This window comes from Clavelina lepadiformis, chromosome 6 (assembly GCF_947623445.1).
Source record: "Clavelina lepadiformis chromosome 6, kaClaLepa1.1, whole genome shotgun sequence".
Classification (NCBI taxonomy): Eukaryota; Metazoa; Chordata; class Ascidiacea; order Aplousobranchia; family Clavelinidae; genus Clavelina; species Clavelina lepadiformis.
Window position 1 is genome coordinate 18,968,686 of NC_135245.1, and position 135,513 is coordinate 19,104,198.

Here is a 135,513-nt window from a genome sequence, read left to right on the forward strand (position 1 = left end):
TGAACATATAAATAACCTACTAATTTTTTGGAACCGATCCTTAAGTTGCAAAAAAATTTCTTTGTCAGAAACTAATTCTCAGTGATGAGCTTTGCAAAGCCAAAGGAGATTTCATTTAAATTCTCAGTCAAATCATCGACCTGATACATCGATGCTGGTAATTAATTGTCACCAATTCTCTCTGAGTCACGTATTGTTACGTCAGACTACATACCAGCTGTACCAGGAAGTCTGTATAGATTTCTTCATTTGTATGTGGTACAGTAATATGCTTCGTTCTGTTGTATAGCTACAAGCAAAGAAATTAACGTAGAGATCAAGCGATAGCCTGTAACTCTGAACAGCTCGTTCAAGTTTGTTGCAGTTGAGGATAAATTCATATATTTTCTGGAAATATCAGATGGAATATCCACTTTGTTCAGTTGTCTGCATAGTATTAGCGACATTAATTACGTTTAGACTAACAAATGCAGGTATGGTTGGTTTTTTTCTTTAACCAATGTCCATGCTGTAACAGAAATGTACAGTAAACGGAGCAATGTGTACTGTAAGTTTGGAGAACTGCGTAACTCCGTCTTGCCTATATTAAAAAGTACAAAAAAACAAAGCGTTTGTTTATAAATAGTTCAAACTCCGCATAGATTAAGTGTAGATTATAGACTCCGCATAGATTAATATGTTGCAGTGAAGATATAGCGCAGATAAATAATAAAAACTTACAAACAACTATTTTATCAGACTGTCCTTCATCCTGGCGAGTGATTGACAACAATCTCTTCATTTTGTCCGATCATCAAAAAACCAATATCCAGTCAGAGAATCAATGTTTAGCAAATGGAGGATTTCTTGCCAGCGTTGACGAGGTTAAAGTATTTGATGCAATCATAAATAAAATGAATGAAAAGTATGCAAAAGGTATGCACATTTCCAATTATCAACTGTATTAACTTTATACAGTAAACACGTGAGTAACTTTGTTATAAACATGATGTGCACATCAGATAGATCAATGCGCGACATCTTTAAACTTATCTACTTCGTAATAGTAAAGATAAAAACCCTCTTTTGAATAAAATGCCATAAATCATCGTACAAAAAATCTGTAATGCTGCACCATTAATAGCAGACCACAACTTTGTAACCGTGTTTATTCTTGGGTTTCTAGATTTGCAGAGGATATACGTTTCTTACCGGGATAACTACAAATATACAATGGATGACATTGGAGAATACTGGATTCTTGATGAAAATTTTCCATATTTCAATCTATACAGAAAGTAAATGACCAACTTCATGTGTCATGTTTAAGTTTAACCATTTGGCAAAAAAGTCTGTAACGATTTACTTAGTTTTCTTTACAAAATAATTTTCAGATGGCACATTTGTAACAAGCAAAACTATAACTATACCCTTGCATGTTGATTTGGTGTCCTTTAAATTATTTTTGTTTATGCAGATCGACGGACGTTTACACGACTCCGATCTACTTCTGTAAAGCTCTAGTAATTAGTACAAATCGTTACAAGTGGCTGGTTTCAAAAAATCCATGCAATGTTGGCAGTGGGTTTAATCACGATTTTATGCGATATGGGGGAGCGGAACAAAGTCCAGGAGTTCGAGAAATATTCCGTCATAGAAACGAAGCATGGTCGACGAGACTCAGTCCAATATCAAACGTGGTCCGACCATACAATGTCGCACTTTCTCCAATCTATATTCCAGGTAAAATGTAAAAATGTGAACCTGCATAACATGACTATTTATACCTGTTGTGATAAGTTGGTTGCAGATAATTGGTGATGGATAAAAATCATATACTTATACGTTTTAAAAATATTCTATCTCTGTCGAATAGGTAATTACATATAACTCACTTCCCTTGTTTTGTCTGTAAGATAACACATTATTAAACATAATTTTGCTACGAACGCCGAAATGATACTTAATCAATACTAGTACTACTACGTTTAGGCATGCTAGCAAGCTTGATAAATCAAAAACAATAAGTAGTTGAGCATTTTCAGACATTAACGTATTCATCGGAGCTCGTTCGGACGTGAACGAAACTGATTGGTTTTGGAGTAATGGATCTCTGGTCACTGATGACTCAACTTTTCCGTCAGCAAACCCGGACATTTGCCAACAAATTGCTTATCATTACACCGATAATCAAGCTTGGTCAGAAATTTCGACAATATGTGGATCGAGTTCTGGCTATTACGTCTGCCAGATAAAATGTGAGTATAAAATCAGTGATTTTGTTTAAATATATAAGGTAGCTCTTTTGCTTTTACTCGGCAAACGACATAAAATATTGATGGTGATGTAATATATTTTTCAAAAGTTGACGCAATAATATCCATCTTACACGCTTTTACATGACATGCCTATATACAGTAGGAAACGGTATATGAGTTGCGATGAATAACAAGCGAGCCGGGTGACATTATAGTAACATGTCGGATGAGCGTGTAACTTGTAAATAGCTGTTAGAACTTATCTAACTGGTAGGTTACACTTATCTGGTAGTTTCGTACTTAGTAAATGTCAACACGATTATCTGTTCCGAGATGCCTAAAACAGTAATAACAGTATCTGAAAATATGAATTGTTGTGTTTCACTCACTGTTATTGTAAGTCGTCATACGTGCTGTGTTAAGCTACAACTTTTATCTGTTTGCATGATGTCAGGAAAAAGTTGTACTCTTTCATATGACCATTTGTTCTATTTTGATGCTTATATATACACATAATAATAAATATATATAATAAATATAATAAATTGTAGATAAACTAGATTTCAAAATTGCTGTGGACTTATGTGCAAATACGCAGGATATTACTTAAAGAGCGACTGCGGAGAAAAGAATACAACGTACCTGTTTCTTAATCCCATACTTTCCGTTTTCACAAGCAGTCTTCAAGTTCAAATGACGTTATACCGTTAACAACAAGCGGATATTGTAGTTTCGACATTATATGAGCGATCTTCATGTTAAAGTGTGACGTCATAGCGTCGATAGGAAACGCACATATTTCCACGCTCAAAGTCGTCTCCGTCATAAAAAATTGGAAAACTTTATATCAGAATAACTCCTTTGTTACTCTCCTTTGTATATTATAGGCCCATAAAAGGAGGTCTCCTCCTTTTGTACTCTACGGTTTTTAAAAATACTTCCAAGGAGAGAAATATCGATGGCAATTTTAATTGGCCAACATTGCTAACTTGACAGCAATTTGATTCTGATTACTTTTTATCAGTTGAAATCAAGGAACGTCCTGTGTCTTGCGATGGATCTGGTGTTACAATCACCTGGGAACCAAAATTATTCAATGGCGTTTTTCAAACGTTAAATCAATTAGAAGTAGGTTTATGTTTTGTAAATTCAAAGTAAGTTATAAGTAAGTTATAGAATATCTTGAAAAAAGACAATGCTTGTTGAAAGCAGCTTACTTTGAATTTAGCTCATTGGTTTGTTATAAAATGCTAATGATGTTATTTTTCTTTTGCATATCTTTTCACTTAGTTCACTATTATTTGGGAAAGTTTTACCATGAAATTCTTGGCAAACTTCTCAACTGGCAGCGTTAGAATTGCGAGTTTGACGCCGAGAACTGCTTATTCGATTGAAGTAATCTCGGTTCAGTTTAAAAAATCTGGGTTTATTCTTATCTGTGTATTGTTATTTACCAATCTAGTTACTGTACTATTACAACATTGTTTACTGACCATTATCGTCAATGATATATTTTAATTGTATTTGTTTGATTTAGGCCACTCTCAGGGCTGATGATTGTCCATCTTTCCAACTCATCAGCAAAACCATAAGTGCTACAACTGGTTACGGGTTACCTGATCCAGTCACCACTGCTTTTGTGAAGAACCAAACAGGACAAGCAAACCCAGAATGCGTTGTGGAATGGATCCATGACGGTTCAGATTTTAACATACTTCAATATAAAGTAATTTGTGATATTATTTTGGTCAAAAACAAAGACAATTTACCAAATCAAACAAATTAGTTCACATTACAACTATAACTGTTCACATCATCTTCCAGATCAATATTTTGAGTAACGCAAGCTCAACTTCTGTGACTTTCTCAAATCTATCCCAGTCAAGTTTCGCAACAGAGCAAAGACTCATGGTTGCTGTTCCACTTGACCTTCACGGACACAACTTAACTGTTAATATGACGGTAGAGTAAATTTTAAGCCTTCTTGCTTGTTATGATATCTATTAATATTTCTCTTGTGTTCGTTCAATCGAAATCGATTAATTATTATCTACATAATTTCAGATCCAAGCATATTCATGCGCGGGAGCCGGTCCACCTTCCATTGTCAGTGGATTCTGTGTTTCTCCGCTACTTCCTCCTCCGCAAACCAATCCGCCTCCTCAATCGAGTACTCAGATGCCAACTGATGTTCTTGTGGGGATTGTGATTGGAGTTGTCGCATTTGTAGTTGTGCTTCTGTTATTTGGATACTTATTTCATAATAAGTGGGTTTTGCTTTATCAAATTTTAACAAAAGTATCTATCTCATTATGGTGATCTTAATTTTATTAATTTTTCCTATATAGTTTATTATTTCATCAATTAGTTATTAATGATCTTATTTTGCTCTTACCAGGAAAAATAGAAACCTTACCAAAAAGTTTGTGAAATCTTATTCTCGCGATGGTAAGAGTTGCATTATGAAAGTCTTTGCACCAAACTTTATGCAAAAATTCCTTATTTACACTGTAAAATGTTATCGTATAAAAGTTACAGTTGTGAAGTGTCATCTCCAAACAATACGTTTTTGCATTTCTTCCTAAGCCTCATCCATTTTAATAACTGGACAATTTACCTATAGCCTACTATATTTTATTTCATGTAGCTGTCCCTTATAATAGCTTGTTAAAGTCCAGAAAATGTCGAATTACTATTGCTGTTGTGAATACTTGCGTGTAGTAAGTTTCGCGTTTTGCATTTAAGATCTTCGTGATCAATCGCAAAGCAATTCAAATGAATCTCAAAACGAATCTCATGTCGACATATCTGAGGTAATTCAGAAAAATAAATGTTTTTAATTTAAAATTTGCTACTGGTTTATATTGCTACATAATTGACACTTATTATTACACGATTCATATCAAGCCACCTTTTTTTGATTGTTATAGGTGGCAAGTACGAAGGAAAGCTTGAACGTTTCCACAAACACCACACTTGGTAAGCTGAGTTGAATGTTTCGTGCGTTGATGTGTTTCTGTGATAATGTGTGAACCAAATTTAACTTAAATGTTAAATGTAACGAACGTAATTTACATTTACTTTTTAGCTGAAGAGAGCGTGTACGTTAATACTGCTGGCTATTCTGAGACGGAGATTTCTGCAGTTGACATGGAAAAGATTTACTCCACGAAATGTGCCAATAACTATGCAGGCTTTTGCGAAGAATTTAAAGTGAGTTTTGTGTTTAGCGGAAACAAATGTGGTAACTGGTTTATAACAACATATACTGTACTTTATAAGATGTTTATATGTGGTTGAAGTTTTAGACGTGATTTTAATGAGTAGATAATCCAAGAGCAAAGCCCAATCCTTCCACACGAGTCTTCAAAAACCAAGCAAAACGCAAAAAAAAACCGTTACAAAAATGTTTACTCAAGTTAGTATATTTTTCTGAGAAATAACCATTTGATAATAACTATAATCTGCATGAAAAGATCAAACAATACGGTGTAATTAATCGAAGTAAGTTGTGACTTGTGGTAACTTTGTGTGTGATATAAGCGTTTCTTTTATATTCAGACGATAACTCACGGGTTATTTTGAGAGGATCATCAGAAGGGGATTACATCAACGCATCATACATTGAGGTGACGCAGCGTTGTAATGATTAACAGAAAAAGTATTTGTTAACGTTACCTAATGCTAATGCTAACAAACCCTATTATTCATCCATTGTTACATAAAAATCAAGTTACTTTTGGTATACATCAGAGCTTCCAGAAAGGGAGAAGATTTATCGCAACCCAAGGGCCAAAGAACAACACGATTGAGGATGTTTGGACGATGGTTTGGGAACAAAACGTTTCAATAATTGTGATGTTGTGCAGAACAATGGAGCATGACAAAGTAGGATTACAATTTAAAATTTCTCACAATGTTCCTTAAAGAAATGCATCAATTATTACGGGAAGATTCGAAGAGCGTATTTCAGAAATTCTTATTTCTGAGATATGTCAGCAAGCATTTGATCACAACCTTAAAAAATGTTTGAACTGTATTTAATTACATGTTACGTATTTAATGTTGTCATCAAAACAGGTAAAATGTGCCACTTACTGGCCTGAACCTGGCAAGAAAAATACTCATGGTCAATTTGAAATTTCCACAACAAATGAAGAAAATCTGGGTGATATCAAACGAAGAACTATTTTCATACTAAACCGCTCTATTTCGGTAAATTATGTTATTAATGACAAAACCTAAACTAAATCTAACAGTTTACTAACCTTAATTTTCCTTTTACCTCAGAAAAACCGAACAGTGACTCAGTTTCAACTGTTATCTTGGCCAGACCATGGCATTCCCTTGACTACATCAGACATGATCTATCTGCGGAGAATGGTGAATGAAACTTGGCAGAAACAGGCAACTGGTCCCATTGTTGTACATTGCAGGTAAGTGAGGGTGTAGACAATGCAAAGGCAATAATTTATGTATATTTGCAAGTTCTATTTTATCAGTGTTGTGCAACTATTTATGAACATTGACAGAAGAGTAGCATTTATGTAGGCAATATTATACTTAAGCAGAAAAGGTAAATCATTTTTGAATAACTGTCACCAACAAAACAAAGAAAAGTATTCTTTACGCAAATGCTTACATAAAATGCTCATAATTTAAAATTGACTTTGCAGCGCCGGATCTGGAAGATCAGGAACATTCATTGCCATGGATAACTTGTGTAGTGAGCTTGAGCAAAGAGGAAAAGTTGACGTTGCAGGAGAAGTTCTCCGGATGCGAGGAAACAGGATGGACATGGTTCAAACTTTGGTAAGTTCTTATACAGGAATTTAATGGTTGAAACACTCGAATAAAATTGCACAACCATAATGTCAATTGTCTCTATAATGTTGTACTGTATTATTTTATTGTTGGGAATCACCTCTTTTGCGTATATTCAGTAAGCATACGTCACTTTTTCAGCCTCAATACGTGTTCATTCACAAACTGCTGTTAGAAAGCCACATGCTACCGGGTAGTGACATATTAGCTCCGGAATTTACGGAGCTAATATTCAAGGATAACTGGTAAGATGTGAAAGTATGTACACTTAATTTTTTATCAACTTGTAATGCTTTGCAATAGAGTATGACATTGTTTACATAGTGTTTTCTTTTATTAAGCACTTTGCTTTATATTGTTTCTTTGCCAAATTGTCTAATTGTTTCCGATTTAAGCTCTAACTTAAACTTGCTCTACGTACATATTGCGCAGACATTGTTATATTTTGACCAATTTTGTCAGGAACGAAAAACTATCGAAAGAGTTTAAACGTCTTCAACATCTTCATACCATAAGTCCTGCTTGTTCATACACGAGCAAAATTCTCTTTATGGATGAAAACAAACCACAAAAATTCCTCAATGCTTACTACGTTAAAGTTAGTCAGTCGTTATTCATTATTCTAAACGTTTGTAACATTGCATTATACAAATGACTGATTGCAAACGTCACTTCACTTGTACGTACACCACGTAGGCACTTGCATATTTTGCCAGCAACACCAGTGACTGGTAACATATTGTCCAAGCGAGTAAAAGATTTTTTTACACTTCTGTATTTTAAGATCTTTGGTTATTCTGGAAACTGCATTGCTTCACAATCAGCCCCTGCCGGTGGAGAAGAAGAATTTCTTAAACTTTTGGTTGAAAATAATGTTAGAACTGTCATAGAAATAAATGATAAAGTAAGGAATAGGTATAATGTTGCAAGGTTTATTTTATGAATTTTTATTATGAAAACTAATGTCGCGTTTGTTTAAATTCATATCTAACTCATCAAAGAAAGGAATATATTTGAAAAATCAAAAGTACGGTCAAAATTCTTCCCAGGTCAACCAACTTTCACAAGACTCTGCTACATTGGGCGACTTCTGCATCACAATTGATGCTACAAAAGTTCACGATGGTTTCGTTGAAAAGTTTTTGACAATTTCAAGCGCTCAGAGCTTTTTCCCAGTAAGTGTATTAATTCAAGAAAAAAAGCACATCTTGGTCGAAATTTATAAAACAACTTTTTTGATATAAACGAAAAAGTCAATTTAACAATGATGATTAATGCAAAATGTTTATGAAATGTTTTAGGCATACAAAGCCTCTTTTATTTCACTCCAAAATTGGAATGATGAAGCTGTTCCCCCTAACTTGAAAACATTTCTTGACGTCATACAAGCAGCTCAGACCTTCTGTCAAGGCCATACTTGCTCAGGTGTTCTTGTCTGCTGCAGGTAATTCATTAGAATCTTATTTCAATAGAAACAATATGTGTATTTTCATGAATTGGTTCGTAATTGAATGAATTTTCAATGAAATTTCATAAATGAATTTTGCATATTTTACCTTTATTGCAATTTATGTCAACAGCAACGGACACACGAGGACCGGCACATTCATTGCGATTTCTAATCTTGTAGAGAGACTGAAGTCTGAGAACAGAATCGACGTTTTCAGGACAGTGAAGGATCTGAGAGACATTTGCCCAAATATGGTCAACAGTTTGGTGAGTTTTACCACTTTTGTAAACGATCTTGGCGTAATTGGTTGTAAGCAAAACTAATTGAAAGAAATATGTGGCGTTATTGGTTATAAATATTGTTGTGTTATTGTAATTGTAATATTGTTGTTACAGGAACTTTATAAGTTTTGCTACTCGTTTGTGAAGGAATACCTTGAGTCGTTTGCAACTTACTCCAACTTCGCGTAATATTGACCTATACGAGTACGTCATCAATATGGGCTTCCAGAACTTGTCTTGTACAGCATAACATTTTATATTTGTCTGTTTTATATAAAGTAAGTGTTTGCATTTTTTTCCTAAAATTCATTTGTAGTATTCTTATCAAATTTGGAAATTTCTACGGTTTTGGTTTTGCATTGATTAATTTGCTGAACAATGCTTTGTTTTCCTCCAATTGTTTTTCTTATGCCGTGAAAGCATAATCAATAATTTTTCGGTAATCTTATTGTTTTCGCTATAAAAATCGGTATGATAAATTTTTTTATAAGTTTTTTTTGTATCTTTTACGCATCATCTTGTTTACTCTACAAACATCTTCATTCAATTTCAAACTAACAGAAAACTCCTTATTGACTATATTTTGACGGTGGCCTTATCTTTTATGTTGATATATGAGTAAATAATTTACAAAATACAATAACATTCCATTCTTTAAAAATTTTTCCCAAAATGGTTAAGGTATAAGTGTTTTGATGAAATGTGTCACAATAAAGGGTAACAAAGCGTCATAATGAACTCTGCAGCGACGTGATATACCTTCATTACCCAAAAATATGTTCAATGTTATCTAGATCGCATAAATGTACGATTTTAATATACCAACCCACAATATATGCAAGTTAAAGGATTTAAACTGTTACGTTGTTTTCTGCTTGGTTTGTCTTGTCTTTGTATTTTCTACCTTAGGCCAGATGCACTGGTAAGTGTGATTGCGCCTTGCTCGTTGTCGAGCGAATACTGATTCTACCGACAAAGTAGCCTACTGCTGGGTAGACGTGCCTAGTTTTTACCGTTTTGAAATACAATCTGGTATAGTTAACTGCAAGTCTCTTCCAACCAGCACTAAGAAAGGACCGGTAACATTTGGCGAGCACGGCAGGACCTGCAGCTTCAAAACACGTTTAAAAAAAGTGATCTGGACCAGGTTTTATCTACAATAAAAATAAGCTTGGATAAAGTTTTAGCTCGTTTTAATCCACGTTTGAAAGTGTCTGGGACATTGTGGACGCAACAGCAGCTGCTCGAAAACATGCTTTTATGCTGAGTTGACCGGAAGAGTTTAAGTTGGAAATGAAATGCAACGGTGCAGAGGTAGGTCCCAGCATGAACTATGAAGAACTAAAGTCCACAGCTGAGGAAGTTGTTTGTTGCTCACTTCATGTTATTGAATGTTAATGTTAATGTTGTTAATGTTATTGAAAAGCTGACATGTTACGAACAACATAAGTCTTTATTAAAGCGATAACACTGGTCAACAAATTTTTTTTAATTTTTTGTTGCATGAGATTTTTTAACTGATTCTACACAATCTTGGGATGCTGATTTCAAATCTGCAATCAGTTTTTTTATGCATGCTCTAGTTTTTATGCAATCGACAATTTAAATTTTTTCGTTTCTGGCTCATATTTAGTGTGCGCAGTCTGTATGGTACAGTACCAGTGTTTCAGATAGAAGCTTTCAGCTCTTTTAAGTTGTAGCCTACTGCTGTTTAAGGGCGTTTGAAGAAGCTAAGCAGTTTGATTATAGTGAGGTATTGCGGATAGATGCTGTAGGAGAGGTTATAAGCTCTATTTTACACTCGTAAATGCAAAAATAAACCTGATTCATTTTGTTATATGAGTGGTGTGTATACGCTTCTTTCGTCAAAGATGAAATATAACATCGTTCGTGAAGCCTGCCTACAGAGCTTACTTTGGCATCCATCTTGGCGATCAATATAAGAAATGGTCTCCACATATTGTGTGCCATAACTGCGAAGAAATGCTCAGAGACTGAACAAAACGAAAGCGGAAGAGTCTGCCTTTTTGCATTCCAATGGTGTGGCGTGAACCCCAAGATCACACGACTGACTGCTACTTTTGCATGGTAAATATGAAAGGTGTTGGCAGGAAGAGCCGACTAATGCTTTCTTATCCAAGTATACCATCAGCTATACGACCTGTTCCGCACTCTGATAGATTCCCTCCTCCAGTCTTTAGTGGTTTTACATTTTCTGAAGATGAGGAAACTGAATCGGAAAGGGAAGAGGTTATGGAAATTGAGTATAAAAGAACAGATACAGAATCTGTTAATCAATCAGAACTGAATGACTTAGTACGTGATTTAGATTTGTCCAAGCAAGAAGCTCAGCTCTTAGCCTCCAGACTCAAGGAAAAACAGGTTCTAGATCAATCTGTAAAGGTTTCCTTTTTTCGAAAAAGAGAAGAACTCTTTCTTCCCTATTTTTCAGAGGAAAATATGCTGGTATATTGCAACGATATACCTGGTCTTCTCGAACAACTGGGTATCTCCTCGTATGATCCAGAACAATGGCGATTGTTTTTGGACAGTACTAAGCACAGCCTCAAGTGTGTCCTTTTACACAATGGAAATGTTTATGAAGCTGTTCCAGTTGGTCACTCCACTGTCTTAAAGGAATGGCATGATGACATCAGAATTGTTATGGATTTGCTCAGATAACATGAGCACAACTGGATCATTTGTGTTAACCTCAAAATGGTTAGTTTTCTGCTAGGTCAGCAAAAAGGATACACTAAATTTCTCTGTTATCTATGCATGTGGGATAGCAGAGCAACTGAAAAACATTGGACACAGAAGGAGCGGCCCTTACGTGAAACATTTCAAGTTGGCATGCCTAATGTAACACACAACCCAATCGTAAGCAGAGACAAAATTGTTTTTCCGCCCCTGCACATCAAACTAGGTCTCATAACACCGTTTGTTAAAGCTCTAAATCTTGACAATGAATCCTTTCATCATCTTCTTTACACTTTCCCTGCTTTGTCATATGATAAAATTAAAGCAGCAAACTCAAAAAGCGTACAAACGCAGAAGTTATTGGATTTCCATCATTCTTTTCAATGTCATTTTGCAAAAAAACTCGCTTATTACATGTATTTTACCAGCAAAAATGTTCTTTGTTACATTTTTTCAAACATTTGGTGCCTAATTGTCTGTAAATACAAATGCTAGTGGTAACACAATAATTTCTGGGAACCTATTTTTGTTTTGAGGTTGGTTATTCGACTATAAGCAAGAACGTCATTTGACAAATCATGTAATTTTCAGAAAATTTGAATTTAGTAAAGAAAAAAATAAAAAATCTCATTTTGCAAAAAATTTACACCTTGCAGAAAAAAACTAAGGTCAGATTCGGATTCAGCGCCCCCAAATTAGGTAAGAACAAGTGTTGGTAGAAATGCAACAAAATTTTTGTTGACCAGTGTAATGAATGAATCTGTTACGTGGGGAATTTGATTAAATATACACAATGTTGTTCGACAAAACAAAAATGTGCGGAATCGAGCCTGAGCACGAACGTCATCAAATTGTGTTGTCAAGACCCGCAGCTTTTCTCTCGGAGATACCAAGGACGTTAACGCCCATATCTCTGCAGATAAAATTAAAGGAACAAATAAAAAACAGAATATCAACTTGCAATTGGAGAAACAATAACAAGAAATAAGTTAATTATAACAGATACGTACAGTGTTGATTGGCATAAAAATTTTGAGATATTAAAAACATTGTGATATTCGTTTGTTTATAATTGTCTCTTTTCCTCCTAGTTTTATCAAAGAATAAATTTTATATTTAAATATCCAGATCAACGGTATTAATTCATTTTCGTTTTCATGAAAAATATATTATTTAAGACATGTCAACGTTTAATTAATAAAATATTTATACCGGCCATTGTAACAATTAGTGCAACCTTTTTTTTTGTAAGACAAATGCTATTATTACAACGGTAATTTATTTAACCATCATGCTACACATACCTAACAGTCCTACCGATGTTTATGCAACTCCCGTCATTTTCTGTAAATATCCGAACTGGAGTCTATACAAGTGGACTCTTACACCGACACCGTGAGCCGCAGGATGGTTGGATGATTTTGATTTGTACGGAGTAGAGCGTGAAAATCCGGGAGTGCAGGAACTCTATATTTATTTCAATTCGGAATCTTCGACTAGAATCACTAAAACACCAAACGCAGTGGGGCCACCACAATCCTGCATAAAAAGCTAATAGTACCCACCAAACATGTTACAAAAAAAACACGCGCGACGCACGTGCTCAAGTGGGCCGTTTCACAGCGACAATCCTGATAGTGTGTCTCAGGCACAGTGTAGGCTATGTCACTTCGTCAAGTACAGTTTAAAAATGCTGTATTACATTTGAAAAAGTCGCGGCTCTTGGACTTGTTAGTACCAAATGTTAGTTATTGACATTTTTAGTCTGGAATAGTGAAGCTAAGTAAAGAAAGATTGCAACAATGCAGCGTCCACACCTTTGACTGTGCTTGCCTTGTAACGGTTTTAACACTCAGCAGTGTAGGAAGCCCAGCCAAGCGTGACTTACCTTGCTAGGATATCAGGCTTTAGTCAGTGTGTTAAGACACAATTGTTTGTTTTCTTGCTGTTTCTGGTTAATATTTAATAGAAATCACACCATTTTATGTAGATACATTGCGCTGTTGCGTCATCTATCAACTTGTAATAAGCAAACTTTTATGGGAAACAATTTTCTATCTTATTTAAAATGAGTTCAGCAGATACAGATAGCTCTAAAGTTATCGATGCTCCCATTTTTATACCAAACAGACAAGACATAAGTTTAGTCGAAGACACAAAAACAGAAAAAGAGGTGGCTCGTGAATTTTTGCGATGTCAATTGGATGTAAGTTGAAACCGGGCACTCGATACGTAAATGATTTGTTTTATTGTCATGCTTTGGGTCTATTTCGCTATAAAAAACAAAATCACATGTATTTTGTGAAGGTATTATCGCTGTAGTCATCAGTTCGACAAACTATACCAGTACAAATATTGTAAAACAGAATTGAGAATTTATGAATTTCTCTAAGAAACTTAACCTGATGCAATTACGTTCATTTTTAACGCGCAGATAAAATAATAGTGTTACACTCGCTTGAGATATTGATGAATTGAAACTATACGTTTCAGTTATAGCTACACAACATACATCTCTTATACCAGCGGTCGGGAAACTTTTGGTTAAGAGAGCCATGAAAGCTACATATTTCTAATTGTGCTTCCGTGAGAGCCGTATAATATTTTTCAACACTTAATGCAACTGACGTGTGCATTTTTAAGCAAAACCAACAACTTTAGACAACGGTAAATGTCTGAATTTACTCTTTAATAACATTCTTCTTACTGTTAATGCGACTTACACTTACAGAAAAAGTTTTATTCGTAATAACTTTGCTAAGAAGTGCCAGCTTAGATTAATTATCTGCGAGCCGGATACCCTCACCAAAAGAGCCACATCTGGCTGGCGAACCATAGGTTCCCGACCTCTGACCTGTACAATCGCATCCTTTTCAATGTAGTTATATGATAATGATGGCTTGATTATATTTTTTTATATTGGATATAGACCTATTACTCTATAAAGTTACTTTCTTGGCAGGTAATTTATTTAAATTGACATAAGTCTTGCAAGCGATTATATGTATTTAGGTAAGACTATGCTTACGTGCATGGCCGTGGTAACAGAGTGACAACTATTTGGTAGGACTGGGACGAGTCTTTTTTCCTCGGAGATTTGGGTGACGTGCTTAAAAAGTGGATGAACTGGAAAGAACATTTACCACGAGTCGAACCATTTTATGCGATAAAGTGCAACTACGCACAACCTGTCGTCCGGTTTTTAGCCGCTCTTGGTGCTGGATTTGACTGTGCAAGTCAGGTATAAGAAATATAACTTGTGTCTTGTGTCATAATCTTGTGTCGTTTTCGTTGCAAATTACAAAACTATACTACGTTTATTGGTTTTCTATCCGTATGTTTGCAAAACAATTGATGTTTGCCTTATTTAGAATGAGCTTGCGTTAGCTTTGGAATGTGGGGTTGACCCTGGGAAGATAGTTTATGCTCATACTCAAAAATTTCTCACACATCTTCAATATGCCAAGGAGAATCAAGTATCTTTAATGACTTGTGATAGCGTTTACGAACTTGAAAAGATCAAAAGAATTTACCCAAATGCCAGGTATAAGAAAACTACTGTTTGAAAATTTTTTCAGATCAACTTGCATAGCCAAACATAGTTCTTCGTAACTGATATTTATTGCGCGTTGCCAAATGTTAAGTTAAATGTGTTAAGGCGGTTTCGACATTTCTTTGTTTTCATGTGTAACGCCATATACATAATTAATCTTAGACTTCTACTGAGGATCAAAAGCAACAAAGAAGAAGCTGTGTGTTCACGCGGAGATAAATTTGGAGTTGACGTAAAGCAAGCAAAGAAGTTGATTGCACAAGCAAAGCATATGGAACTAAACATGGTTGGAATATGGTAAGTATAAGTGGAAATATCAGCTCAAAAGGAATGATATGGGCATAGCTTTAACATTCCGACCATAAACTTATGGTTTACAAAATTTTTTGTTCAATCAATATCAATTGTGTTGTGATAAAGTTTTCATACTGGTCAACGAAATGGATGCACCAACGCTGGAGCTTTCCCGAAAGCGATTGGAGACGCCAAAACATTGTTCGATTTTGCAAAGACAGTCGGATTTAAGTTCGATGTGTTGGATATTGGAGGAGGCTTTCCTGGTTCTGACGATGCGCCAGTCAAATTTTCCGAGGTTACTCAAGCACAGTATATTCATTTTGGTGAAACTTAAAGTTTTGTCATTTGAAACTACAAACATCTGGTTTCCACCTACAGTGTAAAAGCCATTTAAAAGGTTTAAATTTTCTTGTGTGCAGTAGAAGTGAAACGAACGGAACGAACGAAGTAAAAGAAGTTAAAAGTTTAAAAAGTCTGTTTTACAGCAATCGCTAACCTTAGAGAATACACGTAAATACACATAAGTTCCTTATTCAGTCTTACAAAGAATGTGTTATGTATATTGCATGTCACCTAAAACTGAAGTTTTCAAATGTCATTCGCCATGCTGTGAATGAATATTTTCCTGATGTGAATGAAGTGAGAATTATTGCTGAACCTGGAAGGTATTTTGTTGACACTGCGTTTAAGCTTATGACCAATGTTGTTGGAAAAAGGAAACTGGAAGGTAGGCTTATAGATATCACAATCTTTAATCAGTTATAGATCATGAAATTGCCTAAAACTACATGGGATAAAAATTGAAATTAAATCTAAAAAAAAAACACATGAAACCAAACACAGTAAAATTTTTGGTTATGACCTAATTCGCTATTATTTCATATAAAGTAAACTTTAAAACGTTACTTTAAAATTTTGATTGTTTAAGGTAAACTTGATTACTTTGTTGGCGACGGAATATATGGTGCATTTAACGCAGTTATAGCGGAACAAAAGTTTTCCTTCCCCAAACCCCTTGAGGTGAAACAGGTTATGTTTAAAATATACATCTATAGATGTCCTATAAAATCATATAAAAATCATGTATAGTTGAAACTTCTATTTCTGTTTAATTTATGACACATTATGCATTTCTTAAGGATGTTGCTGACGATGAAAACAAACCATTATCCAGTAAAATTTACGGAATAAGCTGCGATGGAGGAGACATCATCAACGAAAGCGTCATGATAAGGGAGCTTCAAGTTGGGGAATGGCTAATTTGGGAAAGTAGGCTTTGTTTTATGTTGTTCGTGACTAAATAGCGCATATTTAAATGTGCTAATATTGAACATACGATAGTGAGTCATTTGTGTGACTCCATGTCATTTGGCTATGTTGTAATTGTAAATTACTGGTTTTCAATTATATCAAAATGTCATACATGTGTATCAAACAAGATACTTTCTAGATATGGGCGCTTACACGGTTCTCGTCTCATATGGATTCAATGGATTTGTAACTTACAAAGCAAAATACTTCATTCGGATTTCTGACTGGTAAGCTAAGTTTATTCGTTTTACAATGATTGATTGATTGATTAATTTTGTTTTAATAACATGGATTTTGTTTATATTTTTTAAGGAATGAATTTTGCAATATCACCAAAAGGAAACATGATGTTACAAAAAACTCTCAGAACGTAATAATTTTGTAAAGATTGAATAACACCTCGGGCTGGACCTGACGACAATTTGTAAAAGTACTGATTTATTTTTCTGCTTGTAATGTAATAACTTTGAAGGTTAAGACACTTATATAAACTAATTGTAGCTAGTATTAGGTTTGTGGCTTTCTGGTGTCCAATTTCGAGTATAAAAACATATAAAATTTGTCTCAATGCATTATTCTCTTGTTATAATTTAATAATATTTTCTAATACAAATACTTGGAAATATCAGGAAAAAGTTGACTAAAAGAGAATGTTTATATATACAGCTATTAATTTAGCCAAAGAATCTCTGATTGGTTCAATTTTGCTTTGTATTGTATAGTGCCAATACCTTGCAAAAATGCAAATTGACATAACAATGATTTATTGGAGCATTCCTTTGAAAAAAATTAAAATTTTCTTCGTCTGCTGCGTTCAGCTTTAAAATGTTTAATATATTTGCTAATGACCAGGTATGTTGTTACTTAAGCATGAATCTTTCAGGTTAGTAAAAATTTAAAAGGTTCGTAAATATTTCGTAATATACCATGCAGGTTCCTGCAGCCCGCCTACAAAAAAGTGCGCTAACTATTAAGCACAGGTAACTCTGTAACCGGCTAAAAACTGAATTTCATATCTGGCTGTTGGACAGGATGGATTCATGATCCTAGAATCTATCGTAATCACGACTTTACTAATAAATGAGATTTTAAATGTACAGTAGTGTAATAAACAACTCAAAGAGCAGTTGTTAAATGTCCTGTAAACGTAGCGGTTGCGTTATAGTAAAACAGATCTCTATACGTTGCCATGGAATAGAACAGGGGTTCCCAACCTTTTTTGCTGCTCGTACCCCTTTGTCAGGTCGGAGTATTCTTCGTACCCCCAAAAAAATTCTGATGGAATTTTTCATATACATATTGCTAAATTAAATTTCTTTTATAGCTCAATTAAACGTTAAACCGGTATTTCACAGAAAAATGCAAAAATCATAATTTGTGGCCCAAGAATCTTCGTACTCCTTGGTGTTCAATCTCGTACCCCCAGTTGGGAACCCCTGGAATAGAAGATATTCTTGACTGTCTTTATAAGTTCTCGTGATACTTGGGCGGTCCAGTTGGGTGATGATGTTAACATGGGTTCTGTTTAACAATTATGAACAAATTATGCAAAGAATCTCAGGCATCATAACTTGCATATGATAGTAATAAGGCGCAATGTAGAATTGCATTAACACTATGTGTATGCTGTTTACTTTCAACATTATCTTGCACACCATGAAGAAGGCTGTATAAGTCCTGACTGTTTAATGTATACAGATCTTTGTTTTACTATATTTACTTAAATACTTGTTTTACTTAATTGTTTCCGATTGAAACTTTACTCTGCTTTATCTGTTTCATAATTGTAACAAAAAAAACTTTTTGAAACACAGCGATTAATTTCTGTAAACCTTAATTTAATTCTTTACACGAAGCCAACTTTGGAACGTTTTTGAAATCACGTTGATATTTCGGTACATCTTGCAAGCCAATGTGAATGAAATTTCCTACAAAACATATGTTTTCAACAAAATATACAGTATAATTACAATTGCAGGTTGCAATTAACATCATCTTTAGTATAGCAAGAACAAATTGCTTAATGATTTCTTAATTAAGATGAACAAAGAAAAAAATAAAACTGATACTTAACCTCTTCGCTTAAGATGATAAAAAATTAATGGATAAAAAGGCTTGATACACTTTCTTTACAAAGTTTTTATTTTTTCCACAAAAATCAATTCACCTTAACCCAAAAACTAAAACCTGTCTGTCTGTCTGCATAAAAATTCAATTATAGGTACAAGAAACTACCGTGTTGGGCCATTTAACATATCTGTTGCAGCGGTACGGATTTGTTTTTTTTAAAACATCGAAAATCACCTTTTCCGCACAAAATGTGCAATGATTAAAACCAAAACTACAAATGCGACAACTCCAATCACAATCCCCACAAGAAAAAAAGTTTGTATCTGAATACACGATTGAGGAGGCGAATTGGTTTGCGGCGGAGAAAGTAGCGGAGAAACACAGAATCCACTGACAATGGAAGATGGACCGGCTCCCGCGCATGAATATGCTTGGATCTGAATATTAGGCAGATAATAATTTATAAATGAATTTGATTTTAAAGACACAAGAGAAATATTAATAGGTATCATAACAAGCAAAAAGGCTTAAAATTATCTCTACCGTCATATTAACAGTTAAGTTGTGTCCGTGAAGGTCAAGTGGAGCAATAACCATGAGTCTTTGCTCTGTTGGGAAACTTGACTGGGAAATATTTGAGAAAGTAACAGAAGTTGACGAATTTTCACTTAAAACGTCGATCTGTGATCTAAAGAATTATACTGTATAATGTATTAATGTTAGTGTGAACACACTTTTTAACAAACTAAATTGCTTTTAAGTTTAAAGCAAACAATATCACAAACTACTTTATAATGAAATACGTTAAAATCTGAACCGTCATGGATCCATTCCACAACGCATTCTTGACTTGCTTGTTCCGTTTGGTTCTTCACAAAAGCTGTGGTGACTGGACCAGGTAACCCGTAACCAGTTGTAGCACTTATGGTGTTGCTGGTGAGTTGAAAAGATGGAAAATCATTAGCGCTTAGAGTGGCCTAAAGCAAAAACAATCTATTTACACACTATAGTTTATCGATAGAAACGATCAGTTTCTAACTACAATTATTATATTGCAATAAAATACCAATAACGTAGAATTTCTTAACATTGAATTGACATTACTTCGATTGAATAAACACTTCTCGGCGTCAAATTTGCAAGTGTATAATACTGCCAGTTGAGAATTTAATGAAGAGTTTAGTGGGAAACTTTTCCGAATAAAAGTGAACTGAAATAAAAAGATTATTAACCATAGCCTGTTAACCATGCTGTTAATCTAAAGATAAGTTACAGTAAATTAAAACGTTTTCTGATTTTTCAAGAAACTTCGAATTACTTAACTTGAACTTACAAAAACATAAACCTAATTCATTCAAAGTTTGAAAAACGCCGCTGAATAGTTTTGGTTCCCAGATGATTGTGACAGAAGTTCCATCACAAAACTCACGACTTACGTTAATTTCTTACGTCGTCTGTGCTGGTACTACCTTTTAAAATCGACGCCTTTATGGCGCAACGGTAGTGCGACTGACTCCAAATCAGAAAGTGGCGTGTTCAAATCAGGTCCGGACCACTTCATGTTTTGGTACTGACGAGCGCTGGACGAATGAACCTAAGTGGTCATTTACATCAGTGCAAATGTTCTGGGATCGATATTTTAAAGTCTTGAACTTGAAATATTTTCAATTTTATTACCTGATGAAGATATCAGTGTTGATTAAAGAAGTTCGTGTTAGACGATTTGTAGCTCGCGATAGTAATCGCAGGACTCGGAGCGAATGATCCAGGGTTCAGATCCCCCTGCAGTGGAATGGTTGTATCTCTATGTTTGCAAACTTTACAACTGATGCATGTACGTTGGTCACATATGCTACACAACATCGTTTGCTTGTCCCGCTTTGTAACTCGTGTGATTCGACACTGCACTTGGTTTGGTTGGTTCCGGGTTCGATTCCCCACTATTGGGTGAATAAAACGTAATCAGCTTCGTCTACAGTCGGAAGAATTAAATCCTTGATCTCTCAAACTGAGGCGCCTACCAGATCAGGGACGCGGGCTAGCGCTCGAATTTCGAACTTCTATACCAACAGAATATAAATTTGAAAATCAAAGCAAAGTGAAAATATGTATTTAACATCATCGTACAAACTACGCTTTCTAGGATCAAGACATAAAGTTTGTATTTATTGCATGTATACGTTTTAGATCTTGCTACAACGTTTGTCAACATGACGACTCCGTGGCGCAACGGTAGCGCGTCTGACTCCAGATCAGAAGGTTGCGTGTTCAAATCACGTCGGGGTCATTTAATTATTTTATCTCAGTATTATGATATTCACGAACGATTTCAAGTCAATTCAATTTCTGGAGAGTTTAATCGAAGAAGATACATCTATAACAATTAAACTCAGGATGACCCAACCAACATCTGGATTGAACAATCCTTGGGCTCAATTATTCTCTGATTCATCGTACGATGTTCGAGTTGTCCAGAGTTGAATCGACCGTGAGTTGAAATGAACGGGCAGTCGGGCGGTCGGGCGGTCGGGCGGTCGGGCGGTCGGGCGGTCGGGCGGTCGGGCGGTCGGGCGGTCGGGCGGTCGGGCGGTCGGGCGGTCGGGCGGTCGGGCGGTCGGGCGGTCGGGCGGTCGGGCGGTCGGGCGGTCGGGCGGTCGGGCGGTCGGGCGGTCGGGCGGTCGGGCGGTCGGGCGGTCGGGCGGTCGGGCGGTCGGGCGGTCGGGCGGTCGGGCGGTCGGGCGGTCGGGCGGTCGGGCGGTCGGGCGGTCGGGCGGTCGGGCGGTCGGGCGGTCGGGCGGTCGGGCGGTCGGGCAGTCGGCCACCCTGACGAACAAAGAGTTACACGCAGAGCAGGAGCAAAGCATACTTCATAGAAATGATCGCGCCTTCCGTCATCGACATCGGTGCAAACGTTCCGGCTTTTATTCTTCACAAACATAAACTTATTTTTCTTTCAACTGGTGTGATCATGGAATCTGTATGAATAGTTGATGATTAGGCCAGACGCGTTGTTGCTCGCGACCTGTGTTACAGAAATCGGAGCAAGAAGTACCCAGTTCAGCTCTCTGTGCAGCCACATGGCCTGTGTCTTTCCATTTTCAAAATTTAACAACTTAGGCTTCGTCGTCGGCTATATACGTTACACCACATTGTATGCATGTGCAGCTTCATAGCTCGTGTGCTTCGAGACTGCACTCTGTGCTAGAGGTTCCAGGTTCGATTCTCGGCCATGGGAGAATTACAGGAAAATAGAAGCCTAAACTCCCAAACAGGTGGTAGGATGGGAATGAATGAAAGAAAGGGAAAGAATGGGCGGATTCGGGCGATTCGGGCACTGGCAGATTATTGAGCGCATTTTTATTTGGTTGGTCTATTTTGAAAGATATATATTTGAAATTCAATGCAAAATAAATTCCTGTCTGTAGCTGATTTGGATAAAATTTGCTTGCTGGTATGGAGGTAGTGGGTTCGATACCCGGCCAGTGCAACAGATGGAGGTTAAATATTCTTGGCGCCATTATAGTCCACTATGGATGGATGTCACCCATCGTATTAGTAGACCTAAATCAAACATTTCCCTACTCGCTACTTGGGTTACCAGGACTAGATCCCAATCTTGCCAGTTATCCAAGACGTCGACTTAAAATAGCACTTCTGTACATGTTTCTGAACGTATCTTCACTGCTAGCACTGCCTTTTTTCCTCTATCTAATAATACAAGCCTGGTAGAAAGGACTGTTGTGTTGTCCACCGTTGTTGTGGACCGCGTAAGGCCGCAGAAAATAACTGGACCATTGAAAATTAAAATGCACTCCAAGCTGCCATTGATAGCAAGACAATTGCACATCAACATCTATAAAAAGCGAGTCTGCAGATTGGACGGATCATCGAAAAACAGACGATTGTCCGAGCACGGCAAGAATGAATTCCGCAAAAGGTGTCCCGTTGTTTTGCTAATAATTTGAAATAACCACTGTGATGAAATCGAACACTGTCGATTTATGAACGCTTTACCAGAGCCTTAAAAAAAAACAAAAAAACAACTGTATTTGCGCCCTTCATACACTTCAACGGAGAGGCGCCGCCGGCGGAAAGGCGTTTTCCACCGATGCACGAGCTTGAAAAATTGACAACTCTCGAATACCTGCAAAGTGTCGTGAGTGAGTGACAAGGTGATGATGAAAGCGACTAAGGCGATAAGAATATATAAGAATAAGAGATATCTCTTTGCTCAGCGTTGTTAGCGAAGTTAGCCTACTGCCAGAGTACTGTTTACACGTTACAAAAACTTAACAGACTGTGTTTACCTCAAATCACAAGGTGATATTGCCGTAGAAACAGCAGGTTATCAATTTTTTCTATCCGACTAACCCAGAAGAATATCGAGAATAATGGCAGCTGGTCGTGCTCATCTGATCATTAAGTGACGGAACGGAAGTTGGTGTACAACTAAAGGATCCTTTTCACTTTGCCTTGTTCAGTGGCCTTCAAAAACTCATGGATGACTGACGCTGTCTGCTTAATGAGTCAAGTGGCCCACCAAGATCAGGAAAAGCAGTGTGACCGAGCGCACTGGCTGCAGCTCTCTACCCTATCACATGAAACCACGCCAACTCAAAAACCTAAGACAAGGCCGCTGACTTGACGATGTCGGAATTTCAAACGAAATCGTTCACGATGAACTCATCTCTAGATGCAGGCCTATAGGTCGACCTTCCTTACTTGAAGGCCGACCTTGAATTACTACGACAAGATGGAACGGATTATGAAGCAGCCTCACCTTGACACCAACTTGTGGGTCTACAACCTTTAAGCGTCAGACAAAAAATATGAACAGTGTATTTTCTAGAGTTGCTCCACATCAAATGCTTGCAAAATTTCTTGAAAACTCGGAAGAAATTATTACTATTCAATGAATCGTTGTCCACTAGAGATCCACCATATAATGCACACGGCTTAAACGTGTCTTCGATTTTGTTAAATGGACCGTAAGAAACAACAAAGTGGCTATTTCATCCCCACCGAACTCAAAGTAGGTCACTCAGCCAGTCGTTAAAGCCGCTTGGATTTTGGTGAATATAAGTTTTAATTTAGAAAAATTTAGATTAAGTTTAGTGTAGCAAGAAGCCGTAAAAGGTAAAAGGTAATTATAAACGTACGCAAAATCACAACGTAATTTATCGTTGAAATAGCGAGAACCCAAAAACAAATACCAAGAATAATATAAACTCAATGAATGCATTATGATTGGAACACTTCACTGATCACAAGAACAAAGCTGACCCACCATAGAAAACAAAGTTTAATTCTGTGAGCTGTTTATCACAAAATATTTGCTACAGCTCCTAATTCTGAAAAGTAGCTGCATAAGAATGAAAACTTTGCTGCGCTGGAAGACAGAACATTTCTAGAATGTGTACGTCATTGGTGGCTTGTTGATCTGAGAATCATCGCTTGAACCTAAAAATATTAATGGTCAACATATACAGTCGAGTCAAGATATATATTGTAATTTACGCTATTATGCATCCAAAGTTTTATAGTAGGACCTTACTATATGTTAAGCTTTGATAAAGATTAAAAAACTTTAAACCCTACCATAGTTGCTTACAAAAATGTTGTTTTTTATAACAAGCCAAAACCAGTTTGAAAGCTAACTTACCCTTATATAACCTAGCAAGCTATAAACCAGTTTCAATAACTGATATAGATCTGTCGACAACCGAAAATGTATTCAAGAAACCAAAAATTGGAGCTGAAAGTCTTAACAACTTTAGCCATTTAGTCATAGTACAAACATGCTCACGTACAATTAACGAAAAGGAAAAAGTGATAAAACCCAAAATTTTATAAAACATGCAAGATGCCAACAATACAATTGTGCTACAACATATTAAGTTAGCTTGATCACCAAATCAACAAAATAAGTGAAACTAACAAGTTTACACAAAATTGACCATTATCATAAGCATTTGTGTCACTATCAACAAAATATTGAATGTTCAACTCATCAAAAGTACCAGAGCAAGTTTTCACTCTACGCTGTAACGTTGAACTGACCAAACCAACGCACAACTTCTCACAGCTGCGACCTTCTCAGCCGCCGTCAAAATAAAATGACCACGAGTTTCATTATCTGTTTGTGACGTCACCTGGCATTCGGCGCGGTGCGCGTTAATTAATGTCTGACTTCCTTCCAAAATTATCCGCGTAAAGCGCTAAGGAGTAACTTTAATCTTAAACCCGCAATCTATGATGTCTATGGAAAATGAAAGGAAAATCATCCAAGTTGACGCATTAAATTTCATAATAGAAACATTGATGTAATTACTAATTACTTTGTCGTTTTATGCATACAAAACCCACTTTTATACATACTTACGATTCATACGTTATAGAATGAGTTAGGTTGAATGAAAACTACTTGATTTGTTAAAATAATCTTTTCAGAGCGCGTACGGAAATCGTTTAAATTTTAAAAAGTCTTCAGCGAAGTTGTTCATCGGCTCTATTTCCAAGATATGTTTGTTATCTCGTTACTTCGCCACTTGCTATAGTTTATGCTATTAATGGAGAAACTTATTATGGAAACTTAGATTTCACATCAATTTTTAACTGTTTAAGCCTTCGAGCTTACATAAGCACAAATTGCCAACAATTTAAACTGAAGTGAATGCTTGGAAATGCCTGCAATGAGACAATAATAAATCAGCACGAACAATCGAACTTTATAGTTGTGAAAAGTTTGCATGATCTTGGATACTCAATAACTCATGATCAATAGACCAGAAATTACAAACAACCACATGCTGCAAATTTGTAACTTGATGATGTGATCGCTTTGTTCAACTACAAGCTCCAACAACAACAACATTACAACGCCAAACACTTACAACTTTCTATTTAAATAATACTGATTTTGTAAAACAATGTGTAGAACGAAACGGCAAAAACTTATATTTCCAAATCACAATCGCCACAGGTGTATGTCAAGATTCAACTTTCATCGTCTTGTGTTGTTAGAACTTATGACATTGAGATGGAATAGCACAAATCATAAAAACTACTCAGCAACAGAATAAGGATGAATAAAACAAAGAATAAAATAATTTTTACGTTCATTACAAAGTTACAAAAACAATTAAAATTAAGCCTTGATTAGGATTTATATAGAAGCAGCCATGAAAGGAATAAAAAAAATGTTGGAGTGTCTCACTCTCGAATAAAAATTTTAGTCATTTATTCCATTTATTATTTACTTATTTCCAAAGTTGGTTTATTTTCGTCATCCGTCTTATTGACCCACATTCTGATAATTTGAATCCGGGTTAATAACATTTTGGTATTTTGCCGTTTCTTGGTCTTTTATTTCAAAATATAATGGATCGGTTCGATCTTCGTGAGATGCAACATTTTGGAAATTTGTTACATCTTCTGTTAATTGAACGTAAATAAATTAAACAAGATTTGGAAAAATGGTGAAAGATTTTGATGAAGCTTTAACTCACCGTAAGGAGACTCCGGTAACCTGAAAACATTGCCAGAAGTTTTTACCTAAAAATGTAAAAGATAAGTTTTAGAATGAAATGAAATCATGTAACTAACGCCAATGATGATGACGAAAGGGTTCATGGTCAGACTACGTTTATGTTCTTTGATACGACATTTGCCAATATTCATTTATCCAAAAATCGGTTCGATTTAAACATAAATTACTTTGAACTTAATATGTTTGGATCCCTTTTAGAACAATAGCTGGCTAGGGACCGGCGTGTTGATAAATGCTGTTTTGCAAAGAAACATAGAAAACCAAAACTTTTAGCTATACTTGACCTTACATTGTTTCAAACCATTAATATTTGCATCGTTTTTATGATTTTACCTGATTTTGTTTAGATCTGTTTGAAAAAAATCTATTTCCTGAAGAGTCTGAAATTTGAAAGAACATTTTATCGCTTATTTAATGATTGTTTTATTAGAAAAATTTTTTCTGTAAAAAACCTTTATTTTTTAATTTTTAAATATTTACAAATATAATATAAATATTGAAAATTTTACATGAATTTAACAGCCAAAAATTTGTATTAAAATGTTTTGAATTCCAAAATTTAGAATTGCAGTATTAGCAGGAAACGTATTACAACCACGTTATATAACACTTACGTTTACTGAAGTATTCTCTGAAAAATATATAGCAAAAGTAAATTAAAATTCAGTGAGAAAAAAGACATTAAAATGTTTATAAAACTAAATGCATCAAAATAACGCAATTACAACAAAGAATACAGCTTGTCAATACAAACACAGCTAAAAGAATAGTCACGAAAATTGGCTTATATCAACCCAATAATAATGTAACCCAACAATTATGTAAAAACTCAACTTAAAGATACAAGAAGATATGGTGATATTACTCACAACAAAGACCGGACATAAAATAACCTGTGACACTAAGAAAACTGTAAAATTGTGACATTGCACTAAATAAACTTCAATAAATTTGAAACTCACTTTTTCTGCCCAGAATATCCAATGGTTAAAACCACAACCACAAATGCGAATAATCCAATCACAATCCCTACAAGAACACCAGTTGGCATCTGAGTACTCGACTGAGGAGGAATGGTTGAGGTTGGATAATTTAAAGGAGAAACACAGAATCCACTGACAATTGAAGATGGACCGGCTCCCGCGCATGAATATGCTTGGATCTGAAAATATGGAAATAAATTATCGAATCGAATTATCGAATTATCGAAATTACTAAATCGAATTAAATTATCAACGAATTTGATTTTAAAGACACAAGAGAAATATTAATAGGTATTATAACAAACAAGAAGGCTTAAAATTAGCTCTACCGTCATATTAACAGTTAAGTTGTGTCCGTGAAGGTCAAGTGGAACAACAACCATGAGTCTTTGCTCTGTTGGGAAACTTGACTGGGATAGATTGGAGAAAGTCACTGAAGTTGAGTTTGCCTTGCTCGAAATGTTTATCTGGAGTATGATGTAAACAGTTATAGTTGTAATATGAATTAATTTGCTTGATTTGGTTAATTTTCTTTGTTTTTGAAGCAAACAATATCGGAAATTACTTTGTATTGAAATATGTTAAAATTTGAACTGTCATGGATCCACTGTACAACGCATTCTGGACTTGCTTGTCCTGTTTGGTTCTTCACAAAAGCAGTGGTGACTGGAACAGGTAACCCGTAACCAGTTGTAGCACTTATGATGTTGCTGGTGAGTTGGAAAGATGGACAATCATTAGCACTGAGAGTGGCCTAAATCAAACAAACACAATTAAAATATATCATCGACAATTAATAGTCAGTTAAAAACATTGTGATAGTGCGGTAACTACATTGGTAGATAACAATAACCAATAAACAGATAACAATAAAAATAAAAATAAATCTAAATTTCTTAAAGTTGAACTTAAGATTACCTTAATTGAATAAGCACTTCTCTGCGTCAAATTTCCAACTGTTATGCTGCCAGTTGAGAAATTAGCAAATGACGTTGTAGTAAAACTTTCCCCAATAAAAGTAAACTGATATAAAAGAATTAGGAAACGGAAAATCATGATTAGCAACTTATATCAACTTAATTAGCTAAATCAGCGTAAGCTATATTCACAAAAGTAAGAACACTGTGTTTTTACAAGAGATTACAAATTATAACTTATATATTCAACTTACAAAAACTTAAACCTACTTCCAATCGATTTAACGTTTGAAAAACGCCACTGAATAGTTTTGGTTCCCAGGTGATAGTGAGAGCAGTTCCATCGCAAAACACAGGACTTTTCTTGATTTCAACTGATAAAAATTAATCCGAATCAAAATGTTTCCAAGTTAGCAATGTTGAACAATTTTAACTGTCTCCGATATTTATTCTAACATAATGTTTTTAAAACCCTTAAAATAAAAATGGAGATTTTCATTTAAAAAGCTTTTCAATTTTTCATGAAAGCGACGATTTGGACATGGAAAAAATGTCCGTTTGCTGTGGACGACACGACGCCACATTCAAATCGGAGATGCGTATAAAATCGCATGATTTGAGGAAATAGAAAAAGCAAGTTGCATTTTCAATTCCTTCAGTCGCCCTGTTCGCATATTGGCTGCCTGGTATATACAAAAATATGGACATAAATTCTAGATTAAAAGGTTTATCAGCAATTTATTAACTATAAGCATCAAAATAAATTAAATGGTTACAGAAAAGAGTCACTTTTGCCTGACATTATGCAAACAGGAAACGGTTATAGCTCAAATCGTGTTGACATTTGCTACGAACCCAAAAGATAAGTTTGTATTGACCACTCAGTTATACGTTGCATATAATCAACCGATATATTACAGTGATGTCACCTTGCTCGCTTTATATTGATCGCAACTCACATAATGTATCCTACTGTAGGCATGCCATAGAAAGACATGTGAGACAGATATTAATGCGTCAAATTTTGAAGTATCACGGTCAATATTTAATGTCGATTGCCGAATAAAATCAAAAGAGTTGAACGAAAGTAATATATACATATATATATGTATAAGCAAAACTTATATATATTAAGAAAAAAATGACTGATTTTATACTCACGCTTTATCTGGCAGACGAAATAGCCCGAATCAGATCCACAATTTGTCGAAATTTTTGACCAAGCTTGATTATCGGTATAATGATAGGCAATTTGTTGACAAATGTCCGGGTTTGCTGACGGAAAAGTTGAGCCATCAGTGACCAGAGATCCATTACTCCAAAACCAACCAGATTCGTCAATTTCCGAACGAGCTCCGATGAATACGTTGATGTCTGAAAACATTCGAACCTGTGCTTCATGTCTCTATGCCATTGGTCGAGGTCAGCATAATCGCAATAGTTCGAATAATAAGGTTAATAATTAATTATCAGTTCGACATTTGTTGCAAAATTATGCTTAATGCGTTATTTTACAGACAAACGTAATAAGCAAGAGAAGTAAGTTGTACGTTATTATGACATATTCTATGAAACAACATTATAACGTTTGAATATACAAGATTTTTACCCATCACCAATTATCTGCAGTCAACTTATTACAGGAGTTAAATAGTCATGTTATGCAGGTTCACGTTCTTACATTTTACCTGGAATATAGATTGGAGCAAGTGCAATATTGTATGGCTGCACCACGCTTAATGCTGGACTGAGTCTCGTCGACCATGCTTCGTTTCCATGACGGAATATTTCTCGAACTCCTGGACTTTGTTCCGTTCCACCATATCGCAAAATAGTTTGATTAAACCCACTGCCAACATTGCATGGAGTTTTTGAAACCAGCCACTTGTAACGATTTGTACTAATTACTAGAGATCTACAGATGTAGATCGGAGTCGTGTAAACGTCCGTCGGTCTACATGAACAAAAATGATTTAAAAGACACCAAATCAACAAGCAAGGCGATAGTTGTAGTTTTCTTTGTTACGAATGTGCCATCTGAAGATTATTTTTTAAAGAAAACTAAGTAAATCGTTACAGACTTGTTGCCAAATGGTGAAACTTAAACATGACATATGAAGTTGGTCATTTACATTCTGTATAGATTGAAATATGGAAAATTTTCATCACGAGTCCAGTAGCTTAAAAGACCATCACCCGTTGAATATCTGTAGTTATCCCGGTAGGAAACGTATATCCTCTGCAAATCTACAAACGCACGAATAAACACGGTTACAAAGTTGTGATCTGCTATTAATGGTGCAGCATTACAAATCTTTTGTACGATGACTTATGGCACTTTATTCAAAAGAGAGCTTTCACATTTGCTATTACGAAATAGATAAGTTTAAAGATGTCGTGCATTGGTCTACCTGATGTGCACATCATGTTTATAACAAAGTTATTCACGTGTTTATATCGTATAAAGCTAATACATTTAAAAATTTGAAATGTGCATACCTTTTGTGTACTTTTTACTCATTTTGTTTCTGATTGCATCAAATACTTCGACCTCATCGACCGTAGCAAGAAATCCACCATTTGCTAAACATTGATTCTCGGCCTCGTTGCTGGTGTTTTGATGATCGGACAAAATGAAGAGATTGTTGTCAATCACTTGCCAGGATGAAGGACACCCTACAAAATAATTGTATTCATCATTGTAATGTGTTGTTCGATTTTATACTTATTGAATTTTTCATGTACAAGATATACAAACGTTTGTTACAATCATCGTTTGCCAGGACGTGTACGCAGCCTTTTGTAATTACGCTTTAAAGTTTTTCTTTGCGTTTCTGTTAAGAAAGGTTTCTGTGGAAATACCTAACCATACCTGCATAAGTTGAAGCAACCGTGAGCAGTCCCACTAAAAGTATGCAGGCAACTTTACAGTTTGGCTTTTCCATGATTTGGTATCAGCAGAAAACATAAGACAATCTTCTTAAATGAAATTATACAGCACCTGTGACAAACGTTTACACGTTTTAATTTGTCCTTTGTTCTCGATACGTTAATTTGCCTGCATACAATTATACGACTAACTATATCACAGTGCGACATACAAATGCAAAAATATATTAATATTTCCTGGAACAGTTAGCGTGTGCCTTGATATAACAATGTACCCAAACGTTCATTTAACTGAGTATAGGAAGAAGATAAACAAAATCTACGTGACTTTTTACAACGCATTAGTTAGAAATAGCAACTTGTTGACATTTGTTTGAAACTATGTGCTGGTTAAATATATCGTCATTCCATGCTCTTCCGGTTAATAACGAATTTAGGTAAAGTCGTTCGGTGTTCATAAGTTTGGCTTTTCGAATTTGTAAACTGTAGGTATCTCATGCTCTGTTCGTTATAACTGATGAATTTAAGTAGGTAAAAACGTTGAATTATGTCACTTATCGCAAGTATGAAGTTACAGAGGACTTGAAATATTTAAAAGCTAAAGTTAGTCTACAGTCCTGTCTAATCTACTGTATCTATAGTTGATTTGTAAGACTGGTAAAAATTGGAAACAAAAATAATCTAAGTTAACGGCAAATGACAACGAGTGACCACAACAAAAAATGTTGAGGTTGTAGTGGAAGCAAGATTTTGGTGAATTTAGTAAAATAAAACTACGGGTTTTTGCGGCAGCATTCAATCCAAAGAAAATCGAAAAATATGGTGGAAATGGAAGAAAATTGTTGTTTGTATTTCTAAATAGGTACCGGAAAAACATTTCTTTTTAATTAAGTTGCAACAAACTTGTAGTGACTAAAAAATTCATGTCGCTGCCTGTAGCTACCAGTTATATCTTTGACCAAGATAAAACATGGTTTTACTGTTCGTTAAATCTTTTACTAAACGAATTTTGACGTTACATGACGAAGTCTTTCTTCTGTACGTTTAGTTACCACTTTTTCGAATTCGTCAAAAATACAAAATATTAAAACTCGTTATTCATCGAAAAGCACGGAATGACCCTCATTTGATATACTGTAAGTAAAGTAAGACCCGTTTTATGCAAAATTTTTGCCATTTTTTTGCTTTTTTTAAATTTTTTTACAGTAGGCAAGCCAACGTTTGTGATCAATGGTTTTTTAGTTGTCTCACTCATGCCTAAAACGTTTTCGTTGAATCTAAAGTTTCTCGAAAAGTTATTTTGCCGTCTATGCTATTTGTAGTTTGCAGACTATACACTTAAGTTCAGCTTATCCATTTCTGAGCTCATATATCCGCAATCGATCTGCACCCTCGTTCCTTGCATGGCCTCTTGTTGGGGTATCTTGTTTAGAAATGATACTTCAACTGAGTCCATCAAAAGTGTCTCATTTTAATGTAGGTTGATCACCCAATCAAACTACATCTTCATCATCATATTAGGTAACCACTTGCAACCCCTGCAAATCACTGTTCGAATCATTGCATTGACTCATTAATTATCATTGACTCATTACCCGAATGATTAAATGTCTGGGAAAGAAACGAAAACTATAACCTGGGTCAAACTAAATCACTACTGATTATGACGTGGTTGCTACTCAGAGTCATTTCTTGATTTAGATTTTGTCGAACGTATTGAGACAAAACTGCATTGAACTGAGTCGTCTGTTATGAGTTTGAGGCGCAGAGTTCGTAAAATCAATGTCAAATGTTTCTTACATTCTGGCGTGATTGCAGTTCAGGCTGGAGCACGCTGGCCTCCACGTATCAAGATTTTGTTCAGTTTGTCCTTTTATGAGTCTTTTAAACTGCCTTTGACTTGCGTAGAGGCCCAACTGGGACCTGGTAACCTGGACCTGGCCACCTGATTAACGTTTACTATACAAGAGGTTTATTTCGGTTTCAGGCAGCTCGGTTTCAATAAAGGAATTTATTATATCAATTTACACAAAGTTTAATCGTTAATTAAACAATTAATATAACTATCGTCTTATAGAACCGCAGCCGGGTTTTCATAGGGCAGCAACATTTATTCTTCGACATACCATTCAAATCCTAGTTTTGATGATGGCACGTATACATAGTTCGCTAAAATACATTACTTTTTACAAATTATCTAACATTTCAAATTTATGCAGTAAATAGTCCATTCAATTTGCTGCTTTACGTCACGCATGACTAGTCAATCAACGCGGGAAAAAACGGTTTCTGTCTCTATAGCTCCATTCGGTGATCAAGCAGGTAGCGTGACTCACTTTTTGGCAAGTTGAATAACGTGGCTAGGGAGCATATTTGCATTATACGTAAACTCATTGAAACGAAAAAAGGGGCTGATATTGTAAAACGAATAAGGTTTAATTGCTTGGAGCGTTCCAGTAAAAGCTAGAAAATGTCAAATTAACGTTTCGAAAGCACCTTTGTAGTTGATTTTTTCAATGATTTTATATTGAAGCAGTAAACCTTAAAAGTTAAAACAGGTTTAATGAAATAGATTTTAACTTTATGCGCATCATGGCCATGTTCACGCAATAAAAGTTTTTAATTTTTCTGTAATTCTGCATTTCGTTGTTTAGACATTTCTTTAAAAGAATGATTCAACCTGATCTCAAAAGGTGAAAAACTTTATGTGACAAAGCTCTTTGTTCCATATGTAACTTCTACAAACAAAATATAAGTCTGCTGATAGCTACATAACAGTGATATAAATGACGCATTTCAATATTAATTTTTCATCAACTACGTCATACATGCTAGAATGGGTGGCCATGGACCACCAGATTAAAGAATTATAAATTTAAAAAGTTTTACGTAAATAAATCGCTTACGAAAGCTTATTTGGGAGACAATAACTTTTTACAAAGGTTTCCAAACACACTCCTTCGCACATCACAATGTTACACACCAATGTTATTGTTCGGCTTTTCTGCAGTCACGTAAACGTAAAGCGAATAGTTTAGAGTTCCCCAAACAGAGAGTGAAGTTTCGATCGGTTTTCACTCAAGTGGAAACTAGGGTTTTGGGTACTTGTGAAAAGCCAGTCTTTGCAAAAACAGTTTACGTATGTTTCTTAGCTATACGTTTAAATTTCCAACATGGTATTTGTGCTGATTAAACTTCGCCCGTCGAAGATTAGGTTCATGCATAAAACGATAAACAGCAACTTCAGCGACGGAAAGTCAGTTAACGAAACAGTTGAGAAAATATCTTCAGGCGAAATGTCGGTGAACGATTTGCCCAAGATCAAAGTGACGAAGAAGAACGGATTTTATTACTCCTTTGACAACCGGAGGCTGTACGTCTACAGAGTGCTGGAGTTAAGAGGACTCCTGGACACTGTTGAAGTGAAAAAAGCTCCTGTTCGGTTCTTTCAGGAGGAAAGATTCACAACGGATAACAATGGGAGGTGCGTGAGGTTGGCAGTTGGACCTACTCTTCCTCATGCGTCTGCTGAGTCTCCTGCGTCTTCATCATCGGATGAAGACTGGTGAGTTAAATCGGCTTCTTCATCAGTAAAAATAAAGATCGATAGCGTTTCTGTCTCGTGTAATCATTGATATTAATTAAATTCTTGTTCCATATGAGAAAGAAGCTGATGAAAATACCTACTATTTTTATCTATTTTTTTCCACTCTTTGCATAGTAACAAAGAACTCTTGTATAAACTCTTTTCTAACAAAATCAAGTCAGCTTTACAAAGCACTCGCCTTGATAGAACGCTATTAAGCATAAAATTCATTTTGCGTATAAGCTTACCTCGATGAAGTAACTTTCATTAAGAAATTTGGCAAAATAAATTTAAAAGCCGTTTGCCATAGGTCGAGTGAAAGTGACGTGGATTCTCCATATTATTATGAAGATTTTGGTATCGATTATGACGACACATACAATCATTATGACGATTTAAACGATTACTTAACAGAACTTCATCTTGGGGATGATTATGATGAAAGGTAAGATTCAAAATAATGCTTTGGCGAGTTTCAGTTATTATAGGAAAATATAATATTATTCGTGTTATGTAGGTTATACTGTATATTATTGTATTGTAAGGAAAGATTGGTGATTATAATTTGTAGGCTACACAGTTAAGTCGCATTTCTACCGGGATAAAATTTGGATTAGAAATAAAAAATTAGTCAAATCTACAACAAGTCTTACAAATTTTATTTTTCGTTTACAGTGATGATGATTTCTGCTGGTAACCAGCTACAAAGCGAGAGGACAATGCGTTGTAGATATTAAATATAATCTCTGTTTCTTGTGCAGTATAATACATATAGATTAACTTTCCAATTTCTATTGCATTAAAAAAGCAGCAGTGACAATGCACTTAAATTTAGTCCCTACAGTATTACAGTATAGGTACTGTTTGTATTGCATACATTCACTTTCAATGTTTTGCAAAAGTTTTTTAACATTACACGATGGTCTGTTACGATATTGTACTTTTATGCTCTTCGAGATACCCACGCAGCGTGTTTTTAAACTGACCACTTACATATTAGCCACAGCTGAAGAATAATAAGTTTAATAACCTATGGTGTTGCAGCATATTGCTGAGCCCTAGCAACATAGGCTAATGGCAGTGTTTATTACTCTGTAGTGACACCTAGGGGTGGTTATCTACACGAATATGTTTCAAAAACGAAAAGGAAGTGTTTCAATTGCGATTATTAAGTGAAGTTAATGGTATAACCAATAGCCTACTACACAGCCTGCAGTAATCTCAGTCATACAACTATTAATCATCAACAAAATTCGTGGTAAAGAAAGAATTTGACCGAGGGAAAATATCACCGGCTCATGTGCCTGCGATATTTTCCCTCCGCGCCCAGAGAGACAGACCTCAATACTGGTCAAAAACAACGAAGCAGGCTGCGACGCGTCAACAACGACCTCACACAAGGATCGGTTTTAAATCTATTCTCATGGAAAATCGAACATGATATCGTCAAAGTAAGCCAAGGTGGGCGACGTGTTGGTCGTGTACTCGGCAAGGTAAATCAGGAAAAGTAACTTTCTGTTAAGACATCACTGCACTCCATCGGTTTGCCTCCAGAATTAGAGATTAAAGCTCAGCAAAGTCAAAACGTTCTCTGTCTCCTTCCACCTCAATAACAAGAAAATGAAACCTGAACTTGAAGTTAACACCAATGGCAGGCTTGTGCCCTTATGTCCTGGCTCCAAATACCTCGCGGTAACTTTAGACAGAAAGCGTACCAGCGACTGAAATCAGACAAATTTGTCCCGGCTGCCCTGGAAGTGTTGGAACCAGACAAAAATTGAAGCATGAAAGCCTTGCCAGAATTTGCGACTTCATCACCGGCACCGAGTGCCATTCTACCGGACTTTCGTTTCCCAAGATGGCTAAGTCGCCTGCGAACCGGCGTCGAGGACTCTGTAGAAAAGGGAAGTGGCAAACGCACTGGCTTGTGGTCTGGCGCGAAAGGGCAAACAGCAGACCATGTTATATGCGACTGTTCTACCTATAATGTTCTCCACGGAATAAACTGCCGGTGACTTTTAAACGACAAAAAGACCCGGTGGTTCTGTCCCAACATTTAGACCGACTCATAGGATGAAGAAAAATGCTAGTTTGAGAACCACTGTTAGAAGCTCGCATGATTTTGAACCCTTTTCAATAGGCCAGCGGCTAACTTAATTTATAAACACGTTGATATTAAACTGAAAATGGGATTTGATTTAACAGTTTCATAAATAATAATCTTTGTAGAAAATTATTGGTTCACAGACAAGTCGTACGCCTGAAAACTTATATTTAAAATGTCATTAGTTGTTGGCCAACCACTAAATTTTGTCCACTACGGTTTACCTTCAGGAAAAAGAACTCTCAAGTTCAGAGAAGATCTGACGTAGAGAACTGATACAGTTTGTACTTTGCCCGAGAAGATGCATTCTTCTTCGGACACTGTTCTAAAAGTTATCAGAGAAGCCTTTGTAAGTATAGGAAGAAGAAACGTCATAACAAATTTTTATAATCCAGAGTAAACAACAAATTAGTTTCTGTACACGATACACATGGTAGCGAGGTACTTGCAAAAAACGCGAATAACCTTTTCAAACATAAAGGCCGGGTCCACATAGAGTTTTCCCCGAGCGGGTCTGCGCCTGTTCCCGCGAAAAATCTCTGCACGGACCCAACCTACGCGATTCAATAAAAATTACAACAAAAGAAAAAACGCGAGGATGAATCTAACTGATGGTGATAACATTCCAAGCCAGGGGCATTATACTGCACTGGGTTCCATAGAAAATCACATTTAATAACGTTTATGAACTATTGTTGCACTTTCTCGTTCTCACATATTATTACCGGCAGCATAGATAGATTTTGATATCCGGTACCAAAAAGGCGGTGCCGCTCGCAAACCGACACACACAGGTTCATTATACGTCACAGTACATAAAACTGATTTGTCTGTAATTGAATTGTTGGAACGGGGACTTTTACAACACTAATTGGAAGACATCTCATAAGTCGAACCAACCTCGGCTCAACAGTCCCTGCAAAGAACGCGAACATAGTCAGCAGCAGACAGAAGAAAAACAAACGCAAAATTTGTCAGGAGCCGTTAGTAACTGGTTACGCAACAAAGTATATTAAGACGCAATGAATGGCAAGTTAGAAAACATATGGCTGGCAGTTGACAGACTAAATCATTGCGAAACCAAAAACTGCATTAAAAACTCTTTAACTTACATAGCAGCTCAGCTACGACTACAATTATCATTGTTATGGGTGATGACGTCATAATTGCATTAAATAGCATGCTCTGGTGATGATAATTTCCCCGCTAAAACAAAATAATCGTAATGACTGATGTCTCAATGTAGTATGGTTGTTAAAAGGTTAGGCTATGATTGTATAATTTAAGAATGGCTGATAAGTGGCAGCAATGAATACACCTCATGAGGAAGATCTGTTGAAACACTACATTCTCGATCACTGAAGTATTGAAGGGACGAAATCATCATCGTCTCTAATCAAATTATCTTCTTTGAACTTTGCTTGATCCTAGAGGAGACTTTAAGAGCCCGGCGAGATGCAGCAGTGAACCGGCAGCCAACTTAATCTCTTCCTCCTCGTCAGGACTCTGTTCGCTGAAATTCCTCTTCCGCACAGCATCGCGCTTCCTCTTTACGGGCTCCTGTCCCAGAAGTTTGTGTCCGGAAGAGCGAGTGTGATAATTTGAGTTGCCGCGTCGCTTTGAATTCCGCTGCTTTAGTCTCCTCGCTCTTGAGCATCTGTTAACCTTCGGGGAATCTTTCCCACTGTCCACGTCGCTGTTCTTCTTTTCAGGAGTCATTTTCTTCTTCATCGTGGGTGAAGAGGCGGACTTTGAGAGCTTCACCTTCATTGGACGGCTTTTTCTCTTCATCAACTTCTCGTTTGAGTTGCTGTTGGAGGACTTTGATTGATGCTTCTTTGTCTTCTTTTTTGTTTCCGTTTTCTTCTCTTTCCGTTTTCTCTTGGAGGAGTTTTGCTGTCTACTCTCCTCATCATCTAAGGAGTTACTCAGCTTCCTCTTCTGCGAGTTCTTCATCTTGTAATTCCGGAGGCTTGCAAAACCACTGTCGAAGAGACTCTGCTGGTCATCGTCATCTGAATCGTCAACAGTGTCACTTCCCGCATCACTGTAGATCACTTGTTCTTCCGCTATGACATTAATTATGTCGTCGTCGAGGTCATCTTCCGAGAAGCCTCGAGTTTCAAACTCATACGCAGCATCCGGAGCGGACTTTTCACTCTCCGGAGACCTGCATCGAGACTGCTCAGCCGTCTTGATCTTCTTCTTCGACGGATGAGTGTTCCTCGTGTAGAGATGATCCTGGGAGGATCCGCTGATTACCAGCTGCTCCGTGCCCACTGATTCCCCACTGTCGTGTCTCTCCCGGCCGCTGCAAGATATCGACAAGTTAATAGAATAATAACAGTTAACAAGTTAATGTAATTCAGCAATTACTGAAATTGCAAACCACAACAAATACAAGAGGCGTTCCTACCAAAGGCATTACCACTTGGTGATGAAGTGTTCTAAGCATAATCGATATACCGTAATTAAATCCCAAGTGAATAGGAAACCGTATTAAACAAAAAGCAGAAAATTCCCTGAAGCGAACCATGTTTATGGACCAGGGCGGTATATACGGTAAACTATTGATAAGTTGTATTGCATAACAATTACATTTTCTGAGAGTTAACCCACTGCTCATCCCGGAAGATTTCTTCCAGCGTGTTTGTGATGCTCTCTGATCTTTTCGGAGATCCCTCTGCAGAAGAAGAAGTTGCAAATTAAGTAACGTTAAAGAAGAACGTTCTTTCTTGCCATCAAGATCAACCAAATGCTAAACGCTGGAGTGTTAAAACAGCTTATTCCGCCCATCAAAACCACACGAGATTAAAATGGTGAGAAAAGTCAGAACGAAGCCGCAATTCTCAAAACACAGAGAATAAAATGTGGAAGAAACTCACCACCACCGCGTAATCCCATCAGGTTAAGAGCAGCTGACGCCATGTCTGGGTCTGCAAAGAAAAATTTTCAGATTGAAATTATTCCATTTTCTAATGAATGCACCTTTATCATATCACGTGAAAAGTGTTGATATATAAGACTAGATAAACAATTATGTTAAAAAAACCAAAAAAACATTAAGTTAGCCAATTGGTCCGCGGCCTGGGGGTTGGGGACCGTTGAGTATCAGATTTGCGAAGAGAATCGGCTTTTCTCTTATTCCAGGGAGTTCGTGACATTAAAAAATTACTTCTGCCACGATACTATTAACAATCCACAGAGCGATTGCTACTATATCTTTAGCACCTTTGTGTGCTTGGCGCCATCAAACACAGCTGCTTGTGATGTGTCAATACACATTGTGACCTCACAGAGATAAAAATGAGCGGGAAGTCGGTGTGCCTCGTGTTATAGTTTGCGAGCGTTAGAATTGATGGCTTCTTTTCTCCGTTCTATGCTAATGAGGTTATTCACATGGATACGGTCTAAAGGTGTGAAATTGCTATGTAAGTAAGAACGCTTTACGATGCATTTTCAACCATGGAAGCTTTTGTATCATCTAACATCAATGCATGAAATCGACAGACACATACACGTGTATGTAATTGCTTACGCATATATCGCGGTTAGATTGTATAGGATTTTCTTACTAAAACGTACAAATTGCAAAGCTACACTTCGCTTTAATTTCCCAATTCAGAAAAAAGTTTCAAAATATTTTAGTTAAAAAAAGTTTTTCAAAGAGTTGAACAACTGTAAATTTTAAATGTGGAAGGCGCTTGATGAGAATTAGGGTCAGAAATCGGAGCATATCGGTTCGATCTTGAGCGCGGAACTTTTCTAAAAAATGGCCATAGAGAACCCAAGTCAACGTCTAAGCGCCATACAGAACAACACGAAACTATTCACCAAAAACGTGTAACATAATATCTACAGAAATCGCGGAAGCATTGAATGAAGAGCTCTTCCAGCGAAGCGAGAAAATTGGTTTTAATCGGTGCACGCAGAACAATGGCTTTCAAATAAGCGCATGATCAACCAAGGGTAGCGTCTGGTGGAAATTAGGAACAGACACCCCAGACGAACTGGGGTACTTCTTTGTGTGTATGAGAAGTGAATCGTGTTAATAGTGTTAAGAAAGTTCCTAATAAACACCTAATGCGAGCTATTAATGCAACCAAACTATTAATATAGCTAAAGCAAAATAAGCACAACAAAAATTACAGTTTTAACCGGGTTAATTTTTATCAACGATTCAGCTATTAAGTTCTAACGTGGGCTACATTGTGTGAACAAGTTACAGCCGGTCTGTTCTCAATGAAAATAGCATGACAGGTACCAGAATAGAACCAGTTAATCATCAAACCTGCGGTTTACACAAGTTAAAAGGGTGCCTTCATGTGCAAACTGTGTTATCATAATTGCTTATGAGAGCGGAATACCTGTCCGTATTTTTGCTGTTTTGCACGACTGTCACAACATTGTCTGTTTACAGGACGGGGAATGCGCCCAGACATGCATACACGGTGCATGGGACGAACTTGCACCGAGCAAAGTCTGACATAATAAATTTTAATCATTGTTTTGCTGATCAGGACAAAATCAAACAAAAGGAGACAGCGACAACAGGTCACGTGGTCGCGATAATGAAACGCTATTGGTTCCCGTTGTTTCGGTCAAATATAACTTACTGTCAAAATATTTTAAAATTTATAGGAGGATAAATATTGAATTCGTTTGATTTTAAATTAAACGGGAAATTATGTGGCGATGCCCTTCTACACAGCTGCACCAAGAACCTTACCTTATCCCATTGATTGCGTCATATTAAGGGTATCATAGCCTCGTGAAGCTTTCTTCTTCATTCACAAAGGGTTTCAACAATATAACAGCGGGGTTTAAATTGGCGCAAAAAGTAACAGCTTTCCTATTCTCTTCAAATGAAAGATCGACGGGGCGCCACATGGGCACAGCGGGACATACCACGCGTCGGATTCCAACCGAACACGAAGCCTAGTGCCGAGCACAGCAAAACGTATCGTACTGTTGCAATGTTATTCGCATCGACCTACTGCAAGCAATCGAACAACCAAAGCTCAAACTTCATGAATTAAAAAGAGCGAGAAAAGCTCTAAAGTGTATGGTAGGAAAACAGCGGCGAGTGTCATTTAAACCGCCCGCAACGTAAAGGCCATATGCCGAGCAATAAATAATAATAACCGTCCACAGCAATGCAAGGTTGCCCATTGGGATGAGGGAATCGATTTAACAACTGTGATTGGCAAATCTATTCCAAAGCTTGTGTCGTTGCCTAGAAACGTCTAATCTCTAAGGGCCGTGTAACCACAACCAGCTACCCAAGGGCATTGGTAGCGAGCGCATAGATAGTGATTTTAAACAGGCACGGGCTACACGTTCTATGCCCGGCTGGACGCGTAGAAAATTATCATCACGTGGTTAGACCTTTGCAAGTGCAACTGAAGGAACGAAATTCGTGGCATTTTGTGGTTATAATTAAACGGAATTACGTTGACGAATTTAAGAAAATTGCGTCTGCTTAATAATAAGAAAAAACCAAGAACACGACATTCAGGACTAGACAGACAAAGTTAATCACAGTATAGGTTGGCTGGGCATACCCAACATTGCCAAGCAATTTCATGCGGGTGATCCACCGTTGCACAACCAACAAACTGCCTGAGGAACCAAAGCAATTAAATGCACGTAACAAACACAGATGGGGCCGTCAATGCAAAGCACGGGTTAAGAATTACATGATTAAAAGTTCAAAATGATGATGCATACGGCTTAGCACTGTTATAATTTCAGGACAAATAATCCAGATCTTATGTTATCGTGATTGAAAATATTGCGGACTGTGGTAGCAACTGACAGAGGCGCAAAGTAAACTCAAAACGATTACTCCGGACACCTGTTGTAATTAAGTGTCGTGTAAAGCATACAGGGTGGGTCTCTACAAGCAAAAATCACGCCTGACCAAGCATTGAATCGTCCACGCACGAAGCGTTCCTCCTCGATTGTAATGACAAAAACGCAGTTCTAGCTGCGAATTGTAGCTCTAGTAACCATCATAACTAATGTCAACAAAGCCAAAATCCTTAAATGAAGAAATATGGACAACAGGCACTCGACAAACCACCAAGTACCAGTCGAGTACCCAATCGACCTCGGTCCCCCACAACACGTGGTCCAGGTTGATCGTGGCATTTAAACTGGCAGCAAAGTTACTACGAACTCGGCACAAAAACAAAAGCGTTTTTTTCAATGCCATCTATTAGACGACCACGTCACTTATTACTAGCAACGGTATTAGACGACCAATTCTATTTACAGTTCACGACTTTCCACGTAGGATCTACTCGCGACAAACTGGTTGCTCGCTCGAGTGACCATGCATAGTAGGAAGTGAATAAATCGCGTTAAGTTTTCACCATGGAAACCGCCATATTATGACAACAGTGGGACAAAACCTGAGGCACTGGATAGCGAAAAAAATCCTGGGTGTTACTGAATTTTAGTTAATGCCATTTTCGTTGCTACTCCGGTCTAAAGCGGAATATGCTGAATGTATTGTCTCACCTGCCCATAACGTGGAGCTCGGCGGCGTTGCTGGGCTCCAGGTTGGGACTCTGCCAGTGTGGACACTAAGAATAGTAGAGTATAATCATGCATGGAGGAAAAATAATACGTATAACTTTGCATGAACAAAACATATATCTATTGATAACATACACAGCACTATCCAACCAACAAGAAAGTTACAACGAAAACGGAATTTTTTTTGGCCTTTTCATAATATTTCTTCATTTTCTACTCACCCAGGTAAAAGGTTTGCGAGGTTATTTAATGAAAGTGGTTGACCCATACTAGTTGGGTGAAGGTATGGGTAAAAGGGGCTTCGTTTGAGAGCCTGCACAAGGTTGGGTCTGTATGCGGGGTCTATACACCAGAGGGAGCCTTTAGCCATATCCTGCAGGAAAAAAATTCATCGTGGTTACGAAAACAGAATTTCTAAATTTCAGTTTCAAACATGTTCTATATTGGATCAATTTCTAACAAAGACATTAAGTCGATAAAAGTAAACTTGTACCGCAAGGTCAAGACCTTAAACCCTACAAAAGGTGCCGATTTTAAAGGTGGTTCCATCTAATCCTTAAACATACAATGTAGTATCATACTTGGTATCATAAAGCCGCGAAAATGTAAATTATAGTACAGGGTAATCATGTAAACTTGTAACCGACGCACGCTCCTTTGTGTTGGACTGCTTGGGCGGAAAATGACTCTATTTAGGAATATTACTTTGGTGAAACAAACCACCCGTGAACAACATGAGAAATGATATATAATAATCGGTAAAAATTTCTAAACTCGATTTTACATCCATTTAGCATCAACTAAGCTGCACAAATGACACCCAAGCTTGTTGCAAAATAAAACAGTTCAATAAAACTTTGTGATCAATATAATTCACAGACGTACCTTTCTGCATTCAGCTTTTTTAAAACAGCGATTTAAGGACAAGTTGTGTCTAATTGAGTTTTTCCAACCAGATGGTGCTGTTCTAAAATAAGGGAAGTGCTTGCAGACCCAGCAGTAGATCTCCTGCAACGAAATACAGAATGTGAAATACAGGGCACATGACTCAACACAGCCTTGCTGGACCAAAGTTAATGTTGTATTGGCAGACTAAAATGTTATATTTCATTAAATTTCTTATAAAATATGTTGTACTTTAAATATTTTCATTGCTTCTTTGTAAGCACATTACCTTCACTGGAAGTCTTTTAAGATATGAATCTTCAATCGCCATAAAAATAAGACAACTGAATGAATACGGTGGTTTGCTCATAGGGTTGTATGCAAAATCACTGTGTGTGCCTTTCCAGGTGTTCTGAAAGTATAAAACTAAAATTAAAACCCTCATCTCAAAATGAAAGAAACATGTTTGAGAAACAATCCGCAAGTCATGGGCAATGTTCTATCAAAAAATCAAAATGCAATCTAATAGAAAAAATCTACAACAACCCAGCACAAATTATTTTGAAAGTGAGACAAATCAAACTTGGTTGAACGTTCAATAAAGTTCAGCTAAATCAACCAATAAAGTGATGGATGCAGATTTGATCAAAAGTTTGACTTTACCACATTCTTACCGGTACCTTGAAGTCAATTGGTGACGTGGCAGTGAAAATAAGCTTGTTACTGTCAGTGTTTTCTTCAGAGTCAGTTTCATCGCCACTTAAACCAATCCCAGGATCGTCAGGATTGCATTTCCTGATTGTCTTGTACAGCTCTTTGTCATTGTTCAGCCAAGACAGACAAGTAAGGTCATTGTCCTCGAGCTGGTCGTCAAAATCCGATAACTTGCTCATTGATGACATTGACATGTTAAGCTTACTTGAATCGGTTGAGCTTATCACACTATCTTTGTCATCATTCGAGGATGCCAAACCAAAGCTGCCGGTGACAGACGACATGAACTTGTTCAAATCTCCATAATCATTGAGGTTAGTTTCTATTAAAGTTAACTTTCCATTTACTTCATTTTTGACATGAGCCTGTGCAAGCCCGGTACTGTTCTGCTCCTTTTGCAACAAGGTTGATGTATTCGCCTTTCGAAATGGAAGGTTATTTACTTTGTGCAATATACCAGGGGCAAGCACGTTGGCGGGATCTTTTAATTTAGGGACAGCCATTTGAAACGTTGCCAGTTTCTTTGCAGTTTCCCCAGAAGAGCTGGCACTTTTATCGGTGGCTTTCTTTGCAGCAACGCTTACTTTCATCGGTATAACAATCCGATTTCCAATTGTCTTAAAAACCTCGGGTTTATTGATCTTATTGCCGTGATTTTTAAGCAAAGTCAAAATGTTGGTTTTAGGATTGATGGGTGTGACACTTTTCTTAATGATGGCCACTGGACTGGAGCAGAATGCTTGCCCTTCCTTCCACAATAGGTCCTTTGAAGGAGTGTTGTCGACATTAGGAGAAGCACCAGGAAGGCCTTGGCTACCCTCAGGGGGAGGATCAGGTTTTAAAGTTATCATAGCAGCATTTAGAAGTAACACAATCTTAACGATAACACACTGGACAAAACAGGAGAAATATCTTAACTATTACTGGTGAATATTTCACATATTAAAAAAGCACCTCGGTAAATCTTTAATGTTTAGAATGCTTTTCTATGCAAACACACTGGCAGTATGGTCAGTTAACATCTGTCAGTATCACACGATTTTATTGGAGAGTGGCTCCTAGCATTTGACTAACATAGCTCCCTATTTTATAGTTCCGCTCAACCTAATTGCTCTCCAACCATAACTCCATTAACAACGATTTTAATATCGCTCTGAGAAGCTTTTAACAGAAAGTAATAGGAAGCGTTGGCAAACCTTTTTATTTTTCATTACCACAGCGAGTTGTACAATAAGACACGAAACAGACGCCAAGACAAACAAAGATAAATTAGCAACTAAAATGAACGCCTCGCAGCTAAAATTTTATCTGAACTCATGGAGAGTAAGGTTGACCGTGCTTCGCACATAAAAGGGCGGGTGGCGTAAAAGAAACAGTGACGGTGGTGGCTCTGAAGTCGTGTCAAACTTTACACCACCCCAGGCCATTTCCTGTTGTTACGTTTCACGTTGCCTTGGTAACCTTAAAAGCAGCCAAGCGCGCATTCCTCGTTAGAAGTAGCGATTTAATTTTTGGCAACCAGTATTGCGCGAACTCATCGTGACAATCCAGTGTACAGGCGCCGATTACACTGCTACTAGTATTCGAAAACACGATACTTGGACGGCTGCTTTCGTGGAAATTTGCGATAAATTTTTTAAACGCTAAACACAATTCTTGATAAAAACATAAATCCTACGAATGGCATAACACCAGAAAGTAAGGCACGGAATACGGCAATACATCAGCCATAGTAGCTGTTCTAAGAGGTTACCAACATGTTAGGATCAACCTGCAATCGCGTCGTCTGCCTATCTCAAAAATCTTTAAATGAACCTCGGCGGTATTCCGCTTCGTAATAATTACATAATAAAAACTTAATGCTTTTGGTTATTGGCTTCTTGTGTGTAATTCTAATCCAGAATTTTAAATAACATCCAGCACTGTAAAAATCTTTAAAAGTGGCCTAGACGTCTTATGGGAGAATAACACTGACTCTTTTATTTTCTTTCAAAACCAACTTGACGTAATTTCCCGCCGAGATCTCAGGTCGATCGAATTACCTTAATAATATCCACTACAGATGAACAAAACAGAGTTTAAACTACATCTTCGTGCCGCTGTAGAACTTAAAAGACGTCAATGCTTGTCTAAACTTAACGCTAGATTGGTTAATAATAAGTGTTGCGTAGAAATACGTCACAATGGCAGACGAATCGCCTGAAGCTCCTTTAAAACAAGGCCTATACGTCAGCATTAAAAACTCGGCATTGAAACGCATCGGTGCTTCTGAACCTAGGGGCAGAACAACCGAACTATGGCTTTCTTACCCATAGCTAAGGGTTTGCTTTTACAGCAACTATATACATGAAAAGTTCTGTCTCTAATTAATACATGATTGTTTCAATTTAAAAAATAGGCATAACCACGCATACTCAGTACTCGAACTGTTTAAAAAAAAACTTAAAAAATATTCGCTAATAGCAATTTCAACGACAAGCGACTACACCGTGAAGCCAACTTTACCAGGAATACTCCTTACTGTTCCATCATGCAGGAGAAACGAAACAGGTGCTGGCAAGTTTATAAACTTTATCGCAAAACAAATACAAAACTAAACCGCTGTTCGAATTTCGGGATGATACGGGAACATAGCACATGGCGCTGAGAAATTAGAAGTCAAACTCGGGCCTGCTTCTTCGCACCTCTTCGTCTAATCTAGTTCGAAGCTTTAAAGTAAACCGAAAAAATGGAATTATGGGGGGTTCGAGGCATAAAAATGTTGCACGTAAATAGCAATGACAATTCAAAGTTTGTTTACATAAAATTTCGAAACCTCAAAAACAAGCTCAAAAAAGTATTTCTGATTAAGAAACTGCAAAGAAAGCAAAATCGCATCACTGCGACAATAGAGCAGTATGAAGTAATTGGCGGATAATCATTACTAATCCAGAACGAACAAAGATGATCTCACGACGTCACGCTGACAAAAGCGATGACCAGGCTTGCAAAACACCACTTGACCTGTAAAAAGTCTTTGTTCCGCCAAGCTACGTCGGGTCGCTTAAAATGACTTACTTCTACCCCTGGCTCAATCGCGAACCTTAAAAGCAAGATAAAATTTGATTTAATCTGATCGCATAAAATTTTAATAAACGAGTTTTATCAAACCCGCATTTTCGCTTTGACCACATTAAAAAAAAACAGCGCTAAATCAACCAGTGTTCCACTTACTACAGCTTAACTACAGCACTTTAAAAATCTGATGCAACCGCCCGCTCGTGCCAACGTTAATCTAAACAAAAAGCCCAACGTATGCATGATGTCAGCGTCGCTATAGTAACAGGCAATCGTTGCTGGGGCAACGGTCGCAATCGTTTCCTGTACAACAGTGACAGAGGGCTTATTTCTCTAAATGCGTCAGGAAATGCGCGTACAGTGAGCAGAAAGCAACAGGCTTTCTGAGTTGGCTCGTCGGCCAAATAGCGCTTGCGTGTGCGAGTCGACGGTACGTGTTAAAAGATAAAGGACTACTTTTCTTTCTTATGTAATGCCATGCACAAATTGCATGGGCAGCAATGCTGAAGACTGGCCACTAGACAATAACAGTTTGATGGCTGTTACTTTTACGGTTTATTAGGTGACAAAGTTGCTGACACAATTAACAATCGTGTTAATTAGATTAACAGCAACTAAACTTTGATCATTAGAAAGGTTACAAACAGAGTTTCAAAAATTTAATGCGTTTATCTTTGCAAATATTCCAATATTAACGTTTTTAAAACTGGCGTAAAGCTGTGTCCACTGACTATCGCAAGCATAAACAAAACCAATTACTTTGAAAACAATGTGACAGCATTATTATCTACAATTTACACTATGTACTGTATATACATATATACCTTACTCAATTCACAAATGATGTGCATCTAAGTGGCATTGTGTATGTAACTAAACAACATCACTGGTAAAACATTAAGGTCACAAGTTGCAAAGTAGGCAAAAGTTTTGTGGAAATGATAGTGCAAAAATTTGAAGAGAGGATAGAGCCCGCAAACAACACCAGATAAGGATCCATTTGACAAGAGGCCTACAAACAAAGCTTAAGGGTGATATTAGTTCAGTGTCTTTGGGAAAGATAACTTGACACATCACAACTGCTAATAATGAATGACTAATTATAACTCCACTAGACATTGTTTAATTTCCTTATCTTCACATTATTAACTTAGGCATCCAGTATAGCCTACTATATTTGCATTGATACTAAATTATCTTTGCGCTTACTACGACTGTGCAAAAAGAAGAAATCACGGATATATATCTGATCAAAAGTGTTTAATTATGAATAAAATATGCCAAAATATTCTGAGCATATAAGCAAGATGCAAATGCTGGATGGATGCAAACAAAAACATTATATACATATAATAACAGGACAACCATAATGAAGAAAAACTGAACAGAGGCTACACACATTCTTGCCAGTTTTTTTTTTAAGAAGACTAGGCCGCAGCTACATGCATCTAATCAAGCCCAGACACCTTTGACAAACACAATATATGTATATATACTTGCGCATATTAAAATATGCCAATTACAGTATTTTCGCAATAATACTGCAGCATGTTACCCAAAGTTTTTCTATCTAACGAGTAGATCTGTTATACCAGTTTATAAAACATCTTAATCTATTATGATTATACATTCATATCCTGACATACATTATATCCTGACTTACTAAATATATAAAACATTTATTTATATAGGGTGTAAAAATAAGTGTATGTTTTATGCTTTTTTAAAATCTTAACAAAACTGTAACTGTAAATAATATAAAATATATTACATATAGAAAATATGCATTTAAATTTAAGCATTTTATAAATCCAGAAAACTACTTAAAAGCAGACAAAAAAGTACAGCAGTGAAATGATAAGCGAGTAACACAGGTTTAGGCGGGATGTACTGAAACATCCACCTTGTATTTCTTTATTATAAATTGGTGTTCGAGCAAAAAACTTTGCCTAGTTTCTATAAATCTATATGAGCATGAAAAAAGTCGGTGTGAATGCGGATAGGTCTCATTCCACTACAGACAAAAAATAATTTAAGCAAGTGAAAACTATGTAGGCTACAGCCTATGGAGCCATAAGTAGTTGAGCTTATGAGAAATATACAAAGTTAACGGACCGCAGCAGCCAATTGTCTGAAGAATGACTTTAACTGAATGTATCTTTGCACCAGTTTTCCATTAATCTTTTAGAATGAGCAGACTGGAAATTGGGTATCATGGCCTATGGTATATATTTTTCTCCATTAACTATGCACCATGTAGAAACATAGTGGAAATTGTGGCACAATCATGCATTACAGTCTGTCATTAACACAAAGACTTGTCTGACTTAACACCACTGACTTGTAAAAGGTGGTCTCTTGTACTTTTGCATTCCAACTTAAAGGTTCTTCAATACTCGAGCCTGATATGGGAGAATAGAAGTAAAAGCTTGCTGACTGCTGGCTTGTTAAATACTCATTCGCCCTGCTGGAAAGTTTGCTTTTACAGTGCCGGATAATAAACGTAATGTCAAATAAATGTAATGTCAAAATTTGTCTAATATACAAGTGCACAACCACAGGATGCCTTTGCATACTAGACCCCGGCTACTGAAATTGTGACCTCATCTGATTGTGCACTTGTATACAAGACCCAAAATTTACGCCACGCCAATGTAATGCTTATCATATAAAATATAGGGCGAAATGGCAAAAATAATTGGCACAGAAACCAACTTTCTGGAGTGCAAACTTTCCAGTAGGATTATTAGCCTTAACAGAGAATTGAGGCTCAAGTACATGCCATCACACCAAATGTGGGTGTCTGCACACATAATTTCTTCTTTAAAATTGCCATACTTCTCTTTCTAAACCGTGAGTAGGAAAAAAAATTTATTGCACAATGAAAGAGCGTTCATTGTTGTTGACAATTCATAAATCGGGAAAAAATCACAGTGAAAAACAAGAACTTACACGGTTTAAAACGTGCAAGTTGGCTATAAAACTGTAATATAATTGTGATAGGCCTATAGTACGTTGCTGTATACCCTAACGCTTCAGGCAGATTTGCATAGGCTATACAATACGGTACACAAATATGACAGACTGAGACTGTGACATAGCCTATAGCCCTATAGACAGAGATAAACCATACCGTACTCAAGTTGACAATTTCACATAGTGTTCTGATAGATTAAGTCAAAACCTACAAAAAGTAGCCTAATTCAACGCGCGAGCAAGCAACTTCTGTTTCGCTAGTGTAAGCTGCAGTACAGAAACAATATGTACAGTACCTACGTTTTCACCATCGTTGTAGCAACCTTCAACCCCTACTTCTTTCGCGCGACTACGAAAATCTGCATCCAGGATGGAAAATAAATGACGTCATATTGAAATCACGTGGTAATTTGGCATAGAAATCGTAGAAAAGAATGGAAGTGCTGGGATGTGAATATTTAAATTAAAACTCATTCATGATTGTTATCGAATTGATAACAAAACACATAAATCCTTAAAAAATCGCAAAATCGGTAGTCTTTCTTATAATTCTCGTAATTCTGTCAAAAAATAGCATATTTTTCTATAAACATAGATTTCAATTGCGCAATAATAGCTGCGGGGTTTGCTGCGAGATTGCTAAATAGAGACAGACTGCAAAAACTAATTAACTAATTAATAGAAATGAGGCGGCGAATTTCTTTCGTTTTTCTTTTTCTGACAGTATAAATGGAGCACAAAAACACATTTTTGAATACGTCACTGAAAGTTGCTATTACTTTGCTTTAGTTTTAATGTTGCTCGTGTTTGTGTTAGGTTTGAGTTTACTGGCAAGATTGGCAATTGCCACATGCCCGCACTTTGTAGGGCCCAAGCAAGTGAGTTATTCAGCTGAAAACGTATTCATTTTTAAATTTCTATAGTCAGCTTTAAAACAGCTTAAAATGTTTGGTTATTTGACACTGGCCCCGCAGTTGGTTAATTCGGCCAAGCTTTTCTGTAAATACGATTCAAGTTAGCCGTAATCGTGTTTCAGAAACAGATTAGTAATATAGGTATGTAGGTTATATAGCGTGAGTGTTCGCTATTACGCAATTCTTGAGAATCTCTGGGTACAGCGTGTTCAAAAACGTATATCTAAGCAAATTTATTTTGGCGCATGGAGTAGTGCTATTGAACTATCTCAGTTACCGAGCTAGCCTTGTGTAAGTGGACACTAACTTTTTCATTTATTTTTTGATTTTATATAGATTCCCGAATTTCGATTTGTTCACCATGACTACTGAACAGGAGCAAAGCGTAGTTTGTGCCTTGTTCGCTAGCAGAGGTCGACAGCGTAAGCACAACTGCCACTAGGTATCGATCACGGGTTGTATTATTGAGAACCCATCGCTTTAACCACTCCGCTACCGAACCCACACATGGACCTGTACCCTGTTTTTTGTACTTATAGATTTTGAATCTCGAAGAATTGTTTGAAATACATTGCATGTCATTCAAATTGTACAACAAATACAAACAGGTGAGCTTTAAAGAAACAATGCATAAGTATCAGCAAGAAAAATGAATCAAAAAGATACCAAAAGCATTAACAAACAGTTTTCACACCCACGAGAAAAAAATATGTTGACAAGGCAAAGTAACTTCATATTACAGTTTGTAAACAGCGAAGCAAGCGTTTTTAAGAGTTTGAAACTGGTAATTCCAAACAAAGTAAGCTATCAGTCAAAAATACAATGTGGCAGTCCTCAGAGGATGTATGAAAATTGACTGTGCAAGACTCTTGTGGACACCAGCAGCCTGGCACTGTTGGATACAACATGGACTGCACCGGAAGAAAGTTAACAGCATGGTTTTTGAAGCTTTGTGTGTGCTGTCTTCTTTAATAAGGGGAGTCGACTTTTTACTTTGATTTTTTTGTCCGCCTTTCCCAGTAACAGCCACACCCCAATTGCGGCCAATATGATAAAAATGTTGATAATTATGACCAGAATGGCTAAACCAAACGTCGGGTTCATGATGAAATTTAATTTATCATTGAGCATTTCGATCGTGATTTCTGATGCTGACACAAAACGTCAACAAATTAAAATTACGAAACACGTATCCAAAATTTTCTAAGTTACCAACACTCGTTCACTACAACTCTTTAGTTCCCTGCTTTTCTTTCTCTCTATTCTTGTTGAAACAAGCTTGTTTAAATTAAGCACTTACAGGCCACAGCAGTGGAATTTGCGAAGTGAGGGCGCTTACGGATCATCGCTAATTGCCGTTTTAATAACAATAGCGGTTTGTAGCCTATTTTAGAAGGAAGCGCGTCAAACAATTCATTCTGTTCGTAATCGTACTGTCGTTTCCTTTTAAATGCACACGTCATGGAGATTTGCAGTATGTATCGTCACAATTTATGGTCTCAGTAAAAGATTTTGTTCGTTCTAAGACGAGTAACTTATGAATAAGGCAGATTAGCCTTAACAAGGAAAATCTATAAAATGATGAAGGTATATTTCTTATAACGTGCTCTATGCGCTTGTTTAAGAAAAAACTCCACAAATTTAGGGGCTTTCAGGGGTGTTTAATTCTACAAAAAACACAATAACTGAAGAGATGGCATTATGCGAAAGAAGACAACACTAAACACAATCTTGTTGCTGCAACTGAATTCACAAAATACAGAAGAATTGCACAGGTCCAGAACGCAATCACAAGATCCAACAGGTAGAGACTAAAATATGAAAGCATGTTGACCTTTTCCGTAGTTATTGCAATTTTCTGTTTGAAGAGTGTACGGATTCGCAGAACAGCTTAAAGTAGCGGTCTCACAAGGAAAATACTGAGTGTTATCATGAGTTATCTTTCAAAGAATCACGATTTATCACGAAAAAACGATTTTGTGTACAAGAGGAATAAGAAATATTTTTCTACGCTATGACTTAATACACAAACTAAAGAAAATTAATATGGCTTAACAAGATATGCAAAGGTGACATCTTTATTGTTTTATAGTCATTTTGAAACGACAATAAGATGTCAAAGTGCTTTGTTTTCGTTCCCTTGACCATCCTATGACCGATCACTGAATGCTTTCCTCACAGTACAAGTTTAGATTTTGATCTTTGAAAGTTTACCTTGTCGATTGAAACCGGTTTGGTCTTTGCGAAATCCACGATTTTTTGTCGAAGTGAGATACGAAATCGCGGCGGCAATCGGTTCTGATATTACTTTTCGTGGTTTTTGCGTCACAACGGGTGCTTCATTCTTCTTAGTGACGTAATAACCGTAAGGCGATTTATTTACAAAATGCTCTCGTTTTGGTTCTTTCTCTTTGGAACTCTGCCATCTCGAAACAACAGTTGTTCCTTTCACGTCCACTGACCTTCCGTTACGGTTCAACGGATCGGGTTTGAAAGTGTGATGTGGCGATACCTTATTGGTGGAAACATCAACGTGGTTCTGAGATGCCGGTAACGATCTTCTAACCAAATGGGGGTGTCCATTAGCAGCTTTGTGGGCCACTTGCTTTGGCGGACTCAATTCCGGTATCGCTTTCGGAACAATCACTGGCAAGGTGGTGGGGGCATTATGCTGACCGCTAGCTGGAGCCGTTGATTTATTAACTCGATTGGACTTTTCACTAGAATGGTTGCTCTTGAGCCAGTTAGGAGAGTACCGGGGTGAGTTGGGTGAGGAAGGGGTGTAGATGAAATGACGCTGGCCCAAGAATTTGCTCTCCAGCCTTGAAGTGATGCTGTTATGGGAGACCGGACGGTGAAGTGGAGATCGGGTGGTGAGTATTGAAGAATCTTGCGTTTGATTTCCTTGCTGGGAGCTGCTTCTAGGCTCAATCGCTCCGAGATCACTTTTCCGGGTCGGCAGGGACTTCCTGCTGAAGCGAGGACTCACGCGAGAGCCATATCTTCCTGCTGGATCTGATGTCAGGCGGTTGATGTTTTGTGTCGTGATTTTCTCCTGCTCAGCAGGTTTGTTGAGGTTAAGGCGGTTGCGCTGATGAACTTCCTGTCTTCTCTGAAGAACTTGCCGCGCCTTTTTCATAGTGGCCAACATCTCGTTGATCTCCGGTCTTTTTAGAGATTCATCGTTGAAGATGTTGGCAGGAGACTTGTAAGAGTTCAACTCCTTTTCTTCCTGATGCTCTTTGATGTCGTTTTTGAATTTTAAAGACTCTTCCACTTCTATTTTGCTTTCAGAGACCTTATTGATACCATTGTCAGGATCTTCTGCGAATGTTGGTTGAGGAAGACCTTTGGTCGTAGAATTTTCCTTAAACCGATCAGTACTTCTTCGTTCTGATGTTGAAGTCATTTTAAAGGTAGGTGATGACGAAGGCTGATATTTCTTCACACAGATTTCTTCGTCCGTGACGTCATCGACGTTTGTTTTCGCTTTGCTGTCGTTGCTTGAGATGTCAAGGTTATCAGGAGTCCGAATATTTGATAACGGAGGAGTCAGAGAAAGACCATCTTCTGTTGCCGGGGAACTACCGGAGTCGGTTGCAGACTGCTGACAATGGGACGTCGGAATGACGACATCATTCTTTTTTGACCTCATTCTGTCGTTGATCTTGTTCTCGATGTGAGTTTGGATGGAGCGGGAATACCGGCTGCTGCTCTTCCTCCTTGGGCTCTTCCTCTTTCGAAGGAGTAAGTGGTAAGTGGCCAGGACTGGGCCGGGCTGGTTCTTCTGAACGCACTGAAACACCTCAGCGGAAATGAAACCAAATGACGCTTCCATCTCCTTGACGACGGATGCGTCAATCGGCGCAGACGACAGAGGAAGCAACCCACTTAAACGTCGCCCCTGATTTGTTTCACTGGACATGCGGCCTCTAAACAGAGAATAAACGTTAAGCAAACTCTGATGTTTGGCAGACAGGTTTGCTAACTCCTAAGCTAACAGATATGTATCCTCCGACTTACATCAGTAATGACGGCACGGAATGCCTCGTCGAAGATTTTCTGACGTCAGCTTGATATGACGAAATCCATTTGAGCTTAATGACATCACTGATGGAGGGCCTGTTCACGTAATCAGGAGAAAGAAGCTTCCGGATGAAAAACCTGCAAAATAAAGATGAAAACGAGAAATTCGATATAACTTTTATTCTGATCGCAAAAGACGAGTTGGAAGTGTAGAAGTGATTTTTACATCTAATGTGAAAGAGAAAACATGACTTTAACCTAACTTTGGCTTTTCACTTTTTCACTTCTTACCGGCATTGGGACGAGATGAAGGAAGGAATAGGATTCATCTCCCCCCTTAACATTTTCTTGCAAAGTTTGGGTATGTGAAAGGGTTCGACTGTAAAGGGAAGTTTACCCACCAACAAAGCGTAGGTTATGACCCCTCTGTGTGTAAAAATACAACAGTTTTTTAAAGAAAGATTTAGTCTACCAACCTAAAACAAATGTTGGGCTTTTATCAACTTACATGGACCAAACATCCACTTTTGGCCCGTAAGTACGCTTTGAAAGAAGCTCAGGTGCGGCATATGCCGGGCTACCGCATTGAGTCGCAAGTGAACTCGAGATGTCGCTGCAGTGTGGAGACACGGTGTTGCTGAGACCGAAGTCAATGATCTTCAAGTTATCGTCCGAATCAAGTAAAAGGTTTTCGACCTTCAAATCTCTGAAAACAGAAAAACAGATCAATCATGTGATCAATAATAGCGTAAGACAAAATCAGAAACGCATAAAAGCGCAAGAGCGTACAACAGCGGTGACAACTTACATCAGATAATTATGTTTTGCTACGCAATGACAGCTCACAATTATTCTTTAAAAGTAATTTGTCAATGCGGCAAAGGACACATCTTTATCTACAGTTTAAACAACACGGTTCCAATGCAGTAACAGATGCCTGCACTTAACATTTTAACGCCTTATCGGGAACAAAATGCGATCTCACCCCCACCATAAGCTAACCCTATACTTCTTAAAGAGATAAGATAATATGGATGACGTACGTTTAATCTCGTGTTCGATTCGTTTACTAAAAGGGAAATCCTAAAAATAAGCGAAAGAGTCGTCAGTTTGGAACGCGGGCCCGATAGGCCTACATTCGTGGCATTCCTCCTTGTATATAGCCTAGAGCCCTAGACATATTTTAGTGTCATGGACGACCATGCGCATTCCTGCTTAAATGTCCGCAGAAATACGACGCTAGGATGAGATTAAGCCCCTTAGGAAACACTTTAATCTCATCTTCAAGACCACAGTTGCGGGCAGAGAGTTGTTTTCACCCTTACGTGCTTTTTGCACGTCAATTTTAAGAACGTTTAACATGTGATTGTCCACCAATCTTTGCTCACTACAAATGTTTTGAAAGTAACAAATTTGTAAAAATACATTTACGATAAAACGTAATTTGGTAAACAGTCGTAATAGCCAGTACTATAACAACAGTAACAATGTTTCCATCATGCTGTAAATACCACTTACATGGATTTTAAGTGCTACATGGTTTTGCAAACTGCTTCTTGAATTATTTTTAACGATATCTTGTTTGAACGTGGCAAGATTGATTCAAATTTATAATGTTGCTACGTCGCAGTAAAAAGCGGGTTATCTGGCAACCTTACAGTCACTCATACTGACGAAGAAGTTTGTTCAATATCGCGCCAGTCGCGGTGAAGACGACCGGTACAGAAAAGATGTATTTGTAGAGCGCAAACAGCCTCTCACAAACGACACATTAAACGTTTAACGAGTAAATACAAAGAGCTTGTTTATTATCTATCAAATCGAACGGAGAGCTTAATACAAAGAATTACCTTTAGCAACGGAAGATTACGGGAATCACAAAACGCAGAAGAATATATGGCATCAAATAGGGACACTGTGTAAAGCGTACACACAACTTTAGTAACTTAAATGTAATCCACGGGCCCTTTACGTCTCTATTTTGATCGTTAAGTATTTTCTAGTGCTTGTTGCTGACATGTTTATCTTTACTACCAGTAATATAACAAAAAATGGATTCCCTGGTATGTTGCCTGCCAGGTCACTTACGGCTTCCAGGTTTGCACATAATGGTTTCCTACTGGCGTTTGGTGGAAATTTAGTATTAAAAATTCGCGTCAAAAACAAAGATACTTTCCAGGAAAATATATAACTAATATGTAGAACATTGATATAGGACGTATAAGAACTTCAATAGCTGCACAAAATGCTTTCAGATTCAATCTATACTGAAGACAACGTGATGCCATAATTTTTTGACAAATGGTTAAAAATATTTCCTGGTAACTCAGCAAAGAGACGACGACAAATTGTAAAATTAAAATCATTACAACTGGAAAACCACCCGGTCACGGAAGAAAAATTTACGAGTTTGAAGAAACCTGGACCAAAGCAGCGAATCTTAATATCAACATGACTTTCCCCGGTGATCTCGTAACGTGTGGTCACGCGCAGATTTACGATATTTTATCTTACGACTTCAACAGATGTCATCAACCAAACTAAAGCGAAACGTTACACGATGTTTCTAAATTTAAATCAACCTTTCAAAGACGTTTAAACGTCAAAATCAAACTATGGTCCTTAAATTCGTTCCGGACAAAGGTTGAGGATGTAAATAAGACCTCAATCAATTCCGGAAGACACGGTATCAGCTTTTGATGCTTAGCAAACAAAGTAGACAACGAATTCGACTCATCACCCAAAGAGGGATTAGACCCAACAAAAGGATAATTGCTGATAATTTTGCGCGATAATCTCTTCAATTTGCAAGTGAATGTTATCAGAAGTTACGAGGGCTTCAGTTTACGACCAGGTTTCAAACTGACGTAAGAAAACCATCAAACTTAAAAAGGAAGCATTCTTCGAAGTGGACGTGTTCCGACATGTCGGTGCCGAAACCGCAACCAAACAGACTGAGTTTCCCCACGAACCGTGCTACCAGTTTCTCAATCAGCAAAAAGATTTCAACAGCTGGAAATTATACAAAGCATTTGAGGGTGATGTGTAGCTGTAAGTTTTCATACAGGCACATTACGTTAGCTTAAAAATATTTGTCGCGTCTAAAGACCTGATTGAGCCATGACGTTTATTTGCATGTTAGCTCCAAAACAGTTCCGTTTCGGAGTTTTTTCGAGATAACATTCAACAAGACGAAAGTAACTTTTTCCGTCGCCGGCTTTGTGAAGACTCTGTTTCATCAATTGTACAAATATTAGGACGAAAATATTATTATTTGCAGTTTATGTCCACGCCCAAAGCCTGTATGACTCCGAACCGGCAAACTACTCAACACCAGGAACGGTGCGTGACAAGCGACAAATCTTATCTTAAACTATTTGCTACATGTGTCATTTGCTTGTCAAAACCTTAAAATAGGCCTACTCTTAACCCGGCCAAGCAAACAGATATCAAAATTGGCCATGGTAACTCCGCCCTGTGTTATTATGAAGCAACAGCTTTCAGACTGAGGCGCAGTGAACCAAATGCTTACAATAATTCACGTTTAGAGCTAAATAACAATCAGTGTCCTACGGTTTACAGTTTATATGTTATTATTCTTCGTCGGGTCGGAAACATCGCTGTGCTCTAACAATCAACATGGTGACGTCACAGGTTAAAGGCACAGATTGCGTCAGCGCTCTTAAAAAACGGAAAACAATTTACCCTTCAAACTCTGACCATAAGCGTCGACAAGTGACCATTTGCGGGAGGTTAGAAATTTCTTATCGATTTTTCCCAATTAAAATTTTCTTTTGCTCGCCTCAGCAGGGTTGGGGATTATCTTAGCACGCCATTTACACTGCCATTCAAATCTATCTGGTTCGTTGTTGTAAGTGGGTTTTTCACGTCACTAAGCGTCATTGTTACATCAGAGCAAAGATAGCGAATGAAGGGCTGTAATGAGTTCCCTCACAGACGAGGCAAGATCTCATCCATTACAACATACACTCATGCAATTTATAAGTAAATTGAAGACGTTTGAAGTTTTGTCGCAAGTTAAAAAAAATTCTGTCCTAAATTAGAGCAATGTTAAATCGAGTTTGCATGTTAGCAATTAGCTGAATACATTTAGCTAATCTATATAAACATTTCCTATGATTGAAACCTATTTAATTTGTTGAGTGATTGCGCTTTAAAAGTGCCAGGTTTAATTCGCATTGTTACGTATAGGGTCCATTTGCTTTGATGGATTGTTATGTAATAGGCGACGTCAATTTGCGAATGCATTAAGTGATTAAAGTAAAACAGTTTTGACGTGAGTAATCTTTTTTGAATTTCTTTGCGACTGATTCAGCAAAAACATGGCTCCAAGCTTGAAAAAGACGACGTAAATTTGAAATAAACAGATCAATGTTAAAAGTAGGCTTGAAAATCAATGCATTACCTGTGTACGATCTTCCTTCCATGTAGGTAGGCAACTGCGTTCACCAGCTGGTACATATATTTTCGAACAGTGCTTTCCGGTAGGGAACCCTGTACATAACACGGCCAACTTTAAGTACAGATTTAAGGGTGGAGGAACCTTATTATTACGCAGCATACGCCTCGGCTTAATGAAATATTGTTGTAACGGATTTTCATCTAAAACCCATAATTTTCCAGCGTCATTCTAGGCGCATTTCTTTTGTGATGTAACACTAGTACCTTTTCTGAAACGATATCAATGAGTTCCCCACCGGTACAGAGTTCTGTGACAAGATAATAGTTGTTTCCAGTTTCTAGAATGTCATACACTTGAACTATGTTAGGATGCTGGATCATTTGCATAATCTTTCCCTCTCTGTGGAGGTTTCTGTACACATAGCTGTCCTTCTTGGCCTTCGTCTTGTTAATTACTTTCACAGCCACCTGCAACAATTGACGAATATTTGAAAACTGTCACCCAGGCTAAGGTCATACGAGTTTGAAGGACAGGGCAATTTTGCGGTCTCTTGTTTAGTTGATGCAGCGCCTACAGATGCAGCGCCTACAGATGCAGCGCCTACAGATGCAGCGCCTTCACAAGATTTGTTAAAATTTAAAGTGACAGCACACAATGATGTTATTATTACGTCACTAATAAATTAACGGCGCTTGAATACTTAATATTGGCGTCATACGACAAACGCCTTCTAGATCAATTTCGCGGAAAGCTTCTGTAAAGGTTCTGCATATATGGAAAGATCTGTTGTTTTCAGCAATTAATCTGTAGCCAGATGTTTGTAGACCCCCATGCAAGTAACACGCGCTGTGTACATGACCACTATTTACCTTGTCTGCAGACATGGTGATTCGCGTTTATACGACAAACGTATGAGTTTGCTTTGTGCTTACATGCAGGGATAATTTACTAGGCTTGATGTTTTGCCTGTATTTGGACAAAGCCCATTATTACTTAATAAATGAACCTGTGCATGTGTGCAGCGATGCATGGAAAATCTTGCATTAATGCAGGTTAGCTTATTTTAGAAGATTTTCATCAACGTTGTCGGCGATTTAAGTTAAAACGGAAATTACGACAGCATTTGTGGCGAAAGGTTCACATATCGATTTTACACCGGATGTGACTATAATCGCTGTAATTCGCGCTTCACGCCACTATGGTTGAATGAAAAATCAAAATTTGCAATCAGAGTAGCAGTAGACTATTTAAACAGTGCCAAAAGAGCAGATTACATTAGGAAGAAAAACGTCATAAAGAAACGTATTAGAAATCACAAAGAAAACGCACAAACGGTACCTTTTCTTTTGTTGGACGATGAAGCCCCACCCGAACTTTGGCGAAGGACCCTTCTCCAATGCAAGTTCCCAACAGATAGTCCGACACCCTCTTGTAATGCGGGAAAGTTGTTTCGTCCAGGTCTGCTTCTTCATGGTCGTTGGTAGGGTGGTCGTCTTTAAAATCGTAAAAGCGATTTTAGATCACAATGGTAGTCGTAAAAGGTAGCAATGTAACTTATCCATAGACTTAAACTTGTCTTATTTGACACGTTTTCTTGCGTGAATACTTGCTACTCGTAAATATGAGCGGCACTGTTTTTGAACAAAGGAAAAAGTAGCAGTAAAAGTTACTGTGAAGACCTCATTAAATTTACTGTAAACTGCCCTTAACCGTACAATAACCTGGCACGGAGCTAGAAATTCGACGCAATTAAAGGCAAAAACAATCAAACTTTAACGGCGTTAAACAAAGACGTTGATATGAGGCTGTCTGAGTAATATTGAAGTTTGTTACTTTGAAAGAAAGTGAAATTGGCAGCTAGATCAAAGATTGTCCGCATGCCCCAATAAGGACTTTTTCTTTTTAATCCATAAAACACTGCTTGCAACTAAACTAAAGTTGTAGGCAAAACCAGTACTAGTCACAAATTTTTCTATAAGTGGCGAAATTTGGCCAACCTGTTGAGTTAAGATCCTTCAACGTTCTGGTGACGTCATCAACTACTGTGGAAAACTTCATGTTTTGACGTCGCTATTGCATTTTTACGATAAAAAAACTTAAAGGTTATCAGATTTCTATGGCTTAATAAAAGAAAGTATTTTAAAAATCTGTGCAAAATAGTAAAACGATTAAAACCCTAGAAAGTTCCGATAAACTAAACACGGACATTGTAGTCTGATAGGGATGCATATATAGTAACGCCCTTTTCCGTTATAGTAAAATAACCGATTCATCCATATATGCAACGTAAACGAAATGTTCTAAGCTATTTCTAAATGTGAAACTTAGATCAAATCAAACTTTCGCGAGTACTACAGTATAATATATGATCTCACCCTCAGACCAAGCCGCACAAACTGGTGCCGTCAGCTAATGGTCTTCTTTTATCAGTCGTGGCACGTTGTTGTTTGAAAAAGGAAAAAATAAGTGGAATTGTGACGGGGGTAACCCGAACTTTGTTTGTTACGTGCGTGGCGGTACTTGATGATGACGACATAATCGTTTGCAATTCCTGTATGCACTATTTAATCTAAATAGGGTTGAGTTTTACGTCTGTCCCCGGAAATTATTTATGTGTGTATTGCCTCTAAAGTGGTCTACAGTCTACACAAAACACCTTTACCGACAAGAAATCCCTTTCTCTTTAGAATCGAATTCGAACAAAAACGATTTTACCTGTTAAATTACTCAGAGAAAAATATCAAACAGTTAAATGGCTTTTATGTTGTAATTGATACCAGGGTGATTCACAAACGTATACCATAATATATTGCAAGGTATAAACCGTGTCATAAATACAAGACACATCCTTCAGATGAAAGGTATACGATAATAAAGCCTCTCTACACTGCTATCTTCAAAAATTGTTTAAAATAGACGATGATAGCTTGAATTATATTTTCATTAAACGCATGAACGCTTCTGTCTTGGCTTCTTTTAGATCACGCCAACCCTAGATAATTAGGTCTGAAAGGGTGGAAAGTTTGGCAAACGAAGCTAAACAAAGGAACTGCATCTGCCACACTTTCGTCTTTAATGCATGGGAAATGGCGCTTTGAATTTCCTTTGTCTAGTAATAATCAGTTATTTTAAGCGGGACAAAAGAGCAATAGAGTCTTTTGTAACACATAGCAAGATATTATAAGGAACCGTACTTCACAATAATTAGCATACTCTACTCACAGTAGTTTTCAGTTGTGATTTCGAATTTCAAAACAGGTTAATAAGTTGTATTACCTTTTATTTTACTAATTCTGTCTGATATAATTAAGTATCTTTAGAATAACATAAGTAGTACGGGTGACTGTGTTAACTTTGCGGTCTCCTTCATTTTGAAAGTCGTCTTAACTAAATTGTAATCTCAAACTTTACTGGCTCGGAAATATGAGGTCAGACTAATTACAGTGATTATTGCATCTATCGCTACTTGATAATGCAACGTTTAATGCTGTTTTTAAACAGAGTAAATTGCAGTCTGTGTATGTGCATGCTCGACAAAGTTGTAATTTCTTATCAGAAACAACAATTTTACTTTTTGAAAAACATGTTGTAATTTAATTATAGTCTGTCACCACGCATAATCTAGATTCTAGAATTCTAGATGGTCAATACAAACCCTTATTTTGCATAAAAGCCCTAATTTTATGACTAACCAACGCTGTTATTTTAATATTTATGACGATTTGAATGCGATTATACAAAAACGCCGGGTCTTTGCTAAACCCTATTACTGTATGATGACATCACAATAGAAAAGGAGTCATACAATAATTAATAGGATTTGCATTTACAAGACATTAAAATGAGATTTTAGAAGCCCGCACTATATATTATTCACAATTGGACTTTTAAATCCTTATTTTAACTGGACCGGTACTATTTAAAAGTCATCATCAATAATTCAGACGCAAAACTATGAGCAGCGCATACGGAAACAGTTACAGTCGACTCGTCATTCACAAGCATTGTCCTTCTTGCAATTTTACTGTTTTACATTTTACTTAAGAATTTCTAGTCGTAAACATTTCCTTCATTTAGTTTACATTTATCGATCATCACATGAGAAATAAAAGTCTAAATTTGGACAGAACGCTTACAAACTTGTGGCACAAACACCGCGTAATAAGCACAAAAAAACAGTCTCTAAACGAAATCAGACACTTCTCTTGTTATCAATGTCTTGTAAACAGCTGTCACTATTTGTATACAACGTTTGTAGTGATAGAGCACAATGAACGACCACCCTTGTGGGTCATGTTTTAGAATTGACCACCTTTGTGGTCTTCCTATGTTTGGACACCGAAAAACTAAACATTTATACCATCTACTGCTTCTTTTTGCAAAGCAACATTCTAAGTTAGTTTTCCCCGCAATGCATAACAACTGACGTTATATATATCAACGTTTTTCGTTGCATTGCTGGGCTTATATCCTTAACTTAGTTTCTTTGTGTAATTAGCTCCATGCTAAATCTGTCTTGAAAGGTTGAATGGATCTTCTGTTTAGAAAGTGGCTGGGTCCGTGAAGCCAAAGTTGTAAAATAACGACCTTACTGCCTATTTCGACATTCACTTCATTTTCATTTGATTTTGAAACACAAGTTTTGCTCAACTTTATACAAATATAATGTGGTAATGTAGTCAGGAGCCATTCAATCAAAACTGCAACAGTTTTCTCTTCAGCTTTTTATACAAGAAACGACCATCGGCATGGCCAAGTAATTATTTCTATCGTGGGAATTCGGGGCATATCAATTAAAGTGTGACAGCCTTGTGTGCATTGTACAATTGTACATACAATCTCTTACAAGGATTATCTGTGATATGGCTACAATAAAGACTCGTCGCCATCAGTCAATATAAGTCAGAAAATTAAGCAAACGTGACTTATGCCTGCTCAAATCTAATAAATCTGGCAGAATTACATTGATTAAGACGATCTTGAAGATTATTGTCAACACAAGTGATAAAGAAAGTTAAAGTTATTGCCTCACACTTACTAGATTTTGTCAAATAAGCTTTGACATTGGATGCTCAGCTTTGTTCTATTTAAGGCGACTGGTTGGTCTTTTTAGCGAATTTATGAATATTTCATTTAACCACATCGATTGGTCATGAATCTTTTCACCAACCAGTTAAAATGCTGCCTGCAGACATCTCCAAACTATTCCTTTGTGAACGCTTAATACGCAATAAACCGAATACCACAGCACGAGACGTTTCTTTACTTTCCAAAACACTCCCAGTATCTTCATAGTAACAGGTCTTAAACTGGGCCCAACCACAAACACAGGCGACGGTACGTCGTGTTTGCTGAGGCCTTCTTTCCTTTCTGTGCTGCTCCTACTTCATATTTGCATAACACGATAGAGTTTTTGATCAGCGTTTGGTCACCGACTTCATTATAAACAAAGACTGAGAGACTTTTCAGTCTACGTTTGACTTACAATCTAGCTGTTGTCTCTCCAACAACCGTTTAAAATTCTTGACCACGTCAATGGAATGCTTTTAGTGTTTTCTCTTCACCAGGGTTTGACTGAGTTTGAAGTCCCAGTTTTGCAGTCAATGCAAACAAACGATTAACTTTGAAAGCAAATGTCTGAAAACTGAATCTTTATACGAGGCTTGACTTCCTCAAATTAATTACTATTTTTAATTGTTTTTTAGAAAATTACGATGAAACACAAACAGGAAATGGATGAATTCTTTGATGATAATTATTTAAAAAATGTTAACCAAGTTGAATACCTTGTCTGCAACTTGGTATAAATTTTTACGTGCATTTGTTTTATAATTCCAGAAGTTATAACTTACCACGACGCATCTTATGTACACAATATAATCTTCGCACTGCACTATCGTCCACTTACAGTATATTGCATTATGGTTCTCACAAACATAAAGCCATCTATGACATCGTTTTAACCAGAATCTTCTGTGTAAGGGCTTTATATTGCTGACATGACTTTACTGTAAAGGTAAATGTGTGTCAATAGAAACGCGTAAGACAACATTCAGTGTAAAATTTAAATGTCCATAACTTTATCACTATGGTGTCGTTCTCAGCGAAAATTTATGACCCTATTTGACCGTTAAAAATGAGTTCAAGGTTTATGCTCGTAATTGCACATGGATGCTGCAATTTTGCATTCGCTTAAGAAGATTAAGAAACTCTTCGCTTACTCAGTAAGCACGGTGAGAAAGAAACCACAATTTATTTTAAATACTCTTGTGTAGTTAGCTGCGGTTATAAAAGTCTGCCGCTTCTCGACATCAACACTTGTATCAGCTTTTAGGCTTATCGTCTTGCTCTGTGAAGGATTTTCGATTAAGCAATTGACCGTCGGCCGTATAGAACGTACCACTTCTTTACAAAACTTATTAACCAGTTTGTTTGACTCGAATGACGAAAGCGTCAAACAGATGTCAAATATACATATACGGGGAGAGTTTTGCTTTCCCGTGAAATGTAAATATTATTGTCTACGAAAAGTTTGTTTTTCGAAGATATCAATAAAACCTTTTAAATTGACAGGTCTATGATAAAACCAAAGGTAATGCAAGTTTTAAAGAAAATTTAATATCACCAGTCGTAAAATCGTGATAAAGTTTGTTACGTCTAATGACGTCACAGGAGATATAATGTTGTGCCAGTATGTGCGCAATTCCGCCTGATCTATTAGTTTATTGTCCATTCGATGATATCTCCTGGGAATTTCCAAGCAAGTCATCAGGGAAAATCAATATTTAACAATTGCTGTTATATTCAAAATGAAGAAAAGAATTTAAAAATTGAAGTTTGGAAAATACGATTGTAAATTTTGTCATGTATAATAGCGTAACCTAATTACGTATATTTTGTTATTCGCGTCAATGGAATATATTAACTCTGCGAGGCTTATAACACGCTCTCTCCTTAGAAAATTTTATGAATTCAATAATAGAAGCAAATGGTTGAAATATGTCAGGATAAAGAATAAAGGTAACGTGTTGAAAATTAGAGTTTTACTTTCAGGCAAGGAATCCAAAATATAGTAATTTCCTTGTACAACGCAGGCGCGTCATCTTTTATCGTTAATGCTGTTAGAAAACCACCGCGAGCGGCGCTACAGACGAACAGGAAAGAAAAAGCGTTTTCGTAGCAACCATCACTCTCAGGACAATTGCTCACAACACTGTACTGCTCGGGTTAAGGGTGACAGAGGCAGATTTATGTTTTTATGTAATAATTGCTCAGGACCTGCACAATGTTGAAGGTCGGAATGAAATGTAAATAATTCCGCATATAATTTAATATAAACTATTGTTCTCACCCTGGATATTGTCACAATTAAGCTGGCCAGTGGCGTTACCTGAAGATGCACTTTTGTTTGGAATAAATAACCAAAACCAGTTGCTATTATTCTGGGATCATTTTACATTTGGTCGTTGTGGACAAGGTGCTTGCAGTCCTATTGTCTTGCATGGTGATACGTTTATTCATATCATAATTCGTCATACGTCATAATTAAAAATGTAAAAAAATTAGGATTTTGAAAGAAAAAGAGGATATTGAAAAAGGTGGGAAGCTTAAAGACCGATAAATAATTGTTGTCGACATTGTTTGCTTTCAGACGAAAGCTGGTTGTTTATTTGTTATATTTTTATATCGTTTTTCCGTCAACAAACTTTAATTCAAAATAGTTTTCAACAAATTCTTCGACGCAAAAGTCAAAACATCCGCAATTTTGCTTCAGCTCGGCATAGCGCTAAGTCATAAAATGTAAAATACCAACTAAGTTACTCTGTGTCAACACCAAGTGGTCAATTCTTTTGAAATGTACAATGCAGTTCCAAAGTTCATTTAAGGTGACGTTACAGCAAAATTTGCCGCTCGATATGTTTTGATTAAGATGGTGAAAATATGAACGAATCATACGCTTTAGTAAAATAAAGACTTGAATAAAGGTTTATCGTATGTAGGCGTAGAGAGAGATTAAGCGGCCTTGAAAGTGTTGTAAGGAAGTTATAAATTTTGGGGGTTTGCTTTGGAAACCAAAACTTAAGGCTTCAATCAGAATAATTTTAACCTTCTGATAATACAACGGGAACGTGTAGTTAACAAACAACCGTTACTTCAGTATCACCCACAAGACCAAACATTGCGTTACGAACCCGAACGCTTTGGCATTTAAAATTTGATACAAAGCTATAGAACCACCATTCGGTTATTTAAACTTTATATTCATCCGCTAAGCGGCAGTATGTATAAAAATAAGTTGCAGGAATAACCTGAAACCAGATTTAACGACAGGGTTGCGTAGTTTTGTTAACACTGATTCTCAAACTTACTGTTCCTCTGTTAAGCTACCGGGCATCTTCGTGTAGATTCTTAGATGCTACAAAGACATAGGAAAACAGCAATTAAGTTGATCACATAGTTTCTTATAAAAACTACCAGCACAGCCCGTATAAAACTGTATAGTTCCTCTGTTGCGCACTCGCATAAAAATAGTTTGTTTTGGTTATAACCCCTTGGAATGCGACATGTGCATGATTGTGTAGCGCATGGGGTTTTCCAACAGATTCCAGATGTTCAGCGATAAACTATTTCGTTCAATAACATCGGTTACAACTTCAAATATATCGATTGAAGTAAGTGTAAGGTGTCGTTATTACAATACATTGCTTGGTAGCCATGATACGTTGCACGTAAAACGAAGGTAAAGAGAAAAGATAGAGAGGTTTGACCGCAACATCATGTCTCGTTTTAAGCCTTCTTCTATAACTTCGCCTTTAACTGATATTTTGCTAAAGTAACATGACCAATACAGAAATAATAATTCTGGAGACAAAATGGAAACATAAAACTGGAATCCTGGGGTTTAATGGCCGCAACACATCCTAGGAAACTATTGTGTTGCACATCGAGGTTTCTCTCGCAGAGATAATGCATTCCTGAAGAATGCAGATTTAACACTGGGAATGCAGGTACCCCTATGTGGTAACCCCTTTTCACAACCAACGAGTTTTTTTTGTCTTCAATGTGCAACATCAATTAATCACGTATTATAATTTTCTTCATGTGGCATCATGCTTCTTTGCAAAAGATAGTTTATGTCGTCTTCTCAATATCTTTGCTTTTGCCTATATTTCTTACTTGATATTCTTATAAAAAAAACATGATATGTTGCTCTAGTCATACTTGTGGTCACCATATAGCATGGACAGCGTATAATTACACCACGTCTCGTTACACATTGTACAAGTGTTATGGCACGCTTTGCTAGAAGTCCTTGCGAAAAATCCGAGCTAAAAGTTAAAGAAAATCGTCCTTACAAACGCCCTGGGTTAGTCCTCTGTTTTGGTCGCTGGATGCTTCACTGGAAGTATTCTCACCGTTAGTTAAATTATAATTACGAGCGGTAACAGCTACCTATTTTATCAGATATTATATCATTAAGATTCTGCTGCAAAATAAACGATTTCGTTTGTGGAAAAAACCTTCAACGCGCCACTTGTATCATCGAAAAATTAGTCAACTCCGCACATTCCACTGTTAAAAGTTATTTCAAGGACAAGCCATAACTCAATGTCGACAATTATGAGATAAGCTCGTAACCGCGTGACACCTACTTATTTGCAAAGCTCCCTAAAGAAGGTATAGCGATATAGCCCTATGCGAAGTTCGTGAAACCGTTCAAAGCTTTCTTATTGGACGAAAAAGGGGCGGATGTTGCTATAGCGATGCCGTCATCAACGAAATTAACACCCCTTTTATTTTGTTGAGAAAATGTTCCCACCCCGGGGCGGAAGCAGGATTTTGAAGTTAATTTTTGTTTTTTTTCTAACCGCATTGTTGCCGCAGTTTAATAGCAAAGGTATTTCCTGCCTAGATTAAAAAAACTGGTTTGAAATGATTTATTTTGTTTATTTAAACGGTTGAAATTATTGTTGCAGTTATACAGAAAATGATTATTATCAGGCATTATCATCGGCATTATAGCAAAATATCACTTAAAACTGCGCAGTAGATAGCAATTTATGTACATATGATTAATTAGTCTATAATATGCTTTTGACCAAAATGATTCTAATATTCAAGCTTTGTTTATATAAATTGGCGCTTAATATTACAATTATGTCTCATATAGTTGCAAAATGACAAAATGTAATCTTGTTGAAACGGTAATTAAGCGTTGATTAGCTTAAGGGCCCACTTAACTCATTCTGAGACCTCTCACAGTCAAGGAATTTTAATGTTTATTCGAGGCATATTCGGAGACGAAAAAGTTCCAGGTCGGCGATATGTTGGCTACAACTACATGTCGTCTAACAAGATTTGATCAGTTGCAGAACGCACGTGCTGGCAAGAGCTTAACAACTTAACTTGATTCTGTCCATATTGCTCTGGGCAACCTGGACGTCGGTAGCGCCGTAAAGTTTTCACTTGTCAGCAATTTCGTCCGATATTTAATCGCAACGCCCATTTCTCGTTGGTCGCTCGCGGTACGGTACAGGTGTAATACGATGAGACCATTTATATGGGAGTTTATTGCCCAGAAAATGTGATTAATCGGTTTGTTGGTCGTTAAAAACAATTTTTCTTTCATGTTTAATGCAGTATAAGCTTGTTACGGAATATGGAGGTGGATATGATAAGAAACAGTCAGACGTTAATGCATTGAGAAAAGACATATTTGTATGAACTAGTGACTTGGCAAAAACAAGTGTTCTTTAGAAGTGGAACCAGATGTTTATTGGTTTATTATTGTTTTTGCTGCTAATGAACATAATGGTTAAAGTTGTGATTTATTGATGTAGAGAAATCTTAGATTTTAAGATTCTAGTAAAATACTTCTCTGAGAGAAGATACGTGCAAAACAAGGTTAACCAGAAAATACATTCGAAAATTTGATTCAGATAAAAAATCTCAAAGCATTAATATAGCTGACTGTGAAGGGTAAACCATACTATTGAAATATGAGGATAAAGTTTGTGTCAAGTCAGCATTGTGACGACGCGCAGTTTATGATTTGTACAAAATGGGTAATCCTTTTGTGGGCTACCAAGTCTTCTATAACGCTTTACGTGACTTTGGTTTGAGTTGTTTTTTTCTCGTCATAACAAGCATTCATGACGTCATCAAGGTTTGCTTTGATATCTAAAGGCCATAGTTCACACCGCATACGTGAAAAAACATTTAATTAAAACGCTTTAAGGCTGCAGTGGAAAGGGTTGGTCAAAGAGTAATTGCCTATATTTGGAGTGAGTTTATGTTAATGCCCGATGTGTCAACGTATTAGTCAAGACATCAGAAAAATATTTAAACAACTAAGTTACTTATCTAAACAAGTTGCAACGCCCTGGTTTTGATTTTAAGTGACTCGTCCACGTTTTCACATAAATTGTTATTTTCAAACGTGGAACCAGAGTTAAATATAAATAAACTTGACTTCAATTTCTGTCGAGCTATGGTTTGTTTTCGGCGTGTCATGGCCGCTTGTTTGCCAAATACGATCTCTCTGCATACTCACTTCTGGCTAAATTATTTGACCGCATTTTTTCTAAAATCGAGTCTTAAAATCGCTCGAAGATTTTCAAACACTGTTATCTATAACGCCGCAATCTTTTTTCTGTGACATCACACTTGTTGTAATATGTGAGTAAACGGACTATCAACACAGTATTTTTATTCGTTCATACCTTTAGAGTTGAATATATTAAAACAAATTCGAAAAAATTTTATATTAAAAGGAATGATTTCCTTTTAAAAATTATGTCAGGCTTCCTCAATGAAAAAAATTATAAGAATAATCTCGATGTCGCCTTTATCAAGTTACAGTCGACATAATTAATTTGGTAAAAGCTGTTGGTTAGTAGGTGATTTTATACGAAGATATAATTACAAACCTAACAATCGCTGATTTATAACTTTCTAAAGATAAATCGTGTTAAGATTGCGTTAAAACGACTCAATTTAAGTTGAAGCTTCACAACGTTTTCTGAAACTTTGCAAAATCGTGCGTAAGAGAGTCTGTGAAAGGGCGGCCATAACGTGCTGTTGATACGGAATTCAATTCTCAATGCTCGCTTATTGATCACCTCACCCTTTGGCATTATTCGTATGTAATGATCGCTTTACTGCCCCGCACGAAGCTTAGAAGTCGTCTACAACGCCTTGTACAAGCTCCTTTCTTAATTACGTTGGTATAGAAAACAGATTACATTAGATTTGGTTCACTCAATAGAATGCCCACGTTCGTATTTTAGAAAGTACCACGACGTCCTGAAACAGAAATTGAAAGGAATAAAGGATGCCAAAACAATAATTCAATGCACCTACTAATTTGCAAGTCTTTTTAGTGGGTGCTTTGCTTTTTAGCGGCTGCATTATGGGGCGACTGCACCTTAAATTGACCGTTCGAGACCAAGACAGACGAAGTTTGGGCCGAACATGTGATGGTAACATTGTTTAAGTTGGACTGCGTTGTACAGATGGAATATCGTTGTTCAAAAGTCAGTGTTATATATTCAGTATAAGTGTGCCAGAGTCTAGCATACCAGCGCTTCAAAAATAGAGCTTACAAAATTCGGATAGATATTTTTGTGTCGTCTGAGTTTAAGATTTTGTCAGCGATACCAGATAAGGGATTAATGAGGCTTCGCAAGGTTGTAATTTCATCTTAAACTTGACAAATACATTTATGCGTGGACACGGACAAGAAGAAAAAAATGTTGTTGCACAAACTGTTAATTTAAAATGATTATCCGTTCTTAAGCAAACGAGTTTTGTTCAAGGAGATATTAAATGCCCATTTTATTTCTCTTTACGTTTCTTCTTTTTTATAATTCCAGGGTCTAAAAGTCATATAGCGTTGCTCGTATGACGCAAGACTCTCATATAGAGCGAGTGCATTAGCAGGAGTAAGAAGTTTGGTTGGTGAAATTTTTGTGCCCGTTCACATTTCAGGCAAAACTTGCACCAACTTGACGACTTTATATCAAAGGCATTTCCGAATAATGGACAATCAGATGACCGTCACGTATTGCCCCAATGATGGCAAGGTGATTTGAGTTATGACGTCAACTGTATTTTATAACATTTTATGATCAATTTACCAGCATATGAAGCAGTTATCAAATTTTCAGATCAATATCAATGTCAAGTTTTCAATTAATACGATGGCAACGAACTTTGATTAATTGATTCTGCATTTAATTCAGTTGACGCTCTGTCATGTTATTCATCAATCGCCTTTTGATTTTAATAAATTGAACCTTTGTGCTCTTATAGGGTCATTTAGCTTTTAGCATATGAAACGGTTTTTTGCTATTTTTGTTGCAGTACTTGGCCCAAACTTCACCATACCCCATAGAGAGTTCGTCTCTGCTACCCTCTGACATAACGTGGGTGCAACAGATGACTAATGGGGCTGCGGTTTACGTTCCCGTCTATACAGGTTGGTAAAATTTGCTTGTTGTAACTTTTTTATCTATATCATATTATTGTATACGGTTATAATATGATTTACATACGCAGTGTTTGTTGTAAAAGCTAAAGCGATTATTAGCTATGGTAGCAACGAAGACATTTATTACGGTTTGACAACAGCAAACTACAGACAATTGATATGACGTTCCAATAAAGCGACTATTAATCAAAGCTGATGGCAGCTTATCAGTTATCACTTCATTTTTCATTGTTACATTTTCTGCAAATTCATAGATAACCCGAACCCATTAACGGAACCCGATAAACCTAACTTTACATTGAACCGGCTCGATTTGACCCATTGTTTTTGTAATGGTAGATATTGTCACATATCATTACGATTGCAACCACATGTTATGTTGCATATTGCCTCTGATAAAGGATAAAAATAACCATGTTTGCAATGATAACTTTTTACTTGTATTTGTGGTAGCAATCGCTTCATTTGAGTGTTGGAAAACGTTGATTTTCGCAGAGATTTTTTTGATTGTGTTTTCTGATGTGATTGCAGTCAATGAAAGTCATCAACAGATTTACCAGTACTACCCTCAACCTGGCTACGGACCATACGAATACAGGCCCGGAGCCCACATCTGCCAACCAAGGCCGTTCATCCAATACCAAGCCACTTACCACCAACTGCCGGTAGCATGTCCAATGCTCGGACATAATGCTACGTTTATGACGGAACAAAGCGTAGAAAGATCTAAATTAGTCGGGAAAGTTCGGAATTCTTTTTCGACCACCAGCTCCAGCGACGAATGTAAACAAACGCGAAAGGTAATCACTCATGAGCAGATAAAACAACAACTGAAAAGCTTCTTAGCAATCGCCTGAGTAAGAGTGTTGTTTATGACAAATGACAAAATTACAGCTTAAGGGGAGCGGTAGATACTGATTAGGCGCTTCTTGATCCGATCTTGTAACAATTTAATGTCCCGGAGCGAATTAAAATCATTTGCACGAGTCATCATATTTAATAAGCAACCGTTCCCTAATTGATATCATGACTAAACATATCATCTAGTTTGATAATAATAGGAGGACCGATATGCCAAAAACTATAGGGAATGTTGTCTGAATGCCCTGGCAGTTTATACGAGCTTTGAAAGCTATAAACTTAGTCTAAACGTTCTGTGATTGTTACGAAAGAATCAATTAAAATAGCATGGGTAAGACCCGCTTTTAGAAGCTAATAATTTCCACAATGACGTCATAAAAATTTTCAGGAAAGTCCCAAAGTCTATCAAATTCCGAAGAGAGAAACGAGGTGTGATAGCGCCGACAGCGGAATTTCTGATTCTCCTTCATCCCTGAGATCTTCGGGATCTTGGAGTAGCGACGACTCTAATCTCGATTCCGATTCGTCCGAACAGATAAAAGCGGAACAAAACCGAATTTTATCGACCAATAATGAATCGTCCGATTGTGATATGAAAACAGATCCCTTTGTGACGTCAACAGAAGACAAGGTAAGCTGAATCCGTTAATCGCGATAAATTTAGTACAGTTTATGAGCGACCAGGTGACTATATTCTCTCAAGTGTATGGCGTTCGGTTACTTCGGTGTGCTTGCTTGTGCGGAGGATTTTGCTGTACTTAGCTGTATGGCTGACAGTAACTGCTGATATTTATTTCACGTGCATGGGAATTACCCGGACGAAATACATTTTGATAGGAAAACTACGACCACTGCTGGACTGTTGTAGACGATGACAAGTACTGGGCACAACAACGTCACAGAATCCCTGACAATTTCACCCTGAACGCTATTGCCAAACAGGTTGACTACTACCTCTCAGACGACTACCTCGTGAAAGATAAATACCTATTACGTCAAATCCGGTGTAAGAAGGATGGCTACATCAGTATCAAATTGATTACGTCATTTAAGAAAGTAAAAAAGCTCACTAGAGACTGGGCAGTGGTTCGCAGCGCCATCGTGCGGAAGTCAAGCACCATTTTTGTCAGTTCGGAAGGTCTACGTGTAAGACGCAAAACAAACTTGTCAGAATATCTGCGTAAACCAAGACTTCTCACAAGCGTACTGGTAAGTAGCTAAAATTGCTTAGAGTTTTTTGCCGGGGTAAAATATCCCTTTTACGCAGCTACATTATAACATTTGATTTCTATCTGCAAGTAGGCTACGAATTTCCTAAATAACCTCTTATTTGTCAAATCTAGCATAGAATTGGTATCTTATGTCACGCCATACTATTGAAAGACTACAAATTTAAAGTTTGATATTTTTAAGGTCATCCGATTACCTGACGAGTATAATTCTGTTGATCGTGTGACGTCATTGTTCAATAACTTTGGTGAGATTGAGTACGTCAGACTGTTGCGGGCAGACAGAGAAGTTCCCGCCGATTTGCGGAACTATGCAACACAAGTGCATGATATTGGTATATGAAAGCTTGATTATTCTGCCTGTGCTGTTTAGTGTTCTGAGGAAAATAGAAATTTGTGTTTTTCGTTGTGACTTAAATAAAGATCTACAGATATGGTTGGACGTTTTTGAGTCATTTTAGATCAATAACAAAGTAACACCCTCAAATTGACATGAATGAATACATAGAAGTTTTACTTGCCACTTTTATAGTTACTTTAATACTTCATTGATGTTATCCTATCCTTTGATTGCTTTATTATAATGTGTATGATGTTGTTTCAGCGATACACTTCGATGAAATTATCGTGAATTCTCAAGAATTCAACGATTCAAGTATTTTCTTTTCCGTTCAGGTGTAAGTCTTTGTGCAATCATTGACTTCGAATCAGCAGAAGACGCGTTGACCGCCGTTCGAGTTCTAAAGTTCTTTCAAAGGCAAACCGGTAGTTCGATGGACGGAGAACGTCAAGAGGAAGGTGTGACGTCACAAGACGAACCATCTTTGGCTACGATAAAATTTAAGGAAATTTTAAAAGGTAACTTCTGTGGTTTGGTGTATTGCAGTATTTAACTTTTACAAGGTTTTCAATGAGATAAATTTCGTTGGTTTGAGTAGGCTGGAGTAAAATGCTTTGATGTTAATGGATGCCACTTCAACTTTTAAACGACTATTGCGTCGCCCACTCGGTAAAAGAAAAATGTCTGCAATTTCAACTATTAATATCATAAACAATTGCTGTTTTTTTCACATCATTGTTTATTTTCATCGTTTGAAGGTGCATTCCTCCTCTTAAAAGGTTTTTAAGAGTCCATCTTTTGATTTTTGTTTGGATAGGATTTTCTCTCTTCCAAAACAAAATCTATTTTCCTTCTTTCTTCAATGTTATATTGAATTGCTTTGAGAGGTCTTCTGCCCAATAGGGAAAACATAATCTTTTGTTTCTTAACATTTCATCTAACTTATTTTAATTCGCTTTTTAATCGACTCATTCTTTCATTTACTCTTTTGCTTTCATGATGCAAATTCTACTTTTAGCCTTTGCAACATTTCTAACATTTGCATAAAATCTTAATCCAGAAAAGGCCTTTCGTTTTTTGTTGACTTTCACCAATCTTATGGGCATCAACAAGGTTGTGAATTATTTTCTTTGTTTTCTCAGACCTTCCAGCTCTGCAAGACATGAGACTCGCACTACTAGGACCTCGTGTGCGTCGGACACTCTACAGACAAGATCGTTTAGGAGGAGATCAAAGTCAAAACCCATCTTCCTTCAAACCACCAAGAAGCTTTCTAGCAAGTGACTTAGAGCTGAAACACAAGGCTAACCTCGGCAGAGAAGACAGTGTCACCGATACAGCTTTTGACTTCTCAAGAAAACCGAAAATAGAACCCCGTCATCTGTCCAACTATTGTTACATAACAAAGCACAATTCCCTTTCACACAATTTTTCTTGTCGCAGAAGTGCGGTCAAGGGGACATCATACAAAGTCATACCAAATCAGTGTTACGTAATAAGGCAACCTAGAGGACCCGATCAAAGCATCGGTTTTACCTTGAAAAGAAATCTGTAAAAGTTTTTAGATTAAGGTATTAGGTATCGTTTTGTTTTTCTTCTTTGTAGCATGACTTAAATAGATAACTTCGTAAACGATTTCATATGCATCAGTAAACGCACTTGGGTACGAAATAGCGAATCGTAGTCAAAATTTTGCATTCTGATGTTTTGTTGCGGTGAAAACTCTGTAATTTGTTGAACATGACTAATATTTCTCTTGTAGACCGGGAAACATTAATGAAAGTTGCTGTTTCTTAATTACAATGCCGTTTTCTCTTATTAGTTATGTTACTTTAACGCGGGTTCCATTACATCTGTTGTATTTTGCTTATCAACCTTATGTCACGACCTTTGTCAAAGCATTTCGATGCAAAGAAGTATTTCCGCGATAAAAGAATCTGACTATTATGCGGTGACAAAATCTCTTTTTAGCAACGAAAAAGAGAACTTGAAACAGATGAATTGAAAATGTATCAGTGGTAGATAGGTTTAACGTAGTTGTACGTGTTACTGGGTCTTCCCTTGAATGGATTGCAAGGGTGAGCAAGCGTCACCAATCGCGACAAGGGCGCCCTGCAGTGGTTGCTCATCGTTAAGGAGTCGTGCATGACGTCATGTGGAAAAGGCCTAAAAAATAAATCTAATATGAACAAGAATAAAATTGTTAATCAAACCAAGATATTTTACATAGTGCTGTCAATAATTCGAACCTCTAACATAATTTGGATTTGAAAAAACTCTCCGATAAAAGCTGTAAAAACACACAACACGAAACAATTTATTGAGCAGCAAACAGCAGAATATTAATACTTTTTACCTCATAACTTTACCAGTAGATGGCGATGATTAACTGTTTAGGTAATTTAAGTACAGTAGCATTCGATAAGTAGACTGAAACACGTTTTGACAGGTTTTGGGCATAAAAATAGGTGAAGGTAGGGCAAAATGTTTAGGGATGGTTGCAAATAATGCTGCGGCAGGTAATCTCAACGACAAAACGACAAACATTTTTGGGTGAAATAGGCCCACATGCAGCAACTAGCAATTAAAACATTTGGATCGAAAGAACTAGGTGTGAAAAATGTGGGAATATATTAACTACGAGGTCGGTCTGACTAGTATATACCTATTGAATATAGTTTATTTTGTTTTAAAACGAACTTAATGTTTTAGGGCATTAAACAACTGCATTTTAAACAAAGCGACCAACTTCTAAATTTTTTAAATAAATCCGCTATTGCTTTACTTTGTATCTTAACCTATAAGGCAACAATTAACACAAAGTCGACAATTTTATACCTGTAGGCTCTGTTTGTTGAGCTGCGGAATATTTCCCTCGAGTAAGGGTCGAAATTACTCTCCACCGGCTCCCTAGGAACGAAACCGCCGTATCCGGGTAACTTTCGGCTCTTGCACCTAACGCAAATATAAACATCTGCGTAAAGAAACCTTGTAAAGTAAGAAATTTTCCACTAGCCCGTTGTCAGCTTCTTTGTATAAAAGAATTTCCAATTGATAACTTATTTACAGAAGTGAAAGTGACTGTCCAGGAAAAGTAAGGTAAGCGACATATGGTTAGTTCATATCGCTGGTAGTGTTTTCATTTTCTGTGCTTACTGCTCTGCTATAGAAATGTGACCTCCTTTTATTAAATCTTTGATTGTTTTCCTTCTTTGACGCCATAAATCATCCTCGTCCTTAGCTGTCTTCCGCTGTAAAATGCTTACACGTGACCCCTCGCTTACATTATGATTTAAAACCGATCGCAAAAAAATCTATTAAATAGTTGTTTGCTATATTTCTTATATTATAACTTAACTTTTGTATGTACTGTATTTAAAAACGTAAAAGAGAAATTATGTTATAGCCACAAAGTGTAGACAGCTATAAAGAATAGAGCATGCACCAAAGCAAAACTACATATGCATGATGTGATAGCCTGTGCTATTTTTACTTCATTTTTTGTTGAATTTGTTTCCTGGAGGTCGCTTGAATTAGGTCGATACTGAACTCGATTCCAAGCGGTGGAAACTTTTTGCCAATCTCCAGCGCTCGTTTCGTATCTTTTAGTGCGATCTCTGACCTGTGACATGACACACACATACAGATCAATGAAGGAAAGTGACCTGATCTGACCTGACATCTGACCTGTGGCATGACACGCATTTACAGATTTGAAGTTATAACTATGAATACTAATGAACAGTAATACTCTATGAAGTAGAGAAAAAAAAACGACGACGAAAACCCAACCGTTATATTCAACGCATGGAATTTGTGGCGCAAAACAAAAGCATGCTAAATGAAGAATGACGAATATAATTTTATGGTTTCTACGAACCTTCCTTTTCTCACTTGTGAATGAAGCTAACTTAATTTTTAAAGGTATTTTTTTCATTACTTTTCCAAAAACCTTGCACAAACTTGTGACTAATGTCATGCTAACTTCTCCAGTCCAGGAAACTTCGTCCCGCTTTTACGGCTAGTCACAACAGCCAAACCTACAATTTCCTAAATGCCTCTATTTGTCGACAGAATTCTCATTAAAACCTCATAATTCGGAAACAACTTCATTTTAAAATCACTTGTCGCAATCATTGCCATCACTAGAACGAATGTAAAATCAACCAAAAACCAGAACGCCGTTCACCAAGCTAATTAAGCGTTGCAATGAGCGTTCCTTGCCTCGAGGAGGGAACTAGGCGTAAATGGTGTTCGAGACAATTCCGCGCAATCGGTAAAACGAGAGACTTTCAATCACACAACTTAAACACGTGATTACAAACAAATAATTTTCCTTAACTGCCTGCGTTCTGAATGTTATACTGGTATAAAAAATGGCACAAAAGTGTAAAGTCGAACCGCAAATTACACTTCGGGACTCCATGGAGTGGATAATGCAATTAACACAGCATGCATTTATAACTACAGCATTCTGATTGGGTAACTTTGGCTTAAATGTGCATCTACCATGTCCGAATTTTCCTCCAAAGTTGTGTTGGGAATTTTCCACTTTGGAACTGGAAGAAAGTTGCCAATCGTCTCTCGTCTGATCGTTGAGATCCAGCGGAGTTTAGTGATCACATCCTGCAGAGTTTCTCGTTGTCTCGGACATCTTTGTTTTGCTTTAAAATATAAACCATGTAGGTAAATGGATAAATATAACAATACCATCTAACTAATCAAGCCAACCCAGTTTATGGGAAATAAGTTAACGTCCATCAATTAATTTATTTAATTATTTAAGCGAAACATTAACCAGATAAGTTGATTTTGGTGTTGAACGTGAACATGAACGTCACATGACAACATTCCGTGATGTAACACGTTGTTTTAAAAACACCAAAAAATAGAAAGGATTTTGGCAGAATTGTTATTCCCAGAAACGTGTAACAATGAAATTGTCGTTGATATCCATGGTTGGTTAAACCAGAAAACTTAAACAACAAGTCATGGTAGAATTTTGAATCAATTTTACCTCCAAGTTTTGTCATATGAATTTTTAATGATTTCTATGAATTCTAGCTCTAATTAGATTTTGTTGATAAGCAAAGCACCCGACGCGCTCTTAAATAAATGAACATCGAAGTCTAAGGAACTGGAAACAGAAGGCTGAGCGATTTGACGTTGCGTGAACAGATTTTTTACAGCAAACGTTGGCCATATAGGTCACGTTTGTACTTGAACAGTCCAACCGTGCATAATGGAATTAAAAATCTGGTAAATTATTTACGTGAGTTGACTACATGTCATTTTGCAAAATTTCAGTCAAGAACTGCAGTTTATGCAAATCATTTACTTTACAATACAGTAGCTTCCAATATAACGTCTTGTGTATTTAAAAATGTTGTAAAGACAAAGGCGATGCTCTGCTGTAACAACATGTAATATTATAACCATAATGATTATTAACGGTAATATTTACAATATTAACTGAAAAAGAATATTTACAATATTACTGAAATGCCATGGCGATCAAATTGATTTATGCGCCCAAAGCATATTTTTCAACGTATTATGGGAAAATTTATTTCTTGTTTTTTTTTTTACTCGCGTGCTAGCTTTTACGGCAATAACTTTTTATGTTCACCTCAGTAGCTTAGATATACTGGTATGTGCACTATTTCAAAACTATAATAAAAGATCCAAATGCTAAACAAAAACTACACAAAGTACAAAAAAATGTAACTACAAACCCACCAAAAAACGAACCTGCGTTCGTGCTAAAATCTTTCGGGAGTTCAGTTGTTAAAATCATGTCCTGCGGTGGTGGCATTCGAACAATATCTTTGTCTGTACTGCCCAGTGTTAAAAAGAGTAAGTTAGAATACTGATATCTGAAAAGATTTGTGCAGCAATCTTTGCCAATATTTTAGTGAGCATATTGCATAAAAATGTGTATTATATTCACGCAACGTAAGGCTGGTTCGTGAACAATCAACCGTCAAAATTAGAAACATGATTATTATGATCATTAAAGTCAGGTGATTTCAAAGATAGGCAAAACACAGTTTTTTAAGTGGTAATTGTAAATCATTAAACACGAAATACAACAAAATAACGTAAAATTATAAAATCTTGCTTTTGAGTCGATTCTTTTACGTAACTCCCAAGACCGAGACAGATGGGATAATCACTGGCGAGTCCCACCGGCCGAGCATATTTTCTAGTCCCAATGTAACCGGGATGGTTTCTTGACTCTACGTAGTTGGACTCGTTCTCACAAAGCCGTGGAACCTAAAAAGTTACAATTAAATAATGCCTTAATTTTATGTGTCTGCTACTTAATTTTATGAAGTTTTATGGCACAATTTCTGTGTAAGAAGCGAGTATATTTTCTTTTTTTTGTCACAATATAACTCGAAATTAAAATCCATCTCTGTAGAGCATTAGATGTGAACCTGTGGTAAACACGAAAATCAAATATTAATACGCATACGCAGGAACGTAAATTTTTTTTGAAAAACTTATGAAAGGCATGATCACGTAAAAGGGTTAAAAACCATTGCTGCAGATAAAAAATGCATAAGCAAACAAAGAAGGCTATTAATTACCTGGTGGTATATGTATCTTTGTTTGGTATCACTTGGCTTTTTTCGATACAATGACCCATATGAAGACTTGTATAATTCTTCGCCGGTAAAAGACACGACCATATTTCATAAATAATCTTCACTTATGAACAAGGAGTGAAAAATTAAGAAAAAATTAGCAGGATCACATCTCCAAGAAAATAAACAAACTGTTTGAATGTCTTTATGCCGCCACATTTGTTTTATGACGTCATTAACAATACAACAATTACAAAAGTGGCAATCATACTTGTTTGTGCAATGAAACGCAACAGTAGTAAATGATTGCTGTACAATTACTACTTTAATAAGTAGATTTAGCATATACTTCGTTAGACAATTTGGACAAGATTATAAATAAGTGTTAATACTCAAAAAGCCATACACATTAATGCATTCCGGTAAAAAGCATATTTCAGAAACAATGAATAATTGAATTTTTTACTTCTTAAACTCGTTGTTATGATGTTAAAGCGCGTAATTTCGATTCGACAAACTAACGATAATGTGAAAACCAATTATTACCTTTAGAGGTTTGACCATACTTCTTTGCAAATGCCAATTCGGGTTATCATAAGAAATACTGCAACGTTGCCGATAAAAAAAAGAATTCCCAAAGCCGGGTCAATCACTTTTGCTGCCTAATTAACTACGAACCGCAGAATGACTTCATTCCAAATAATCCAATAATCCTGGCGGCTGTGCTTTGTGAAAATTCTTCAAACGTTATTTGCAATTATTCTTTTTTGGTTTCCATAAAATATTCAGAAGGATTACGGTCTTGCGGTATGTTCAGAACAAAACCTTTTGTCAAATATTACGAACCCAGCTTTAAAGAGCAACTTAGAAAGACAAAAAAGGGAGTTTGGCCATTTTCGCTTTAAAAGAGCGCTTGGATGGCGTCTTTAGATAACTCAGTGCCAGGATTTTATTTCGACAAGCTGCAAGCACACAAAATTGGTTTTCTTTAATGGTTTAAATGGTAATTTTACATTAATGTGTAATGTACTTTGTAATGTAATTTATGTAATGTACTTTAAATGGTAATGTAACGGTTTTTTTCTGTAATTGTTTGTCTGTGTTTAAAAAGTGGCAAGGTGCGACTTTTACAGCACAAGTTTGCGCAGGCAACCACTTGTACAGGTTTATTAAGATAATCCTGCGCTCAAAATAATCTTGCATTCGATAACCAAAAAGTTAAATTCACAAAATACTTCAAGTTATCTGAAGCTTTTATCGTTTTCAAAGAAAGAAATCAACTTACAGTAATTAGAGCAATAAAAATGAACCGATTGTTGGCAATGTTCTTATGTGCGCTGCTACTAAATGCGGAAATCGTAGCAAGTAATGACGTCAATGAAAACAATGATGATGACGTCATACAGAGAGCGATGGATTTTTTAAAACAAACAACCAATGAAGTAAGCAGACAATCTGATTAAAACGTAATTGTTGATTTAAATTGGTTTGTAGTAAATTTCAGTATCTTTGACAAATTGAAAACCAAGCGAATAAGAGACGCAAAAAAATTTAGTAATACGATAAAAGTAATAGTAATACGAAATTAAACTTGAGTTGAAGCAGCAGGTTATACGGCCATATTCTTTATTTTCAAGGAGCCAGAGGACAAAAGCTTATTCGATGATTTGGACGGTAAGTTTTGACTGAAGAATACTAAAATCATCAACAATCTTTGAAGCCCAGTATTTAATAATTCTAACTATAAACAGAACAACAGTGCTAATTTTAACGTATAATTTAACTTTTAAGTTGTGAATTTTTATGCATATTATTCCTTAAAGTTCTGATAATACTTCGCGAAACATAACCGCAGTGTTCAAACATATAATTGAATGATTTCGAATGATCTTGTGCCGGTAACATGATGAAAGTTTTCGCGAGCGAATTTTGCAGCAACTTTGTTTAATTCAGTCAAATTAGCAAACTGAAAAAAGGTAAAAACTGTTCGCGGGAGATCTTTGAATTTGAATCTTTGAATCTTTGAATTTTGAATGGATCCAGCCTGGCTATTGGTTGTTTAAAAGCATTACAACTGTCCTTGCTTGTTAAATTTAATTTATTTTCTTTCTCTATCTATACAAGCTCGTGCTAGCAAAACTTACTGGTTTCCATACAACGACGGAGATGACGTCGATGATGACGGCAGCAATGACATCATAAAGAGAATGTATATCGTCGTAAACAGACCAAAGGTTAGTTTTTATGAAACTTTTCAGCAAAACAATAAATGATCAATGCATGCACAGTTCACTTCAAACAAACTTCAAACTTCAAACTTCTATTTAACCAAATTTTCTCTAATCGTTAGTGTGGACTCGGCAGCCGCTGTATGCTACTTAGAGGAAGACGAAAAATCCAAAGTTGCTCATGTCCGCGTGGCAAGTCTTGCGAAATGACCAGCAGAAGCGGTTACAGATGTATTTAAGTGGCTCTGAATTCGACAGTTTTGCAATGGTTTAATTGCTACTGAAGTGTGCATATTTTTTGTGAAAACGTAAGAAATGTAATCTATAAATTGTTGTAAATTTCACCTTGAATACGTAATGGCAGTATCTAGTTTATCGAAAAAAAAATTAAATTTAAAATTACTTTCTACTTGAAAGTAATAACGTAGTAACCTAACCTAGCCTCAATCTATCTCCTATGATCTAACAATCCAATCCAAGTTCAATGAAACCTTCGATATAGAAACAAAGCCAGGTTTTTCATGTTCTTTCTCTTCAACTGTTAGAATGAAATGTGTTATCCGATGCTTGTATTTTTCGAGCTTGCAATGTTTTTCCGACGGAGCATTGCGTTTTACAATTGATGTTAAACACTCGGCTTTGATTTGGCACGCTTTGTGTTGCGTAACGTGTTTTACGTATTTTTTGTTTCTTCGGTTTCGTAAATTGTGTTCATTATGTTGAACAACCTGCATTGGTGTAAACATCCATTGTTCTTTGATACTCCAGCAAATTTATGAGGTCCTTCAATGACTTTCCTTTCTGAACATTGATTGATGAGGTCACACGACATATAACACAAACGACATACTGTAAGATATTTGTCTGTAGCGATCGACACTTGAAGTGGACGATGCGTCACTGAAACTTCGTATCTTCGGTATATTTTAAGTCATAATTACACCTCATGAATTATGTAGAAAGCGGTCTATTGTCAAGCACTATATGCAGTACATGCAATATGACCATATCACTGGAATAAATTTAGTTGAAAGTTGATATTTCTCTTATTTTGCGTCGTCACTGCTATCGGTTGGCATCGTAACACAGCTCTGTAAGAATTTATAGGCCTATGATTAACCGCTATTTAAGCAACTTGAGCATTGTGGTTGTGATGTCTGCTGTATCAACTTGCCATATTCATGATGTTACAGCAGATGCGCTGAAATGAAAGCAACAAGTCAAATATAAATAAAAATAATAAATATTCTTGCTTACAACCTATTAACCAACCAGGTGGAGCGAAGAAGGTTAAGCAATATGCATAATACATAAGCCTTTCTGTGGTTAAAATATTTCTATGGCGCCTGACAATACTAGAAATCTTATTTTAAAACTATCTTTTAAATAATGCATTCGAAAGTAGGCAAAATATCTGAAACATACAAAAGACCAAATTTTCCCCACATTTCAGTCAGCAATAAAACCACACCAAGACAGACGAGTGTAAAATTACAACTGACATTACAATATGCAGTGCAGAATAAACTTATATTTATTATGTAATAGAACACATTTCTGAAGGTTAAAAATGATTTCATCTCCAGCCGTGAATTGTGGAGTTTGGTTTTTATTCATCGGTGTGATATGTTTTGCTGATGCTCTAACTTATGATGAGAATCCGGTTAACTTGATTGAACGGTTGCAAATGGTGAATATATAATTTGAAATTTATTTATTTTCTTTAAAATATTGCGATAAATTAACTTTAAAACCTTCATTATGCTTGTATTGCAATGCATGATAGCAAATATAGAACATATTTGTAATTTTTATAAATCATTTTATGGCCATTTGATTATAGGAAGATCAGGAAGACAATTCGTATCTAAACAAGGATGTTGTTTTATTGTTATGGCAACTGGAGCAAAATGGTAATCCCCATATGTACATTAGGCCTACTTTTCAGCCAACAAGATTTGTTCAATTATAAAATTTATACGTAGATCGCGACCAAGCCTTCCTCACATACTGCTATAACAGTTGTGGCAAAAACTATTGTAATTGTTTCAGGAATTCAACAGGATGACGAAGCAGTTCCAGCTTCAAAAAGACATTTTATGGAAATGGAGCTTCCCTACGTAAGTGACTTCTGTCGTAATAGAAGTTCAATGAAATTCAAATTCCACACCGGAAACAAATTTTTAAAGTAACAAAAAAGTGATTTGCCATACAATTCGTTATGATTAATTTAACGTGACCACTTAACGCATATCAATAATTTATCCTGGGTCGTATAATGTATCTCTTTCGATTCACAGACTTTAAAAGAAAACAATTAAGAAAGGTAGCGTCGAGCACGTACAGCACATATATAGCCTACAGTATCCTATTTAGGTTAATCGTTATCCTGAGCGACAAAATTATCAAAACTTCAAAATCGTTAGGTTATATATTTTTTCATGAAAATGCAATAAACAGCTGTTGTCTGTTGGTTTCAAAATTAACAATGAAGGACTAACGGATTAAGGTTTATTACCAAATATTTGTTACCGGTAGGTCTATACTTCTTCAAGTAGTCTACTGAAACGCAGCTAAAATTGGTTAACTTATAAAATTTTCGCAAACTAATAAAAGAAATTTACGTTACTCTAAAAACCTTCATCAAAAAAGACCATAAGATTGAACATAAAATTATTTTGATTTGAAACTTATTTGTTTGTATAAATTTGCAAAAACTTGACATGCGGGACATTGTCAGTAATCGAAAATATGTTGGGGAAACAGTTATTTTTCTTATAAATTTACAACGGGTTTTAACCCTTATATATGTGTGTGTTCTGTGTGTAACTGATTTAGAATAAATAAGCAGGAAGCTAACAAGAAAAGTTCAATTGCAAACAAGTAATTGGAAACAACCAGCACGAAACTAATCTGACGTTGGACGATAGGAGCCGTTTAGCTCTAGCCTAAACATGTACAACAAATGTAGGCTAAGCAACTTGGCGTAAACTACGCTAAAAGCTGTATAATGTTTTACAGTGCCAGCAAGGCGCAAACTGCATCAAGCGAAGAGGATGGAGATCTTGGCAATATTGCCACTGCAACGGAGGAGCAAGTTGCCGTGGAAATCGTTACTTTTCCCGATGTTTATAGAAGGTCAATTAAGATACTCTATCAATCATGTCAAGCTCAACAAAAAAGTCCCCTGCATGCATCCAAATATGGTATAGCCAACTTGAATGAGTCTTTGTTTGTAATTCGGTAATGATTAATAAATCAAACGAATGCATGTCGACAAATTTTAAGTGTGTCTTCATTGCCTGCATTTTTATAATGTTTATTTGGTATATTCTCACTTTATTTTATAAGCAGGCAGTCAAGCTTTTGAGCATCTAGTGCCTCTTTTCATTTAGCGGGTTCGGTGTCCATGCTAACCTACCATCTTATAGTAGGCCTACCGGTACAATTCTATTATTGTTATCTTGCATGTTTTCACCCCATTCGTCTACTTTCCGCCCATTAAAATGGTCCAGAGTACGGGAAATTTTTCCCATTGTAATGGCAGGAAGTATGCCTTTCTTACCCTAGAGTAAGATATATGCCTTTGGAATGGGGAGAATTTTACTTTGGCACAAATATGGTTTGTGAACCCCATTCGTCTATTTTTCCGCCCATTAAAATGGACCTGCTTTCAGCAATGGGGTTTCCCACAAACTATATTTCTGCCGAAGTAAACATCTCCCCATTCCAAATGCATATGTTTTACTCTAGGGTAAGAAAGACATACTTCCTTTCATTCTAATGGGAAAATAATACCGCATTTCCACCCATTTCAATGGGCGGAAAGCAGACGAATCGGGTGATGTTTTAAGACCTTGGGTTTTCCCACTTTTTCCTTCTCGTTAATTGTTTGTGAACATGTGTTTTATTGTGCTGTAACTACAACGGTTGGTATCTTAAATTTCGCTCCACACAGTTAGTTAAAAATAAACAATACAATACAATACAATACAATCTAAATTAAACCACAGAGACATAAACGATAATACATGATTAATGGTGAAGGAGAAACAAATTTATCACGTGTGTTTCCCGAAACGAAGTGATTATAAAAAAAAACATTTTTCTTCGCGGTTCTTGAGCCTTGAACAACAAAATTGTCAGTTCAGGTTTTTCACCAGTGTTGGATGTGTGCAGGTCTATGGCCATGGGTCAGACTACGAACTGACAGAACACTAGAATATGACCGGTTTCAGCAAGATTTGTTTTTAACAGACAAACTGTATTAAAAACTTGTGTAATTTGTTGTTTGTTTGTAACCATGGCGATGAATGGTGAATTGCTGGATTTTAAGGACATTTTTCAAGAAAGTCGTGGAGCAATGGTATGGAATTATCAATTATCATATAGGTCGTGTCTATCTTTCCGACTAGAAAGTAAGGCAGTTTTTGAAGAGAAATCGTCCATGCAAAGCTGCAGATTTTCGTCTCATAGAGTGCACGGAAGCCTCAACTCTTGGTTTATTTATTATATATTGTCGTTAAAACAAACAGCTTTTCTTTGTTTTTTTTTTATAAATCGTATAAAAAATTCTGTGTGCACGTTAATGAATCTCGTGCGTGCAGCAGTGACACTTTCCACTGGACTAGGAGCAGGCCAGACTACAGAGTAACCTATGGCAGTTTTCGCTGAGACCTTGCTTGCGCAGGACAGTCAAAATTAGGTTGACTGGGTACAGGACGTGTAAAATGTGTGAAAAATAGTTATTTTTCATTCTGCAATAGACATTAGCCAAAACACAAATCCTGTGGCCCCTCATTTTTAGCGACATTCGGGTGCACCAAACATAAATTTGAAAAATGTTGAGGGTACGGTTTCCATGCTTTCTACTATGGGTCATGCAGTAGTTCAAACTGAATAGAGAAATGAAAGAGTGTAATATAGCTCCTTCTTAGTTATCAGTTTGTATATTAGGTCATTAGGCCAGATATATTTGGTGCAGAAAGTTGTTTTATGCATTTATTTGCTCGTTATAAAATACAGTCATTTGACATTATGATAGAAAGTGTGGTATGTGCTCTCAAAACATCTTAACGTGTACGCCAAGCGTTTTCATGTTCACATCAGTATATACATGATAAAGAAACAAGGCAAATAAAGTCTTTTTAACACCAATTTGTAAAATTAAACAAAAATTTGAGTATTTAATGCATGTCATTTTGCAAAACGTTTTATTTCTGCGTGGACCCTTTTTCATCAGCAACTGATTTACTTTCCATATGGACATACTGTATATAGTTGTATATGAACACATATTCTTCATTATATGATTGTTTGGTATTATGGTGATATAGCACAACTTATGGCATTGTAGTTAATGTTGTGTATATTTATATATATATATATATATATATATATATTGAGAGAGAGTATTTAAACAAATCTTTAAAAAAAGTTGGCTGTCCGGATCTCATATAACTTTAAAGAATCAAATACAACAGCAAAGAAACTAGCAATTATTTTCACTGCTTTTGAGTTTGCTGTCTTAAAATAAAATGATTGCTAGTGTTTTTGGTCGTGCATTTATTCTTCTAATGACTTGTGCTTCTCAGAACTTAGCTCATGTAACTTAAATGTCTTTGGTACATTTCATAGCTCGATGGCAGACTCCAAATCCTCAGCGAAAAGTTTGTCTTTAAAAACAACAAGACCGGTAAGATCGATACGATAGCAAACAGCGACGTGTCTGGTATTGTTTGGAGGAGGGTAGCACGAGATAATGAACTGAAACTAACTTTGAAAAATGGTCACATCTTCAAATTTGACGGATTTAAAGACAAGGTTTGTTTGCATCACTTTAGATTTCTATAGAGCAGTTTTTGTAAGAAGTCAAATGCAAGATCCATGTAACTTGATGTCAAGTCAACCTTTCATTTTGTATAGGAATTTGAAAGGATAAACAGTTTCGTCAAGTCCAGATATGGGATGGAGGTTGAGCAACAAGAACTGAGTGGAAAAGGCTGGAACTGGGGCAGTGTTGACTTTCAAGGTAAAAATTTCAGACAATATATAAATGTTATACATATATAGTTATATACCTATGTAGGCTATGTTTTAAATTTTTTTATATTTTACGGAATGAACAATCTGCTAAATTTGTGGTTTATATGGCATCATTTTTGACTTACTGGTATTTCATATACAGTATATGCATATAGATGGATAGATTTAATCAGATACCAGTGCCAGTACATGGTGAACAAAGTTTTAAGTTGTGTAATGGGGTAAATATCAAAAATTTAATGTAAATTGTGTAATTTCAAGCATTGTAGATGACACACTTATGACGACATGCATACGTATTTAAATGATGTTTGACCGGTCATAAATTGCTTGTTGGAGTTGACTCATAAAGTAATTAATCCAATTTCTATTAATGTAGGCTATGAAATGCAATTCGACGTTGGTTCAAAATTATCATTTGAAATTCCGCTCTCAAACGTATCCCAGTGTACTCAGAGCAAAGACGAAGTGGCGTTGGAATTTCACCAGAATGATGACTCCGAGCTTTCTTTAATGGAGATGCGTTTCTACATTCCTCCTTCACAGGACGACAGTGTTGATAAAGTGAAGGTAAACTCACCTTAAAAACTGGTTATTGCCCACAAGCTAAATTTTCAATATGTATATATTAATTATACAAGTGTATATTGTATATATTCTGCTTTAATACTTAAAATTGTATATTGTAATAATTATATGCGTACTTTCAACTTTATGTACTGTGCATACATATGCTATATATATTCATTATCTGCTTTGATACAAAGCAGATATTGTATATTATATAGTAATAGTTATGTACACACTTTCAATTATGTTCTATATATATATATTACTTTACTCAAACTTAAACAATCATCACCTCAGGAATTCCATGAAAGCGTCATGGCGAAGGCCGATGTTCTCCAAGTAAAAGGAAATGCCATTTGTATATTCCAAGACCTGCAATGTCTCACACCAAGGTACCTACTATGTTGAAATATTGATTTTGGCACGAAAAATACGTTGTGTAAATGGCAAGTAAATCTGTATCTCTATCCACTGTGCGTCTGCATTGATATTGAACCTGGAAATTATTGCAGAGGTCGATATGACATTCGAATGTACCCAAAGTTTATTCAACTTCACGGCAAGACGTTTGACTACAAAATCACGTACACCTCAATTTTAAGACTGTTTCTTCTTCCTCACAAAGACCAGCGCCAGATTTTTTTTGTGGTACATTCATATGCGTTAAATCTAAACAGTTTCACCCAACCTTTTCCTACTTGCGGACCCCTAGCTGCAATAATTCCTTTCTTTCGGACCCCCAACTTCAGAACTGTTACTTAATACGCTATTTCTGAGGACTTAATATATAGCTCACATCCCCTTGAGACACCTTTGCTAACCCCAGGTTGGAAACCACTGAGTTATAGAGTAGACAACCTTTACATACATTTATAAATATATAATGTAACATCTATGATGTCACAAATACTTTTCTCAGGTTAGTCTTGATCCTCCGCTGAAACAAGGCCAGACACGATATCATTTTCTTATTCTTCTCTTTTATAAAGAAGACGACCTTTTTGCCGAGTTGACTCTTTCTGAGTAAGTTGCTTTTACAGTAACAGATCCAGACAACAAAAACGTACTGATACCACTGTAATGTTTTGTTAATGTTTAGTAATAATTCCATCTCATGGTTGTAATTCTTAGCGAAGAGATAGAAGAGCGCTTTGATGGAAAGCTACAAAAAACGATGTCTGGGCCAATGTACGAAGTGGTCAGTCGTGTAGTGAAACACTTGGTGCAACGGAAAATAACTGTCCCAGGTTCATATAAAGGGTAAGGAAAATAAAGTGTTGCTCTTAGAGCATTTTTTTGAATTTAAAACGGCGTTTAAACGTATTAAAATTTAAAACGCATTCATTCGTTAAAACTGCTGTGTAGTATGTCTGCTTATGTGCTAAATACACCATGTATTTAACATGAAAAACCTGCTGTGCTTCCTGCTGTTTTAGTAATTTTTAACTCGTCATGAGCAGAGTTGGTGGCGTTCAGTCAATCACGTGCACTTACAAAGCATCATCTGGATTTTTGTACCCCCTTGAGCGAGGCTTTATGTATGTGCACAAGCCACCCGTACATATTCGATTTGATGAAATAGCGACCGTGAACTTTGCAAGAGGAACGACAAAAATCAACAGATCGTTTGATTTTGAAGTTGAAACACGAAGCAAAGGAAATTATGTCTTCAGCAATATCGAAAGGTTAAAGGTCATTCTGTTAACGTGAAATATTACTCTGTGAAATTCCAAGGAACGCTGAGTTGCTGAAATATAAAGTAAGATGAAAAAGATGGTTTGAAGTGCTTAAAATGCTTTTTGCAGAGACCAGTACGCCGCGTTGTATGATTTTGTGAGCAACAAGAAATTAAAGATAAAGAATATTGGAAAGGTGCTAACGTTCTATGCATTGCAATAAAAAGTGTTTTAAAACAAGAAAACTATCTAGTTTTCGTTGAACTTGTAGTTACAACACTATTATTTATATGTTGGTTTATCGACATCAGCAGCATTTCTGCTTCCAGTCAGTAACAAGTTCTTATTTAGGGTGGAATCAACTACGACACGATGCAAGAAAGTGACGATGATGACGTCCATGACCCATATATGGAACGCATGAAACAGGAGGCGGCGGCTCGAGATGAGGAAGACAATGACGATGACGAAGAAAGTGAGGATGAGGACTTCCAACCGACGGAACAAAACGAAAACGATGTAAGGAAACATCAAGTTCATGCTTACTACTGCCTCGCTTCGTGTTGGCGTAATATCTTAAGCAGGAGCAAAGCGTGATAAGATTTCGTCCTCTTCTGTTCCTTCAACAGTGCAGTTTTTCCTTTTTTGTTCAAGAAAATTAGAATGACTGCAATTAAACTTGCGTGCATTTGAACCATTATTTTCTTCCCGGCTTCGTTGTCTTAGTTTTAACTCTTGAATGCAGGTCGCCGAGGAATTTGATTCTGATGCTGAGAGCTCGGAGGAAGACGAGTCAGGAAAAGAAGAAGAAGATTCGGAAGAAGAACAAAGACCTAAGAAGCGACCAAAAGAGAAGAAGGTGGTAAAAGAGAGGGCACCTAAAGAAACTGGATCAAGAAAGGTTTCATTAAAAACAGTTTTTGTTATTTGCTTAGTTTTATTCTTAAATCACAGTTATACTGCAATAGTGTTCCTATTAAAGGTGTCAAAGTTGACCCAATTTGAAAGTTGATTTTTTTTACCACCACTCAATCAATTGGAAACAAACTTTTCAGTGTGAAATCGAATAAGAATGAACACACATTTTCACTTTGTTTTTAATTTTACTGTATTATATAACATAAAATGGTTGCTTGCACTTGCATTGATGCTTACACTACGCATCAAGTACATTTTAAACAAAACTCGCACTATTAACCTACCAAGAATGAAACCAAATCTATGTTTACTATAACGTTAACTTTTTTTTGGCAAGACTACGCAAAATAAAAATAGGAGCGAGTGGTCACAACAATTTGACATTTCTGAGTTTATATAAATTTAGAAACCATATTTATTTTGTGCAATGAGAACAAAACAGCTCTGCACGTTGCTTCAAGCAAAATTGAGTGGATACTTTAAAATTTTCATATTTTACACCCCTTGTTTCTATAATGGCATGGGCCTACTTTATTCAATGCTCCAATCTAATAGCTATCATGCTGATAACTGTTAAATATATTTCTTTGTTCAACTTGGAGTTACATAAAAGGATCCTACCAACAAGTAGGTTTTAATCAAAGTTGTAAATGCAGCGCAAGGCAAAGAAAGATCCGAATGCACCAAAGCGACCCCCATCAGCATACCTGCAGTGGCTTAACGACAACCGGGCAAAACTTAAACATGAAAATCCCGGTATCAGCATAACAGAACTTTCCAAACTGGCAGGACAACAGTGGAGCAAAGTGGACCGTAGTGTTAAAGAGGTGCAATTATAAGATTGTTTGTCCATAATCTAAACAAAATGGTATCAATGTTATTCAGATCAATGTTATTTTTTACATGCTTGGTTACCACAGGGCATTATCAACTCATGTTTGCCTTCATGTAATGCATACTATATCCTTGTATACTATTAAATAATTTAAGTGCACACTCATTGTCGTAGAAATATGAACAGAAGTATAGGAAGGCCAAAGAAGTATATGAAGTGTCTATGCGTGAGTATAAGCAAAGTGGTGGTGCCAGCACTACATCTCCACCGGTCAAGTAAGTTCATGCCATTTGTTCTGCCACGTCTGATTGTCATCATATAAAACTGATGCCTGTAGCTGTTTTAATCATTTAAGAGAGTGCAGTTAGTTGTTGGGTTACTCCTAACCATGCCAAACATTTAAATAGGTTTTTTAGCTTGTACTATGATGTTGAGTTTATGTACTTTTATACGCAGTGGCACATTTGACAATATAATTCACTGATAAATGTTTTTGTACTATAGAAAATCTAAGTCAAAGCCGTCTAGTCAGAATACAGGAAAAGTGACGACTAACACAACGCCAACTAAGTATAAAAGTAAAGAGTTTATTACTGAGAGTGATTCTCTTTCTTCATCGGATTCCGAAGAGGAAACAAAACCAAAATCATCGTCAAAGAAGGTAAGTTACATAACGATAATTTGCTGTAGCCTCATTTGTACCCAGCTTTTTCACTTTCCTTATTAGAGGTGTAAATAACATTCAGTGTTACTTTTGAAACTTCTATATAGAACCTTCTAGCACAGTAAAGATTGCATAATAGTTTATTGTCTTGTGATGTCTGATTAAAATGCTAACTGAATACCAACTCTTAAAAGAATGCATTAGATTTAGTCCGTCTTCTTATTTAACTCTTGTTCTCTAGGCTCCTCCTTCTCCACAAGCTGACAGCGAGGAGGAAAGTGAAGCAGAACAAACTCCTGCTTCTTCCTCTGAAGAAGAAGATGAAGACGATGACAGTGATTAGGATTTGTCAATTGAGTGACCATAGTTGAAGCTGAGTTGTACAAAGCCAGCTAAATTTCATTCTTAGATTGGACGGTCGCCTAAAACTCGCCGGACTGCCTCCATAGCATTGCTGCCAAATTGAACTAATTTTTTGCAGCTGTACGTTGTCGGTTTTTGCAACCTTATCGCCTTTGTTGAAAATTACCGTTTGTTGTAACATTGTCGTGTGAATAAACTTTTACCTTGCACAATATCGGCCGTGTTTGTTTTGCTAATAAGCGTATCCAGTTTATGTAATGACAAGTTTTTTATAAGAAACCTTCGAGTTAGGACAAGAATTGGTTTATCTTAATTTTGCTGTCATTATAGTGTGCACGACATTATGGCCACAAGGAATCAAACATTGGTAGAACTTTATGTTGATAAAATTCATGATCAATACCTTGTTGCATGTTATAACCTAAAAGCTATAGGCTATGTTATAACCTATAGGCTTGTTATAACCTAACGATTTTGTGGTTAAGGTAGAAAAAAGGAGTTTGGTTTTTTCAAAATAATTGCGCTAAATATTATACCCAAAATTTACTTGGCCTTCAACAATTTCCAGATCGAAATTCTCCTAAAAATATGATTTCCATGAAGGTTCAGTTGCTTTGGTTGTCTGCCTTCACGGTTTCAAGTTCTAGCCCAACTTCCGATTCCAACCAAGGCGGAATTTTTTCTCACCTACTCCGACAGTTCGAAGTCAAACTTGGGGATTTGGTAGAGTAGGGGCTGAGCTATGCTTTGTTGAAATCCTTATAGCTTAATGTGAAGTAGGCTAGGCTAGTCGAAGCCTAGCCATGTGCTGTGCCTAGCCAGTCATGTGAAGAAGGTCACGTCAGTCAAAGCCCTAGGCCATAGATTTGTGGCGGTCAGTACCACACAAACATCCCACATCCCAAATGTATTGGATAAAGTTGGACTTATACTTTAATTTTTACTCGCAGTTGTGTGACCATTCGTGACTTTGCATTCAATGTGATTAGCCCCCAGTCTCATGTGCAAATGTTACTGTTTCCAAGAAAGCCGTTTAAAGTTTTTGGTTTGTTGAACGCAATGATGGAAAGTGAGGCATCTGCATGCAAGGGAGTCATCAACATACACGCCAAATATTTTAATCATCACGCCAATTTGCAATAAATAAACAAACAAAATTCGTTGTTTGACCGTCAAATTATAATAAATAAACAAAGAATTGAGGCAGCGTATGCCATCACGCCAAATTTTGCACCTTTGCAAGCACGATTTCTCATTGAAAACTGCCGAACTTTCCAGTTGGTTTTGAACATTGAAGTTATAATTTTATTTAGCGTTCATTGTGTATGCTATCTGTGAAGGGCAAGCAACCTTCTACAGGAGTCAGACGGCTTAAATGGAGTCATCATTCTGTTTATCTTTCAGTTTCTATCATCACATACTCAATGCACCGCACTGGAGCCTCCAACGAAGCCCAGAAGGAGAAACCATCTGCATTTTCTCAACTAGAAAAAGATACTTTTATCACTTGTATTTGCAAAAATCGTGCCAGTGCAATTTCCAAGCGACTAAGCACAATGTTTACGAAGACTACAAATGTTTCGCTAAGTCGCATCTTTGTCTTTTTGCTTACACTGGCGACATTTCTCTGATAAACTCACGAACCGCCTGTTAACTTACATCCCACGAGTATGCTGTCGTTGCTTGGACTTCGTACTTGTATACGAAACTTTTTTATTACTTTCATCTTATTTTAATGGCATACAGTACGCTCATTTACATATTTCAGCTTGGTAATCTTCCAAGCCTTATCTGCAAGTGGGGTAGTGTGACGATCAATGCTACACAAACGTCCCACACCAATTTTTTGGATAAAGTTGGACTTGCACTTGTAATTTGTTCCACTAAAACCTAATTGAAAAGTGCTTCCTAGACTAGAAAATACTCAAAATTTGCAGTCAAGTAATTTACTCTATATGATGCTTATTTTACTTCTCTGTATATATTATATACCGGTACTGTTTAAATACTGGTAGCCCAAGTTTGTAGTTTGTTAATAATTCACAATGTCTGAAAATGAAGCAAAAAATGAAGATAATCTGGAGATGAAGGACGTGGTATATTCTAATGATGATGTTTTTCCAAATAATGAAGGTGATTGTGAACAATAAGTTATTTTTCTATTTGTATGCTCTGAGGATAAAGCTTCATACGTTCTGTTTGAAACAGTGTATGCCCTGTCATGTGGAGGAACCAGATTTAAATTTTAAATTTCTGTTTTAACTTAAAAACAAAACTTTTTTCCAGAAGGCATGAAAAACCTTGAAAAACACTGATCCCATGTATGATATATGTATATAAATAATTAATAACAATCTATTTTTGGGTGATAATTTTGCTGTAAATTGTTTGCAGAATGTGAAAATCTTAGTCTTGTTGCTGACCCATCTGAACTGTACAAAAAATTTCAGGAGTTTTGCAAAGCAAATGGGTAAGAAGGTCTGAGAATTTGAATATTGCCAACTTGATATACACATAAAGTGCCTAGCTCTATGGCTTGCACATGTTTAAAACTGGAACCATTTAATAACCATTAATATCATAAACTTAAACTTTGAGGTAAACAAGTAAAGTTACACTAGCAACATTTACCAAGAACTTTGTCATGTGTTTAAACTTTTTTCTGATGCAATATTGAATTGCCATTTGTCAATATTTTTTTCTTATTATCCTGGTTTATCAAAATTTAATTTGTTTTTATATTCTTTTCAGGTCACGAAACCAAAGCACAGAATTCTGCGGTGAAGGTTGGTATCTGCTTAACTTGCTGTTTTAATTTATCTGGTATTTGTACCATAGTGAGTACCAGTATTGAAAGAAAATTGGCTGCCTAAAGCCCTGCACAATAACACTGTATGTTTGACATGTTTGTTATACACTCATTGAGCTATTTTTTTTTTGAGTATATGTATATAATATAGATATTGCCATTATAGATGAGTCATTCCATGTATAATCAACCAGGCCCTGTAACCACTACTCTTGGATTTTGATAATTTCAATATATATATGTTATAGACCTTGAAAAAAGCCGAAGATTAAAAAAAAAATTTGAAAATATCTCCAGGCGTTTTCGAGCTATTCAAATTTGAAATTTTCGCCACACGATGGCCTTTGGCTAGTGAGCACTAGTCACGCTTTATGATTTTCTTTAATATCTTTATTTCTGAAGGTAGAATAATGAAACAAATGTTGAATTTACCATTTTTGGGGTCAAGGAATTCATTTAAGCACATAAAAAAACCTATATCACACCTCCTTCATGGAGTAAATTAAGTTTTTTCATTGATGTCAAAGTTCAAGTTTACGATGCAATTACAAAAATAGCAATCGCATTGAAAACATAATTTTTCCACTTTTGTGTAGCATGGTTCATGTATTTTCATGTATCCAAAAATTGGAAACTTGTTTTTTGTTCTTTAGGAATAAAGTTGGTTTTAACAGCAAGCACGATTTTTAAGATCTTTATAAGATATAAAATGCAGATTTGAGCAATATCGTATAACTGGTCATGCATATATGCAAGGTTGCAATTCCAAGGCACCAACTGCTAGTGTTTAAAGATTATTCACCAAAAACATTAATTACTGCCTGCTAAAGGTGCACTCTGAGAGAGGTTACAGTAAATTTGACTTCCTTTTTGAACTTTAATTTTGCCTACTCCTATTTTGATTCTTATTATTTTATTATTCTTATTATTATTTTGATTTCATCTATGTATGAAAATGATGAATTTACCCGTTTAATCCCTGGAATTAAAGATTATGTAAGTGTTTTCAAAAATGTTCATTAGCAAAAGAGGCTCATTTTGTGTAATTTGAAGGAATTATATGCCACATTTTGTGAAAAATATCCCGAGCTGAAGATTGGATTCTTAAAGTTTTGTTCACTCAGTCCCAAATGGTGTGTCTCCGTATCGTCCAAAGGCAGTCATTCTGTCTGTGTGTGCATCCAACATCAAAATTCAATCCTTCTGGTTGATGCTACCAACAACAATGAAACATACAAAACATTGATTGACAAAATAGTGTGCAGCACGGAGAACAAAATGTGCGTATTGCATCGTTGTGAACAATGTCCTGGGTTTCAAGCACTAGAAGGCTTTTTACTTGCACAGTATGATGAGGAACTTGATGATGAAGTCCAATGCCAACAATGGAAGTCTACAGACACGATGGATCTTATCACGGTGTTAATGATGAGATATGAATGGATTCAAGAAATTGTAAGAGTTTTGGATGATCTTACAAAGCATTCATTCATAACTAAATGCCAATCTAGATACTTAAACTCCAGAAAGAGTTCTTTAACAGATGATAATTGTGTGATTTTGCTGGATTTTGCTGAGAATTACACTTTAACAATCCAAGATGAAGTAAAAAGCATTCACTGGAACCAGCAGCAATGTACAATCCACCCCGCTGTTGTGTATTACATGCATGATCACATCTGGTCAGATGTAGGTCTTTGTAAGCTAGCTGTCTTAACCAGTCATTTAACAGTACTTCGAACACCATCACATGGAGATTTCCCGTGACTGCTTGGAAAAAAGGACCAACACGCTTCCAGGTTGAAATCAAACTTGTGATGGCACAAATTCAGCATATTTTTATACTGTCCAGCGCAACCGTCTGAGAAATATTCAACTTTAGTAATGGTGCTGGACAAGCTTGGAATCAATGCAGTGAGTTTGTACAAAAGCCCATGCACAAAAGCTGTGTCATGTGTTAAGTCATCTGAAACAAAGCAAAATGACTGCTGCACAACAGCGGGGTGGATTGTACATTGCTGCTGGTTCCAGTGAATGCTTTTTACTTCATCTTGGATTGTTAAAGTGTAATTCTCAGCAAAATCCAGCAAAATCACACAATTATCATCTGTTAAAGAACTCTTTCTGGAGTTTAAGTATCTAGATTGGCATTTAGTTATGAATGAATGCTTTGTAAGATCATCCAAAACTCTTACAATTTCTTGAATCCATTCATATCTCATCATTAACACCGTGATAAGATCCATCGTGTCTGTAGACTTCCATTGTTGGCATTGGACTTCATCATCAAGTTCCTCATCATACTGTGCAAGTAAAAAGCCTTCTAGTGCTTGAAACCCAGGATATTGTTCACAACGATGCAACACGCACATTTTGTTCTCCGTGCTGCACACTATTTTGTCAATCAATGTTTTGTATGTTTCATTGTTGTTGGTAGCATCAACCAGAAGGATTGAATTTTGATGTTGGATGCACACACAGACAGAATGACTGCCTTTGGACGATACGGAGACACACCATTTGGGACTGAGTGAACAAAACTTTAAGAATCCAATCTTCAGCTCGGGATATTTTTCACAAAATGTGGCATATAATTCCTTCAAATTACACAAAATGAGCCTCTTTTGCTGATGAACATTTTTGAAAACACTTACATAATCTTTAATTCCAGGGATTAAACGGGTAAATTCATCATTTTCATACATAGATGAAATCAAAATAATAATAAGAATAATAAAATAATAAGAATCAAAATAGGAGTAGGCAAAATTAAAGTTCAAAAAGGAAGTCAAATTTACTGTAACCTCTCTCAGAGTGCACCTTTAGCAGGCAGTAATTAATGTTTTTGGTGAATAATCTTTAAACACTAGCAGTTGGTGCCTTGGAATTGCAACCTTGCATATATGCATGACCAGTTATACGATATTGCTCAAATCTGCATTTTATATCTTATAAGGATCTTAAAAATCGTGCTTGCTGTTAAAACCAACTTTAATCCTAAAGAACAAAAAACAAGTTTCCAATTTTTGGATACATGAAAATACATGAACCATGCTACACAAAAGTGGAAAAATTATGTTTTCAATGCGATTGCTATTTTTGTAATTGCATCGTAAACTTGAACTTTGACATTAATGAAAAAACTTAATTTACTCCATGAAGGAGGTGTGATATAGGTTTTTTTATGTGCTTAAATGAATTCCTTGACCCCAAAAATGGTAAATTCAACATTTGTTTCATTATTCTACCTTCAGAAATAAAGATATTAAAGAAAATCATAAAGCGTGACTAGTGCTCACTAGCCAAAGGCCATCGTGTGGCGAAAATTTCAAATTTGAATAACTCGAAAACGCCTGGAGATATTTTCAAAATTTTTTTTTTAATTTTCGGCTTTTTCCAAGGTCTATAACATATATTGAAATTATCAAAATCCAAGAGTAGTGGTTACAAATTTAAAAAAAATTGGTTGATTATACATGGAATGACTCAGATATAAGAAGCATTACGGAGTATGCATATATATATGCATACATAACATAATTACTATTCTTGCTCTGTTTCATTTTAATGTTGTAGAGGAACACTCCCTTTTGTCTTCAAGCATTTGTTCGGATTATTCAAATCATTCAGCCACTGAAAACAATGACATGTAGGTTTCATTTGTTTGCTACCCATTGAAATATCAGTCTTTAGTAATTCCACATTAAATATAATGAATAAACTGTTAGTTGTTGATGTGTGCTTGATTGTGAAATATTTCATGTTTATTTATAAATTTTATTGTAATATGGAAATGTCTGAATGCAGTGAAAGAAATGACTTGTATCAACGAAATAAATCACTTCGGGAACAAAATAACGAGTTGAATGAAAAGATGGATCAGTTGATGCGTCAACTGGAAAATGTCGAAGACGAAAATAAGCAACAACGTTCAGAAATCATCATACACGAAAAAGAAATGAAAACGTAAGGAATTAATTTTTTTATATAACTAAAATCTTCTAAGCTATAGGCCTAATTATTATTTATTTCCCCACTTTATTGGCAACTTGGACAGATTTTATACATATATTCAATCCATAGCTCGTTTCTAGGCTTTTAAGTCATATTTCTTGACTGTTATCTGTTATCAAAAATTATTTATAGCATTGTCATAATTATTAAAACCAAACGTTTAAATTATTTGTAGGTACAATGATTTGATGCAAGAATTGCAGGTTGAAAACATACAAGCACAGGCTGATCTTGCTGAAACGAAGGAGAAAGTTCTTCTGATGGAAAACAATATCAGAAGAATGAAGGCTGATGAACTGGACCTGAGGGCTATGAACAGAAACTTACAAGATCAGGTAACCAAAGACAGGAAGTTCCTTTGCAGCCCTGCTGTAAGTCTATTCATTGATCGATGTTTGCTGCTGTTGAAATACTGGATGAAACACGCATTGTGCTTATGCAATGTTGTATATATAAAGTTTTATAGCTTTTGCTTTGATGTTTGCAGAATGATCATTTGAGTAATGACCTGAATGTGGCAACTATGTTGAAGTTTGCTCTCAATGAAGAAAATTCTACATTAAAAGTATTTTTCACTCTATTTAGTGTAGTCTATTCCTCTTGCAAGCTTAATCATTTAGCAATGTATTATTACAATACACTGCAAAATGAATGTGATACATTCTAAATAATTCTTTTTGTCTTAATGTAATATTTATGTAGATAAAGATTTTGATGAATTGGTTTATTCTAGGAAAGGTGTGAAGGCTTGGAGGCAGATGTTGATCTCAAAAACAAAGAACTTGATGAGGTAATTGCCACGTTTTGCGATTTTCTTGGGATTAATTTGGTTCTGGAGTTAACATTAGCAAGTCAATGAAAGTATAATGTGAGTTAGAAGCCACAAAGAAATACAATGTCTATGTTATTGCAACCAGAAATTGCAGCTTTATCAAGATCTTCGTGAACAAACAGAAGAATTTAAATCTTCAGTACAGGTAATGCAGCATTTTGTTTATTTCTGCTTTGCTTCATTATATATTAATGTTTTTTGCACTAAAGCGGTTGATTGATTGTCTACCGGACCCACTAAAGCAGTGGCTCTCAACCTGATGTCATGTCAGGTGGAGATGCAAGCACCTTTGTTTCATTCCTGGTTTTAAGCTAAACATTTACCTAACAGATATACATTTTAGGTCTATTAATTTAAAGATGTTTTACATACATTCTTGTTCTCTAGTTTGGTGCCCTGTTTGTCACTACATGATTGGTGCGGTGCCACAAACAACAAGTCAAAGACATCTAGTTTATAAAGTCACAATAAAGTTTTTAACTTGTCAATGGAACCAATGTCCACGATAGCAAACCATTTAAATTTCTACTTGACTATTTACAAATAAATTTCAAAAATCATTCTTGTTGCATCTCTAATTGGTAGGAAAAGATTGACAACCACTGCACTAATGTTTAGTTTTGTTCTAATCTTGCGCAATAGATTCTTCGTGAAGAAAAGGATACCTTGTTGGATCAAGTACGAGAAATACAAATGGAAGTGTCCATGTCAGTGATTCATTGATTTACGGATATTTAGTGATTTACTACGTCTGAAAACGTTTGGTTCTTGACGGCTTGCTTTTCATTCATTTTCTTTTCCAGATACCAACAAAGTTATCACAAATCGCCAGACAATATTTCCCCATTAAAGTCTCCAACAGAGAAACATCTTTTTAGCTTGCAGTCTGAAATTGCTGAAGCAGAAAAGGTTTCTGGTATCTGTTATGCTAGAAATCTTTATTTCCTTTAAACTGCAATGTTATGCTGTTGCTGTTATGCAACCTGCTTTTGCCTTGACTTCATTTATTATGAAGGAAGGAAAGGTGTTTTTTGTTTCAATTTACGTTGATGAACTGTTTTTATTGTTAGAACAATGAGTCTTTGCTGCATTGTTTGGATGACAATCAACTCACGGTTGCCAATCCATCCATGAATGAGGTAATTTTGTTATTCCTTCACTTTTTTTAAAGTTTCGGTTAAGAAGCAATGTCAGTCAAGCAATGCCTGTGCGATGGCATGCAGGTGCAATGGAGAAGCACTGGCAAAACAATTTTCAATTAATTTGCTTCCATACTTGACATAGATGTTACAAAGCATGCTAATGGCTAGATCAGGAGCAAGCACGCCGTTGAATGTTTCACCTCGATGCTTCCCTTCTCAGAGTCAGAACATTGAAAACATTTTCTTTAGTTCTGCAGTGCAAGAAGCAGGCACTCAAACAAGCCAAGTAACACAAAATTCTCCTGTCATATTTTAGTATGGCTGTGCTGCAACAAACATGGCTTTATTTTGTTTGTTTGAAAAATGTATGAGTATCAGTGGTGTAAAGTTTCTAAATTTAAGTATTTTGCCTATTTCTTGTTTTGTAGCATGAAATCAGAGAAACTTTTTGTCAAACTGATGAAGAGTTTGCAAGTTTAGAAGAAAGCAGCACATTGATAACCATACAGGAACTCTGCACAGAATTGAAAGGTGAAATACGGTACAGTTGTTATATGGTTTGTTGCTTGGGTCTTAACATTGGCAATCAAAATCAACAGCTTTCTCGACACAAAATAGTTTTGTAGCACCTGTAACTGTTTTGTTATTTTACAATTGCATGAAGCCGACTTAAATACAAAGGAAAAAGAACTTGAGATCACGCTGGAAATATTGGAACACAATCAAAAACAGAAACAATGCCTGACCAGACAGGTACCAGGAGGCTTGTATCATATCTATTTACAATATGTATGACAGCAATCGTTGGAACATTCAGAAATAGAATATTTTCTTTTCCGTAGCTTGAAGATATTTTCAGTTCAAAAGCAGAGCTTGAGCGGTTGAATGAAAGATATCTTTCCGAAATCTCTCAATTAAATGACATAAATGAAAAGTTGTGTACCAGCAAAATTCATCAATTGTAAGTATTGAGATGAAATTAATATTGGTTGATCTGTATATATGAAATGTATTTCTTACACTTTTCAACCAAACCTAACCCAACTTTTCTTCGGGTATTTTTATTAGTAATTGATATTTTAGTTAATTTCCAAACCACTTGTGACAAAATTCCAAAATAACTTGTAGCAAATTAACCTGCCATAGATTGAAAGCGTTTTTAACTAGTGTTTATATTTTAAGGTATGATGACATACAGCAGCTGACTTCAGGTATTTTTTGTGTCACAACTAACAACATAACCAATAAATAAAATCACGTATACTTGAGCTGCAATTAATTTATAACTGCTTGTAAACCATTGCTTGAAAATTTGATGTAAATGAAAATATGTTGTTGCACAAAGTTAAGATATTAGCTTCATTTCAGGAAATGAATGTGATGAAGAATTACCAGAGGTGAAACTGAATGTTCAGTAAAAATCAAAGACTCATATAAAAACCTGTTTGGTGCTTGTTTGTGTCATTGTTTACTTAGAATATTACCTACGCTTATATAATATGTATTATTTACAACACATCTGTACACTGTGCTAATAGAATTTGACAATAAACTACAAATGGATATGTATATTGTATAATGATTTTGTTGATTATCTTAATTTGTTGTTTGCAGGGCAATTTAATGGATATTACACTGCTTGGTAAGTAGGACTGCTCAGTCCTATCCTTGGGTAATTATATATGATTTTTATTGTCATATGTCTATAGACGCACTAAACTTGGAGAATATGACGTGCCTTAACACAAAAACTGCAGCAAAATCTGTTCTTCCATTTATGGTAAGTTATTGCATTACAGAGGTTGCGATTTTTCCAAGATACATTTGATTAAGGCTTATTAGAATTAGTTAGTTATTAGTATTGTAGTAGCTTATTAGTTATTAGTATTAATGTTAGCATTACTGTAGATTCATTACGCTTATTAGCTTATTATACTTTATTGTTTCATTGCTTGAAGATATTATAAATTTAATTAAATGTTCGAAAGTTGACAACTAAAGATGTTTTTATGCCCAGGAGTATGACTGGGTTGGTTTTCAAAATACCGAGCTTTCCTCAGAAAGAGACCAAGTTATTTTACATGCCAGGTTACAGGTGCTGAAGAAATGTAAATCTCTTCTTTGCTTTGCTTTGTTGAAGGTATGTAGCACTTTTGTTTGCTTTATGTTAATATATTTTAAAGATTTACGTTTTAACGTTTTGATCTTGATTTCACCGCAACGTTTTTCTGTTTTTAGTCATTTATATTTGTAAGTTACTTGTAGTTTTTGCTTGTTTACTGTGAAGCACTTTTGAGCTTTTTCGTTTTTTTTGTTGAGTACAGGGTGCTATAGAAATGTTGTTTATCATTATTATTAGTATGTTGTTGTTATTTGCTTTGATAAATTTTGTTATAATTTATTAGTTAGTTTTGTCGGAAAATTGGAATTGAAAATGCGAGTTGTGAATGGATGATAATAATTAATTAAAAACCATAAAAACGTAAAGTTTCTTCACTTTCTTGAACTCAATAGAATCTTTAGTGTTGTTTGACATAATACAATATATTAGCAAATGGAAGCTGTGCGTGAAGTCGCTCGAGAATGTCTTCATGGCTGTCATCTGCCTTCCAGTAGTGATCATGTGGACCTAGCTCCGTCGAAGATCCTGTCTCAAAGCATCAGTGCCCATTTGATGAAATTAAATGATCTTTCCAGAAGAGTAGCAGCATGCTCCCAATCTATTGGGAGTCTTGAAGCTGAAATCAAATTGCAGAATTGCTTAAAGGTCAATTCTATAGTTTTTTTGCATATTTTATAGCCAGACTGTCATTTTTTTCTGACGCTTGAGTAAGTCTAAGTTGCGACTTCAGCCAAGTAAATGCCTTTACTTTAAAAACTTTTCTGAGGTAAAAATTATGCCTTGGATTAAATTGGGTATCATAACGTCATGGCTGTCTCCTAATTAGTCTGGTTGATAGTTAAAACAGAATTGTGTAATTTTTTAGAAAAATACCTTTTTTTACCTAAAGCTTCATTTTTTGCCGTCATAGCACGGCTCGAGTCATTTTGAACTTTAACCAGAGTCATGTGACTCGATTTATTACTACACTGCTACAAAGTATCTCAGATCTTTGCTTAAGATCACGTTCACGACTGGTGTGACTATTGATCTCATAGCATAATGTTTATAGTTTCATATATGTTTAGTTGTTCGTAAAAGGGCTTAGCAGTTCATCGCAAAGGATATCTAAACTGCAACAAGACCTTGTCAAGCTTTGTGACATCAATGGATTTGTTTCTCAAGTTGAAGAGGTATCATTTAACGGAATAAATATTCCATTAAATTTCTTTTGCATACGGACACTACATAAATGCAAGTTCTTTCTCCTATTTTAGATTCCAACTGTTGAAAATTCAATAGATTGCTTGGAAATTGTTGAAGTGTCACCAGAACTATTCCAAACTGTAATTTTTTCGTCCTATATGCCGGACTGGATGAAGGTATAATGTGGTCGTTTTTAATTTTACACTGATGTTATTTTGCTCGAATATCGCAGCAAGATATCTTGCTTTAAACGTGTCTAAGCACTCTCATGCATGCTAAATAGCATAATTATTGTCATTTGAATTTTTTTGTTTACATGTAATGAGCAAAGCTTATTTAAGAAGTGCATTTACTTACCGATATATGCTGAATATATTATATATAAAAAGATAGAAAGTATAAATAGTACGTAGAGTAGAAAATTATGCCTTATGTGTTATTCTTTAGTGTGTTCTGGACCATGAACTTTGCGCAGAGGTTGTTCAAAACGGAATTCAATTGAGGTGAGCAAACTATAGTAGATATAGTGTTGGATGTGAACGGTATTTGATTCATAGCATTGGTTTATTGGGAACAAGCTGGGTTTTGTATGTTATCAATAACGGATACTTTATCATTATTATATCTATTTTGGTCTTCGCCTGTATAAAGTTGGTATGGTATTAATTGTTATTCTCGGACTGAAGAAAGTCTTTACAAGACTTAGACCCGGCGATGATTCTTCATCGCTTGAGCCCCAGTTACTGAGTTGGCCTTTGTGCAAGTTCCGATTGTCACACAATTTGTACTTGATTTTTTGAATGGTATTGCCCAAATTTATAACTACCCACCAGGCCCATTGAACAGGAGCAAGTGTCGTAAATGCGCTGCCCATGGACATTACATCAGTATGGCACCACTGGGTATCGAACGTGGGCCGCATTATTGATTCTCTACAAACAATGTTTAACGACTCTGCTATATCTTGGATCTGATTTTGCTTAAGATATATTGATAATAGTTTTAGGTGTCATTGTTGGCAAATTTTATTGAAGCTAGGTAATATGTTATGATACGTGTCATGCTTCTCTTTCCAGTTACTACTTGCAGAACAAATTCACCATCAGTCGTCGAAAGTTGCTTTGTTTTATTTTCCTCTTCTGTGCATTGTTCTCAATATCGCCAGTGGATTACCAAGTTAACTCCGTTTATTAATACAGGTAACGGTTTACATTACTTTCATTCCAGTGAAATGATAAGTTAAAACTGTGTCCAATTCGTAACCATCTAATAGTGGAATTTTTTCACACAGAATCCTGTTTAGCAATTCTTGGAAAGTACCATTCTGCTGTTAGTACTCAAATACTCAGCAAGTTACACAATTTCCGTTTATTGTTGCTTTAAATATTTAAATAGTTATTTGAATAAATGCCGCTTATTAAATTTCTTGCCCCTTTTTTGAGTTTTTTAAAAAAATATTTATTCAATGTGCATTATAATTTTCTACGTTCTGCTGCCAATAATTTATTTTTCGTTCATTGTTGCTGTAAGTGATGCTAATTAAAAATGATGGCAATTACTTAATTTAAATCTAGACTCTATGGATAAGATTGACGGGTTCTTTAGTGTGCACTGCGACTGCGCATATGAAGTGATAATGCCACTGAAAGGGTGCTTCCTCATTCTAATTTTCAAACTTGGTTAGAAAAGAGGATGTGAAATTTGATGATCATATAAGATCTCAAACAGAACGCCTCCATAGGGATGAAAGAACTGTTTATCTCTTACATGTACTCTTTGTTAGCAAGTACAATTACGTTACAGCTTGCTATTTGCATAATTGTGGCCCAGTAAGCCTACAAAGCATTCCAAACAGGAACAAATACTTTATTCAGAAGTGCTTTTATGCAAATGATGTTGAAAATTTGCATATTTTATACATTTTATTTGTCAATGCCAAAAACAAAACAAGACTAAAACCAAAAATTATGCACACGCTAAACATGCGAACTCAAGATATTATTCCCAAAATTTGTAAATGCAAAATTTATTTGACAACGGCGAAAGCAAAACAAGGTTAAAAATAGGAAGCTGCCAAGAAGTGAAACTATGCACACGCTAAACATGAAAAAGCAAGATGATATTCCCAAAAATTGTAAATTTGTCAGAAGAAAACGAAAAAGAACAATGATATACAGCACAGGGATAACCTGAAAAATATAAGTTATAGACATTATATTTGTCAAAGTTGTCAGTTTGTCTTTATCATACGCAGTTACAAGTCAGTGAATATCGGTGCCGCGTTAGTCATGCGAGATAACACAGTTGTTCTCTATTTAAAACCAATCTAATTTATTCAAAACAAGTCAAAAAAACACCTCATTTCAATCGCAAAGCGTGAAAACACTGAATATACATCGTTTATTTCCATATCATCTTTTACTGTCATTTTTGGACAGTTTATGACGAAGTGCTATAAGCTTACTGTATGTCGCGCATTTAAATACTGAAACATTTGAATAATTGAAATGCAAAATCTATTCATGCTTTTGAAATGTTAAATTTCGGGACAATTTTAAACGTCAGCAAAACGTTTCCTTGCAATTTCAAGGAAACTGCTATTTATTTAAATAAGGAAAAACCTTTGAGGAAATATTGTGGTGCGACACGGTATGATACTTTTTATCCTCAGACGGATGGAAATGTAAGCACGACTTAATCCTGACGTTGGTTCATCATAACTCTAGTCCCTGTTACCGAAATAGTCTTTCTGCAAGTTCCGATTGTCACACATTATTTATTGTGGTGTTTCAATTTTTTTTATATAGCCTAGTATTGCCTAAATTTAGAACTGTCCACCAATTACACTGAACAGGAGCCAGTGTCCCAAGGCATTACAACGGTAAAGCGCCACTGGGGACAGTTCACGAGCTATATTTGATGGGAGGCCAGCGTTCGAACCACTCGGCTACCGAGTCGATAAATTTGAATAAACGGAATGAATAAATTAATATTCACAGATTCAAGGAAGCACTAAAAAAGCTTAGGCCTAATCAACGAAATTTGACTTTCAATTAAAAAGTACGTTGATGATATCAGTTGATTATACTCTTTTAGTAAATAACGTTGTCGAATTTCGAATCTAAAGTTTTCGTTTGTCATAACGATCTGGTTACAGAACGACCCAGAGCGGCAGATTCGATCTTTAACATAGGCAATATTCTTACTTTCAATAACACATTCATTTGATTTGCATTTGGGATTTCAAATTATCCAATCCCGATTACTCTTTAAAGATTTATAAGTTCAAATCCGGAAACCAAAAGGAATGTTTGAAAAATTTAATTAGGCCTAAATACATCCGCTTTTTTCATTAATTGATTAAAATAACTTTAGTCCAACTGAATCTGAGTTAAAGCATTTTTGCGCGAAGATAAATCTGGTGTGTGGTTTGGTTTTGCAATCAAATATTATGCAACAGATGATATCAAAAAACAATAATCTTGTATTTACAATAGAAAAAAGTGTATAACAGTACACAAGTTATTAGATACAGCCATCATATTGATGTTATTTCTCTTCTACGACCAGTTTAAGCGTATAAAAAAAATATCAAACTAAAATATTTTTTGTGATGTTTTTTAATAATTCTTCCGTTCAATATTATTCGATTACAAGTCGTATGTACATAGCATGAACTAATATTTATAGTACAGCGTTGGCACAGTAAGTATCACGAATCTACATAGACTCAGTAATTATTTTTTAAAAGTAAGTTATCAAAACTGTCTTAAAACCTATATAGACCTAAGTTATGGTACTTTTAATTCCTTTTTAGACTTACATTTGATATATATATGCACTGAATGCGCCATTACACTTATTTATCTGAAATATTAACTTGAAGTGGTTCTATATGAAAGAAGTTTTAAACAAACTATAACTTATCGGTGGCGGAATGGGTGTTTGTCTGATTTGTTTTAGTTTGTAATTGTAGCGCACTTTTAGCGGCCTTTTTCCGCAGATAGCCTGCTTTAAAGATGTCACATATTTCATCGCGAAATTTCTGATGACGTGCACTGTAAACCATGACGTTGACCAGACTAAAATAAAAACATTCATCATCAGATCTCTTTTCATTTTCATGAAGGTATTCTGTTTACTAAACCAAAGGAATGGTGTTGGCCTACCTGTTTGCCATGCCAATGTAATATGCAATCATGTAAGCTCGATCCAAGAAAACACAGTCGAAATTGTTGTTAAAATCGACAAATACTACAACAAAAGTCGGAACTGCAAAAAAAGGAAAAAGTTTTTGAAAAAATTCAAAACAACAAAAAAAGCTTATTTTGCTATCAAGCTATAGTAATATCACTTGTTGTTGCAGTGAATCCAATTTGCATGTAAACAATTGTTTTTAAAGCAGTGATGTGCTTCTTTTGATCTAACAGTGAAGAATTTCTTCCGTTGCTGTTTTCTCTTTCTCCAGCAATTTTTCTTCCGTTTCGGCAGACAAAGACGACACCAGCAACACACGAAACAAGCTGAGAATTAAGATTTTAATGAACTTTCGTGTAAAATACACTACTTTTACTCTTAAACAACTTTCATGGAAAAATAACGCAACAAACAGCAATTAAGTTTAAAATGGTACAAGATGTTACACAACAACAACAATAAATCAATTATTTTATTCTAACAGAGCTTAGACAAACATTTCATTCGACCTACTAAGAGAATGAAGGGAATAACGTATAAGAAAACCCAGGCCGCAGTAGCAGCGGCAGTATGGCACGATTCCGTGCATCCAGGAATGAAAAGAAACAAGGCCGGAAAATAACGAAATTGATAGCTATCAGGAAACCAAGCTGAAATTTATCATATTCGAAAACGTTACTGGATGTTTAGATGAAAACTTTATGTCCTAAATTGTCCTTACATAATATAATCTAATCCAAATCTATCCAACAGTACAAAATATTTGACTGCAATATGTATAACAGCTGTAATATATCAACATTGTATAACTAATGCAGTGATACTTTTGATCTTTTTACTTTCATTTAACAGATTTTACTGCAAAGAAGGTATTTACCTGCACCAGTTGATACTAATATAGAGGCAATCCAAACCACCAGAAGTCCTATAATCATGGATTTGTTTCGTAACGCTGAGTAGTTCGCACTTTTAATAAGCGCATAGAACCTTTCCATTGCCACAAAAAGCAGATGGAAAATAGATGAAGTAACCCCAAACATAAGAAACATGCCCCCAACATGCGCTTCGGGAGACCTTTGCAAGACGAGCCATCTTTTAATCAACTCAGCCGGTGTAAGTTTCATGGACCAGACAATGTTGTTAGGTATTATAACCAGAAACTGAAAAGCTGTGAGATTGGAATCGTAACGGCCAAGTTACGATAAACTTCTTGTCGTTAATTTTGTGATATGCGTTATGATCTTTCGAATTTTACCAAAATTTACTCTAGTGGTTAATTACACTTGGTAGCCTATTTTACCGGTCAGAATATCAGCACACGCCAAAGATGTTTTGCAGATATCCAATCTTGAAAGGTCGTCCCGTTTCCATCTCCTGTAACCGATGCATATTACAAGAGCATTGCCAGAAAATATCATCAATCCAATGATAATCATTCCGATCATAAACGCAGCTTCTCTTCCCACTCCACATTGTTGACAAGAGTTCCAAGTCTGATTAAAACAATTGATGTAAAGGTCTTGCATTGAACCGGAACAAAATGCGGGTATGGGACAGTCCAAGAAGAGGTTTTCGAAATGGCCATCGATGAAATTAAAACGTGATGTTATATTTTCATCCTTCATTTTGGGACAATATTCTAGGAAGTTTTTATCTAAATCAACAGAAGTGTAAATTAAGTTTTAATCCTTCAGTACAAAAACGAAAAAAACTTTCATAAAAAAACGATTCCATTTGAAAATGTATGTTCACGGTAAAGCAACAAACTACGAAGATTTGGCAACAACTCTGCAGTCACTGAAATAAACAACTTTTTCAAGACAACGACTTATAACCTATATACAGGACTCACTGTTGTATTTTAGTTATTATGGAAAAGATCCTACTGAGAAATAGGAAGCTAATGTAATTCTTTTAAAATTAAGTCTCTGTTGAATTTATATTGCGCTGCTGGCAAACTGACGGCTGTTTGCTAAATGTTCTGCCTGAATTAAAAACTTTATATCACACTTCCCCTTTTTCTTTAAAATTGTATTGCATTAGTAGACGAGACAAAAACTGTTTATACTTTCATGCAAATGAATGGAAACTTCCAGTTCCTTGTTTTCTAGCTTAGGAAATATTGTTCCTTGAAAAAAGCTACGTGATATCCACAACCATGAATTACAGAGCACTTTACTCAAGCCTATATCCTACAATTAGCTTTTGCCTTATATGACGCAGAACCTTTCTCCTTGCAATATCGTGGAACATTTTCAGAGAAATTTAGTGCTGTACACAATAAGCTTGTTTGCAGTTACCCTACAGTTAACAATTAAACCTAAAAACATGTGGCATAAGATTCCAAGTTAACGAAACACAGTCTTGCAACAACGTTTCCAGAAAGTCGTGCTTACGTCAAAAGTAAGCGTTTAATTTATTCTATACATAAGACATGGAGTAGAAATAGCGCCTTCATGCGGAGTTATTGCAAAGGTTTTCCCAAAAGTTAGTTTAAATTAGATAAATAGAACGTGTTTGTGATGTTTTTGCCAACGTAGCTTTTACGTAAAATCGTTTTTCCCCAAAAAAGTCCTAAAACCGTTGTTGCCGATGCAGAAACTAAAGCTTTCTGTACTTACTGTAATCACTTAAAGATATTTTGGCAACGTATATTTTCAAATTGACTAGAACTTAAACACGTGGATTTCAAAAGACGTTTTTGAAACGTTGCGTTATTGGTAAGATTTCAGCTTCCACTGAAAAACTTTGCAAAACATCGCACACTTCACAAAACAAATACATAAGAAATAACAAAGCAATCAAAGAAATCATGTCTTACTCAACTAATAGGTGAGCTTTTACTTTGCGAGAACGTTCACCTTGTAAAAACAAGCTGTAAAGCATGTTGGAATGTGTTTGCTGTGAACTTCAACTGTGGTTATATGGCTATGGCTTATTTCCAATCAAAGTCGCATTAGCTAGCCTACAAATTACAATACCAAGATAATGGCAATAATGGCTACTGTGCAGTAAATTATATACGCATTGGTACATTGCTATTGTTATCATGGAAGACTCTCCAAGTGCGTCAATAAAACTGCTGTAAATATGAACGACTGTCTGTCTTGTTGAATGCTTTCAGTTTTGTAATGTATTTCAAAAATTAATTTATACCCCGGTCTATATCTATTGCAACGAGCTGTGAAAATGCTATATGTTATCGATCAATGAAGATACATAACCGTAAAGAAAGAACGTTTTTTTTGGGATAAACTGCACAAAATGACATGAAAATAAAACAGTTTAAAAAAAAAACGGATTAAAAGAATAGCAATATCGTTGGTATAGTTAAAAATAGGCATAGGCTGCCATTAGGCTACACAACATTAATAAGTTGTGCAATAGTTGCAATAATTGCAAGACGGAGATTGCCAGCTGTTAGGACATTGCTTTTTCACAGTAACTAAAGCATAGCAGTTTTGCTGGTAGGTAAAGATACTGTTGTTTGGGCTGTGTGCTTTGCTGAGATCTGACTTGCAAATAGACTTTTGTTCTTTTTATTTGTCGTAGAATTAGAGGCTTTACTGGCACCACCTCGTGAATAACCAGGTCGAAATATGTTAACGATGTCTCGGCGAAAATCTTTTTCTCTTACACTGTAGATGATGACGTTGACAAGACTACAACGAATAAATGAGTTATTGGTTAGCACGTTTTTATTGTAGTTTTACAAAGTCATCAAGTAATGATGATTCCTTGTTGCCTTGTAATTACCTGTTGGCCATGCTTAGATAAAATCCGACCAGGTAGGGTTGGCTGAGACTGTTGCAATCCAAGTGTCCAGAATAAAACAGAGAGACAACAACAACAATAGGAACTACAAATATAACATAGTGTTTATCCACGACGATTTCTCATTAATGAACATCTCCCGAAGAAAATCGTTTTGGATTTTGTGTTAAGTTTTTCATATTTTCACATTTTATGATTTTCTAAGAAAACAATTTAATCATTTGCTATAAATTTAAATTATTTTAGTCATACTCAGCGTTGCAGTGAATCCAATCTGCATCAAGGTTATTGTTTTAAGAATAGACCTCAGCTGTTTTCTCTTGGAGTTTAACAGCGTGGTATTTGCCAAATTATCCCAAGATGTCTTCTTCACACCACGATGTATAAAACCAACAGTGAAAACACACGTAGCAGTCTGTAAATATTGATAACAATTAATAACTAATCAACTGACGAAGTACCTTGCAATAAAATAAATCAGATTTAGGAACTTGAAGACATGAAAACATATTTACAGTTTCACTTGGCAACGACACATAGTTTAGCCAAACTTACCAGACATAGGAACGGAATAAGATAGAATAGAACCATCATCACAATGGCAACTGTGTAGTCATCATGATGAGGATCTTCATGAAGAGCAGGATAGAAGAGAAATGTTGTCGTCATGTAGTTGAAGATGAATTTTCCAGGAAACCAAGCTAACAATAATACAGATACTTCTATGTACTTGCAACAAACTTGAAGACATAGGAAAGAAATGACAACATACAGAAAAAAATTTTGTGAAGATTTAAATGATCAGTAAAATATAAAGTGCATTGTCTATGTTTTGTAAAAAGTATTGTAATTTTTATCTACTTTCAAGCGTACAGCTTAAACCAACCCATATAGCCGTGTTAATAGTTTGTCAAAAACAATGTTTTTTCGCTTACTCTCTCACCAAATACAGAAGCTGTTACGACAGAAAATATCCACACCAGACTTAGACCGTAATACGTGGCCGATTTGCCGCGCCATCTATATTTAAGTGGTTTTGTAATGGCATAGACTCTCTCTCCTCCCATGTAAAGCAGATGATAGAGGGATGAGGTTAAACTGAAGATGAGCAAAATTCCACCCACATATGCTTGTGCTGATCCCTGCAGGACGAGTTGTTGTTGGTCGAGCTCAATCGGAGTAAGATTCATGGACCAGCTGAAGTTGTACACCATCACGACCAGTATTTGAACGCCTGTGGTTACATAATACAAAATCTAACCGGCTTTCATCTATGTATTAAAAACAATCGAAAATAAAAAAGTTGAAGAAGTAAGTTAATATCAAGTATCTATTAAAAATTTATTTCTTAAATTTATATTTTCACTTTTTACGAACCAACGACAAAGAAAACGAATATTGCACCTGTCAAAATATCAGCCACAGCAAGCGATGTTTTACATATGTCTAACTTGGTCGCATTTCTTCGCTTCCATCGCCTGTAACCGACGCATATAACAAGAGCATTGCCGACGAATATCATCAATCCGAAGATAACCATCAAGATGAGGAAGACGATTGCTCTTCCTACTCCACATTGTTGACAGGAGAGAAGAGTTTGGTTGAAGCAGTTGATGTAAATATCACGTATTGTACCCACACATATTCCCGGAAACCCACAAACGGTCGAAATTCGTGATGTAACGTTTGGTTCGTTTGTGCTGGTCCTTTCATTCGACGTGTCGTTAGATCGATCATAAATGACGTCAACTAAAATTGACGTAGTCGTGCTGTCAAATGAATGATGTGGATAGTAGAATAACTCTTCCACGGGTCCATAAAATATGAAGCGAGCTGGGACTTGCCCAGGTGCTAATGAATAAAAGTCTAAAAACGAGAAATTAGTTAAGTTTAAGAACTTGTACTATTTTCAATAGACCTGTATGTTATAACTATTTATGCTGTTGATAGAACTTACAATTCTGCAAACGAAAGTATGGAAATATTATACTTTCACTTGCTAAATTATTAGCCTTAATGCCTGTATTAGCAGACTTGTATTTTTGGGTGTTCAGGTCAGTGGGTTCTAGAAAGTTAACTTTATAAAAATCGTGAATCAAAGTCTTGGCTTCCAATGAATACCAGCAAGCATGGTGTGAAAGAAATAATATCAATCATATCTTTCAATGATAAAACTTACAACAACGAGCTAAACCTTTGCTCTCATCACTCTTACGCCAAACATTGTTCCCTTCGCATGTGTTATTACCGGCTTCATAACTTCCTAAAACGTTTTTACACGTGTATGTCACAGTTTCTCCTTTTAAGTAGGAACCAACCTTTCCTACGGCTGGACCGGCTAATGCTTTCGGGGGATTGCCACACCCTGCAGTAAATAGGAAAGATCAAATAAAAGATCAACACGTACAGATTGGAAATAAAACCATGTCATAAACAGACATCTTCTACAATCCAGTATTTTCACGCGTTGCAGCCTTAAATTTGTGCAGAACGATAGCGTGTGAAAATAAATTTATAAAGGCGCTCTTTTACTTTTCACCAGCACCGCTACCAAATATGTCAACTCCTAAGCAACTTGATAACTTTACAATTGTATTTTAACCACCTGTTTCAGGAACCGAGCATGTGGGGACAACTTTCAAATCCCAAAACAATGTGAAGTACCCGCTCCTTCGGCAAGTGGTTGCGGTGACGTCATTAGTAAAAAGTCCGGGGTCGCAGACGTAACGAGCAACAGAGTTTTCCGTGGTTGACGTCACAATTATTGTGGCGTTTAGTGCGGCGGGCGGCTCTCCACAGTCATCTGATAAAAGAAAATTTCGCCAAGGTTTGTTTTATCTTTAATTGAAAACTTATTTTTTTGCTGAAACACATTTGTGAGTTTGTTGTTCATCACTACATAACAACTACACACCTGGTTGGCATCTGGGAAAATCCGAAGAACTGCGATTTAAACTCCACCTGTTGCCTTGAAGGCAAGTGCTGGTGTGTCCAGCAGGAGCGTCCAATTTAAATCCGTATGTGCAGAAATATTCTATTTCTATGTCTGGCATGAATGCCCCGTTTGACGCAAATGACAAGAAAAGGTGAGCACTGAACCCGCCATTAGTAATCAATGCTGGATTCCCGCAGCCTGCATTTCAAATATAATTAGTTAATTTATTACAATAAATCCGGAGAAGGTTAACTTCTATAAACAAGAAAATTTCATAACTTACTTGCAAAAAACTAATAAAAAAGAAGCGTTTAACTCACCGAAGGACGGTTCTACGCAGGAAAAATTTCCCGATGTTTGACAACAGGTCACTGAACTCCTCTCATGGGATCTAGAAGATAAAATTCTCTCTTCACAGAAAACATGAGATGCTTTCGCATCGTCCGGGATTAAACCGGTATCGCAGTAGTAATGTGCTTGGTAACCACTTGGAGAATGATACGGGCCGATGAAAGTTGCTCTTGGCACTTGTCTTGGTGGGTGGCACGCTGTGGAGAGCACGAAAATAACATTCCATTGATACGAATTAGCTTTTTTTCATCTAACAGATGCACTAAAGGGTAACTGCGGCCAAATTTTCATGGCTGTCTTCTTTTTGCAAAGACGTGAATGCCATAAATTAAGTAACCTTCATTTATTCTTTCACTTTAAACCTTGTCCTAGTATTAGATTGCATTTAGCGTACAGTAAAATATGATACAACTTTATAAAACTGTTTATTTCTTACGTTGAGGCTGAACACACGGCGAGAAATAGCTTAGAATTAGAATCCATGTTTTCCACGATTGATCCATTGAGTTTCCTTTCCCTTTCACACACACGTAAAGCTTTTCGGTTATCGTTGCAGCAAATTATGACATTACCATTTTACTGAAACATGAGTCCATAAATCATAAACGTCATGCTTTGTAAACTACAGCAAAAGGGATCAGCGCTGTATATTTATTACAAGGAGGAATTTGCATATTTGGTTCTATTTTGAAAAGCGCACTTTGCAACGGAGTTTAGTATGTAAGCTGGCAAAACATAAAACTAAATTTCTTATTAGGCTTTTCATTATTATATGGCATTTTCATAACGTTTAACATTCTTACATTTATCCATTTCTTACCACATGTTGTTTTGTATGCTATTTTTTTCTGCACTTTTGTAAAGAACTCCTGCAAATCTGTCAAAAATATTTTTTTATTATTACGCATCTTTTCTTCATAAATCTAGAAAATTTCTTTCTGGCAGCGTATCATTGACAAGTCTCTAATTCATTTATATCAGACACTATCATTTTAGCACAAAGCTGACATTTGCCAGGCCTCGAGCTGTTATGTTGATTTTAAAGTACAGACCATTTACACTGTGTTTAATATCTTTGCGCTTCGCTTGTGTAAATAGATTAAACGTAAAACCCTTATTTACCCAGTTTTAACCCTATCTACACTATGTGTGACCCTGCACACAGTCACAGCAAAACGTGGGGTTACAGTTGCACTGTTTGCTGTGGAAACTTTAAATTTGGTAACTTGTCCTCAAAAATATTCAACTTATCTGTCCATGTTTGTTTTATAAAGTTTGGTTTTGTAATTTTTGAGATATTGTTATATTGTCATAGTTTTGCTCTTTGTTGCTACCATGAGCGCATTGAAGCGTATCGTTTTCGTTTACTCATTCACGCACAACTAACTCGATTAACTGTTCTACCGTTTTTTTTTTCTCGCGGTCAACTGGTTTTCTAGGCACTTAAGCAGCGGCGGAACAAAGAAGAACTTCTTCACTTGTACAAATACTTAATTAACACTAAATGCACTTTCTTTAGTTTTACAATTATGCTGTATACAAGAAGCCAGATGTTTTTGCTACTAAACTATAAAAATCCGATCAGTTTACGACGTATAGTTTTCGAGTAATTAACGATTGAAAATTTATGTGCAGTGTCGGCCACACATAGTTAAAATAGTAATGTCGCGCACCCGGTTTAGATAAGGTTAGTTTATTTTCTTTGGATTCAATCCATGAAATTCAACATATTGCTAACTCGAAGCGCATTGTATCATGTCTGGTATGAGTCTTTAGGTCTGACGTAAATCATTATATGAGCATATAACCAGAATATTAAATTAGTAATAATATTAAATCAGAGTCAATAATTTAAGATATTCCTATTATCTGATGTACAACTCAAACTGACTATAAACAATTAAGTACAAAAGATAGCGTTGGCTGCAGAGAAATTTGTCCCAGCGCTAAAAAGTTGCAACTGAAGCAAAAGTTTGTTTATTCTACCTGTTACAATGCCATGTAACCTGCTTGCCCTACTCGTTCTCTTGTTGTTTGTGCGCCGTTGTCTAACTCACGACTGGACCCGCTTTTCTACCTCACAAATGAACCTCAATTGAAGTTGTGCATGATGTGGCTATCTGCAAACTTCCGTAGTGACACATTTCGTTCATGAATTAATCACAACACACTCTGTTTCACCAAGAGGAAGTGATTAATTTATCCACGACCTCCGTTGAAAAAGTGCGTGGTCTCAATCGTCACGTTTCCAAGTGCGGCAATTCAAGTTCTTATCTCCTTCCATGTTATGAGCTAATGAAACGTTCGACTGACCATGTCACGTGACAATTAAAAGGACGACGTTTTTCCTGTTTGTTTTGTTCCGTTTTGCAAGCAATTGATGGGGGGTTTGGGGGTATGTAAGTATACATTTTTCTCATGGTCTTAGAGCATGACTAGTTTCAAAGAAAAAAGTTAACTCGCGATAACACTCTGCTAATGACAATGACGTCACGTGCGCTGTTTAAATGTTGAAAACAATGCCAAATCATGTGACCACAAACTGAAATTCAACCCCATGACACGCGGTAGCCTGCAGGAAAAGCGGCCAGAGCTAACACGATGATGTCACAGAGCAACTCTGATCAATCCACATTTATTTTTCCAAATTAACCCGGAAGCAATGATGACCTCTCTGAGTGTTACGAACTTCGCTTCTCAAATATCATTTATTAAATGTAAACGTTAAGCGAGTATCTTTCAGAGGTTGGTCGGTATCTTACTGATGGACCATAATTGTGGCATCAAAAAGATCGCGGTTCACCATAAACTTGAAATTAAACCTGGTGTTATAGACGAGGGAATTCCGTTACGCAAGCACCGCACGTTTTAGTAACATGCTAAAACATTTTAACATGGTATGAGAGATGCTCCGAATTTCTACAACATCAACAGTTTTCATCATACAGTAAAACCGTTTTATTTCGTGGAAACAATGACCTATGCAAATGCATACTCAGCAAAATAAATCCTGATTAGGCCATGCTTTGCTAAGGTGAAAGGTCATGGTGACGTCATGCTTTGTATTGCTGCTTGTTTTTTGCGACTACCTTTGGCTGCCAGCTTTATCATATTCAGAAAAAGATGAATATTTGCCTCTAGAATTTTCAATTTTTTTTTCATAATCTCAGCTGCCTTTTCATGTCACTTGGACACCAGCGTCCGATTTAGTTCAAGATTTAGTCAGTGCAAGATTTTTCCAATGCACTGAATGCGCTATAAATGCAACTGCGCCTATTGTAGTATCATTTGTCGAAATAATTTTACCTTTTGCCTGTACAGTATAAGAGTTTGTGAAATCCTTGTAAAGTTTAGAACTTAAGCGAACTGAACATGTACAAAATATTTGTTTACTCATAAGATGTTCATGCAATGAAATGCTACCAACTTGCTGCAAAAACAAAACTATTTTTCATTGTTTCCAATTATTTTGCATTCAAGAAAAAGGTCGGTTTATATATGGTCGGTTGCTATATGGCTGGTTGGTCGTGTACTGCAAACCTGTTTACTATTTGCATCTATTTATGTTCATTAAAAGGAAATACATTTGAATAAGTTCAAACAGGAAAGATTTTAAATTTTTCTACGATAAATGGTTGATTCGCTTGTTACGTCTTGCTTAAAAGCATGATTAACTAGCTATTTTTTTCATAAACAGGGTGGGGTTATTTCGAAAGCTTTGTTGTCATAATCTCTCAAGCAAACAAATTGTCGTGAAGATTTTGGCATTGATGGATAGCGAGATTGTAAAATCATTAAAGCTTATATTTCAATACCTATAGTGTTGTCAATGATAGAACTATGGAAATGTCCCTGGTAATAATCCATATGTTTTGATTTATACTTTCAACTCCTAAATTATTTCAGATTGCACGTGATTTCCAGGTGGCCAAACTCCATCTTGTCTTCAATTTTCGATCGACGCCAGGTGGAAGACGAACCTGAGTTTTATTGCAACGCCTCGCAGGCATCGGGTATATTTTTCACGCCACTGCCACAGAAAAGAACCTTTGCAAATATTGTGGAAAGATACATGACCGGTGTTTGCTCTCTCGTATTATATAAAAGCTAGGTACTCAAGGATGGCGTATAAGTAAGTAACGACAGCGACAGTAACGACAATTCGCGAGTATACCGGGTTTATACAGCTGAATTATACTGTAGGTGACTCGTTACACATAAGTGATTCTTGACTTGAGGGGGGATGTAGCTGTTTCGTTAGAAGTGTGGCGTTTTTTCGATTTCAAACAAGTATTATCGTTTTTACTAAAGTGTTCGCTCATTGTAATTTATTGTCTTTTGTTTTCTGTCTGTTATTTCCTCTCCAACAACTGTCGTTCCTTTAACTTCGTGGTATAATTATTCCTTTGTTAAAGTGTCCAATAAAACATCAAAATTTCAAATCTATTTATAATGTATTACAATTTCGCCTTTATAGTGTGCGTCCTACGCAATATAAAGTATTATGAAAACAAGCGCTCAAATTTGACATTTGTTTAAACTGAAATTTTGACAATTATTATTAATTAAGTATTTTTAATTAATTATCAAATTATCAGGTGTTAATTTAGTGTAACTGTATAAATCAAGTCTGCTCGAATGGGATTCTTGTGGTTGGTTCTGACGCTCAGCTGTTTTGCGGTTTTCAACAGAGCATTTGGTAAATTTTAAAAAAATAGCTAATTATTTGGAGTAAGTTGTTGAAAAAGATTTTGAGATTTGTAAGTTAACAAATTAGAAAAAGTTCAAGAATTTTTTGAACTTTCTTTACGGCAATCTTGAAACCAAAGCGAGTTTCAACATGTGTAACAGAATTTTGCACGACTACTCTTAAGCTATACATCAAGTATGCACGGTAAAGATAAAGTTACATTAAGCCGTGTGTTGGCTCATGGTCACCGCCACTTGTACATAAAATGGTTTCACCAGGTAAAGTTACTTCCCACGCAAGATTAAACAGTATACAACACCGCGTTACCGATACACATGTAGATGCATGTCATGTTGTATAACGTTTTGTACTTTTTAAACAGCTTTAGTATTTCACATTTTAGGCCATGCAAATGACACGATTGTACTTGCAGGAAGTATATTTAGTTTGGGTTTGGTTCCCGACCGAGAAGGTCTTTGTATGCTGTTGTTAATGAATTACCTGTTAATAAATTGAGCTTAAGTTTTGGTTGATGTGATTGGCGGTTAGCGGTAAAAGATCTGGAAAAATTCCAACGTTACACATGCATATATATATATATACTGTAAAATACGAAAATCCATTTAAGTTTATGCTATTAAATTCTTATATAATTACCATGCAAAATGCAAATCAATAAAGATGAAGGATGATATCATTATACATCGACATCAACAATTTTAGGTAACTTGTAGATTCAACTTGTAACCTCATTGTTTCAAAGATACAAGTTCCTGTGGAAACGAATTCACAGCAACCAACGAGCAGCAGACTTTCACATCACCCGGCTGGCCCGATGATTATGAAAATGATCTTTTCTGTTTATGGACAATCACTGCAGAGACTGGAAAGGTTATACGACTGGAATTTTTATCGTTCGCCACCGAAGACGGTTTTGATTTTCTTGAAGTGGGTTTTCAATAATTCCCTTAAAATTAATGTAAAATTATCAAAATTTTGACAATGAATTTCAAAATCTATTTTTATTTTTTAAGTTAGCTGCTGGAGAATTGTGTTTTTTTACAAGTTTACACTATTTTTTTTGATGATATTTTTTTTATGATTTTAATGCTCATGTTTTTTAACAAGCAAAAATATGTATATACACTTGGTATTAGATTCGCAGCGAAAATGGGTCAACACTACTTCATATAAGTGGCAGCGACATACCAGATCCATTATACTCCGCTGACGATGTGATCGAAATACTTTTTGATTCGGACTTCTTTGTAGCAGACAAAGGTTTCGAAATCGCGTTTTCTGGTAGGTTTATTGATCAGTAACTCGCAAAATAGTAGACTTAACAACTTATCATTCAGACACATGTGAGAATATTATTGAAGTGAATTTCCGCAATGAAAATCTAGTAAGAACAAAAGGTTCATAAATTTACAAGTTGTAATTGCAATCACTTCACAATTTGATATTGTTGGACACTTGACCTTGAGAAAGTGTACATTATATTTCGTACTACGCTTTCCGACTCTGCTGATCAAATCTCAGCATAAGTAACTGAATCCACCCAGCGAACGCCAATGAAATTTCACGACAAACATAATTTTTTTTCAGAAACACAACTTCTTTCCTCGCCACCTACATCTCAAAGTGCAGGTTTGATTAATTGATAAACATTTCCCACTGTCTTGTGTTCGTTTGAAATAACAACTTGACAGTTCACTGTTAACTTCTCATAGCGCTTTCAATGCTTTTATCTGGCTTGGCACAGCTGATCTCCCAATGAACAAAACTTTTTACTAGCCTGCGGGGACGAATTAACTGCAACCAGTGAAATCCAATCTTTCCGCTCTCCCGGTTGGCCTCATTACTACCAAAATAATGTGTCGTGTTTGTGGACGATGAACGCCGAAGCAGGAAAAGGAATTCAACTCAAAATTCGTTACTTCATCACGGAATGGTGCTGCGATGTATTGAGCGTAAGTCTACTGTATATTTCCAGGAGGCCAAGGTCATCTTATCTATAAACTCTACATAGTGGATAGTGTATACCTACGTTTAATGAGAATTTAGAGTACAAAGGTTGCGCTTTCAATTAATTGTATATCGAGTTTGAAATTATTCTATTATTGCTGTGGAGTTTATATTTATCCAAGTTACGTTTAATTTAAGATTCGCGACAAAACTGGGTCGACGCTTTATGAATTAAGCGGCAATGTTGTTCCAGCCGCAGTAGTTATTCCTGAAAAGGAGATCGAAATAATTTTTATTTCAAATCCAACCACAAGAAGTGAAGGTTTTGAGATTCTGTTTACTGGTAAATAGGCAGTCATATTGTTGGACTTTCTTGTTTAGGAGATCATTTGTTTTGAATGACATTAAAAAATGGATAATTTAACGTTTTTAGAAACCGAAAAAGAACCACCAGCTCTTCTTATAATTGCGACAGGTAATTGATTTAAATTTACGCTTGTTTGTATAAATGTGACTATGATACTGGTCTCAGGTGTAACTTTTAAAACTGAAAAATTTGTTTAACTGTACGAAATATTGGATAGAAAGAAAGTTAAAATACCGGGATTTTGAGAATAGGGTATTTTCCTGAAATCAAACACTACAGTATCGCATAAAGCAGCGATCAACTTAATATTCTTTATTTAATATTTTAATATTCAACTTATTTAATATTCGCCCTGAATTTTGCAATTGTACCCCTGGGGGTGCAAGTATGTCCCAGTTTGGGATTTGTGCTTACAGTAGCCTATTATTTTGAAACGATGGAAAGTATGACGGATAGATTTGATCGATCATCATCTTCATCAAGAGTTTTTGGTTATATTTTGACTTCTAGCGCCTACGTGCGGAGATGAATTTTCAGCAACCGATGAAGAACAGACACTTACATCTCCGGGTTGGCCCGATGACTATGCCAATAACCTGCATTGTTTGTGGAGAATCACCACCGAGACCAAGAAACGAATAAGACTGTGGTTTCTCTCGTTTAACACAGAATGGTGTTGCGATATGCTTAGTGTCAGTTAAGCTGCTATTTATGTTTTTATCTTTCATTTCATTTACTATGGCTTTTTACCTGAAATGTCAAAGGTATTTTACGTTCACAAACTTCTAAAAATGAATTGTAAAGATTTTTTTATTTTTTACCATTATCAGCATCGATGTATATTTTTTTTGATGCTTTTATATAAATATTTCAAAACAATGTCTTGTTATTTTGTGCTTTAAGTTTAACAGTTAACTTTAACTTTACCAGCCGTATGAGATGATAAATTTAGTTTATCACCATTTATTAAAACATTATCTTTGTTATAAAAACTAAATAATAAATATTATACGAAAGATTCGCAATGAAAATAGATCAATAATCTATGAGATGAGCGGACCTATATATTGGCCTGAGCAAATAAGCTTTGCTGAAAACAAAATTGAAATTGTTTTCATCTCTGACCGAAATGTTGCAGAAGCTGGATTTCAGATTTCGTTCGATGGTAAACTATAATAGATAATAAAGTTTACGTATTTATAGGTTTGTGGCGAGAGAGATCTATTGTAATTTATACATGTGTAAATTTCAATTGCCAATAATGTGCATATTATGATATAAATGTGTATAGCATCGCTACTAATTACCTGATGATTACTAAGACATTAAGTGAGACATCAATTAGTTTTTATAGTAAATGTTTTACACTTCTAATTTCATCATTAAATAAGTCTTGTCAATTTAAGAGTTGCCAAAATTAGACAAATTTTTTAAAGTAATAGAAACTATCCCATGCGGAGGCGAATTCGCGGCAAGTAATGAAAGTCAAAGACTAAGAACTCCCGATTGGTCAGGTGATTACGGAAACTATCTTTCTTGTTCATGGAAGATCACATCGGTGACGACGGCCGCAATACAACTGGAGTTTTTATTATTTAAGATTGAAGAGTGCTGCGACAAGTTTAGCGTAAGATAGCCTTTAAGTATCAAGAATGTGTTTTAAAGAAATATTTAACTTTTAAAGTTTTTTAATTCCTACATTCCTTGTCTGCCAAAATGCACTGATAAGTTTTCATATTTTACGAAATTTTTTACAAATTTATGGTTTTTGTAGATTCGAAACGAAAAGGGAATAACTATAAAGAACATTAGCGGTGGTGATGTTCTCCCAGACACACTCATGTTGTCTGAGAATGTAATTGAAATAATTTTTATTTCACAAAAGTTCAGGAGAGCGACAGGATTTGATATTAGTTTTGTTGGTAAAATCAAATTATTTTCTACATATTTGAGCTGCTGCTGTCGGAAATCTTCCATTTTAAAAACATCGCCCAAGTTTTGAGCTAAAATTTAACTTTTTAAGACGCCCGGGCTTAACACTCTATGTACCAGCATCAGTTATTTTTTGCTCAATTGCCACAAATGGGAAAGTCGAAGTCTTCCTGTCTCTAGTAATACAGAAGCACGACTCAATTTGTAGTCTCGCTGTAAAGATGGAAGGTTCCCGACACAGCTGTGTACTTCGCATAATCTGTCGGTTGTTAAGTAATATCGGTCGAATCTAAGCTATCACGTAATTCATGTCCAAATAAATGAAACGTTTTTCTTCTTAGATTCCAGTCTAGAGTCTGCGCCCTTTGCAAGTAAGTGATAGTAGTAACTTTTTCACCGATTAGGTGTTTGTCGTAATATATCTAATTTGTCAAAATTTCTAATTGGTGAATTGTTTTGGCAAAATGATAAATCGTTTTAATTCATTTGTTTGCAATGATGTTTACTAAATTTTTTCGTTACAAGAAATAACAAATAATTTTAAGCAGTGTTTAGTTGACTATAGGTCAAACTTTGTTATTAAATACTAACAAATAAAATATTAATCTTTAATAAACGTTTTTATGGAAGCTCGGTGTTAAAATATTTACTGCAGGTTAATACCAGGCGCTGTAGGTGTTATAGGTTTTATGTAATTTTATTGGCTGTAAACAAACATTTTAAGTAAAGTAATCATAAGTCAGTAACAAAAAGTTTTGACATTTAATAACTGCTAAATTTTGACATTTATGGAAACCTTTGTCTATATTTATAGCTTGTGAAAGTCTGCCAATTGTCAATAACGCAGCTTTTGTAGCTGCGAATTTGCTGTCCAGCCATTATTATACGGCGTACTACTTCTGTGACTCTGGATTGATAGCTGATAACATATTGGCAACTTATGTAAACTGTAGAAACTCCAACAACATTTTTGAGAAAATTGAAATGTGTTGTCAAGCGCCAGGCAATTTCTCATGCATGGAACCTTCTTTCGGTAAATTTATATTTTATATTTAGATTCTTAACTCACGTCAAATATGTCACAAAATAAGTAAATATGTCGCAAAACCTTTATTCGTTTTCCTCTGCAGGTTGCGGTAATCCTCCGTTGCTCGTTAACGGTGGGTTTAGTGCCGATGTGGGGGTGGTTACCCAGCCAAACGAGCCCTTTCCATTGGACACACAAATAGAATATTTCTGCATCGATGGATTTAAATTGGACGATCCTGATGGATTCACCAGCACCTGCCTTCAAGACAACAGATGGAGTTTGATTCAAAGTTCACCTGAATTTCCAAGATGCCAATCAGGTTCTTTGTCACGTCATGTTGTTAGGCTTCTAGCAGTTCGAGCAAAGCAAAGTTTTTAAGCACAAGCTTGCTGACGATATTGCTTAGTCTTGAAGCATCCATTGAGCATCGGTTAAACTTTACCTTGGCCGGATAAGCATATAAATGTGCTGGCTCAAACAAACCCAACCCGAAAGCATTGACGCATGCCTTTAATTTTTATCTGTGTTCACAAAATTTTCCGTCGATATCATGGAGATGTTAAATAAATTTTATTTTGTCTGATAAGCCATTGTTCTCTTAGATGATTGTGGATCACTTCCAGAAGCTAAAAACTCGGTTATTATTGCGACGTCAACCACGGAAGGTTCTGTTGCGAATTACGTCTGCGATCCCGGATACTTTACTAATGACGTCACAGAAACCACCTGCCGACGAAGCGGATATTTTACCTTATTTTGGGATTTGGAAGTTATTCCCATATGCTCGCTTGCCGTAACAGGTGAAAATAGACTTGGACAATTTATGAACTGGTTTAGGCTTTGGGGCATTGCGTGCTCTTGCAGTAAAATTTAAACATCTCCGCGATAACTTTGCTCGATATCACAGCTGGAAAGCGATGTAGTTATAACTTATAAGTCCATTTCCTCTGTTGTGATTCAGGTTGTGGAAACCCACCGCGATTAAAAGGCGGCGTGGCTGTCGGAAAACGTGGAACATATATAGAGGGCGACATTGCTTGGTACATGTGCCCGGGAGAACAAACCTTTGATCCGATGGTAGAAGTTGGTAAGACGACATGTTTAGACAACAATCTCTGGAGTGTCATAGAAACAGGACCGTGTGCCGGTGAGGTTTTGACAGGTTTACTGCGGTTGCAAATTTCCTTGAGCAAGTAACAGAAGTTACAGTTTTCATGCATTTTACCTATACTCTGAGAAGAAAGTATCGACCAATATATTATGTTAAAAGCTGTGGTGTATTGAACTTGACATAAAGTTTTGTTTTAGCCTATCTCCTGACCAGTGAAAGTACAATAAATAAATGACCAGCTGAGTAAAAAGCGAAGTTTTTTCTAGATCATTATGACCCTGGGCTAACTGTTTCGGCTCGTTTTGTATTTTTTGGACCCAGGGAAGACCTGTCATACTTCCCCAATCACGTGGCTCACACCAATGAGATTGTTGAAAACGGTCTCGAGTTTCCTACGGTGGAGAACGTCCTGATGTTTCCAGTAGCAATAAACACCGCACCTCCGACAAAATTGTCCACAGTAAATGCATCCAGTGCGCAGCTCACCAGGGCCAAAATAACTGAAGCCCAGGTAGCCAGCGCAGAGGAATCTGGACTGGATGTCTCCGGTACGCCCTTAATCGGTGCGAAAATCTCAAGCGTTTGTGGGTTTCCGGGAATATGTGTGGGTACAATACGTGATATTTACATCAACTGCTTCAACCAAACTCTTCTCTCTTGTCAACAATGTGGAGTAGGAAGAGCAATCGTCTTCCTCATCTTGATGGTTATCTTCGGATTGATGATATTCGTCGGCAATGCTCTTGTTATATGCGTCGGTTACAGGCGATGGAAGCGAAGAAATGCGACCAAGTTAGACATATGTAAAACATCGTTGGCTGCTGCTGATACTTTAACAGGTGGATTGGTCTATGTACATGTACTTTTGATTTGCTGGAAACACTTTACCATCAGGAAGATAATTATTCCACTTGTTCATTTATGTACCCACAGGCGTTCAAATACTGGTGGTGTTGGTCTATAACTTCAGCTGGTCCATGAACCTTACTCCGATTGAGCTCGACCAACAACAACTCCTCCTGCAGGGATCAGCACAAGCATATGTGGGTGGAATTTTGCTCCTGTTCAGCTTAACATCATCCCTCTATCATCTGCTTTACATGGGAGGAGAGAGAATCTATGCTATCACCAAACCTTTACAATATAAATGGCAAAGTAACACATCTCTATATGCTGGACTTGTTTTGGTTTGGATTGTCTCCATTATAACAGCTACAATATTTGGTAAGACAGTTTTTCAATGCTCCTTTATTCCTAATTGTGCAAGGTAAAATCTCATAAGACAACAAGCCATGGATTATTGCCTTCAACAAAACGGCAAAAGAGACTTCTTACAAAAATCACAGTAGTAATTATAAAAATATTGTCAAACTTAAATGTTTTTTAATTAAAAAGAAGATAAAAGCTATCAAGTTGTTCTAACTAAAATAAAATGAAACAAAAGCACTTCTTGTTCTTATTTTGTTACAAAGTTTGTTTTATAACTTATTGAAAGCAAAATGGCTGTTAACAATTTTTGGATGGGTTCAGTTATTTGCTCGCTAAAGCAGAAAACCTGTTCTTACAACAGAAAAAAGCATTGCTAAAATTAAAAAAATTATAGAATGTTGTTTTCTAAATCTCAGCTTGGTTTCCTGGAAAATTCATCTTCACCTACATGACGACAACATTCCTCTTCTATCCTGCTCTTCATGAAGATCCTCAACATCATGACTACACAGTTGCCATTGCGTTGATGGCACTATTTTATATTCTCCCTTTCTTGTGTCTGGTCAGTTGATTGAAATTTCCCAATGAACGAACAATTTGTTGAAGATATTTTACTTGACCGTTTATAAAATATTTTGCGTTCTAATTTTATTAGATGCTGGAATACAGACTTGTGAATAGAATGCTTTGTATAACTTTGAAAATTGTAAATTATTTTCAACAGAGTGCTTCGTGTGTATTCGCTGGTGTGTTCATCTTTCATAGCTGGAGAAATGAGCCTTTAGTTGGGAAAGAAAACAGCAAAATCTCAGACTCCAAGAGAAAACAAAGGGTTTCAATTCTGAAAACGATATCCTTGATGCAAATTGGATTTACTATAACTTTATGTAGGATTAGTTTTGCAACGTTTTGTTAAGTCGGCATTAATCTCCAAAATTTACCAAAAATGTCAATATTATTAAAAAACAATTAATATTATACTCCGTGAAGATTACGCTTTAAATTTCGAATTTTATAAAGAAACGAAACTAAAAGTGAAAGTTTTTGTTTCCAGTTCCCATCGTGGTAGTTGCTGGTTTGTTTTATTCGGGACACTTGGATTGCAACAGCATTGGTCAACCTAACATGGCTGCATTTTATGTCAGCATGAGTAACAGGTATATTGGCGATTGTCCGATATATTGTAGCTTGATGCACTTTAAACAAGTAAACTTTTTTACGTCTATTTCAATATTTTTTTCTTATAGTTTGGTCAACTTCGTCATCTACAGCGCTCGAGAGAAGAATTTTCGTCAAGACAGTATCGACATATTTCGACCTCGCTCGATTACCCAGTAATCGAAAAATAAATGTTGGAATAGGCCTATAACTGAAGAAATTCTAGTGATTATAATGCTTTGATCCTTTCCGCAAGTTAGTGTCCGAAAAGCAATGCAAGCCAAGGAGTTTTTGAACTGTGATAACCAACAAAGCAACATTGTCCATCTTTTCATTTACTTGATAAGAAAATCAGCATTGCACGATTTATTATTAATATTATTATTATAATTAATGTATCATAGTTACACGTGGCTGCTTTAAATTCGTTTTTGTATAGTAGAAGTTCGTTGTGATAGGCTAGTATACGGTGTTGTAGCTACATTGTGTTATATATCTGCTCACTCAGCGCTGGAATTAAGCAAAATACTTTTTTGTCATTTTAGTATTGCAAAACGACATTACACTTTTTCTGGTGTACTCATTTAATTATAATTAAACTTACGTGCAGTCGATCCTTCTATCTGTTGCTACACTTTAGTTTGAAGCTTTTAGAAAAGCAATGCTATTAAATTGTAACAGACTGTTAAGAGAAAATTATTAGTGTTGTAACTAAAGCGTTTTCTTTCAAAAAATATTTTGTGAGTTTCTATGCCGGTAGCAGTTCTGAGACAATTTGCAGTTGTCACCAATAAGAAACGTGAATAACAAAGTAAAACCTGAGCTTGCTTGGCTTGAAGCCTAGTGTAGTAAACGAAGAAAATAAAAATAAGCGTAAAGTAATAATTAAAAGAGAATCTTTTTCAAAAAAGAATGTCTCAACTACTGTAATACCGAACCGGACCGAACTACTACAATACTACTATAATATCAAAAAATTTGAATTAAGTATTTGTTAAATTTCGTATTGTATGAAAATTGCATTAAAATCATTTCAAAATCGATGAAGATCGGAAATACTGCTTGTTTGTGGAGTTGCTTGCTGCTAGTTTGTCTTTGAGTTTGTTCATTTTGTATTTAACAACTGAAACCTGCTTCCCACGCTTAGTTTATACGGTTGTGTCTTTAACCGCCACCACGTTGACTGGGAATACAAATACCCCAATACTTTATGCAGTACAGTAAGTAAGTACGTCGTCTAAACACGGACGAAGTGACGATAGTACTTACAGCAATATATAGGTTATATTTAAACATGTACTACAATATGTAGTATTTTAAATGCTAGCTTAGTATCTATGGTAAACCGCAGAGAAACAAAAAAATTAAAGAACTACGAAGGGGAATCCCCAATATATGAGGTTACTGAACACTTGGGCACAACAGCTACAGTGTAGTTGGAGGCTATGCGTAGAAAGCATTGGGTAAGTCACTAGGTCAGGCTTAACCTTACCGTATTTGTCAAAGAATGCAATTGCCATGCCTCTCGTTATGGCCTAATATAATAAACGCAAAGAGTAACCAAGTTTGAAACGTTTTGTAAGCTGACATATTGTTGCCGGTGGGCCTGTATAATTTATTATTCTTTTCGGGTCCAATTCCAAAAAAGACAATGTATAATACCTTAGATACAGTCTTAGTTGTGTAAAAAATTTAGAAAAAAGGATTAAATTTGCAAAGTTATATACCATATATATCAGAACATGTGATGATTGCAGTAACAATGTTGGTTGTTTTAGAATTAAGGCAGTGACTTTCTGAAACTAACGTAAAACGATAGAGAACTGATAGATAGGAACCAGTTGTCAGCATATGTTGAAGTGGTCCTGAGCAGTAACCAGTAACTCATGCAGAAAGATACGTAATCAGTGGATGAGAGAAATACTTGGCAGATTGCTAATGCTTTAAACCTTCAAAATAGTAGGTACCGGTGCCCATAAAATTGGTGCTGAGAGAGAGAATTTATTGTTATTGTATTACACAATACAATTCTACACAATTGATTGGTGTGGGGCAGCGAAAAAACCTCTCGGTCACCCAGGTCAGTTGCCCCTTAAAATGGTTGATTTTTAAACGCTATGTTACTTAGCGTAATATAATTATAAACCTGAACATGTGCCAATTTTACAGGTATCACCGATTCATTTTAGTAGTAAGGCTTATGGAACTATGACAGTGAGTCAGAAAATACAAGATGAGAATTACAGACCACCCAACCAGTTTGAAAATATGAACCTTATTTGCTGTAATATTGCTTGTTGTACTTCTGCATGGTGATGGTTTCAGGAACTGATTTTGATCATGCTAAATGATGAATGACATCAATATAAAACTACCAGTCCGACATGCCAAAATTTGGTTGTATTAAGAAAGACATTACACTAGGCGATATAGCTGCTTATTATGATATTAAGGTGAACTTGTTTTGCTTTTATTTGTAACTAACTTTTACTTATAACTTGTGTGATTCCCAAACTGCGTGCCGCCACAGATTCTCAGGTGTGCCGAGAATCTTTTTGGAATTTTGGAAAAGAACTGTGTAAATATT

The 135,513-nt window shown here is 36.1% G+C and overlaps 17 protein-coding genes and 1 non-coding gene across 24 annotated transcripts in view; 12 read left to right on the plus strand and 6 right to left on the minus strand.

Moving 5' to 3' along the window:
* Positions 1-519: 519 nt before the first annotated feature.
* Positions 520-9,828, plus strand: LOC143463404 (uncharacterized). The gene is made up of 26 exons (XM_076961870.1): positions 520-547; positions 739-915; positions 1,166-1,277; positions 1,457-1,722; positions 2,025-2,237; positions 3,262-3,365; positions 3,775-3,963; positions 4,062-4,199; positions 4,302-4,504; positions 4,636-4,685; positions 4,983-5,050; positions 5,168-5,216; positions 5,326-5,450; positions 5,565-5,655; positions 5,799-5,866; positions 5,991-6,125; positions 6,318-6,452; positions 6,528-6,673; positions 6,914-7,049; positions 7,203-7,306; positions 7,524-7,659; positions 7,846-7,965; positions 8,111-8,236; positions 8,363-8,505; positions 8,642-8,777; positions 8,907-9,828. The coding sequence occupies exons 1-26, from the start codon at positions 520-522 to the stop codon at positions 8,979-8,981; spliced, it is 3,273 nt and encodes a 1,090-aa protein (XP_076817985.1). The 3' UTR covers positions 8,982-9,828.
* A 3,664-nt stretch (positions 9,829-13,492) lies between these two features.
* Positions 13,493-17,517, plus strand: LOC143462419 (antizyme inhibitor 2-like). The gene is made up of 10 exons (XM_076960584.1): positions 13,493-13,698; positions 14,560-14,733; positions 14,864-15,036; positions 15,208-15,342; positions 15,466-15,637; positions 15,928-16,069; positions 16,271-16,362; positions 16,482-16,611; positions 16,793-16,880; positions 16,966-17,517. The coding sequence occupies exons 1-10, from the start codon at positions 13,561-13,563 to the stop codon at positions 17,036-17,038; spliced, it is 1,317 nt and encodes a 438-aa protein (XP_076816699.1). The 5' UTR covers positions 13,493-13,560; the 3' UTR covers positions 17,039-17,517.
* A 3,421-nt stretch (positions 17,518-20,938) lies between these two features.
* Trnaw-cca (transfer RNA tryptophan (anticodon CCA)) lies at positions 20,939-21,010 on the plus strand. The gene has a single exon. It is a non-coding gene; the product is annotated as a tRNA-Trp (tRNA).
* A 13,170-nt stretch (positions 21,011-34,180) lies between these two features.
* On the plus strand, positions 34,181-35,239 carry LOC143462702 (uncharacterized). Its single transcript, XM_076960954.1, has 2 exons — positions 34,181-34,626; positions 34,958-35,239. The coding sequence occupies exons 1-2, from the start codon at positions 34,235-34,237 to the stop codon at positions 35,094-35,096; spliced, it is 531 nt and encodes a 176-aa protein (XP_076817069.1). The 5' UTR covers positions 34,181-34,234; the 3' UTR covers positions 35,097-35,239.
* A 1,879-nt stretch (positions 35,240-37,118) lies between these two features.
* Positions 37,119-45,803, minus strand: LOC143462226 (uncharacterized). Of its 2 annotated transcripts, none has more exons than XM_076960296.1 (8): positions 44,860-45,803; positions 44,469-44,591; positions 44,180-44,302; positions 43,516-43,667; positions 43,277-43,341; positions 39,637-39,687; positions 39,350-39,434; positions 37,119-39,062 (listed from the first exon to the last, which is right to left on the minus strand). In XM_076960296.1, exons 1-8 carry the CDS (start codon positions 45,742-45,744, stop codon positions 38,153-38,155), a joined length of 2,394 nt encoding a protein of 797 aa, XP_076816411.1. In that variant the 5' UTR covers positions 45,745-45,803; the 3' UTR covers positions 37,119-38,152. The 2 variants fall into 2 exon arrangements, with proteins under 2 accessions (XP_076816411.1, XP_076816410.1); XM_076960295.1 differs by having other exon boundaries at positions 44,854-45,803.
* Positions 45,804-53,461: 7,658 nt separating this feature from the next.
* On the minus strand, positions 53,462-62,432 carry LOC143463073 (uncharacterized). Its single transcript, XM_076961437.1, has 8 exons — positions 62,287-62,432; positions 61,628-61,782; positions 60,553-60,756; positions 60,293-60,381; positions 56,375-56,572; positions 56,158-56,292; positions 55,864-56,004; positions 53,462-55,772 (listed from the first exon to the last, which is right to left on the minus strand). The coding sequence occupies exons 1-8, from the start codon at positions 62,345-62,347 to the stop codon at positions 54,029-54,031; spliced, it is 2,727 nt and encodes a 908-aa protein (XP_076817552.1). The 5' UTR covers positions 62,348-62,432; the 3' UTR covers positions 53,462-54,028.
* A 10,694-nt stretch (positions 62,433-73,126) lies between these two features.
* Positions 73,127-78,029, plus strand: LOC143462845 (uncharacterized). 2 transcript variants are annotated; one of them, XM_076961143.1, is made up of 8 exons: positions 73,127-73,374; positions 73,655-73,769; positions 74,313-74,596; positions 75,028-75,273; positions 75,480-75,851; positions 76,056-76,206; positions 76,547-76,729; positions 77,354-78,029. In XM_076961143.1, the coding sequence occupies exons 1-8, from the start codon at positions 73,330-73,332 to the stop codon at positions 77,764-77,766; spliced, it is 1,809 nt and encodes a 602-aa protein (XP_076817258.1). In that variant the 5' UTR covers positions 73,127-73,329; the 3' UTR covers positions 77,767-78,029. The 2 variants fall into 2 exon arrangements, with proteins under 2 accessions (XP_076817258.1, XP_076817259.1); XM_076961144.1 differs by having other exon boundaries at positions 74,313-74,581; positions 75,031-75,273.
* A 32-nt stretch (positions 78,030-78,061) lies between these two features.
* On the minus strand, positions 78,062-80,871 carry LOC143462846 (uncharacterized). 2 transcript variants are annotated; one of them, XM_076961147.1, is made up of 5 exons: positions 80,721-80,871; positions 79,705-79,833; positions 79,368-79,462; positions 79,050-79,166; positions 78,062-78,377 (listed from the first exon to the last, which is right to left on the minus strand). In XM_076961147.1, exons 1-5 carry the CDS (start codon positions 80,721-80,723, stop codon positions 78,224-78,226), a joined length of 498 nt encoding a protein of 165 aa, XP_076817262.1. In that variant the 5' UTR covers positions 80,724-80,871; the 3' UTR covers positions 78,062-78,223. The 2 variants fall into 2 exon arrangements, with proteins under 2 accessions (XP_076817262.1, XP_076817261.1); XM_076961146.1 differs by lacking the exon at positions 80,721-80,871 and adding an exon at positions 80,092-80,358.
* A 999-nt stretch (positions 80,872-81,870) lies between these two features.
* On the minus strand, positions 81,871-82,943 carry LOC143463405 (uncharacterized). Its single transcript, XM_076961872.1, has 4 exons — positions 82,805-82,943; positions 82,333-82,487; positions 81,951-82,048; positions 81,871-81,881 (listed from the first exon to the last, which is right to left on the minus strand). Exons 1-4 carry the CDS (start codon positions 82,904-82,906, stop codon positions 81,871-81,873), a joined length of 366 nt encoding a protein of 121 aa, XP_076817987.1. The 5' UTR covers positions 82,907-82,943.
* A 1,105-nt stretch (positions 82,944-84,048) lies between these two features.
* LOC143462433 (uncharacterized) lies at positions 84,049-86,204 on the plus strand. Its single transcript, XM_076960601.1, has 4 exons — positions 84,049-84,243; positions 84,439-84,475; positions 84,926-85,035; positions 85,152-86,204. Exons 1-4 carry the CDS (start codon positions 84,106-84,108, stop codon positions 85,266-85,268), a joined length of 402 nt encoding a protein of 133 aa, XP_076816716.1. The 5' UTR covers positions 84,049-84,105; the 3' UTR covers positions 85,269-86,204.
* Positions 86,205-86,579: 375 nt separating this feature from the next.
* LOC143462949 (uncharacterized) lies at positions 86,580-88,450 on the plus strand. The gene is made up of 4 exons (XM_076961267.1): positions 86,580-86,719; positions 86,873-86,942; positions 87,082-87,149; positions 88,051-88,450. The coding sequence occupies exons 1-4, from the start codon at positions 86,600-86,602 to the stop codon at positions 88,162-88,164; spliced, it is 372 nt and encodes a 123-aa protein (XP_076817382.1). The 5' UTR covers positions 86,580-86,599; the 3' UTR covers positions 88,165-88,450.
* Positions 88,451-89,208: 758 nt separating this feature from the next.
* On the plus strand, positions 89,209-96,312 carry LOC143463005 (FACT complex subunit SSRP1-like). The gene is made up of 16 exons (XM_076961353.1): positions 89,209-89,395; positions 90,667-90,852; positions 90,955-91,060; positions 91,454-91,644; positions 91,942-92,036; positions 92,157-92,292; positions 92,564-92,667; positions 92,776-92,904; positions 93,105-93,329; positions 93,450-93,516; positions 93,672-93,839; positions 94,066-94,221; positions 94,895-95,065; positions 95,248-95,348; positions 95,578-95,734; positions 95,979-96,312. The coding sequence occupies exons 1-16, from the start codon at positions 89,333-89,335 to the stop codon at positions 96,078-96,080; spliced, it is 2,157 nt and encodes a 718-aa protein (XP_076817468.1). The 5' UTR covers positions 89,209-89,332; the 3' UTR covers positions 96,081-96,312.
* Positions 96,313-96,771: 459 nt separating this feature from the next.
* LOC143463343 (uncharacterized) lies at positions 96,772-109,751 on the plus strand. Of its 2 annotated transcripts, XM_076961811.1 has the most exons (28): positions 96,772-97,145; positions 97,505-98,233; positions 98,495-98,570; positions 98,852-98,886; positions 102,486-102,558; positions 102,717-102,875; positions 103,099-103,258; positions 103,411-103,488; positions 103,657-103,713; positions 103,841-103,900; positions 104,398-104,462; positions 104,559-104,664; positions 104,826-104,894; positions 105,040-105,183; positions 105,326-105,428; positions 105,562-105,650; positions 105,740-105,858; positions 106,080-106,108; positions 106,266-106,294; positions 106,512-106,539; positions 106,607-106,677; positions 106,915-107,037; positions 107,449-107,664; positions 108,087-108,191; positions 108,276-108,380; positions 108,652-108,707; positions 109,281-109,403; positions 109,496-109,751. In XM_076961811.1, exons 2-27 carry the CDS (start codon positions 98,146-98,148, stop codon positions 109,396-109,398), a joined length of 2,361 nt encoding a protein of 786 aa, XP_076817926.1. In that variant the 5' UTR covers positions 96,772-97,145; positions 97,505-98,145; the 3' UTR covers positions 109,399-109,403; positions 109,496-109,751. The 2 variants fall into 2 exon arrangements, with proteins under 2 accessions (XP_076817926.1, XP_076817925.1); XM_076961810.1 differs by having other exon boundaries at positions 96,772-98,233.
* Positions 109,752-111,671: 1,920 nt separating this feature from the next.
* LOC143462693 (uncharacterized) lies at positions 111,672-114,048 on the minus strand. Its single transcript, XM_076960936.1, has 6 exons — positions 113,702-114,048; positions 113,279-113,569; positions 112,915-113,051; positions 112,559-112,727; positions 112,374-112,476; positions 111,672-112,286 (listed from the first exon to the last, which is right to left on the minus strand). Exons 1-6 carry the CDS (start codon positions 114,024-114,026, stop codon positions 112,121-112,123), a joined length of 1,191 nt encoding a protein of 396 aa, XP_076817051.1. The 5' UTR covers positions 114,027-114,048; the 3' UTR covers positions 111,672-112,120.
* A 1,157-nt stretch (positions 114,049-115,205) lies between these two features.
* On the minus strand, positions 115,206-121,533 carry LOC143462256 (uncharacterized). 2 transcript variants are annotated; one of them, XM_076960337.1, is made up of 13 exons: positions 121,448-121,533; positions 120,282-120,338; positions 119,898-119,978; positions 119,431-119,658; positions 119,090-119,308; positions 118,781-118,978; positions 118,355-118,540; positions 117,580-118,041; positions 117,119-117,409; positions 116,731-116,876; positions 116,428-116,590; positions 116,158-116,260; positions 115,206-116,063 (listed from the first exon to the last, which is right to left on the minus strand). In XM_076960337.1, the coding sequence occupies exons 3-13, from the start codon at positions 119,962-119,964 to the stop codon at positions 115,847-115,849; spliced, it is 2,280 nt and encodes a 759-aa protein (XP_076816452.1). In that variant the 5' UTR covers positions 119,965-119,978; positions 120,282-120,338; positions 121,448-121,533; the 3' UTR covers positions 115,206-115,846. The 2 variants fall into 2 exon arrangements, with proteins under 2 accessions (XP_076816452.1, XP_076816451.1); XM_076960336.1 differs by lacking the exon at positions 121,448-121,533 and having other exon boundaries at positions 120,282-121,403.
* A 2,527-nt stretch (positions 121,534-124,060) lies between these two features.
* Positions 124,061-128,797, plus strand: LOC143463406 (dorsal-ventral patterning protein tolloid-like). The gene is made up of 12 exons (XM_076961873.1): positions 124,061-124,160; positions 124,915-125,099; positions 125,309-125,453; positions 125,760-125,801; positions 125,949-126,124; positions 126,318-126,462; positions 126,553-126,594; positions 126,997-127,178; positions 127,504-127,651; positions 127,923-128,113; positions 128,261-128,408; positions 128,760-128,797. Exons 1-12 carry the CDS (start codon positions 124,100-124,102, stop codon positions 128,795-128,797), a joined length of 1,503 nt encoding a protein of 500 aa, XP_076817988.1. The 5' UTR covers positions 124,061-124,099.
* A 446-nt stretch (positions 128,798-129,243) lies between these two features.
* LOC143463502 (uncharacterized) lies at positions 129,244-133,533 on the plus strand. The gene is made up of 10 exons (XM_076961992.1): positions 129,244-129,451; positions 129,549-129,767; positions 130,051-130,248; positions 130,410-130,595; positions 130,826-131,398; positions 131,493-131,783; positions 132,185-132,330; positions 132,493-132,655; positions 132,823-132,925; positions 133,016-133,533. Exons 1-10 carry the CDS (start codon positions 129,403-129,405, stop codon positions 133,104-133,106), a joined length of 2,019 nt encoding a protein of 672 aa, XP_076818107.1. The 5' UTR covers positions 129,244-129,402; the 3' UTR covers positions 133,107-133,533.
* An 841-nt stretch (positions 133,534-134,374) lies between these two features.
* The window catches only part of LOC143463503 (uncharacterized), a 3,037-nt gene continuing 1,898 nt past the window's right edge, over positions 134,375-135,513 (plus strand). For both annotated transcript variants that reach the window (XM_076961995.1, XM_076961996.1), the window contains exons 1-2: positions 134,375-135,006; positions 135,096-135,379. In XM_076961995.1, coding sequence (XP_076818110.1) covers positions 135,311-135,379 — 69 coding nt within the window. In that variant the 5' untranslated portion in view covers positions 134,375-135,006; positions 135,096-135,310. The remainder of the gene's footprint in view (positions 135,007-135,095; positions 135,380-135,513) is intronic.

Coding starts and splice junctions, on each gene's coding strand:
- LOC143463404 (XM_076961870.1), top strand. CDS start 520: ATGTACAGTAAACGGAGCAATGTGTACT. Junction 2,238..3,261: donor TTACGTCTGCCAGATAAAAT/GTGAGTATAAAA, acceptor ACTTTTTATCAG/TTGAAATCAAGGAACGTCCT. Junction 7,966..8,110: donor TCATAGAAATAAATGATAAA/GTAAGGAATAGG, acceptor AATTCTTCCCAG/GTCAACCAACTTTCACAAGA.
- LOC143462419 (XM_076960584.1), top strand. CDS start 13,561: ATGAGTTCAGCAGATACAGATAGCTCTAAAGTTATCGATGCTCCCATT. Junction 15,037..15,207: donor AGAATTTACCCAAATGCCAG/GTATAAGAAAAC, acceptor AATTAATCTTAG/ACTTCTACTGAGGATCAAAA. Junction 16,070..16,270: donor TGGAAAAAGGAAACTGGAAG/GTAGGCTTATAG, acceptor TGATTGTTTAAG/GTAAACTTGATTACTTTGTT.
- LOC143462702 (XM_076960954.1), top strand. CDS start 34,235: ATGGTATTTGTGCTGATTAAACTTCGCCCGTCGAAGATTAGGTTCATG. Junction 34,627..34,957: donor TCATCATCGGATGAAGACTG/GTGAGTTAAATC, acceptor CGTTTGCCATAG/GTCGAGTGAAAGTGACGTGG.
- LOC143462226 (XM_076960295.1), bottom strand. CDS start 45,744: ATGATAACTTTAAAACCTGATCCTCCCCCTGAGGGTAGCCAAGGCCTT. Junction 43,342..43,515: donor CTCGCAAACCTTTTACCTGG/GTGAGTAGAAAA, acceptor TACTATTCTTAG/TGTCCACACTGGCAGAGTCC. Junction 39,688..43,276: donor GAGCTCCACGTTATGGGCAG/GTGAGACAATAC, acceptor TTTTCTTTGCAG/ACCCAGACATGGCGTCAGCT.
- LOC143463073 (XM_076961437.1), bottom strand. CDS start 62,347: ATGAAGTTTTCCACAGTAGTTGATGACGTCACCAGAACGTTGAAGGAT. Junction 56,293..56,374: donor AAAGTGGATGTTTGGTCCAT/GTAAGTTGATAA, acceptor TTTTACACACAG/AGGGGTCATAACCTACGCTT. Junction 55,773..55,863: donor TCCGTGCCGTCATTACTGAT/GTAAGTCGGAGG, acceptor TTCTCTGTTTAG/AGGCCGCATGTCCAGTGAAA.
- LOC143462845 (XM_076961143.1), top strand. CDS start 73,330: ATGGACAATCAGATGACCGTCACGTATTGCCCCAATGATGGCAAG. Junction 73,770..74,312: donor TTACGTTCCCGTCTATACAG/GTTGGTAAAATT, acceptor ATGTGATTGCAG/TCAATGAAAGTCATCAACAG. Junction 76,730..77,353: donor ATTTAAGGAAATTTTAAAAG/GTAACTTCTGTG, acceptor TTGTTTTCTCAG/ACCTTCCAGCTCTGCAAGAC.
- LOC143462846 (XM_076961146.1), bottom strand. CDS start 80,190: ATGACATTAGTCACAAGTTTGTGCAAGGTTTTTGGAAAAGTAATGAAA. Junction 79,463..79,704: donor CAAATTCAACAAAAAATGAA/GTAAAAATAGCA, acceptor AGCATTTTACAG/CGGAAGACAGCTAAGGACGA. Junction 79,167..79,367: donor CACATTTCTATAGCAGAGCA/GTAAGCACAGAA, acceptor TATTTGCGTTAG/GTGCAAGAGCCGAAAGTTAC.
- LOC143463405 (XM_076961872.1), bottom strand. CDS start 82,906: ATGGTCGTGTCTTTTACCGGCGAAGAATTATACAAGTCTTCATATGGG. Junction 82,488..82,804: donor AAAGATACATATACCACCAG/GTAATTAATAGC, acceptor GTAACTTTTTAG/GTTCCACGGCTTTGTGAGAA. Junction 82,049..82,332: donor GTAAAAGAATCGACTCAAAA/GCAAGATTTTAT, acceptor AACACTGGGCAG/TACAGACAAAGATATTGTTC.
- LOC143462433 (XM_076960601.1), top strand. CDS start 84,106: ATGAACCGATTGTTGGCAATGTTCTTATGTGCGCTGCTACTAAATGCG. Junction 84,244..84,438: donor TAAAACAAACAACCAATGAA/GTAAGCAGACAA, acceptor TTTATTTTCAAG/GAGCCAGAGGACAAAAGCTT. Junction 85,036..85,151: donor TCGTCGTAAACAGACCAAAG/GTTAGTTTTTAT, acceptor TCTAATCGTTAG/TGTGGACTCGGCAGCCGCTG.
- LOC143462949 (XM_076961267.1), top strand. CDS start 86,600: ATGATTTCATCTCCAGCCGTGAATTGTGGAGTTTGGTTTTTATTCATC. Junction 86,720..86,872: donor TGATTGAACGGTTGCAAATG/GTGAATATATAA, acceptor ATTTGATTATAG/GAAGATCAGGAAGACAATTC. Junction 86,943..87,081: donor ATGGCAACTGGAGCAAAATG/GTAATCCCCATA, acceptor TAATTGTTTCAG/GAATTCAACAGGATGACGAA.
- LOC143463005 (XM_076961353.1), top strand. CDS start 89,333: ATGGCGATGAATGGTGAATTGCTGGATTTTAAGGACATTTTTCAAGAA. Junction 93,330..93,449: donor GTCTTCAGCAATATCGAAAG/GTTAAAGGTCAT, acceptor TGCTTTTTGCAG/AGACCAGTACGCCGCGTTGT. Junction 93,517..93,671: donor AGATAAAGAATATTGGAAAG/GTGCTAACGTTC, acceptor GTTCTTATTTAG/GGTGGAATCAACTACGACAC.
- LOC143463343 (XM_076961810.1), top strand. CDS start 98,146: ATGTCTGAAAATGAAGCAAAAAATGAAGATAATCTGGAGATGAAGGAC. Junction 102,559..102,716: donor GCCACTGAAAACAATGACAT/GTAGGTTTCATT, acceptor GTCTGAATGCAG/TGAAAGAAATGACTTGTATC. Junction 104,463..104,558: donor ATACAAATGGAAGTGTCCAT/GTCAGTGATTCA, acceptor TTTCTTTTCCAG/ATACCAACAAAGTTATCACA.
- LOC143462693 (XM_076960936.1), bottom strand. CDS start 114,026: ATGAAGGATGAAAATATAACATCACGTTTTAATTTCATCGATGGCCAT. Junction 113,052..113,278: donor ATTAGTATCAACTGGTGCAG/GTAAATACCTTC, acceptor GATAAATTTCAG/CTTGGTTTCCTGATAGCTAT. Junction 112,728..112,914: donor TTATTCCCTTCATTCTCTTA/GTAGGTCGAATG, acceptor CTTAATTCTCAG/CTTGTTTCGTGTGTTGCTGG.
- LOC143462256 (XM_076960336.1), bottom strand. CDS start 120,369: ATGCGTAATAATAAAAAAATATTTTTGACAGATTTGCAGGAGTTCTTT. Junction 116,877..117,118: donor CGTAACAGCTTCTGTATTTG/GTGAGAGAGTAA, acceptor TATTATTGTTAG/CTTGGTTTCCTGGAAAATTC. Junction 116,591..116,730: donor TTATTCCGTTCCTATGTCTG/GTAAGTTTGGCT, acceptor CAATATTTACAG/ACTGCTACGTGTGTTTTCAC.
- LOC143463406 (XM_076961873.1), top strand. CDS start 124,100: ATGGGATTCTTGTGGTTGGTTCTGACGCTCAGCTGTTTTGCGGTTTTC. Junction 126,125..126,317: donor GGTGCTGCGATGTATTGAGC/GTAAGTCTACTG, acceptor GTTTAATTTAAG/ATTCGCGACAAAACTGGGTC. Junction 128,409..128,759: donor ATTTGATATTAGTTTTGTTG/GTAAAATCAAAT, acceptor TTTTCTTCTTAG/ATTCCAGTCTAGAGTCTGCG.
- LOC143463502 (XM_076961992.1), top strand. CDS start 129,403: ATGTGTTGTCAAGCGCCAGGCAATTTCTCATGCATGGAACCTTCTTTC. Junction 129,768..130,050: donor ATTTCCAAGATGCCAATCAG/GTTCTTTGTCAC, acceptor TTGTTCTCTTAG/ATGATTGTGGATCACTTCCA. Junction 132,926..133,015: donor TATGTCAGCATGAGTAACAG/GTATATTGGCGA, acceptor TTTTTCTTATAG/TTTGGTCAACTTCGTCATCT.